This window comes from Macaca thibetana, chromosome 8 (assembly GCF_024542745.1).
Source record: "Macaca thibetana thibetana isolate TM-01 chromosome 8, ASM2454274v1, whole genome shotgun sequence".
In the NCBI taxonomy this organism is placed as follows: Eukaryota; Metazoa; Chordata; class Mammalia; order Primates; family Cercopithecidae; genus Macaca; species Macaca thibetana.
Genome location: NC_065585.1, coordinates 63214215 through 63358393, shown reverse-complemented (window position 1 = coordinate 63358393; position 144179 = coordinate 63214215). Strand labels below are relative to the sequence as shown.

The following is a 144179-nucleotide window of genomic DNA, read 5'->3' as shown; positions in this document are numbered from 1 at the left end:
TCTGAAGGGAGCCGGTGACTTAGCAGTTCTGTCTTCAGTTTCTCTGTGGTGAGCTGAGCACAAAAAGAGAGCAAAGCCTAAGGTTAAGTTTCCTTTAATCTGTATCTCTCATCAAAACAAAAAGAACGAACTGAAGAGACTGCAAACATAGTACATGCTCACTCCAAGATTAAGTAAGCAGTTTTAAACTATGAGCAGCCCACGGAGAGGGCCCAATTTATTCCAAAAAGTTTTGGGAATGAAATGCGTTCTTTACCCTTGTTTTTAAACAAACCAGCAGACTCTTAGTCATAAAAACATTCCCTCCAGGTAATAACTATCATTTTCTTTAATATTATTGTTACGGGATCTTTGGGGGGTTGCTTTTCTGGCCAGAAACCTGTGGCTGGTGGCACCTTTGCCCAAGTTTTGCTCAGGCCTGCTGGGCTCATTCTGCCTGCTCGGCCTGGCAGGCTGCACTCAATTCATGCTACTGGCCTGAATCCCAAGCCTCCAAGGTAGACTGGAGTCAGGCATGGAGCTGCAAGGAACATGGGGTCTGGCCACTGGGCACGCCAGCTGCTGCCACGTGGTGGGCAGCTCCCCGTGCCAGCATTGGTGCCAGCTTTCTGCAAGGCTGCAACTGGACCAGGTGCATTGCAAACAGCTTCCCCAGCTGGCACCAGGGAATGTGGTGGTGCCCGGAAGCTTGGAGATGCCAAGACCCACAGGGACCCAAAGAGGGAATCACAGCCCTGGCTGAGGGAGCTCCCAGGTCTGGGATTCCCAAAGGGCTGCAGCTCTTCTATCCTTCTCTTTGCTCAAAACATGGCAAGCGAGGGGCATGTTTCAGCCCCGTTTGTGTTATAGCAGCTCTTTTAGCCTCACCGTTCCACAGGTCCCAAGTTCTTGTTCTGCTACCAGGAAGAATGAGGCATGCAGACACTTGAAGGGTGAGCAAGACAAAGAGGAGTTTTATTGAGTAATAAAACAGTTTAGAGGAGACCTCAGTGGGCAGCTCCTCTTCGTAGCCAGGGTGCCCTGACTAGTGTTCAGCTCCTAGCAGAGAGGGCAGCTCCTCTCTGCAGGCAGGTCGTCCTGACAGGTTTTCAGTTCTCAGCAGAGAGGGAGCCTCCTCTCTGCAGCTGGCAGTCCCGTTGTCTCTAGCTCTCAGCAGAGAGGAGGCTCCAGAGTGGGCGGCTCCTTTCTGCAGGCAGCTTGTCCCATCGTCTGCAGCTCTCAGCAGAGAGGGTAGTTTCTCTCTGCAGCTAGTCGTCCCGTCATCTCTCGGTCCTCTGCTCTCCTCTGGCTAAACCCGGGGCTTTTATGGGCCTTAAAGGGGAGGAAGTGCACACCAATTGGTTTATGGGTGGCCATGAGTGGGCCTAGAAAAGGTACCACAGGTCCCCACTCTGGTCCGCAGGACTGAAAGCCCTGCCCCCAGCCTTCAGGTCCTCTCTGGCCCGAAGGTGGGACCTCATAGGGACCCACCCCCTTTTGCCCAGGAGCCCGTATGCCTCCTGCCACCGTCCATGGCGCCCAGACTGCTCCCTCCAAGGGGCAACTGCAGGCCAGCGCCGAGCCACCCTCAGGTCCCCACTCAGTCCCCCAACCCCACCCACTTGTGGGTGGTCAAGGTCTGGAGGAGGCCAAAGTGGCAGGATCCCAGCGTGAACACACTAGGCCACGCTGTGATAGTATTGGGCTCGGCCTCAACCCAGCTCTGAGATCAAAGCTGGTGCTGGGAGCCGGGGAGAGGCCAGGCAGCCAGAGCAGGCACCTTTGAGCCTGCAAGGTCAAGTGGGGGACCTTCTCAGGCCCCCAGGAGTGCAGAGAGGCCCAGGTCCATAGCCCCAACTTGGGCCTTGAGTAGCTGCAGCTGCACCTGGTCATCCCAATGTGGGGTGGACCCTGGGGATGCAGCCCAGGCAGCCCCAGACAGAGTCTCTTCCTGAGGCGCAGAAACCCGGAGCCTTCGGCGGGGTGGGCACGGCAACTGCACCGCTGGTCAGTCCCAAAGCGGGTACCGCTCCCACTTTCCACCCTAGGCCCTCGAAATGCGGCTCCAATTCCACCTTCTCCCCAAGCCCTCCCTGCAGCACCAGTGGGCGAGAGTGGGAATGCAGGGCCACGGTTGGGAGCCATGAAGGCTCTGGGCTTGGGACTGGGTTCGCCTGGCCATATGAGGATGGCGGCGGCGCAGTCGGCTGCCTTAAGGACTTAGGGCACAGGGGATGCACTGCTGCTACTGCTGCTCCCTCAGCCTCTCCTGCTGCCACCGCCCACACCTCCCCCACTGTGGATGGCCTGCTGCTGCTATTATTAGCAAGTACTTTCAAATGCCCTAACTTATTTTATGTGACGAAGGATTATTCCCTTTTTATAGATGAAGAAACTAAATTTCATGGAGACTAAGTCATATGGCCAGTAACTGACAGAGTTAAACCTGAACCCAAACCAACTTTTTCAAAACATCATCAATGTTTTCCTGTGCTCCAGTTTTCAAACTTCATCGGCGAAATGTTGGGGTCATTTAAACCTGCTGCTTTGCATTCAGGGAAACAACTAACAACCACAAGGAAACATGGTACATTTACAGAAATCATTTATTCTTGATTTTGTGAAATAACCCAAATTGAAACTTGACTTCCTCCAACTCTTGAACCTATTATAACATACTTCCAGAAATATGCTTACTATTATGATTTTTAAAATATTCGATATGATTATAACATGTTTTTCTTTTTATTATTTTTCCATAAGTTATTGAGGTACAAGTGGTATTTGGTTACATGAGTAAATTCCTTAGTGGTGATTTGTGAGATTTTGGCGCACCCATCACCCGAGCAGTATACACTGCACCATATTTGCAGTCTTTTATCCCTTGCTCCCTCCCACTCTTCCCCCCATGTCCCCAAAGTCCATTGTATCATTCTTATGCCTTTGCATCTACAGAGCTTAGCTCCCACGTATCAATGAGAATACACCATGTTTGTTTTTCCATTCCTGAGTTACTTCACTTAGAATAATAGTTTCCAGTCTCATCCAGCTCACTGCAAATGCTGTTAATTCATTCCTTTTTATGGCTGAGTAGTATTCCATCATATAAATATGCCATAGTTTCTTTATCCACTCGTTGATTGATGGGCATTTGGGTTTGTTCCACGATTTTGCAATTGTGAATTGTGCTGCTATAAATATGCATGTGCAAGTATCTTTTGCGAATAATGACTTTTTTCTCTATAGGTAGATATCCAGTAATAGGATTGCTGGATCAAATGGTAGTTTTACTTTTAGTTCTTTAAGAAATCTCCACACTGTTTTCCAGAGCGGCTGTACTAGTTTACATTCCCACCAGCAGTGTAGTAGTGTTCCCTGATCACTGCATCCACGCCAACATCTACTGTTTTTTGATTTTTTGATTATGGCCATTCTTGCAGGTTGAGGTGGTATTGTGTTATGATATTGATTTGCATTTCCCTTATCATTAGTGACGCTGAGCATTTTTTCATATGATTGTTGGCCATTTGTATATCTTCTTTTGAGGATTGTCTATTCATGTTCTTAGCCCACTTTTTGATGTGATTGTTTGTTTTTTTCTTACTGATTTTTTGAGTTCATTGTAGATTCTGCATATTAGTCCTTTGTCAGATGTATAGATTGTGAAGATTTTCTCCCACTCTGTGGGTTGTATGTTTACTGCTAACTGTTCCTTTTGCTCTGCAAAAGCTCCTTAGTTTAATTAGGTCTCAACTATTTATGTTTTTTATTTATTGCATTTGTTTTTGGGTTCTTGGTCATGAAATCATTGCCTAAGCCAATGTCTAGAGGGTTTCTCCCAATGTTATCTCCTAGAATTTTTGTAGTTTCAGGTCCTTAATCCATCTTGAATTTGTTTTTGTATAAGGTGAGAGATGAGGATCCAGTTTCATTCTTGTACATGTGGCTAGCCAATTATCCCAGCACCATTTGTTGAATAGGGTGTCCTTTCCCCACTTTACGCTTTTATTTGCTTTGTTGAAGATCAGTTGGCTGTAAGTAGTTGGGTTTCTGGGCTCTCTATTCTGTTCTATTGGTCTTTGTGCCTATTTTTATACTAGTACCATGCCATTTTGGTGACTATGGCCTTATAGTATAGTTTGAAATCAGGCAGCGTGATGCCTCCAGATTTGTTATTTTTGCTTAGTCTTGCTTTTGGCTATGCAGGCTCTTTTTTGATTCCATATGAAGTTTAGAATTGTTTCTTCTAATTCTGTGAAGAATGATGGTGGTACTTTGATGGGGATTGCATTGAATTTGTAGATTGCTTTTGGCAGTATGGTCATTTTCACAATATTGATTCTACCCATCCATGAGCATAGGATGTGTTTCCATTTGTTTGTGTCAGCTATGAATTCTTTCAGTAGTGTTTTGTAGTTTCCCTTGTAGAGGCGTTTTGATTCCTTGGGTATATTCCTAAGTTTTTTCTTTTTTTTTTTTTTGCAGCTATTGTAAAAAGGGTCAACTTCTTGATTTGATTCTCTGCTTGGTTGCTGTTGGTATAATAGAACAGCTACTGACTTGTGTACATTAATCTTGTATCCGGAAACTTTGCTGAATTCTTTTATATTGGTTTATAGTACTAAAATCATAATTCAGCAAGTAGCAATTGAGCATGAACTATATTTTAGTCCTACGTAATCATTCTGCGATTACATAAAAGTAGGCCAAAGTCCTTGTTTCAAGTAGTCTGCAGGCTTGTGGGAAATAATAACACAAAAAATACAAGTCACTGCTATGCATACATAATATAAATGAGAATTTACCTGAGGCAAAAGAATTATTTAACTTTCTTTTCTTTTCTTTTCTTTTTTTTTTTTGAGACGTAGTCTTGCTCTGTCACACAGGCTGGAAGGCTGGAAAGAAATGGCACAATCTCAGCTCACCGCAACCTCCACCTCCCAGGTTCAAGTAATTTTCCTGCCTCAGTCTCTAGAGTAGCTGGGACTATAGGCACATGCCACCACACCCAGCTAATTTTTGTAGTTTTAGTAGACATGGGGTTTCACCATGTTGGCCAGGATAGTCTTGATCTCTTGACCTTGTGATCCGCCTACCTCTAAGCCATAACATCCTTGCTTTGAATATTTTGTCAACAAAATGAGTTCATTAAATAAAACTCTTCTATTAATTAAAAAGGCCAGTGGTCTGCTCAAGTAACTGCTTTATCATTCTCTACACAGGATAAACAGACATTCAATATGTTGGTTAAAATATAGACTTATCACCAAAAAAATAAATAAAAGAAGAACTAGCATCTAGTCTTCTTTAGTTGTTTAAAGACACATTCTATGGACAAAGCATGTACTTTCTGCATGAGAATCCAGATGTTGACGACAATCTAGTCCCTTGGAGTTTTCCATTGTCCCCCCAAAGGCAAAGTTCTGTCAACGCCTCTCAACTGCACCCTAGGCACAAGTCAAGCTTATGCCCACCCACCCTGCCCAACTGTCTCCTTAAAACAGGCCTTTCTGCCCATTTTTTTGTTCATCCAGAAAGGGAAGCTATGGTGAAGTAAGAGTCTTGAGTAAAATATACAACAGAATACTTTATAAATATAGTAAATTCAATTTTATTCTTCCTATTGTTTAAGATTCGGGATAGTCTGAGAACTTTTCCTGCTTGTCTAATATTTTTGATCCAAGCTGTTTTATCCTGGAGGTTTCTCTTACTCTCAGGGGAGAAACAGTAGGACTTTGCTTTTGACTGCATAGCCTAAAAGCATGGCCTGGAGCAAGTCTCTAAGACGGGGCAAGAGAAAATCAACAGGATGGGGAAAGGATTGAGAAGAGTCTGTTGCTGGGTGGAAATGCTGAACTCTAATCAGAGTGCCAACAAAGATACAATGAAAGCTGGAATGAAGGCAGAGCCCACTCTTAAAGGCTCTTATGCCTTTGCTCAACCCATAGGGGTCAATGCTACCTGATCACAAGGCTTGAAAAGGGAGGACTTTGTGATAACAAATGTCTCTTCCCTAATATTTTTACCTGTGGAAACACTCTCCTGCTCCAAAAGTCTGGTTTGACCCTGAGGAAGGGGAAGGAGTTCCCTATCACATGGCTAAGATTGAATTTCTTAGCATCCTTGGGGGATAAATCTCAGAACCAGATTTAACTTCATTTTGAACAAATAAGGAATGTAACATTTCTACATCCCTAAACAGATACAGTGCCAAAAAGGTCTTCTCCATATAACATTATAGTCAAATTTTTGAACGTCAAAGACAGAGAGAATTCTAAAAACAGCAAGAGAAGAGCATCTAGTCACTTATAAAAGAACCCCCATCAGATTAGCAGTGGGTTTCTGAGCAGAAACTTTACAAGATTGGAGAGAATGAGATAATATATTCAAAGTTCTGAAAGAAAAAGAACCACAGATTCCATACCCAGCAAAGTTATTTTTCATAAATAAAGGAGAAATAAAGTCTTTCCTAAGCAAGCAAAAACTGAGAGAATTCATCACAATTAGACTGACTCTATAAGAAATGCTCATGGGGTCCTACACTTAGAAGTGAAAGAACAATATCTACCATCATGAAAATTCACAAAAACATAAAAACAACTGGTAGAGCAAACACACAAACAAGGAAGAGGAAAAGCTCAAATGTTACCAATACAGAAAACCACAAAACAACACTGATAAACAAGAAGAGAGAGAGAGAAAAAAAAATCCCATAAATCAATTAATAGAATGAAATAGCACTAATATGTCAATAATAACCTTGAATGTTAACAGATTAAATTTCCACTTAAAAGAAATACATTGGCTAACTGGATTTTTTTTTTTTTTTTTTTTTTTTTTTTTTTTTTTTTTTTTTTCAGATGGAGTCTCGCTCTGTGGCCCAGGATGGAGTGCAGTGGCATAATCTTGGCTCACTTCAACCTCCACCTCCCAGGTTCAAGTGATTATCTTGCCTCAGCCTCCTGAGTAGCTGGGACTACAGGTATGCACCACCACACCTGCCTAATTTTTGTATTTTTAGTAGAGACAAGGTTTCACTATGTTGGCCAGGCTGGTCTCGAATTCCTGACCTTGTGATCCACCCACCTTGGCCTTCCAAAGTGCTGTGATTATAGGCGTAAACCACTGTGCCCAGCCCTGAATTTTTTTAATGATCCAACTATAAGCTACCTACAAGAAACTCATCTCACATGTAAAGACACATGTAGACTAAAAGTAAACAACTGAAAAAGATATTCTATTGAAACAAACCACAAGCAAGCAGAAATAGCTATAATTATATCAAATAAAATAGACTTTAAGTCAAAAATAGTAAAAAGAGACAAAGAAGGTCATGATGTAATAATAAAGATATCAATTCAGCAAGAGATTATGACAATTCTAAACATAAATGCACCATGCACTGAGGATCCAGATATATATAGCAAATATTACTAGATTTAAAGGGAAAGGGAGACTGTAATACAATAATAGTTGGGGACTTTGATACTCCATTCTCAGCATTAAACAGATTATCTAGAAAGAAACTTAACAAAGAAATATTGGATTTAAACTGAATATTAGATCAAATTAACCTAACAGACATTGACAGAACATTTCATTTAGCAATTACAGAATACATATTCTTCTCAGTACATGAAAGATTCTCCAAGATAGACCACATGTTAGGACACAAAATAAGTCTCAGCAAATTTTTAAAAATCAAAATTATATCAAGTATCTTCTCAGACCACAATGGAATAAAACTAGAAATCCATAAAAAGAGAAACATTGAAACTATACAAATATATGAAAATTAAACAGCAGACTCCTGAAAGACCACTGGGTCAAGGAAGAAGTTAATGAAGAAATCAAAAGTCTCGTGAATCAAATGACAATCAGAACACAACACGTCAGAACCTATGAGATACAACAAAAGCAGGGAAGAGGGAAGTTTATAATAGCGATAAGCACCTACATAAAAAAAGTAGAAATATTTTAAATAAACAATCTAACAATGCACCTCAAGGAACTAGAAAAGCAAGAAGAAACCAAACTCAAAATTCATAGAAGGAAAGAAAAACAAAGATCAGAGCAGAACTGAACAAAGTAGAGACAAAGAATCAACAAAACAAAAGTTTGTTTATTTAAAAAGATAAACAAAATTGATAAAACATTTGTTAGACCAATCAAGAATAAAAGAAAGAATGCCCAAATAAACATAATCAAAAATGAAAAAGGAGACATTACAACCGATATCACAGAAATACAAAAGAGCATCAGAGATTATTATGAATGACTACACACTAAAAAACTGGAAAACCTGGGGGAAATGAATAAATTCCTGGACACATACAACCTACCATGATTGAGTCAGGAATAAATAGAAAACTTGAACAGACCAACAAGTAATAATATCAAGGTAATAATAAAAAGTCTCTCAAAAACAAAACAGCCAGGAATTGATAGCTTCACAGCTGAATTCTACCAAATATTTAAAGAAAAACTAACACCAATTTTCTTCAAACTCTTCCAAAATTGAAGAGGAGGAAATTCTCCCTGATTCATTATATAAGGCCAGCATTACCCTGACACCATAAGCAGACAAGGACACAACAAAAACAAAAAACCTACAGGCCAATATCACTGATGAATGTACTTGCAAAAATCCTCCACGAAATATTATCAAACTGTGTGCAAAACCCCATCAAAAAATAATACACCATAATCAAGCGGACTTATTCCAGGGATGCAAAGATGGTTCAGCTACACAAATCAGTCAGTGTGATACATCATATCAATAGGCTGAAGGACAAAAACCATATGATCATCTCAATGGACAAAGAAAAAGCATTTGATAAAATTCAACATCCTGGAAAGTGACATCAGCAAGTTGGCTCACTAAAGAAGCCTAGAATTCTTCCCCCAACAAGAAAGGAACAAGTCAAGGAATAAACAGCTAAGTTTTGACTAGAGTGTCAAAGACATGGTGTTAAAGTGTTAGAGTGCAGGAGGTGAGTGGAGATGTACCTGTGGTGATTGGAAGTCCAGGAGAGAAGCATGGAGGCACCGGCCTCTGCAGCTCCATCTTCCCCACCCAGATCAGATTGGCCTGGACTCAGAAGGGACTTCCCATTGTAGGTAAAAGGCAAGTAAGCAAAAGATTCTTACCAGCCCCCATTGCCACTGAAGATACCTACAGTTTTTCCAACAGGCAAATCCCACAGTCCTCACAATTTCTGAGCCCAATTTGAAGAGCTACTAGGAATTCATACAGCTGCATTGCCCTAGATTAGGAACACAAGGTGTGACTTCCCACCCTGATTAATCCGCTGTGAGCCAAGATGCTGCAGATATCTCTTTGATATATTGATTTCCTTTCTTTTTTTTTCTTTTTTTTTTTTTTACAAGTAGGAAAAATTTTATTTTTTGGTAAAAATTACAGTGTGAAAAACCAGTAGAATAGGAAAAATGCACTTGAAGGTAAAACACTAATAATACATATTTATGAACTAGTAGTTTTATGTATTTTCTACAAATATACACAATGCATTTACATTGAAAAGCAATCCAAAGAGGAAGACACTATGCAAAGATCCATTTACATGGATGCAACTGTTTTTTCAGTCATTAGGTACAGCTGCCAGATATATTTAATATAATATATTGATTTCCTTTCTTTTGGATATGTACTCAGAAGTGGAATTGCTGGATCATGTGGTGATTTTATTTTTAGTGTTTCTGAGGAACCTCCGTACTGTTCTTCATAGTGGATATTCTAATTTACATTCCCACCCACAGTGTACAAGGGCTCCTCTTTATCCATTTCCTCACCAGCATTTATTAGATAATAATCTTTTTGATGAAGGTCATTTTAACTCATGTGAGATGATATCTATTATGGTTTTGATTTGCATTTCTCTGATGGTTAGTGGTGTTGAGCACCTTTTCATATACCTGTTGGCCATTTGTTTGTCTTCTTTTGAGAAGTATCTAGTCAGATCTTTTGGTTATAAGTCCCTCGTCAGAAGGATAGTTAGCAAATATTTTCTTCCATTCCGTGGATTGTCTCTTCACGTTGTTGATTGTTTCTTTTGTTGTGCGGAAGCTTTTCAGTTTGATGTTACACATTTGTCAGTTTCAGGTTTTGTTTCCTGTGTTTTTAAGGTAATACCCCAAAAATCTGCCAAGACCAATGTCTTGGATCATACCTTCAATGTTTTCTTCTAGTCGTTTCATAGATTCAGGTCTTAGACACAAGTCTTTAATTCACTGTGATTTGTCTTTTTTTGTGTATAGTGAGAGATAGGGTTCTATTTTTGTTCTTCTGCATATAGTTACCCAGTTTTACCAGCATCATTTATTAAAAATACTGTCCTTTCCCTATTATATGTTTTTAGCATCTTCTTTGAAAATGAGTTGGCTGTAAATATCTGAATTTATATCTGAATTCTCTATTCTGTTCTATTGGTATGTATCTGTTTTTATGCCAGTCTCATGCATTTGGCTACTATAGAGTTATGTTACAATTTGAAGTCAGGTAGTGTGATGCTTCCAGCTTTGTTCTTTTGGCTCCAAATTGCTTTACCTATGAAGGGTCTTTTGTGGTTCCATATAAATTTTAGGATTTTTTATCTATTTCTGTGAAAAATATCATTGGCATTTTGGTACGAATTTCAATGAATCTGTAAATTGCTTTGGGTATTATCATTTTCACAATATTAAGTCTTCTAATCCATGAGTATGGAATAACTTCCCATTTTTTGTGTGTGCTCTTCAATTTCTTTCATCACTGTTTTATTGTTTTTTTAATAGATCATTAACTTCATTGATTAAATTGATTCCTACATACTTTATGTTCTTTCTTTTTCTTCTTTCCAACTTTTATTTTAGGGTCAAAGGGTACATGTGCAGATTTGTTACATGGGTAAATTACATGTTGTGGGTGTTTGATGTACAAATAATTTTGTCACCCAGATAATCAGCATAATATTCAATAGGTAGTTTTTCATTTCTCACCCTCCTCCCACCCTCCACCCTCAAGTAGGCCCCGGTGTCTATTGTTCCCTTCTTTGTGTCTATGTGTACTCAATGTTTAGCTCACATTTGTAAGTGAGAACCTGCAGTATTTGGTTTTCTATTCCTGTGTTAATTTGCTTAGGATAATGGCCTCCAGTTCTATCCATTTGGCTGCAAAGGACATGATCCCATTATTTTTATAGCTGTGTAGTACTCCATAATATATATGTACCACATTTTCTTTATTCATCCCACTGTTGATGGGCATCTAGGTTAATTCCAGGTCTTTGTTATTAGGAATAGTGCTGTGATGAACATATGCATGCATGTGTCTTTATGATAGAACAATTTATATTCCTTTAGGTGTATACCCAGTTATGGGATTGCTGAGTCAAATGGTAGTTCTATTTTAAGTTCTTTGAGAAATCTTCAGACTGCTTTCCACAATGGCTGAACGAATTTATGTTCCAACCAGCAGTTTATACATGTTCCCTTTCCTCCACAACCTCACAAGAATCTACTATTTTCCACTTTTTAATAATAGCCATTCTGACTGGTGTGAGATAGTATCTCACTGTGGTTGTGATTTGCATTTCCCTAATGATTAGTGATATTGAGCATTTATTCCTGTCCTTGTTGCCCACTTGTATGTTTTCTTTTGAGAAGTGTCTGTTCATGTCTTTTGCCCACTTTTTTAATGGGGCTGTTCGGTTTTTGGTTATTGATTTGTTTGCAAACATTTTCCCCATTGTGTAGGTTGTGTGTTTACTCTGTTGATAGTTTCTTTTGATGTACAGATGCTTTTTAGTTTAATTAAGTCCCACTTATCAATTTTTGTTTTTGTTGTAATTGCTTTTGGAGTCCTTGTCATGAAGTCTTTGGCAGGGCTGATGTTCAGAATAGTATTTCCTAGGTTTCCTTCTTGGATTTTTATCATTTTGGGTTTGACATTTAAGTCTTTAATCTCTCTTGAGTTAATTTTTGTATATGGTGAAAAGTTGGGGTCCAGTTTCAATCCTCTGCATATGGCTAGCCAGTTATAACAGCACCATTTATTGAACAGGGAGTCCTTTCCCCACTGCTTGTTATTGTTGGCTTTATTGAAGATCAGATGGTTGTAGGTGTGCAGCTTTATTTCCTGGTTCTCTGACCTGTCTCATTGGTCTATGTGTCTGTTTTTGGACCAGTACCATGCTGTTTTAGTAACTGTAACCTTATAGTATAGTTTGAAATTGGGTAATGTGATGCTCCCAGCTTCTTTCTTTTTCTTTAAGATTGCTTTGGCTATTCAGATTCTTTTTTAGTTCCAAACGGATTTAAGAATATTTTTTCAATTTTGTGAAAAATCTCATTGATAGTTTGATAGAAATAGCATTGAATCTGTAAATGTCTTTGGGCAGTATGGCCATTTTAACCATATTGATTCTTCCTATCCATGAGCATGGAATGTTTTTCCATTTGTTTGTGTCATCTCTGATTTCTCTGAACAGCGTTTTGTAATTCTCATTGTACAGATATTTCACCTCCCTGGTTAGCTGTATTTGTAGGTATTTTATTCTTTTGGCTATTTTGAAGCCAAAAAACATTAGTAGCATTTCTGTACACCAATAATGTCCAAACTGAGAGCCAATAACTTGATTTGGCTTTATCAGATCTAGGAACCTGTATTAGTCAGGGTTCTCTAGAGGGACAGAACTAATAGGATAGATGCATATATAAATAAAGGGGAGTTTATTAAAGTGTGTTGACTCACGCAATCACAAGGTGAAGTCCCACAATAGGCCATCTCTTAGCTGAGGAGCAAGGAAGCCAGTCCAAGTCCCAAAACTTCAAAAGTAGGGAAGCTGACAGTGCAACCTTCAGTCAGTGGTCAAAGGTCCAAGAGTCCAAGAGCTGAAGAACTTGGAGTGTGATGTTCGAGGTCAGGAAGCATCCAACATGAGAGAAAGATGTAGACTGGAAGACTAAGCCAGTCTAGTTTTTCCACGTTCCTCTGCCTGCTTTTATCGTAGCCACACTGGCAGCTAATTAGATGATCCCCACCCAGTTTGAGAGTGTGTCTGCCTCTCCCAGTCCACTGACTCAAATGTTAATCTCTTTTGGTAACACTCTCACAGACACACCCAGGAACAATACTTTGCATCCTTCAATCCAATCAAATTGACATTTAATATTAACCATCACAGAGCCTTTGGGCAGAGACTGTGGGGTTTTCTAGATATAGAATCATATTGTCTATGAAAAGAAAGTTTGACTTCCTCCCTTCCTATTTGGATGTCTGTTATTTCTTTCTCTTGACTGATTGCTCTGGTTAGGACTTCTAGTATTTTATATTCTTTGTAAATTGTAGCTATTACAAGTGGGATTGCTTACTTGATTTCTTTTTCATATTGTTCACTGTTGGTACATATAAATGCTACTGATTTTTGTGTGTTAATTTTGTATACTGCAACTTTACCGAATTTATTAGTTATAACCGTTTTTTGCGAAGTCTTTATGTCTTTCTAAGTATAAGATCATGCTGTCTGTGAATAAGGCTAATTTGACTTTTTCCTTTATAGTTTGGATGCCCCTTTATTACTTTCTCTTGCCTAATTTGTCTGGCCAGGACTTCCAGTATTATGTTGAATAAAACTGGCAAAAGTAGGCATTCTAGTATTATTTTAAATCTTATAAGAAAGGCCTTAAATGTTTCCCCACTCAGTACAACAACAGACTCTTTAAGGAGAAAGGATTAGGAGATACAGGTTTGCTGGGAACACAACGGGAAGAGAAGCAAAGAGGTGCAGACATTAGAGGAAAGTCATATGAATATCCCAACTGGGGGCTGGCAGTGGATATGTCCAAACTTAGAAGTGAATCAGGGGAGCTTTAAAGGCTTGAACCCACTTCAACAGGGCATGTTGGAGCCACAGCCCATCCCTAAGCACAGCACTCCAGATCAGCAACTACAGACGAGGTGACTGCGACCTCACTAGGTTGCATAAGTGGGATATATTTATGCCTTTCAAGATGCTGAAGGAACCAGCAACTAGAAGAGGGAAAAAGGAAAGCTCTGTAAAGAGCAAATCCTACCCCTTTCCTGAAGGAAAAAGACTGGGACTGGATAGTTGGATCTTGCCAATGCTGGAGTGATGGGGGAAATCTTCAAATTAAATTTTTGAGTTAATTTTAAAAAATGAACAGAAATGAATCCTTTAAAACAAAACAAGCCTTGGCAGAGTCATTCATGCCTACAATCCCAGCACTTTGGGAGGCCAAGGATTCAGGATTGCTTGAGCCTAGGAGTTTGAGACCAACCTGGGCAACATAGTGAGACCTAGTCTCTACAAAAAATAAAACAAATTACCCTTCTCCTGTCTGCAACAATCTCTCTAGCTGGCAAAAACACAGGAAATCCATCACCTTCACCCCCAGAAACCACAAAGAGCCCTGACCTTCCTCTGACCCCACTCCTAACCTGGCAGTGTCTGAGATAGCAGGTCACCCAATTCACTTTCCCCCTGTTTAAGGAGAGTAAGAAAGGTTGACAAGCCCCTGCTTAAGCAGACATTTAAAAAAGAAGTATCTATTTTCCTGTTTTTTAGACAGCACCACGCCTTATGAAGATTGTTTTGGCACCTCCACTTCTTTGGGTTTCTGGGAGCAAAGCATCTCTCTCTCCCTGCAAACTGCACCTTCTAAAACAGGCTGCTTTTCCCCTCTCTGCAGGCAGACATCAAGCAGCCACAGAAGACAGCTGGCTCTGAGTGGTCTCTTTCTAGTTAGCCTTTCGGGAAATAGTTGGTCTTAAACATAGATGCTTTCTTGAATTTAAAATTTGAACTGTATAATGACTTTTGTTCATAGCTTTGAGACACTGAAATTCCAACACGAAAAATTCCAGACAACGTTCTATTATTTACACATACATAATAAGTTCGAAAGACATTTCTAAAACTGTTCTAATTGTGATAACATAATCTCCATTTAAGCAACAGAGTGTCCTACCTGAGAATTCCAAGAAGAGAATTCAGGTGAACCTGAGGAAGGACCATGGGACTTCCACCTGCCCGTTATGCAGAGGCAGCACTTACCAATGGGTCCCCTGAGGTTAGAGGATTTCCAGGCTGTGTTAGAGGATTACTGTTCTATTTATGCTTCCTGTCTCACCATTTCAACATATGGTCAGCATTGGTCTTCCAGGGACCATTTATACTTTACAAACTACATCCAAGAATAAGAGACAGAAAGGAGTTGTAATGAAATGCAAAATACTATGATTCTCAAATTGTTTGAATTGAACCTTCAAGAAAACATGCAAAAAAGGAATATTGGCTAACTTTCATTCCTAAAGCAATCAAGTGATAACATTTTTAAAGCATCATAATTTGAATACCCAAAGATTTTTTTAAAAAAATATTCAGCTTTACCTATTTTACTTCTGCTAATAAAATGCAAATGATTTATTTAATGTTTATTCTTCTTTTACAAAGTTTGAATAACTGTAGGAATTACATTTTGATAATTTCTTTTGATTACTACTTTATTTGTCCTGAGATTATTTATTTATTTATTTTATTTTGAGATGAAGTCTTGTTCTGTTGCCCAGGCTGGAGTGCAGTGGTACGATCTCATCCCACTGCAATCTCAGCCTCCTGGGTTCAAACGATTCTCCTGCCTCAGCCTCCCAAGTAGCTGGGACTATAGGCGCCCGCCACCATAACCGGCTAATTTTTGTATTTTTAGTAGAGAGGAGGTTTCACCTTATTTGCCAGACTGAGCTCGAACGCCTGACCTCAGGTGATCCGCCCACCTCGGCCTCCCAAAGTGCTGGGATTATGAACGTGAGCCAACACACCCAGCCTGAGACTATTTGTTTTAACCATCTACTTAAATTAAAATAGGCAGGACAGGTCACTAGATCTAATCATTGTTCCATTAACTCATTTTAAAGCAGCTTCATCTGCGCTTGGAGAAAACTGACTTATGTTAAGTAATAGACTCCCTCTAGTGGATAAAGATGGGAGGAGCAGACTGAGTTTTTTTTTGGTTTTTGTTTTGGATTCCCCAAAAGCTAGACTTTGTTAAGTTCAATTTATCAAGTCTCCAGCAAGCAGTGTATGAACGTCTTTGTAGTTTAATTTCATCTGCATTGTTGTATTTTATTTCCATCATGGTTCTCTTCATCCTTGAAGTCATTCAGCCAATAAATGTTGGATGCCTGCGATGTGTCAGGCCCGGCTCTGTGCACTGGAGATACAGCAGTGAGTGAACAAAACAATTTGAAATCCTGTCTTCGGGAAACTTAAAACAATATCAGATTATTATCATCATGTGCTTTCTACATGCCAGACCACGTACTTAGTGGTTTGCAATTATTATTAAATTGAGTCTTCCCAACAACCATGTTTGAAGACTGAGAAGCTAAGAAACTTGCCCGAGATCACACAGAAACTGACGGACCAGAACACCTCAGGAACGTCTCTGACCATCTGGTCAGTTACAGACAACCCAGTAATTCTGAGTGGCCCTGTCTTGATTTTAATTGTGTTTTACTTTTTTTTAATTGTCTGTCTTCTCCAACTAACATCATTATAACCCTAGCGCCTGACACCTGCCACTGGGTTCTCCAGAAACACCTGGTTAAATGACTTAAGGATAATGAAATAAATAGGCAGAGAGTCAAACTCTGGACTATTTGACAGCAAAGCCCTTCTCACCGATGTCTCTACTGCCTGCATGAGTGTCCAGAAAATAGAAAGCAACCCCTTCCTGGACGGCTCAGCTGAATTATTTCAGAGCTGTATGTCGGCTCCATTCTCTTAAAGAGTAGTTGAGTAAAATGAGTCTAATGTGAATGAGATTTGATTCCGTGGAAGATTTTTAAATCTTTAGCCCTTTTCCTCTTTAGAAAAAAAATAAGTGCAGCTCGCTGCCAGTGCTCATTTAATTTTACATAAACTTGCTCTTTGAGGCTGAAGAAAATCTCACTGACTTTCAACATGAAAATAAAATGTAAAAATTGTTCTTCGAATTCTTTCTAAACAGAACTAACATGAGAACTGTCTGAATCATTGGAATTGTCTATTTTGGAAAAATCATATTCATCAAATGAATCTTTGGCCAACAACTGTTCGAGAACAATGGTAGGAATACCACGTTTTTTAGGTTGACATTCTCAGTGAATGAGAATTGCTGTATTTTGTAAATGGAAATACCACCTCTAAAAACAGAATGCTATGAAGAGAATGATGGATTTTGTTTCCAAAGTCGCTATACTAGAGAGATGTAAAAATAATAATAAACGTGAGATACTTGGTGGAAGTTATCTCGGAGTAAACGCTGCAGCTGCCAGCGCCACTGGCAAGTACTAGGGGGGAGAATGGGAAAGGGTTAAACAGGTTCTCATTTGCCAGCTCTCCTGGTGTGATACCACTAGAAGAATAAGAGAGAAGTCAAAGGTGCCTTCAACTTTTGGAGGAACGTATTCCCCTAAAAGGGCCTATTCTGCTGTGGGCAGCAGGAACTTACCAGAGAGGAACAGATTCAAAACCCGCTAGAGATATCATCCATAGGAATTTGGCAATGATTAAAGAGATGGTGATGCAGAAGATGTGGGAATGAGTTCTTTTGGGGACATGATGAACTTTAAGCAAGTGTAGGAAGTCCAGGTAGAGACGCCCAGAGGGCAGCTGGAAGAGCCACCTGAGTTTGGGAAGGAAGAATTAGGAAGATTGAGAGTAGTCTGCTGAGAGGTGATAGTTGACATTGTAGAAGAGGTGACTGCAGAAAGGCAGGAGGATACGATGATTTAGAAACAGTTCTCCTTAGAGGATCTTCTTAGTGTGGATCCATCCTGTTGGAGAGAGATTTATCAAGGAAGTTGCTATGTGAGCTGGACAGAAGTGAGCTGCCCTTGCATGTGCAGAAAAACCTGCTGTGAGTAGAATCTAATGCCAGTATAAAGGAGCTCATTTGCATGGAACTATTTTGTTATTTTATAGTAGTTATTTCATCAATCATTATATACTCTATACCATTACTTGCCACTAGCCAAGTAACTTAAGAGTGTGATAGCTATCATTCAAATCTGTTAACCTTTCTTTGTGTGTTTAAAAGTCATTAGCGTTCTGGCCAATTGCAGAATAGTAAATATTGAAAGAGTTATCTTACCATTTGAAGTGTTTTCTGGCTACAATAAATATTTGTTCAGGTTGTAACACTGCCTGGGCAATCACTAGGTAAAAAGGGAGGATCAACTTCCAGTGCTAGAACAAGCAGGAAAAATTACTAGGTGCAGGAAAAGTTGTATGGTGGATGTCTCTTAACCTACTCTTTAAGTTTGAATTTTAAAGGGGAATTATCATTGTGTGCTCACATTACACAAGGCATAGTAAAACAAACCAAAAAGAGTAAATGAAAAAGGGGTTATTTTAGAACAACAGTTTTAAAAAACAAAACAAAACAAAACAAAAACAGAAACAGGGTGATCCTGAATATTGCAAATCAAGAGGCCCAGCCTGTCATCCAAACCTCATGAAATTCACAGAAGTGGTTCCTTCCTCCTTGTTAAGCTTTTTCTGTACACGGAGTTTTGAAAGATAAGCTTGCCAGTTGATGCTCTGCAGTTCTTTCTTCATTTCACCCTGATTGTTTTCTCCACAGTCAAATTATGGTGATAACTGACAACCGACATCTTAATTAGAGAGGTCAAGATATCAGTTTCTGGTGGGTTAAAATGCTCTTAGAGTCACTATTTTTATTTTATATGTAACAACTTCCTTGATAAACCTTTCTTCAAGAGGCTAGATCCACACTAAGTAGATTCTCTGAGGATCTTTTGTCTCTGATTTCATCTTTCTGCTTTAGTGCAAACACCTCTTGTCCTACAGTGTTAGCTATCACCTCTCAGCAGACAACTCTCAGTCTTCCTAATTCTCCTTCCCACACTCAGTTGGTGATTCCAGCTGCCCTCTGGATATCTCTACCTTAATTTCCTACTTTACTTGAAGCTCAACATGTGCCAAAAAGAACTCACCCCAAATCTGCTCCTGCATCACCATCTCCCTAATAATTGCCAAAATCGCATAGATGATATCTTTACCAAGGATTTTGGATCGGTCCCCTTCCTGTGAGTTCCTGCTGCCCACAGTCAAACTGCCTTCATTCATTATTTCTTGGACTATAATAAAAGCCTTTTAACTGGCTTCTATTATTTCCAAATACACTTCTGTCTGCATGCTGCCATTCATCAATCTCTGAATCCTGTGTGCAAGTTGCCATTAATCTCTCTGCTGTTCAACAGCCTTGAGCAGCCCAGCCTGGCATCTAGGACCCTGCACAACAGGGTGTCTCCCGATATATTCTTAAACCTAAGTGCGTGCTTCCTAAACCGGAGTTCTCGCCCTTCCCTAAACTAACCAGTCCTTCTCTGACTCCCAGGGTTTTCTTACACTATTTCTTCTTCATGATATGCCAGTCACATCTCTGTCTGTCTGGATTTCATCCGTTCTTTAAGGCCTTCCAGTTCAAAAGCCAGCGTTCCCACAAAGTATCTCCAATTCCTCCTGGGAGTTTTCCCTCCAAATCTTTATCACACCTTGTGGTCTCATTTCATCAAACTTTCCTTATTTTTGTTCTTGGTATTAGAGTTATTAGTATAGTTTCTATTAATTTAAAATGTGTCCTATTTGTTAATAAGACACATTAATTTATGTGTCTTATTCCCCCTATACCCCCCACACCCCCATGCTGGATGTGGTACAGCAATCAGGTGTGAAAACAAAATAAGTCTGAGGACCACCAAATCGCTAAGCCAAAGGGAAAAGTCAAGCTGGGAACTGCATAAGAGGTAAAGCTGCCTCCCATTTAATTCCTAAATAAGATAGCTACAAGGATTTTTAAAAGCTACATACCTCTCACAATTTTCTCACTAGGAGATTCCTTGTGGTCCCCAAGATCTTTACCCTAAAACAGTTCTGTTGAATTTCACACTCATAATGTAAATTGATAGGTACTGGAGAAAGGATAGAACTCAAAGTCATCCCTCAGCTCACCTGAGACAAATGCATATCTGATTGCTTCCTTTGCCCTATGTTTATTTTATCTTATGTAAAAATGCAGATTCACCGAGCCAGATGAATGCAAAAGTAACTATTCTGGCGCGGCGCAGTGGCTCACGCCTGTAATCCCAGCACTTTGGGAGGCCAAGGGGGCGCAGATCACGAGGTCAGGAGATCGAGACCATCCTGGCTAACATGGTAAATCCCCATCTCTGCTAAAAATACAAAACAAAATTAGCCAATGGTGGTGGCATGTCCCTGTAATCCTAGCTACTCAGGAGCCTGAGTCAGGAGAATGTTGTGAACCCGGGAGGCGGAGCTTGCAGGGAGCCAAAATTGCGCCACTGCACTCCAGCCTGGATGGCAGAGCGAGACTCCGTCTCAAAAAAAAAAAAAAAAAAAAAGTGACTATTCTGCCCACCTCTCACATGTGAATGGCTGATCAAAGATTCAAAAGAATGCAACCATTTGCCTCTTATCTACTCACACCTTTAAATTTTTTTTCCCTATTCCCCACTATCTACCCTTCCCCCTTTAAATATTGAAGCTCTGAAAATCATCTTTGGAGAAAGTCACAGACCTGTCACCCAGGTGCCTGTCCCTAACCTTGGCAAAATAAACTTCTAAATTGATTGGGACATATCTCAGATACCTTTTGGTTTACACAAGAAAAAGCAGGTGCTTTGAATCCTAATTCTAACACCCATCTGCATAGTCAGGGGCAGTTTCCTTATCCATTCTAGACTTATTTTTTTCTCATTTGTGAGAAGGGAGTAACGCTCAACTTTTTCAAATTAAATTAAATCATGTATATTAACTACCAGCTACTCGCTAAATGCTCCTCTTACTAACTATAATTATCCAAAGGGGGAGCACTCAGCCTTCCCATCTCCAGACCCCTGCAGTGCCCTTGCCCACACCTTCAGAAAACAGGTGCTCCGAAGCTTGGTTGAACTGAAGGACCTTGTCTTTAGGTGGGTCCCTTTGCTTAATACTTATCTCAGAATTTAGAAGCCGTTTGACAGACACTTTGCTGACTGATGGAGCACTAAAGGATATTTCCCCATTAAATTAGTCAGTCTCCCTTGCCTTCCGCCATGATTATCAGTTTCCTGAGGCCTCCCCAGCAATGCAGAGCTGTGAGTCAATTAAACCTCTTTCCTTTATAAATTACCCAGTCTTGGGTATTTCTTCATAGCAGTGTGAGAACGGACTAATACAGGTATTATAAATAATCTAGAGATGATTTAAACTATAAAGGAGGATACCTATGGACTATATGCAAATACTACACCATTTTATATTGGTCATTTGAGCATCTGCGAATTTAGATATCCGCCAGAGGTCCTGGAACTAACCCTCAAAGACACCAAGGGAGGATTGTGTTAACTCTTACCCCTCAAAAACGAAAAAAAAAAAAAAAATTCTCAGCTTGTTGTGAAGGTTCACAACAGAAGAACGAATGCTGCTGCAGCTGAAAGAAATCCAGTCTGAACTTTATGTCAGTGCATGAAGCTGGAGGTGAAAACCCTGAGATGAGGAGAGGGGGATCAAGCCTAATGACCTTGTAATCCTTATTAAGGAATTTAGACTTCATCCCAAAACGGAGGAGCCATTAAGCTGGTGATCACTGATTTGCATTTACAAAGACTTTTCGAATATCTACAGCCCTCACACCTCACATTCCATCATGTGTAAAGTCAGATGAATGATGTTAAGGGGTTAACACTTGAAACTCTAAAGTAGTAAAAGAAATTCAGAATGGAGAACACTGTGTTGGGAAAACCCAAGCACCGTGCACACAGTCCTCACTGCCCTGAGTCTGCCAACTCTGAAGGGGCCAGACAAGCTGCTATCACTTTGACGTCAGGGATATGAAGGTATGTTGCCAGTTACGAGACTAAATCAATGATAATGTTATTACATTGTTCCTCAACATAACATAAATAGTAACCTTATACTTCTCTTATATTGTTCCTCACAAACCCCACCTCCATTACTCCGTCATGCAAGCAAACACAATCTCTAAGAAAAAAGAAAAGGAAAGTGGACATATAGTACTGTCTAAGCACCCCCTGCCTTGTACCCCTGGAGATACAAGCTCCCAAATGTTTTTATTAGTGAGTCAATTATTTAACAGGGATATTGAAATATATTGGTGGGAAAGTATTCTCAGATGTGATAACAAAAGACAAGTATTTTATTTTCTATATGTTTGTGATTAATGAACATCTTTTTTTTTTTTTTTTTGAGACGGAGTCTCGCTCTGCCGCCCAGGCTGGAGTGCAGTGGCCGGATCTCAGCTCACTGCAAGCTCCGCCTCCCGGGTTCACGCCATTCTCCTGCCTCAGCCTCCTGAGTAGCTGGGACTACAGGCGCCCGCCACCTCGCCCGGCTAGTTTTTTGTATTTTTTAGTAGAGACGGGGTTTCACCGTGTCAGCCAGGATGGTCTCGATCTCCTGACCTCGTGATCCGCCCGTCTCGGCCTCCCAAAGTGCTGGGATTACAGGCTTGAGCCACCGCGCCTGGCCAATGAACATGTTTTAAGAGCTGAACCGGGAAGGCAACTGAAATCCAGGCCATAGTGAGTACAGGCCACCTATGGCTCTGCTGAAGGGAATGTGAGTAAGCCCATGACCCAGAGTCATTCAATTTACAAAGGATTCGCTTGGTTTTAATACTATTTTACTAAACTCAAATATTGGCTAAAGAGGTTATTTGAAGAAAAAATAATGTTTCAGAAATGGAAATACCTAATATAAGATGATTCCTTACGTGTAGTTTGTCATCTAGTGTTAATTTGTGGGAATTAAAAAAGGCAGGTACAATAGTATCCAAGGAGGCTTATCAGGTGGCAAAGCAACATTTTCATTTTAAGGTATCAAGTTGTGTCCTAAGACCCTCTAAGGTTCCTGGAGGTGGATGAGTAGGCGGGCATGTGAATTGGCTACTTTTAAGAAATCAAGCCAAACACGGTGGTCCTTGCCTGTAATCCCAGCACTTTGGGAGGCTAAGGCAGGAGGATTGCTTGGGCTCAGGAGTTTGAGACCAGCCTGGGCAACACAGAGACTACATCTCTATAAAAAGTAAACAAAAACAAAAAACCCAGTTGTGGTGGCTCACACCTGTAGTCCCAGCTCGGCAGGAAGCTGAAGTGGGAGGATTGCTTGAGCCTGGGAGGTCAAGGCTGCAGTGAGCCATGCTTGGGTTGCTGCATTCCAGCCTGGAAGACAGGACAAGACCCTGTCTGAAAGACAAAAAAGAGTTACATCTAGGAAACAAAATGGTTCTCAATTCTGGCTGCTTGGTATCACCTGGGAAACTTAAAAAATACAGATGGCCAGGTGACCCTCCAGACCTGGTTAGACACTCAGGTGGGACGCCAGCAACGGCTTATCTATAAGCTCCCCAGGTGGTTCTAACGTACAGCCAGCAGAGGGACCACCAGGCAGGGGGTTAAGACTGCGCCCCCGCCGTGTCTCTGTGGAAGTGTCATTGCTTAGCTATGTCACCCTGAGCAGGGAAATTGGGCTAATTAACATCTATGTGCCTCAGTACAAGGAGGATAATAATGTTTGCTGGGGTTATTATGAGGTTTAAGTATGATCATGAGTATCAAGTGTTTAGCATAATGCCTGGTACATTGTGCTCAGCAAATGCTAATATTATTAATAACATTTTATCAAGGAAAATATTTCATGAATTACTTAAAGAAACTACCTAAGGGATATGAAGGTATTATATAGGACATACTGGAAATAAGAACATATTACCTATGGCCTATTTCCATTCCTCTTAAACAGGTAGCCTGGTGAGATTGAATACTGATACCCAGCTCCATCTGGGAAGCTTGCTACTTCTTTTCCAGTGCTTACCTAAAGTGCTTTATAACACATTGAATTATTCCCAATTTTTCCTCATCTCTGTCTTTGGGGTCAAAATATCAAATGCCCTAGCAAATTTAAAGTCCTTTTGGGTCAGATATCCTTTCCTGGATTAAACAGGGAATGGAGCCACACCATCTACAGATGTGGTGACAGTGGGCACAGTCCTGTTTGTTGGGGACAACTCCCAGAGAAAAGAAAATCACTGTAATTTATAGTTAACTTCACAATCATAAAAAAGTAATCTATTATTAGCATAGACTGTTCTGGGCAGAATGACTGTCGTCTGAAAAGGCTCAGAGGAGGCCAGTGAAGAGTTAGTGTTCCAGTTTGGTTGGAGAATTCAAACATGACTTATGACAAATTGGATATGAAGACTAGGGAAAGAGAAAACTCAAATATATTAGGTGCTAATTTGAAAGCACAGAGGAGAATGCTGCAGTAGAGTAGCAGAAAAGCGTGAGCCAAAAATAGTTAGAAATATATTGAGCAGATCAAGTATGGGCAGGAGATGCAGGGGGAGAATTCAGATGAGAAATATGGGCTGTAGGTCAAGACTGGGGAGTCAGTAGAAAGGAAGTGATGGTTGAAATCATGGGGCATGCATGGGTTTCCTCAGAGTGACTTGACAGTCAGAAGGTAGACCACCAAGGAGAGCAGTCTACAGAGCTGTGTTATCACCAGAGAAGAAAAGTCAGCAAGGGAAACAAGAAAGGAACAAAGAACATTTCAAAATGGGATTTTTAAAAAAACAGAACAAGCAAGGGGGAAGAACTGAAGAGAGGTTAAGTTCAAAGCAGAAACAATTTGGCTTCTGTAAATTATTAGGATATCATTGGTGATATCAAAATGTGCAGAACCATTGGAAGTCAGAGCTTCAGCCAGGTGCAATTATCCACATTATTGTGTGTAACTGGAGTCTGTTCTTTTCATTGCTATAGAACATTCTTCATGTGATTAGACCACACTTTTTTTAAAAAAATCCATTCTGTTGGTAGAGTTTTGCATTGTTTACTGTCCAGGGCTATTATAACAGGATGCTGCTATGAACATACTTGTCCAAGCCTTTTTTTGTGCATTTATTGTGGATAGGTGCAGAGGAATGGAGTTGCTGTGTCCTAGGGCAAGCTGAAAATTGGCTTTAGTAGACACCACCAGAATTTCCCAAAGTAGTTACACCAATGTACACCCCTGACAATAGCATATGAGAAGGCAAGGTGTTTCACATGCTTACCAATCCTTGGTATTGTTGGGTGTTGATCTGGCTTTTATCGTTGTTAGATTCATGGTTTACTTTAATGATTCTGGTATACGTAGTGGAGTAAAATTATTGATTTAATTTGCATTTCTTTGATGACTAACAATACTGAGCACTTTTACATTCACTTAGTGTTTGAATATATTATTTTGTGGAATATGTATTTAAATTTTTTGCTTATTTTATTGTTACATAGGAGTTATTTATATCCTCAGTATAATTTGTCAGATAGATGTATTGCAGACTCTATGGGCTGCCCTGCTGACTCTCTTAATCGTGTATTTTGATGATAGACATAATAATGTAGCCCAATTTATCAACCTGCCTTTAGAGTTAGTGCGTTTTTGTGTGTCCTGTTCATTAAGTCTTTGCCTACCAAGGTCAGGAAGATATGCTATCTTTTCTCTTAGCTTTCATTTTTAGGATTAGGATCTATCTGGAATTGATTTTTGCATATGGTATGAGGGGATAAATATTCTTTTTTTCCTCTTCATTACTGATATCCAAATGATTCCACACTCTTAATTGAAAACACCCCTTTCCTTACTGCATTGCAATGACATCATTATCATAAACTAGGTGGTTCTATAAGTTTGGGTTTATTTCTGGACATTCTGTTCCATTGGTTTATTTGTCTAGTCTTGTGCTAATATCACTGTTTTAATCATAGTGCTCTTTTAAAAGTCTTGATATTCCCAAACATTATTGGGATTTGGATTGCGATTCTTTTAAATCTATAGATAATTTGGCAAGGATTGCCATCTGAGCAATACTGAGTGTTCCAAACCATAAGCATGTATATTACTCCATTTATTATGATATTTTCAAATTTTTCTCAGTAATGTTTTGTAATTTTTCCTCATGGAGTTGTTTTTTATTTGTTTTGTTTTGTTTTGTTTGAGATGGAGTCTCACTCTGTCACCCAGGCTGGAGTGCAGTGGCGTGACCTCAGCTCACTGCAACCACTGCCTCCCGGGTTCAAGTGATTCTCCTGCCTCAGCCTCCTGAGCAGCCAGGACTACAGGTGTGCAACACCGTGCTTGGCTAATTTTTGTGTTTTTAGTAGAGACGGGGTTTCATCATGTTTCCCAGGCTGGCCTTGAACTCCTGACCTCTGGTAATCCACCTGCCTCAGCCTCCCAAAGTGCTGGGATTACAGGCGTGAGCCACCGCGCCTGGCCACTCATGGAGTTTTTGCACATCTGTCCTTAGAATAATTTTTAGTTATCTGATGGCTTCTTAAAAATACCAGCGTAAATAGTATCTTCATTAAATGCTATCTTATGGGTTGCTAGCTTAAACAAATGAGGTTGATTTCCATACACTGAGTGTCTCCCCGGTGACATCACCAAAGACACGAATACTAATGATTTGTTTGTAGATTCTTTTGGATTTTCTAAGTGGACAATCCCATAGACTATCGATCACTTTTATTTCAAGCAATACACCCTTCTACTTTGTTTCCTTGCCTTGCATTAAAGCTCCAGATTTCCCTAGGCAAAATGCTTTCCCTGCATCCCCCAAAATTTTTTGTTTAAAAAGCAGAGGAAGGGCATTCAACTACAAATATTTTTGCATGTATCTCTGTGTGTATACACATACAAAAAGATAATATATCTGACTATAGCATATACATGTTAAGTCAAAGAAGTCTTGTTACTCAAATAATTTCAAATAATATTTGATAATTCATTTCTCAATCATCCTTTTTCATTATCTAAAGAAACTTTAGCTACAGAATATCCAATTGCATTTAGAATAAAAATATGTAAAAGTGACCTATTTTAAAACATTTTTAGCTTTTTTAAAATTCAAAAAACTGTAGGCAAAAAAATAAGAATCTATATTCAATTATAATGGCAAAGTTTGTGTTGTAACTTAACATAAAACCCTTAAAAGTAGATTAAACTGTAAACATTAATAATGTAAATATCAATTATATTTTCATTACAATTTTATTGAAATATTTAAAATGTTATTTATAATACTCTTCTTATATTAAAATAAATTGCAAAAACAACCCTAGAATAATAAAATATCAGATGTTTTAACTGCATGTGATCAATAGTATTAATAAATTAATTACAGTACTCAAATCCTAGTATCATATATATTTAGATGTACACATAATAAAGTAACGCCTACTTTGAACACTTTATAGCAGCACTTTTCACTGTATCAAATACAAGGCATTTAGAAATCTACAATAAAACTTAGTAGCCTTTTCACGTGCCAAGGGCTAAACAATAAATTAATCTTTTAAAAATATCTATGAACCGGTACAATTTTCTTTTTTTGTTTGTTCGGCCAAGGATGAATAAGATATTTATTGGTGCCTGGGTGTGGTGGCTCACACATGTAATCCCAGCACTTTGGGAGACCAAGGCAGGTGGATCACGAGGTCAGGAGTTTGAGACCAACCTGGCCAACATAGTAAAACCTCACCTCTACTAAAACTACAACAATTAGCTGGGGAGGCTGAGGCAGGAGAATCACTTGAACCCAGGAGGCGGAGGTTGTGGTGAGCTGTGGTGAGCTGAGATCGTGCCATCACACTCCAGCCTGGGCAACAGAGTGAGACTGTCTCAAAAAAAAAAAAAAAAAAAAAAGAAAAGAAAAGAAAAAAAGAAAAAAGATATTTATTGGTATTTACTGGCCAGGTTGGTGTGAGAGAGGGAATTGCAAGTCATACTGGTCTGAAAAATGTCATCTATTCTCTTACTTAAAGGCTGAATGGAATCCAGTAATGATGAAATTATATAAGGATTTGGGAGGAAACCAAATAGTTGAATATTAACAATAACACATAATTTGCCAACACAACCAAATCAGCACCAACATCTTTGAAATGTGACTATTGAAATTAGTAAAATGTTACACTGCATCAAAATATATTAGATATCTGATGAGAGTGCTTTTTAGGAACAGTTTCTTCTCTCTTATTCAGGGACTTTAAAGAAATTAAAATACATACCTTAACTAAGTGCTTTGGAAAATATATTTATTGCAGAAATGCCCACAACAATCAACTGTATCTGGCAGTATGGTAATGTGAAATATACAAAAGATAACTACCGTTTTTACTTCAAAATTCACATCATGAAAAAATACAGCAAAAGTACAGAATGGTGAGCTCATTATGTATCCACTCTGTATAATAACTAGGAATCGATGACTTCAAAATATTAATTCTTACAATGTTTAATTTTGGTTGCCAACTGACAGGCATAGTGCTAGGTGTTATATGAACACTGAATGAAACAAAAAAAGTTCTCTTTAAAGAAAAAAACCTTGGTCTAGGAAGTACTCAATATATCCTTACAAATTTAAATATGGCTTTTGAAACCAAACAATTTTTTTTCCAAATAGGTAACTTTCTAAGCAAGTGTCTAGGCATACATGTATATAGCAAGACAAAATTTCAGACCATTGATACTCAGAAATGCAAAATTGCTAACTATTTCAGTTGATGTTATACTTATTTCATCAATTGTACTTTTTGTGTATTTTTCCTAAAGCTCTCACATGCCATTTTTTAAACAATGAAGTAAACATTATGTCTATTCTTGCAAACCTAGCCATAGTAAAATATGAAACAAGTTCAAAATTTTTCATCTGGACAAAGACAATTGAAACCAAGCATATCATACATCTGAAACCCATATCCATCAGTGAGTCAGCAAATCTGGGGAAAAGCAACTGTGATTGACTATGAGGCTGCTGTAATTAATCTTCATCATCTCGTTGAAAAGGTACTACCTGAATTTCTTTGGCTTTCCTTTCTGATAATGGCTGTACGTTTTGCAGCAATTATTCTTCATGACATTAAATTGAACGGTCCACCTAAAACAAATCAAGTATGGTAAATAGTTATATCTGTTACAAAAATAATTTACATCAAACAAGTACAGCAATGTGCACTATGGTCAATCATGACATTTCAATACTTTCAGTTTTCTTTTAAAAATCTACTATACTGTCACATAACTACAATGTTTAAGCTTTGGCAATGCATAGCTGAGTTTCTAAGTATATGTTTTTTAAAATACCACTTGTTTGGTATTTACTGGCAAAGTTGACGGGGGAGAGAGGGAGTCTCAAGTCATGATAGTCTGAAAAAATATCATCTATTCTCTGTTTCTTTGTGTGTGTGCGTGTGTGTATGCACTCTTATTACCTCTTTACTGTTTAAGAATCTATGGACAGAAAATGTGACTCCAATTAATTTTCATACCACTGTCCTTCCCATTTCCTTATTTCTTTGTTGCCCTTCTCTCAGATCACTGGTGAATTCTTTGAACCCAGGTTCACTCTTCACTTCAAAAATTTCACCATCAGCTCAAAGCAAATATTTAACTTCTCTAGTCCCAACAAAGAAGGTGATGGTGGAGGACTGAAGTCCACCATCAACTATCACAGTGGTCAGCATTCAAAGAACTCTGAACACAAGCCTCAGACTCAGTGACTGTCTAGGCTTTCTCTACAGCCTTTCAGGAGTTCCTATTACTCACATTTGAAAAGACTTAGCCATTCATCACTATCAGTCCCACATTGCCATTAGTTCTCATCCTTGCCTCTATCTCCTAATGTTTATTTTGATTTTGCACAAAATTATATAGCCTGTTTGTCTTAAAAGCCAAGTTATCATATGTATCAAACTGTTTTTTAACCCCACATACAGAGGAAAGTCCAAGAGATGTAAAGAGAAAAATGATCCATTATCTCATAATTTTACCAGTAACATCCATTAGCACACCACCAACTTCAGTAACAATAATGGCAGCTCCTGCAATATCCCAGCAGTGAATTCCCATTTCATAAAATGCTTCTGCTCCTCCACTTGCCACAATGCACATTAGTAGCTGCTGTTCCAACACTCCGGATCCTAAAAAATAGTATTCAAAAATGGTAGATTGAAAATATAACCTTTCAAATAAGGTATTCCTCCTAACTTCAGTTTGAATGTTGATTGAGATAAGTTGAACCAATCTAGAGAATACATGTAAAAAAAGATGGTATTTAATTTTAAAATAAAAATACATAAAATCCAGTTATCGTGATGTACTATATAAATCCCAAAATGAATACTCACAAAGCAATAACTTAATAAGATAAACATGAAAACAATACTTTTGCAGAAAAAAGCCCTAAAAATAATGCTATAATTCTACTATAACAGCATGCAAATATATTCATATTCATATTTTTCTAAACCCAAGGTAACTACAGCTTATTTTACACAGATACACACACACACACACACACACACACACTGCACAATAATCTCTAGGGAGCATAAAGTATCATGATATTGATCATTCCCTACTGGATGTGCATCATATCTAGACCTACAGGGATTGCAACCCACCTGGGTTCTGCATAAACCTAGGCCTCTTTTGAACGATTACTACAGGTGTTTCCTCTCACAGCACCTCTTCCTTGAAAATACAGCAAGATAAGATGAATATGTAAGATATAAGTAAGAATAAGTAAGATACTACTTGATAGCAATTATAGTAATAACTTATTCAGTAAAGAATCATCAATAAATTTTAAAATTAATGGGTAAAATTTTGATATTTTCAGTATCAAAGTATCTCTCCACAAGATATATAATGAGTACAGTGAGAAAAAAATAGCATTTTTACAATGGTCTACCATTACCAAGTAATCAAAGTTAATATCACCCATAATAGGACAGAAAGATACCATGTACCTCCTGAGATGATGCACTCACTGAGAAGGACAATACATTACTGCTGTAACATTCCTGCCAGAAAAGCATAATCCAAATACAATCATAAAGAAACTAGACAAATTCAAATCAGGAGCTAGACTACAAAATAATTGGCCTATACTTTTGAAAAATGTCAAGGTCATAAAAAATAAGGACCAAGCAAGTTCTAAATTAAAGGAAACTGATGCGAAATGAGAACTAAATGCAATGTATGAGTCTGGATTGGACCTTGGGTTAAAATTTTTTTCAAAATTTGAATGAAGTCTTTATATTAGTTTATGTATCAATGTTAATTTCCTGACTTTTATAATTGTACTGTGGCTGTATGAGACAATGTTCCTTTTTATTAAAGAAATACACACTGAAATGTGTTTTTAGAAGAAAAAGTTCATTATGTCTGCAAGTTAATTGCAAATGGTTTTTAGTCAAACTCCTTTTGTGACTGTTTAAAGCTCTGGAAATAAAGCAGTGGGTTCTATTTACCAAGATCTTTCCAAGTTTATTTTTTTTTAAAAGTAATGATAAATTGATTACAAATGTGGTATTTATTTTGTATCTATAAAAAATATTGCACCTAAGTACATCCTTCATCTCAAAGTGATTTTTTTAAAAAAGGATTAGAATGACATAAAGTCTTTGATTTGGAATGTTTTTCTGCCTATGTTTTTGCTGCACATCAAATTGAAGAAAGAACTAGTGGGTACAATAAATTTCCAAGATGTTTGTTTCCCAAATGAATGAAATCAAATTAGCTTTCATGGCATTATTTCAGTTATAAAGAAAGATGTGTTTCTCCCCTTTTCATATGAGATATGTGATAGTTGATATCTCATATTATAGAAAGCAAAGACCAAGATCTTTTATAAGTAATCCCTTAGTATTCTATTCAGAGAGAATCCTAGGTTAGCAGAACAACAGTGATAGCATCTAGTGGTGCTTCCATCGCTTCTAATGAACACCATGGGATCTCAAGCAAGGAGTCTTGTAGTAAGCTAGAGTATACTTTTTGTGAGCAAATATTACCAAAGAGATTACTTATACTACCAGGTAATTAAGGCTATGGTATAGATTCTACACTGTGCCTTCTGAATCCTATCTTAGTCTGATCCTCCTATACAACTAACGGGGTATATCATAAAAAACACTGTTTGGGGTCACAAAGAGTTGAGTTTGTTCCATGCTCAGCTGCCTAAAAACCATGCCCTAATCTGGGCCAGGCATAGTGGCTTATATCTGCAATCCCAGCACTTTGGGAGGCCAAGGAGGGTTGATCACCTGAGGTCAGGAGTTTGAGACCAGCCTGGCCAACATGGTGAAACCTTGTCTCTACTAAAAATACAAAATTAGCCCAGTGTGGTGGCACATGCCTGTAATCCCAGCTACTTGGGAGGCTGAGGCCAGAGAATTGCTTGAACCCAGGAGGTGGAGGTTGCAGTGAGCCGAGATCAAGCCACTGCACTTCAGCCTGAGCAACAAGAGTGAAACTCCATCACAAAAACCAAAAAACTAATTTGGACCAAGTTTCTTCTTTGAGTTTTAGCTTTCTTGTCATCAAATAGGGATACCAATTTACCTTAGATCACTGTTACAATAACTACAAACAATATTTGTAAAGCACCAAAAGAGTGACTGGCATATAAAAGATCCATAATAAAAGTAGCTATGTTTATGATAAAATTATTCTCAAACGATGATGCCAGAAAATATATACCAGGTACATTTCATCTAATTAAATTTTGAAAAATTAAAGGAAATTGAGCCACAGTAATTGTTGTCTCAAAAATATTTGTCCCTAGTTAGGAACCTATTAGACTGTTTCTGCTTGTTTAAAGCATTCATTCAGATTATGACTCCCTTTAGTTTCATTGTTTTGTGTAAGTAACTCTGAAGTCATGTTGCTAAACTAAAGAAGCAGCTGAATGCAAAAAATCTTAAATCAATATCAGAACTTCTCCTTGGTAATATTTCCCTGGTTATACTTCTGAAAAAATCCTGAAGTAAAAATTAGTTTTTACTTTATCCAACAGCAAAATTAAAGGTTAAAGTTGTAAACCTCTTGCAGCTCTTTTATGACTAACATAACCATTTTATAGCCCGTGGTTACAGTCCTTGCTTCAGGACAGCACAGTGTAGCAGCAAGTTTATTGCCCTTCCCTCAAGGGCATCATTCTGTGTGGTTCTGTAGCTACTTGACAGAAGATCTCTCTCTTTTACTTTACTCATTACTGTGTAGAACAAAAATGTATAGTAACAAATTAGTTTGTACATGGCCAAACTATATTTTTAAGGTCCCGACTCCTAAGAGAAGTACAATATTGGAGAAAGAGAAATGATCTGGGAGCCAGGATTCTAGTCATATTTCCACTCAGCTCTTTGATCTAAGGCAACCACATCACCTCTCTGAACCTCAGTTGACTCACCTATAAAATAAGGCTGGATTATTAGATGATCTTTGATCAGGTCTAAGACTCTTATAACTCAGTGATGATATTTTCAAAAGGAAAAAAGGTAGAAACAGTAGGCAGTAAAATATGTTATTCAAAACTTACAGATTTTGTTGAATAACAGCAAAATTTATTATTTTTAATGCAAACAACTATAATAAAGGGCAGCAATTATATTTAATATAGCATAACTATATTAAAGTTAAAGACCTCAAAACTTTAGCTTTTCTTGAAAATGTAAACAGACGGATAGATGTTTGCTTTTAATTTCTTCATTTATGAAAATGATTACAGAAGGACTCTGAGGTTTAGAGAGGAATAGTGGCCTGCTAATTTTGAAACTCCCCATTACCCATCTGAAAAATAAAATGAAATAAAATCAACAAGGAGGGCAAATAAAACCCATAAGACCTATTCCTTCAGCATTTCTAGGAATCGGAAAATACAAATCTCAAACTACCTGTAAGCAGAAGAAAGAGCAAACAAACAAATTAATTCTAATGGAGCATTCCTAGCCTGTGGACACACAGAGTGGAGGAGAAGAGGCAGAAAAGACTTCGTAAGGGAGAGCAGGGAGGAGCCAAGGACCCACAGGGAACACAGAAAAAACCACCCTCAGAAAAGAGTATAAGTGAGACAATAAATACAAAAACACTGAGCACAGATCAGCACTTGGTAATTCACAGTCCAGCTACCGCGGGGAAACTGTGATTCTAGAGGAGAATCAGATAAGACAGAAGAGGTAGTACCTCTTGGAGACCAAGAAGTCAAGGAAAAGTTGGAACTAAGAGTGAAAAATTAAGGATCCTGCAGAAATCAATGATAAGCAAGACAAGCCAACCCTGCCTACCACAACCACTCAACAGATATTATAAAGGAAACTGCACAGAAGGGCAGAACTGACAAAATACAGAGCTCTGAACCAAGGAGCCCCAATAACAAAATGAATCAAAATAGAAAAAAGTAGAACACATCCACACAAACCTACTGCAGAACATCAGACACTGCTAATAAAAATGGGTGTCTTTTTGTTCTGAAGTCTCTCCAAAAAACCAACATTGTGAACAGTGAGAACACATGGACACAGGGAGGGGAATATCACACACTGGGGCCTGTCGGAGACTGGGGGGTAAGGGGAGGGAGAGCATTAGAATTATGGTACCAATCCCATTTCTATAAACAAATGCTTAATTTCTAAAGGAAAATATATTATTTTAAGATGTTAAATGATCTAGAACTTTAGGTGGAAAATGAAAAGAGCTTACCCATGGATAGGAATGCAAAAAAGCTTTTCCATATTGGAAATAATAGTTCTTACAATTTCTGATGTTCTGCAATAGCCCAGCTCGGTCACCAAGAGTGATTTGGTAATATCGAAAAAGGAAATGTTTTAAATAATCACTAGATTTTAATAATTGGAATTCTTAAAAAATGACACTTTTATTCAGAAGAAAATATAACATTTTTATCTCTCTTCCTAGTTTTATCAAGTTAATTCTAAGCTTTTACATATTAAAACTGATAAAGTTATTATTTCCAAGTCAGCTTTTTATAAGCATCAAAAAGAATCCAGCTCCTTAGACCATTCCCCAAAAGGTACAGAATATAACCAATTTGCCTGCAGGCATGATATGTGTAGTGAGAAATGAGCAAATATCTTAAGCACAAAAAAGTAGAAGTTAAAAACTAAATTCAATAGGGAATTTATATACAGATTTGAAAGAAAACAGAAATTGAAATTACATGGTAGCTCTTCGACTTCCATTTACAAAGCTGGCAAATTATCCAAGGCTTTACATTTTCCTCTGAAACATCCTGACTGAAACTCAGGACACACTTGACATCCCACACTTCACCACCTCCCATCCAACAAGATGTATGTTCACTAGGTGTGTTTGTCCTGAGCATTTTTGTAATTGTTGTACTACTTTTTAAAATTAAGTTCCAGAGTACATGTGCAGGATGTGAAGGTTTTTTACATAGGTAAACGTGTGCCATGGTAGTTTGCTGCACCTATCAACCCATCACCTAGATATTAAGCCCAGCATGCATTAGCTACTTTTCTTGGTGCTCTCCCACCCCCAACTCAGCCCCCATCCCTGGACAGGCCCCAGTGTGTATCTCCCTCCCTGTGTCCATGCATTCTCATTGTTCAGCTCCCACGTGTAAGTGAAAACATGAAATGTTTGGTTTTCTGTTCCTGCGTTAGTTTGCTGAGGATAATGGCTTCCAACTCCAACCATGTCCCTGCAAAGGGCATGATCTTATTCCTTTTTATTGTTGCATAGTATTCCATAGTGTATATGTACCACATTTTCTTTATCCAGTCTATCACTGATGGCCATTTGGGTTGATTCCATGTCTTTGCTATTGTGAATAGTGTTGCAGTGAACATACGTGTGCATGTATCTTTGTAACGGAATAATTTATATTCCTTTGTGTCTATATCCAGCAATGGGATTGCTGGGTCAAATGGTATTTCTGGTTCTAGATCTTTGAGGAATCGCCACACTGTCTTCCACAATGGTTGAACTAATTTACATTCCCACAAACAATGTAAAAGTGTTCCTATTTCTCCACAACCTTGCCAGCATCTGTTAATTTGACTTTTTAATAATTGCCATTCTGACTGGTGTAAGATGGTATCTCGTTGTGGTTTTGATTTGCATTCTTTAATGATTAGTGATGTTGAGATTGCTTTCACATGTTTTTTGGCGTCATGAATGTCTTCTTTTGAGAAGTGTCTATTCATGTCCTTTGCCCACTTTTTCACGGGGTTGTGTTTTTTCTTGTAAATTTAAGTTCCTTGTAGATGCTGAATATTAGACCTTTGTCAATGGATAGATTGCAAAATGTTTCTCCCACTCTGTAGGTCGCCTGTTCTCTCTGATGATAGTTTCTTTTGCTGTGCAGCAGCTCTTTAGTTTAATTAGATTCCATTTGTCAATTTTTGCTTTTGTTGCAATTGCTTTTGGTGATTTTGTCATGCCCGTGCCTATGTCCTGAGTAGTATTGCCTAGATTTTCTTCTAGGTTTTTTATAGTTTTGGGTTCAACCCGTCTGGAGTTAATTTTTGTATCAGGTGTAAGGGGTCCAGTTTCAATTTTCTGCATATGGCTAGCCAGTTCTCCCAGCACCTTTTATTAAATAGGGAATTCTTTCCCCATTGCTTGTTTTTGACAGATTTGTTGAAGATCAATGGTTGTAGATGTGCAGTCTTATTTATGAGTTCTCTATTCTGTTCTATTGGTCTATGTGTCTGTTTTTGTACCAGTACCATACTGTTTCAGTTACTGTAGCGTTGTAGTATAGTTTGAAGTCTGGTAGCATGATGCCTCTAGCTTTGTTCTTTTTGCTTAGGATTTTCTTGGCTATATGAGTTCTTTTTTTATTTCATGTGAATTTTAAAATACTTTCTTCTAAATATGTGAAGAATGTTACTGGTAGTTTAATGGGAATAGCACTGAATCTATAAATTACTTTGGGCAGAATGGCCATTTTAATGATATTGATTCTTCCTCTCCATGAGCATGGGATGTTTTTCCATTTGTTTGCATCCTCTCTGATTTCCTTAAGCAGTGGTTTGTAGTTCTCCTTGCTTCACTTCCCTTGACAGCTATATTCCTAGGCATTTTATTCTTTTTGTTGTACTACTTTTAATAGTTAAATAATTTAATACTTTGTAAAGTGAAGAATAATTATGAAAAGGAAAAGAGTTGTTTCTGTGAAAGCTACCACATTTCTTTGGTTCATATATATTTCTATTATCCTATGATTTACCTTACCTATTTTATATAGATTAATTATCCTCTGATTTACTTTACCTATTTTATATATTTATATAATTATAATTTTATATAAAATATATGTATTACATTTTATTACAATTTTTATATAAAATATATGTATTTTGTTATAATAGATAAGGTAAATCACAGGATAATTTTGGGATAATTTTGTTCTTTATTAAAATAAAAAAGCCTATATGGTTAGGAATTAGTGAAGTGAGGATGACAAATAAATGTACATTTCAGACTTTCATCACCAATGAAAAAAATAAAACTTTTTATAGACTTAAAACTGTCATTTTAAGGAGTTTTAGATTTTGGAGAAGGATTCAAAATGTAAAATATATCTACAATAATACAATGTGAATAGAAATTAGTCATGCACTGAGTTCATTTTAGTGAGCTACCATCATTTAAATATCAGAGAAGTAGGTCCGGGAGTGGTGGCTTATGCCTGTGAACCCAACACTTTGGGAGGTCAGGGTGGGCAGATCACAAGGTCAGGAGATCGAGACCATCCTGGCTGACATAGTGAAACCCCATCTCTACTAAATATACAAAAAATTAGCCGGGCATGGTGGCATGAGCCTGTAGTCCCAGCTACTCAGGCGGCTGAGCAGGAGAATCGCTTGAACTCTGGAGGTGGAGATTGCAGTGAGCCCAGATCATTCCACTGCACTCCAGCCTGGGCTTCAGAGCAAGACTCTGTCTCCAAAATAAATAAATAAATAATAAATCAGAAAAATAATTTCTTACTTCAAATTAGTGAAACCTTTAAGAAGATGTCTTTAAAGATCATTATTTGAGAACAGTGCTTTTTCAGACATATTCTGATATTCAAATTCACTTTATAACAGAATTATAGATTAACTTTTTAATTACATCTTTGTTAAAAAGCCATCAGAATTCCATTTCTTCAGGAGATATTATCACTGGTGTGTTGTTTGATTCCACAGGTTAAACTTTTGCTTTCTTCATTATTATTAAGAACTTCTTACATATTAGAGAGATTGCCATTCATTGCTTTTTTTTTTTGTCTTTTTGAAGAGACACAGGCAGACTTGCTAGACTAAAACTGACACCTTTAAAAGCATGCAACAAGAATATCTCCACGATTATTGTAAAGTCACTCAAAAGTACCAATGACATCATCAATGGGCATATCTTGCCACTCCTTAAAAACAACAGCTGAACAAGTTTAAAAACTGATGTTGTAAAGAATATGTAATATATTGGAGTCATGATGGAAGTGTTAAACATATCCAGGGCCCAATTTAGGTAATTAATCTATGTGTTCACACAGACAATGAGGCTTAGCAGCAGAATACAGGCCAGGGGATGTGGCAGTGCAGGCTTTCCAGCAAACAGCTCTCTGATAGCACTGCCTAGGCTCTTAACCCAGGAGACTGAAAATGTGCCAATTACAGAGCAGATTGTTACATACACAAGATCGTTGTCCATGGTAGGGACCCACCAGGAAGATTCTTATCATGGCCATAATGACCACAAGAGTTGCAAAGACCACAAAACCTGGATCACCTACCTTGTGAGGTATTTTATTTAGTTTCAATATCCTCTTCTTTTGGAGGATGAGTGATCGTAACTGTAGATCCTCAAACACTTAGCAAACATCCAAATTTCCCATAAGGATTAAATCTTTCATTTAGAAAGAATGAAGAAAGAATGGCACTTACTAGGACGCTGAGAGCTCCTAGTGGAGTCACCAGCGTGGCCAGTGCAAACCCATATGCCGCTAAGTCGGCCACCTCGCCAGCTTCCGTTGACAGCAGTCTGGCCTACCACAACCATTCTTTAGGATATGCGTGGCCACCTTGACCTGCTCTCATAGAACCTTTTCTGGCAAGTCGTAGAAAGCCTTTTTTTCCCACCCCAAATGAAACTTCCTCCAGTGAAAATGCTGGAGCTCATAGCTAATCCCAGACCAATACAAAAGTCATATTTTCCACACCCTTGGCTCATTTAACAAAATGTTCCTGTGAATCAGATTGATCACAGAACAGAGAAACTGCCAGTACTGGAGGCAGAACGATGCAATTTTCAAATAGTTTGAAAATAGGACATCAGTGTGAATGTCATTAAAGGAATGGGTTGCTTCGCCATCTCCGACCTGGTCTCGCTCTGCTCTCACTCTGCCTAACTGAAGGTCAATAACAGCGAGGAGAGTGCATAAGTTTAATTTGGTCTCTTATGAAAAAAAAAAAAATGCTGGAGGAGGTGAGATATGATTTACTCTCTTTTTCTCATAAATACTACCCTTTAGTCCCATTTCAAGTTTTAAACCCTAGCAGAGTAGCTCCAGCCTGAAAGGAAGGAGTGGCGACCTCACCCCAGTCTTCAGGCCAGCCTCCCAGCTTCCCTTCTGATCTGGCCCTGGGTACCATGGCTCACACCCGCACACCCGCACAGAGACCGCCCCGTCCTGCGCAGGCCATCCCAGTAGGAGATGCGAGCATTCCTGGTGGCATCCTTGTGCAGCTTCCTCCATGCAGGAGTGCCAAGGAGAATCTGCCCCAGGACCTCCGGCCCCACCTCCTTCAGTTCTAAGATGCATATTTTTTCACGTTAACATCTCAAAAACTAGGTTGCCTCATCCAATCTTTGGGGCCTTAGAATTCAATAAAAAGAAAATGACCTAAAAATCTGCTCTCAAATTAAGTGATTGAGGAGAAAAATTAAAGTCTAGGAAGATTCTGAACTCAAATTCCTTTGCAAGTATCTTTAAGTTCTTGCTGCACTTAAAAGAATCTCAAAGTGCAATCTGTGAAAAATGTTGGATGGAGTTTACGGAAGAAAGGTAACTCAAAACTTCAATCGGTTGTCAGAAAGAAGAAAAAAAACCACTTTTTATCTGTGGAATGTCAGCCCCTTTAAATTATCAGGCCCAGAGAGGCATTTAAAGTACACCAGCAGTCAGTCTCACTCCCCATTGAGCTAAATAATTGCCTTTTGAAGCCACTTGCTATGCAGGCTGTAGACTAACTGATGCCAAGTAACCATAAAATGCCATATGTGCTATAGTGCAACAATGTATAGTCAATCAGTAATTAATGTGATACTGGTAAACCAAAGAGAATTCCTGAAAAACATTAGAAATTACCTCTTCTTCTGATTCATCCTTTTTTCTTTAAAAACTTGAGCCTCTCTTTAGTTCTCCAGAGCACTCTCCAAGACAATCTGGAAGTGCGTCCTGGGCTGCAGACCTCAACTTTGGCCTGAATAAACTCTCTATATTAATTTTGCCTGAGCTTTCTCCTTTTAGGTCGACAGCTGTCACAGAGGAAGAAGACTTCAAATGCCAATCATCCAGTTCATATAAAATGTATGTGTATCATTTTAAGTGATTCCAGCTTTAATTGACTTTTTTTCCCCCAAATTACTTTCTAGTAATCTGTCACATTTGCATCAGATCAGAGGAATTCCATAAGGAATTTTAGTTACAATGGCTAACACATAAACCATGAACTCAAACGAGGGTAGGAAGCCAGTCTTAATCATCTTCCTAGCTCCATCACCAAATCTAGTGCTGAGCCTGAAGTGTTTGCTCAATTACATTTGCTTTCCCTATTTCCACTCCACATTCAAAACTGAAGTTGAAATCACAAAACAAAGAGAAAATAAACACAGTTTATGAAACACTTAACAACTGGGGAATTCCATAGATAAACATTAAAAGAATAAAATATGAGTACACAGTATCAATTGCACTAAAACTTGGAGAATAAACCCACCTTCTTGTTGTAAAACCTGTAGTTTTTGACCATTACAAAACATACCTTTTCCTTTCCTGGTAGTGTACATCTTATCTTCCACACAACTGTACACAACTCCAAATTCTATCTGCAGAAGAAAAACAAGTTTCCTTTACCAAACCTGAGTATTTTTCACCATTAAATCAATTAATTGTTCTAAGACACTAATAAGAAAATATCACATATTACTAATAACAGATTGAAATGGCTATACTGTAGGATGCTTTCCAGCCTAATCAGAGAAAAAGGTAATAAGATCTGGAATCCTTCTTATTCTCATCTTATCTATGTGCAGACTTAATAGCACTCACCTTACCTTTCTCCCTCCTGCTCCAGAAGACAGAGCTTTTCTATTTTCTACCCTCTCCTATATTCTCTGAAAAACTGCTCCATCAACTGATACCTCTTCTCTTGGATTTTTCTTTTCATACCTTCTCACCAAGTTTCTCCCTCCCTTACAAAAGCTTCAAAATGTTATTCCCTCCTTTTCCGTTTACTGCCAATGAGTAGTCTACACTTTGCATCTCCTGTGCTCCTCTTAATACATTACAATTTGGCTTCTGCCCTGATCACTTATTCTTCTGAAAGTCCCGCAGAGAATATCAATGAACTTTCCTGGCCAAATGTATTGTCTGAAGAATTGGAGACTGCTGGCCACCATCAACCCTTATTTAATACTTAATTCAGTACCTCCATGTTTCCAGAATTACTCTTTCAGTTCTACCTTACTCACCAATCCATCTCAGAGTCACTATCTTAGAACCTCCTTCTCTGCCTCAGCCTTAAAAGTTAGGTACCTCAGGCTTTTCTTCCTTCTTCTATTGCTTCCATTTCCCTTGTAGCTCTCCATATTCATACAGATTGGCCTTTCCAGTCCACAAATTCAACTTCTTAATAATTTTGCTCCCGTCAACCCCATAATCATAGATAAAAACATATACAGCCGGGCACAGTGGCTCACATCTGTAATCCCAGCACTTTGGGAGGCCGAGGCGGGTGGATCACGAGGTCAGGAGATCGAGACCATCCTGGCTAACATGGTGAAACCCCGTCTCTACTAAAAATACAAAAAATTAGCCAGGTGTGGTGGCAGCACCTGTAGTCCCAGCTACTCGGGAGGCTGAGGCAGGAGAATGGCATGAACCCAGGAGGCGGAGCTTGCAGTGAGCCAAGACCGTGCCACTGCACTCCAGCCTGGGTGACAGCGAGACTCCGTCTCAAAATAATAATAATAATAATAATAATAATAATAATAAAATATACACTTTGGAACCTAGTCTTACAGAATCTCTATCAAAGAGGTCAAAATCATTCATTACCTGGTCACCTCCCATTGCTTCCCCATAAATCTCCTCCTTCAAATTGAATCTTAAAAACACTTCCCAATTTTGGCATTTCCTTGGCTATTCTCACTGCCTCTACTTAGTTCAGAGTCACCCAAACCCCAGTATAATCTCTACATTGCTAGAATTATTTGTCACTTTCCACTCCAAAACCTCTTCTGTTTCCCAACTACCTAGAAACAAAAAACTAAATTTTGTCGCATAGACTGGCCACTGTGCCTTACAGTAAGGCCAAACTAACCTCTGCCTGGCCACTTCCAGCACTTCCCTCTCCATGAACATCTCACCGTTCCCCACACACATCATGGTCTTCGACTTCTCCAAGCTGTTTTTTGTATTAAAATGCTTTCCTTTTTTCTTTTCTTTTTTTCCCCCCATCTGGCAAAGCCCTAATTTTCTAAGGATCAACTCACATGACCAACTTCTAAGACCTCTTCTGTTATAAAGATTTTCCCAACCCACTTTTGGCAGAATCAGTGACATCCTGTGTTCCCACAGTATTTTTTTTCACAGTTCCACCACATATCATCTTTACCTGTTCACACATCCAGCTTTGTGCTGGGCTGTGAGTTCAGTGGCAGGGCCAGCGCACAGCCCGGGGCTGATTATAAACTGAATGCTCACTTATCTCCTTTTGGACGTTCTCAGGATTAATACAACCCTAGGGCTAAGCTTCCATTTGTACTAATTTGTGTTTTATTTTCAGAAATTTCTTTAAAGTTTTTGTGTACAGGTTGATCAAACATATCAAAAATTCCCTAACAACAGGGATGTAAGATAGTAGCAAACATATTCACTACTTAACCAAACAGCCAAACAGCAAGAAAATGCAATAGCTATGGATTTTTCCCTACTGGACTTTTGACACAAGTATTCAATAATGTGTCGATCCCACAATACACTTGCTATTTTCACACCATGCATTGGCCCTTGCTAATTCTCGGTCTTTAAAGGGCTCTTTTCACTGATACCTATTAAAGCATCCCAAGCTTAAATCCCAATTTTTCCATGTAGCATTTTAGATCACACACAAACTCCTATCCCATTTCACTCTCTCACACATATAATGGTGGCTAAATACTGAACTTTCGTTTACTTGTGTGTATTTTCTGCTTACAACCCCTGATTCTCAGAAAACATTACATTTTCTTCAATGGAAATGTATCATGAACATTTTAACAGTCCTGTAGCTTATATTCAAAATAATGCAGTTATATGACTTGAAAAAGAGACATCTGAATTTATTATGAAGATACATTTACTCTTTCCCAGAAAATGAAAGCAAGGCATTTAATCAACTATACATTTAAAACAACATACCTTCTTATTTACAACAAAGCCAATTGAAACAGCTACAAAAGGAAATCTTAAAAAAAGACAAAACACAAATTTACCAAGATAAAACTTATTGTTAATATAGTTACTAAAATTAATCTTTTCATAATATAAGTACTCACAATTTTTTTTCTATAAACAGTCTTATCCCTCCTCCCCACAATATCTAAGATGCAGAACAGTGTGTATTGTGTACAGCTCGTTGAGTAAATAGGAGGGAAGGGGACATATATAAATACATGTATTCACACAAGATGCTCCTACAGGCATGAAACATCTCTGAAAGGATTCATAAGAAATGGATAGCAATGGTCACCTGAGAGATGGGTCCTGAGAAACTGGGGAGAGAAGTGGCAAGGGTACCTTCTACTGTATGCCATTTCCTGTCTTTTGAATATCAAATGCCATAATCTAATGACTATGTGAAAATACCTTTTCAAAAAATAAAAGTAAATTTTAAGAAAATTAAAGGGAATTTTTAAAAAGAAAATAGTCTATTTTCATCATTTTTCCTGCAGCCTGGTAGACACAGGTACTGCCCTGTATAGAACTGCTGTTACTTGTCTCTATACCAACACCAAACCTGTAACTTCACATGTGAAAAGTAGACTATTCACCATTATTTTTATGGTTGCATGACAGTTTAAACAAATACTTTGAAATTTCTGACCCACAAGAGAGTCAAGATCAAGGCAAAATAGGGTCAACATAACTACTACAAATAAAAACCTCTAAATATATGAGTTTTTATTTTAACAAAAATAGGATCAAACTATACACACTGTATCATACAATCTTCTACTCTTACATTACACCATAAGCATCTTTCCACATTTAAAAGATACAACACCATCATGTATATAAAGTCTATAAAACTTTATAGATTTTAACAATTCTGTACATAGTACAGACATGTACAACTACATGGCAACTTCAGAAGTAACACTGATGGGCCAGGGGTGGTGGCCCAAGCCTATAATCCCAGCACTTTGGGAGGCCAAGGTGGGAGGATTGCTTTTGAGGCCAGGAGTTTGAGACCAGCCTGGGCAACATAGTGAGACCGCATCTCTACAAAAATAAATAAATAAATAAATAAACTAACTTGGTGTGGTGGCTTGCACCCGTAGTCCCAGCTGCTTAGGAGGCTGAGATGGGAGCATAATTTGAGTCCAGGAATTCGAGGCTGCAGTGAGCCATGATCTTGCCACTGCACTCCAGCCTGGGTGACAGAGTGTGACCCTGTCTTAAAAAAATAAAAAGGAAAGAAAAGAGTAACATCTATGTGGAATCCCACCATAGTTGGCTACTCATTTTAACTCACATGCGCAATTCCATCGGGCTTTCTTCTGGTGATATAATATACTTAAATTCTGTGCCAGGCATTATACTAAGTTCTAAGATAAATGTACCACTCATACAGTCCCATCATTAAACAATTCTATTAAGTGACATTAATATGGTCTTTTTAAAAACTGAGGCTCAAAAAGATTAACTTGCCCAAAGTCACAAAGTCAATTAAAAAACACCAGAATTCAAGCCTAAGCCTGTTGAACATAACACCCCTCCAATTTTTAACCCTGTTTTCTCTTCTGGACTGAACTCATTCTATATTGACAGCACTCCAAAAGTGATCTCATTAGTTTCTTTGTCGATCTCAAAAAGCAAGGTTGTTTGCTTCAATTTTTATATGGCTCCAAGAGTGAGAAAAGAATGGTGACCAGGGCATGCTACTCCACATAAAAAGATCACACCATTAATATTTCTTCACCTCCATATCCAATGAGAAGTCTGCATAATACAATTTGCTCTATTCACTTTAGGTACCCTTTCTTAGAATAAAGATGCATAAACAAAGTATGCGATTCTCTAAAATGTATATGTTCCTGCACAGAGTACTCTAAAGGGCTATCCAGGTAATATACAAAGAGCAATTATATTAAACTTTTTTAAACATATCTGTGTACAAAGTTAGTCGTTCCATCAATAGGGTCAATGTGGCGTTGTCAGTTAAGACACTTTTTCCCCGGCTGCCACAGATTCCTCACCAATGAAACTAAAAGCAAGAAGGATACACTCCTATTAACAATGTCCAAACCATGATATTTCCTTAGCTGCACAGTCTTGTATAAAATATAAAAGTCTGCACCCTACTTTTCTATTGTTGCTTCTTTGTCCCTATAAAGACTGATAACAGTGGGGGGGAAGCTTTATTTTATTTTACTGAGAGCAAAGTCATGAGAAAAATTACAGAATTCAAAATTTTTAAATGTGGCTGGGCATGGTGGCTCACGCCTGTAATCCCAGCACTTTAGAAGGCGAAGGCAGGTGGATCGCCTGAGGTCAGGAGTTCAAGACCAGCCTGACCAATATGGTAAAACCCCTCTCTACTGAAAATACAAAAATTAGCTGGGCGTGGTAGCATGCACCTGTAGTCCCAGCTACTCAGGAGGCTGAGTCAGGAAAATTGGTTGAATCCGTGAGGTGGAGGTTGCAGTGAACCGAGATTGCACCATTACACTCCAGCTTGGGTGACAGAGCAAGACTCTGTCTCAAAAAAAAAAAAAAAAAAAAAAAAAAAATTATAAAATGTAATACCAGAATAAGTAATGGCACATGCATGTTCCTGCGCGCGCACACACACACCAGACGAGCATATTTTGGAGATGAGAAATCATTAAGGAAATGCCATGATTTAAAAAATGGGTCCAGACACTCTCTAATACTCCCATCAAGAGGCAGAGCCTACACTTGGTAACTTGTTTCTAACTAAATCTTATGGAAATCCCATAAATGATACTAGAGTTCACTGGTTTTCTTCTTTCCTATTTTCTTTTCTAGTTATTTTCTTTCATTTAAAACTGAACTGTCTTAATAACTACTATCATCATCTCCATTTATCTCTTTTTCTCTTAGCTATAAATCTTTTTATTCAGAAGAAATGTACTTAGCCACGGCTTAAAACATTTTTTCTTCTCAATGGCTAAAAACACCAGGAATGGCCGATGACATGACTAGGAAGAAGTCCAGAATCACAGTGCTAACAGTTTAGCATGATAATGTTTCTGTTAAATTTCTGTGCCTGTAAAAGAGCCCAAATTTCAGGATTTTCTCTCAGACTCTCTAGAGCTACTGCCACTTTACCATATAAAGAAGTTTACGATACAGAGAATGAAATTGAACTTTTAAATCATGCCAACAGCAGACGTTTGTCATGTTAGCTTCCCAGCACCCAACCATTCATTCCTTTTACTATGAAGGAATCCAAATATTCCTCTTTCCTACTCCCTGTCAGCTTGAGCATATGCAAAGCACCTAAGCTCAGAAACCGCATATCCCTGCCCAGAATTTGTAATCTTAAACTAATGAGGTAAAGATAAAAGGTTAGTTAGAAAGTATTCAAACCATCAGAGTCAGGAGTGAGGGTACCAGTGGCTGCCTCAGCCATAGCTCCTGTGTCCCCTCAGATACTCCTCCTCCCTCCCATGGTTCTGGCCCAAGGAGCCCACACCCACAACATAAATCCCTTTTCAGCTTAAGCTAACTGAAGTCAATTTCTGTGTCTAAAATCAAAATGCTTGCCTAGTATAAGTGACTCCATCTTAGATTTCATTTTGTCATTTGAAATGGAAATAAGAAATACCTGTGAGATGGATACTTTTCCTTTATGGAAGAGATAAGCATTTTTTCAACTTTTTGGTCAGTAGCAGTTACCAAATCAACTGGAGAACTTTTCAGGATAATATTCACTTCATTTTTAAGAGTATCACGAACCACCTAAAAAGGGTTTTTGGCAGGCAAATAAAAAAGCATAAGTAATTTTAAATCAAACAAAAAGATAAAACACAAAAATGATTTAAAACATTCAATCTGACTTTAAATAACATTCCTTAAAGATATTCTTGGCTGGGCGCGGTGGCTCACGCCTGTAATCCCAGCACTTTGGGAGGCCAAGGCAGGCAGATCACCTGAGGTCCGGAGTTTAAGGCCAGCCTGACCAGCATGGAGAAACCCCATCTCTACTAAAAATACAAAATTAGCCAGGTGTTGTGGCATGTGCCTGTAATCCCAGCTACTCGGGAGGCTGAGGCAGGAGAATCGCTTGAACCTGGGAGACGGAGGTTGCAGTGAGCCGAGGTCATGCCACTGCACTCCAGCCTAGGCAACAAGAGTGAAACTCCATCTCAAAAAAAAAAAAAAAAAAAAGATATTCTTAAGAATTTCTCATAAAAATGTTTATAACATAAGGCTTCAATAATTATGACCTTTTAGGTATGGAATTATATAATCTAACATACTATTTTAGCTGCACAACTGTCATCACAAGACGTTTAATGATATAAAATTGAAGTACGCCGGGCGCGGTGGCTCAAGCCTGTAATCCCAGCACTTTGGGAGGCCGAGACGGGTGGATCACGAGGTCAGGAGATCGAGACCATCCTGGTTAATACGGTGAAACCCCGTCTCTACTAAAAATACAAAAAACTAGCCGGGTGAGTTGGCGGGCGCCTGTAATCCCAGCTACTCGGGAGGCTGAGGCAGGAGAATGGCGTGAACCCGGGAGGCGGAGCTTGCAGTGAGCTGAGATCCGGCCACTGCACTCCAGCCTGGGCGACAGAGCGAGACTCCGTCTCAAAAAAAAAAAAAATAAATAAAATAAAATAAAATAAAATTGAAGTACTCACTGTAAAGTGTTTAGTAAAAGGAAAACAAATGCAGACTGAACAAAATACATGTTTTATTTAATAAGGCAACCACACGCTTCACACCCGTCACATTATGGCTGACAAAGTTTTAATTCATACCTCTTCAGCTTGTCTTGCTGGGGTTACTGCCTAATCTATGCCTTCCTGCCAAGGATCAGCCATCTTCCGAAAATATTTAACACATGTCAGCACAAAGTAGTTAGAATTCTCTAAAAGTCTTAATTATAGAATAGTTTTCTTCACACAAAAAAAATCTTAATTAGCAACAGACTTTCATTTCGTATTTACCCCCTGCCCTATTCCAGAGTTCAATTTTTTTTCCAAGATTTACTCCTAGACCAATTAAAGAACACTTTCTACCTGGATTACTTCACTACTAATGCAGAAATGTTTTTAAAAATTTCTATTAAATTGTCTCCAAATGTGTTCATATCATAACACGTTAAAAAACAAAACACAATCTCCGGTGCGTTCCTCCAAGATGACAAAGAAAAGAGGGAACAACGGTTGTACCAAAAAAGGGCTGCAGCCACGTGCGGCCTATTCCCGGCACAAACTGTGCCCGATGCATGCCCAAGGACAAGGCCATTAAGAAATTTATCATTCAGGACATAGTGGAGGCCGCAGCAGTCAGAGACATTTCTGAAGTGAGCGTCTTCAAAGCCTATGTGCTTCCCGAACCATATGTGAAGCTACGTTACTGTGTGAGTTGTGCAATTCACAGCAAAGTAGTCAGGAATTGATCTCGTGAAGCCATCAAGGATCGAACACCCCCACCCCGATTTAGACCTGCGGGTGCTGCCCCACGGCCCCCACCAAAGCCCATGTAAGGAGCTGAGTCCTTAAAGACTGAAGACGGACTATTCTCTGGAGAAAAATCAAATAAAAATTGTACTTAATATTGCATGTTGAGTGTATCTGTGCTAGATAGGGTGGGTGTTAGACCAAGTGAGAAGTGACACACAGTATTTTCATGAGAGAGAAAGCTTATTCATGTGAATTAAACCTTAACTGTTTGTGGTCATGTCCCTGGCCTCGCAATTTGCATAACTGGGTGAAATAAAGGGAGTTTAGGCAAAAAAAAAAAAAAAAAAAAAAAATCAACAAAACACTAGTTTAGGAAATAGAGAAAAAGGACACAAGAAACATTTTAATAGATAAGTAAATGTCTGAGTGAAGGATAAAGTGAAGATAAAAGAAAGAACACTAGGAATAATGAAATAAAAGAAGCTTTGAAAGGAAGGAGCAAAAGGCACAGGTACTAACTAAATGCCAGGCAGGCAGGTGCTCTACATAGGAGACGTATTTTTTAATAAGGTTATAAAGATCAAGAATTTAAGGGTTAGAGATGAGAACTTCTGTACTCAAGATAATAGAGAGAAATAACACAGTAAGAATTTGAACTGATTTTAAATTCCATTGTTCTTTCTATTATGACATTCTGAGGAAAGAAAATTCCGGGACCAAAAGAATAATAAAAAAGAAAAAAATGAAATGTATTTCTCTGAGATTAGAGAGGAGAAAAAACAACAACACATATTTGTGTTCTGAAGTGTCCAACTCTCCACTGACTTCCGAAGACTAGAATAACTTGTCGATGGCTTGACCATACTCTGAAGACTGTATCTAGCACAGTGAAGCTTTTTAAGCTGTCAGATTCCAAAAATGTGGCCTCAATATAAAGCAACCCTAGTTTTGTCTCCTTTGCAATTGAGAATAGCTAACACAGAGCTGCATCTTGAAGATACTCAGAAATCCCTATCTTGGGACTCACATTATTTATAGGAAAAGAGACAGGAGAGGAAAGGAGGGGAAAGGACCGATACAGTGAGTTTCTGCCTGTTGCTTTTTCTTCCTGATAAAGGAATTAAAAAAAAAATTAAAAAGGAGGCCACTCTCTGAGTTATATGAGTAACTCCTTAGAGATCTTCAAGAATTGTTGGTGACAGATCGAGAATCCATCTCAAAAAAAAAAAAAAATTGTTACCAAACTTTTTTTTCATTCTGACACCCATTCTGCTCCACTAGTCTTGACAGAACTAGACGTTTTCAAGCTGCACCCACTTTCCTGCCAGAAATGACTCAAGCCACTCACACCTCCACTTTCTAACAGCACTAATGTCACTCCGACCAATCCTTCAGGGCCCATTTCAAAAGCTACCCGCTCTTCTAGGGATTCTCCACCCAGAAGTCACTATGTCCTTCACCCTTCAATAGATGTTTGCTGAATACCTATTATATGCTGTACACTGCACCATGGGGAGGAAAACCAGGTCCCATTCACACTTACTCTCTAGGAGGGGACTCAGATACTAATCAAAAATGCACAGACCACATGCAAAATCACAACGGTAATAATAAAGGCTAAGGAGGACAAGTGCAATGAGAAGCATCTAACGGGAGCTTTCACCTGGACTTAGGCATCAGATCAGGTTTCCCTGAAGACAAGATTAAACTAAGGTGAGAAGAACAAGTGAACACGCATGAACTCACTCAACTGCAGGATGCCTAGTACATGAAGACTAACTGAAGGACCTAAGTGTGACAGCTCAGAGGTCAAGAGAATCAGGAGGGATAAAGCTGGGGAGGTAGTAGGGTTCATCCCTTATAGGACCTCAGGGATAAGAATTTGATGGGAGACACTTGAGGAATCACTTCACTGTGGCTATTGAACAGACAGGCAGAAAGTGGGTATGGGTAGACAGTTAAACTATTTACATTCAGCATGCAGTAGTGTGGAGGATAATTGGCTGGTAATTGGCTGAAACCTCAGGAGGGAAGTTTTGTTGGTGGAGAAGCTAAGGGAGTCAAGAGATATCTGTTTGGGAACATAAAACTGGGGAGACTCAGTAACAGACTGGTTATGGAGTATGAGGGTGAGGCAGAGTTCAAGGATGCCCAAATTTTCCAGTCTGGCAAGTGAACGCATCACAGTCACATCTACTGAACAGGGAGTAACAAAAAAAGAGTCAAGTTTGGGATGTGGGAAAGAGGTTGGAAAATTAAGAGTTCAAGTAGCAGAGATATGAGGCCTTCGTGAAATCAAAAGATGTCAATTATGCAGCTGAATAGACGGATCCTGAGCTCAGAAGAGAGGTTTGACCTACAGATATAAACATGTAAGTTACTTGAGTAGACAGCAACTGAGGGCCTGAGTCTGGATTTCATTGGATAAGCATGATTGATAGATAATTGTGTAGGAATATCATCCCACAAAATCAGCATGATCTAACAGTAATAGACTGGAGAAACCCACTGAGACCTGTCTGTTCAGATTCTTCTCGGTTCCCCTTTGCAGCATTCCTTCCTCCTGGGTATGGAGCAGGGCCCTGTCCGAAATGGGAGTCTTATGACTTACAATCAGACAAGATAGGCCAGAGAATTTATTTATAGCCAGCTACAAGACAGAAAGGTAGGGGAAGATCCCTACCTTGGGGAGAAAAAGCAGCAGATGAAAGGAGGGCAGAAGAAGGTCAAAGAAAGAAATTCATTTTTCTGGGGGCTGCAGTGCCCCACATTATAACAAAAGACTGTAACAAGGGCTTATGGGAGTTATGAGCCAGTAATGGTTGGTGAAAACATATATGTATATGTGTATACATATATGTAATACATTTATTCTGATATACACATATATATCATATCACAAGTACATTTCTTGATGTAAAGGGGCCGTATTTACTCACTTTCATTTTCCCAAATTCATAGACACCTGAACTGTTTCTTGCTGTTTCTGTCCTGGTCACACCCTTCCCAGCATGGGAGCCAGGACATCTTCCTCTCGCCACCTGTCCCCAGCAGTGCGACTGGCGCTGCCCCATCTCTGACGGTGACTACCTGTAAGTGATCTCTCTGCCATCTGTGGGCCACCTGTCCTTAGCAGCGCGACTGGCGCTGCCAGTCATCCGGGCGCTGCCCCACCACTTACGGTGACTACCTGAGCCTGGGATGCACCAAGTTTCTCTCAACTTTTCAGAGTAGGGAAAATGAAAACAGGCAATGATTCCACAGAAGCTGCCATACGGGTTAAGTGCGGTGTCTGCGAACCGCTACCCCAACGTCAGGACTGTTTCTGGTCACCCCAGGGCAGTTCCAGATAACGTGGCAGGCAGGGGTCACCCAAATGCAGCCTCCGCCCCAGGGGCTGACTGCGCACCGCAGACCGCGCTCGTCCCGGGCCCTGCAGGGGGAAGCACCAGCCGAACCCGGAGAGGGTGGCGAGTGGGGCGAGGAAAACAGGGGTCTCACTTCGAGTCGAAGGGCGTCCTGCTAGCTGGGTGCCTCAGTGCTTTGGGAGGCAGAGGGGCTGCCCGGGACCAAAAGGTCCCCGCTTCGTAAGCCCATCAATGAGGGGGCATGGTTGCTTTGCTGGGCCCCGCCCCGAGCTGCGCCCTGCGAGGCTCTGCCAGGCCTGGCCCAGGTCTTCACCAGCTCAGGAGACTCAGATCCGGCCTTTTCTTTCTCAGTTCTGGTTCTTCTAACTTCTTTTCTTCTGCTTGTCCTTTCTTCTCTAAATCTTTTTAAAATTCAATTCCTCTTTCTTTTTCTCTTTTCTTCTTTACTCTTCCATTCACACACCTTTTCCCATTTCTCTTTCTTTACCCTTTCTCTCATTTTTCCATAATAACATTTTGACAAAACACAAATTGGAGATATAACTTCGGTTGAGCAGCTTTTATTTGCCAAAGCAATACGTGGTAAACTTATAGTACTTAAAAAAAAAAAAAAAATCAGTTGCCAGAACTAACTGCCCTCTTCCTCAATGATGTATTTAGATACCACCTATCGAGGACTTACTATGCTTTCAGCAATTGTGTTTTTATATGCATTATTTTTGTTAAATATTGCCTGAGGTATGTATAATTACCTTCATCACACAGATGAAGAAACTGAGGCTCAGAGAAGGTAAATGATTTTTCCTCCACAGGTCACCGGTCACACAGCAAAAGCAGAGCAGTGAAACACACTGACTCCAAAGTGTTGGGGCTCAGAAAACGACACCCCAAAATGAAGGCCTCAGAAGCAGCCTCACAGAAAAAAAGTGATTTGACCACTCTTGCTTTCCTGTCTCTGGCCCCACATTCTCCCTCAAGGCTTGCCTTAGAAACTGGAATTCTTCTTCCCCAAGGCAGGTCCTAGAAACTCAAAAATATTATTCTAATCCCCACAACTTTTTGTGTAAAAACAGACCATAAAGAAATTATCCAACCCACTTCTTCTGATTGTAGGTCTCAAGACCCTCATTCCAGAGAGGGTCTTGCCCAATGCACAGAAGGAAGGAATGCACCAGGGAGAGGCCAAACAAAATCTGGACAGACAGGCTTTGCTGGGTTTCCCCACTCAGTCTATTAGCATTACATTATATAGTTTTGGTCCAATCCTGTTTCTGCGCAGCTGGGTATATTTTGCTTGAACCTAAACATAAAAATGGACTGTTCCCCTGTATCTTGGGTCTTCATTCTGAAGGCTCCCATGTCACTTAAAACTATGATCAAATAAATTTGTATCCTTCTCTCCAATTAATCTTTCTTTTGTCAGTTGATTTTCAGCAAACATTCAGAGAACAAAGGGGAAATTTTCCCTTTGGTCCTACAAAAGTCTGCATGCAGCAAATGTACGGCACAAGGAGGTAGCATTATATGAGGTACAAGGACTAGTTTATGGTCCTTAAAATGTTTCCTCTTCTTGAAGGGGCAGCATCATGGTACATACATCATCATCACGCAAAAACTGTTGTACAGATATAATATGTCCCAGCCACAGCAGGACCAGAAAAGTGAGCTATTTGGCTCCTTACTTAGGAAGTGATTGTTTTTCTGCATTTAATCAAAGAACAAGATGTTGTCACAATCATGTTGCCAATGAAACACTTCTCAGAGATGAATGATGTGAACTGTGGACCCAATTCCCACACCCCACAAAGAGCAAGAAACTTGTCTTAATTGTCTAAAGAATGATGCCTTAGGTATCTGGTTTGGATATCTCTATTTGCCTATTAAATGATTTTTTTATTTTTTAAAGACAAGCCTTCAGAAACTAGCTATTTTGTTCTTCATTGTCAATCATCTTAAAAATCTTGCCAACTGCATGATGACAAGTGTTAATTCATAACTAAATAAAATTTTCCAGGCTTTTGCAGAAATGTCATCCATCATCTTTTAACCTTTTTAAATGAATGTGGTCCCACTGATTTGGCAAAGCTGCTATAATCAGTATAACCAATTTGAAGCAAGAGAGATTAAATATTACCTATCTTATTCCTTCGAATGATAACATCTCAAGCTACCTGTGTCAGGTGAGCAAGAAGCCTAGTTTTTTTTCTAGAGACCTTAGCATCTGCCTCACAATTGTTCTAAAGTAACCTAGATTTTTTTCAGTCCAAAGAGGCCATTCTGCTTCCAAATGCCTGCTGAAAGTGAAATGAGGCCGGGCGCGGTGGCTCAAGCCTGCAATCCTAGCATTTTGGGAGGCCGAGACCGGCGGATCACGAGGTCAGGAGATCGAGACCATCCTGGCTAACATGGTGAAACCCCGTCTCTACTAAAAAATACAAAAAACTAGCCGGGCAAGGTGGGTGGGCGCCTGTAGTCCCAGCTACTCGGGAGGCTGAGGCAGGAGAATGGCGTGAACCCGGGAGGCGGAGCTTCCAGTGAGTTGAGATCCAGCCACTGCACTCCAGCCTGGGCGACAGAGCGAGACTCCGTCTCAAAAACAAAAACAAAAAAAAAGAAAGAAAGTGAAATGCAAAATCTGCCGGTACACAGGGAAGTCTCAGTGTTCAGATTCGATTGTGGCAAAGCTGCAAACTGGTCTCACAAATCCAAGGGATCTTTGGTCCAATGTTGTGAAAGTAGTTCAGAAAGCTGCAGAGACCTCAGTACAGGATGCGTTACACCTGAGTTCCCAAAGGGGCAATGTTTAAAACTCTGGTCCAATCTGCAGCCACTGTTCCTAACCCTAAGAACATCTGCTATGCCCAGGTGTCATCGGGGGCAGGGACCAGCAGCACAAACTCTGCTTCCTGGCATGGTGTCCAGCTCCTCACTCTTCCGACCTTCCCTAAGGGAAGTTCCCTCTTGGAGGCCTTTGGTATCCTTTCTTGTCAGCTGACTCCCATCTATGAGAGAGGTTGTAATTACGCTGAACCTCAGAATGAAAGGCAGGTGAGATCCAATGCCCCTGACACCTCCCCAGACAGCTGAGTGTACACAAGAGAGTTCTAGGGAAGGGTGGCCTTTGTGAAGCCACAAGAAGGTCTGTTATCCTTTCCCAAAGGCAAGGATGACAGTGCTTACTTGCCCTGTATTTGCATAATAAAGAGAGTCCACCACAGAAATGAGTGGGCAATTTCCCTCCCCGGAAATCACGGGCATCTTGCCAACTGCGCTTAGTCTTTGGAGTTGACTTCTTTTAAATGACCTCTCTCTTCATTAAAACAAGTTTTAGTTTCTACATGCCAAGATATTCTCAGTTAATAGTTAATGATTTAAGTGGACTCTCACCTAATATAATTATATATACACCATGGCAGCTGGTCAGGGGTGGAGTGTCCAGGATAGCTAATAAGATCTTACATTTTGCTACCAAAATAATATCATATTCACATTGTACTCCATAAAACATTCTCAAACCAACAGAACTGAAAAGTTACCTCCTTCCTCTGATCCCCTGTGTAGCATTCTACTGTTGGAAGCACTCATTGGATGCTTAACATTTATGGTGTTGAGTATATACACACATGTATTCTTCCTCACCCCATGTCAACGTTTTTATTAGATCATAAGTGGATTATGAATGGACATCATTTTAGTTATTCTTTGACTCTCCCACAGTGCATGAGTAGGAATTCAGCAATGCTTTAATTGTTAGGCTTGGCAATTTCTTTTTCTCTTATCTTCTAAGATAAGGGTACAGCTTCTCTTAGCCTTGTAAGACCAAAAGGAACAGTAACATTTCACATCCAGAACACATGGCTCCTGTAAAAGAAGCCACAGAGGCTAAGTTTGCCTTGGACTTGGAAAAGACAGCTGAATAATGGCAAGGGCTAAGAAACTATTTAACAACCAACTGTCAATAGCAACAGTCAAGAAGACACAGCATACAAACTTTAGCAAAAATGTGCCCAAATGAGAAATGTGAAGCAGGAACTAAGAGACTCAACAAAAGCACCTCTAGGTTATCTGTTTTTAGAAACATTAATCGAACTCTGAAAGTCAAATAAATCCCTATGAACATTAAAAGAAAACTCAGAGGTCTAATTATTCTAAGAAGTTTGCTCTTTCAGGTATTCTACGCTTGATGACTATTTCAACTGATACTGATAAAGTATGAAAAGGAGTGTTGACACAATTTTAGAAACAGGGATATGAAATGTACCTGACAACCCTAATATATTACTGTATATATAAAATTGACAGGCATCGTGATCAGGGGCAATAATGTTAGTGTGTAAGTCATCAAAATGGCCAGCATGAAAGTTCCATGTAGAAGCAGAGCAAAGAGATAGCCCCCACACCTCCTGGGCACGTGCAGTTCATTACAAATCCAAAAGCTTGTGCCTCAGGCAATGCCACAATCTGAGACAAAAGAAATCCACAAAATGGCATTAAACAAACAAACAAACAACAACAAAAAAAACTGTGTTAACTTTCCCAAGAATTACTGGCAAAGCTCTCTTCCATGCTGTTTGAAACACCTGTAATTCAATCTTACAACTAAATATAGATTTGTTCAATAGTATTAGTGGTAATATAAGCATTAGGATATTCCTATCAATAGGCATTGATGCCTGGAGAAGACTGTCCTTTTGTTTGAGCACTTTGACTTTCCCATTCTTGATTTCTTCAATGAGTCTTTCTTGCCTACCTTCAGAATCCCAGAGTTGAATAGTCACATTTGTTTCTCCTTCTTCATCTGTCACCAGATTTATGGTAAAGTTTATAACATATGATATTTTCTTGGTCAAATAAAGGGTTTAGCACATCTATAAAAGAGAGTACAAAACTGGATTTAAAAAACAAAGTCTAGCTGTATGCTGCTTATAAGTGACATCCTAAAACAAAACAACATAGAAAAGTTGAATATAAAGGGATAAAAACAAGACATAATAGTGAAATAGTCACCAAAAAACCTAGTGAAATGATATTATTATAATTCAAAATAGGATTTAAGGCAACATTCATAAAAAGCATGTAACAATACAGAAAATCTATGCACCTGATAATATACTACTCTGCAAAACCATTAGAATTATAAGAAAAAAATGAATAAAACCACACAATAGTGTGAGATTTTAACACATCTGTCTCAAAAACTGATAGATGAAGCTGACCAAAAATTAGTTAAGTACACACACACACAAGCAAGCACACACACATAAATATGTGCATATATGTGGACAGAGGGGGACTGCAAATGATAAAGCAAACAGGGCAAAAGTAAATAATTGGTGCATTTGGGTAAAGTCTATGGAAAAGTTATATATACTATGTTTGGAACTTGCCTGTGTTTTAAATTGTGTCAAAATAAAGATCATAAAAAATCACATCCAAATAAGTAAATTAAAAACAGTAAGTTCCCATCCTTTGTGAGGAATTGGAAAAAGAACATCAGAGAAAATCTTTTTTAAAAGCAGAGAGAAGGAGATAATACAAGGGCAGAAATTGACCAGGCACAGTAGTTCATGCCTGTAATCCCAACACTTCGGGAGGCCAAGGCGGGTGGATCACCTGAGGTCAGGAGTTCAAGACCAGCCCGGCCCACACGGTGAAACCCTGTCTCTACAAAAAATACAAAAATTAGCTGATCATGATAGCAAGTGCGTGTAATCCCAGCTGCTCAGGAGACCGAGGTGGGAGAATCACTTGAACTCGGGAGGTAGAGGTTGCAGTGAGCCGAGATTGCGCCACTGTAGTCCAGCCTGGATGACAGAGTAAGACTCCATCTCAAAAAAAAAAAAAAAAGAAAAGAAAAAAAAGGTAGAAATTAATGAAACAGAAACAATGAAACAATAGGCGAATAAAAGTGATATATGTTTCTTTGAAAAGACAAACAAAAAATAAAGATAAACCTCTAACTATACTGTTTAAAGGGAAATAAAGAAAAGTACAAATGAAAATTGTTAAAAATGAAATGGAATGGCTAAAGATACAATAGAGATTTGGGAATATAAGAGAATAACTTGAACAACTTTATAACATCTTTATAATGGACAGAGAACACATGTATTTACATTTAAATAGCAATTTTGAATCAATTAGTACTTGCAGACTTTCTTTCCAAAAAGATAGCTAATGCCTTTCTTTCCTTTTAATTCCTAGTCTTTACTTATGATTTGACCTGAGTAATATAACAATAGTGAAAAAATTTCAAATCAGAGGCACAAAAAAATCCCACTTCAATGTCACCTTTGCCAAACTGGCATTTAGAGGGGGCCGTAAAACTTGGTTTTTCTAATGAAGGATTCATATAAAATCTTTACATATATTTCCCTAAATATAATTTTTAATACATATTTTCGCACAATTAAAAATGCAGGTAAGTATACAATAAAAGGCCTTCTCCAATGTTTGTTTTCCATCAAGTACTTTTCCTTACAGACAAAATTTCCAGGGTCTTGGGTATATTTCCAGAGATGTTCTATGTTATATATAACAGACACAGCACACACACACACCCCCACACACAAATATTTTATACTATATATACTGTTCTGGACCTTTACTTTTCCACTTAAAAATAGGTATTTGACAATATATATTGGACATCCCTCCATAATAAACAGTTTACTTTTTTTTAAAAACTTGCTTCATATTCAACTAAATGTTAGCATAGCCTAGGATATGTTCTAGTCACAAACAATCCTCAAATCTCAGTGGCTTAAAACCACAAAGTTGTTTTTTTGTTTTGTTTTTTTTGAGACGGAGTCTCGCTCTGTCGCCCAGGCTGGAGAGAAGTGGCACCATCTCAGCTCACTGCAAGCTCCGCCTCCCGGGTTCACGCCATTCTCCTGCCTCAGCCTCCCGAGTAGCTGGGACTACAGGCGCCCACCACCACGCCCCACTAATTTTTTATATTTTAGTAGAGACGGGGTTTCACTGTGTTAGCCAGGATGGTCTCTATCTCCTGACCTCATGATCCGCCCACCTCGGCCTCCCAAAGTGTGGGGATTACAGACGTGAGCCACTGTGCCCAACCCACAAAGTTTTATTTCTAGCTCCTGCTACATGTTTATCATGAGTTGACCAGAAGTTCTATTTCATGTCTACACTACTAGGGAACCCAGACAAATGTATCTGGCTCTATCTGGTCACTTTGGCAGTAGGAAAGAGAACTGTAGAAAGAATCACTGAAATGAAATAATTTAGTCTAAAAGTGGCAGATGTCATTTTTGTTTACAACATTGGACAAAGAGGTCACATGGCCACCTATAACCAAAATGGAACCAGGAAATGCTGAAAATATTTGAACATCTCTAATAACAACCAGAGGATATATCATACTTTAAAAATTGGTTTTCTACTGATGATCCTTTGTTTTCATTCTTTACTACAAATAAGCACTATAATAAAAGTGCACATATCATTTTTTACATGTGAATATATCTATAGGATATATTCCTAGAAGTAGAGTTTTGCATGTATGTTTAGAAGTCCACCTGTGGAGAATTAGTCCCAGTGGAATGAGCGAGCCGAGTGTCCGTGTGGTTGAGTCTCCGAAACCGGTAGCACTTGTAGCATGGCTGACCAACTGACTGAAGAGCAGACTGCAGAATTCAAAGAAGCTTTTTCACTACTTGACAAAGACAGTGATGGAACTATAACAACAAAGGAATTGGGAGCTGTAGTGAGGTCCCTTGTACAGAATCCCACAGAAGCAGAGTTACAGGACGTGATTAATGAAGTAGATGCTGATGGTAATGGCACAATTGACTTCCCTGAATTTCTGACAAAGATGGCAAGAAAAATGAAAGACACAGACAGTGAAGAAGAAATCAGAGAAGCATTCCATGTGTTTGATAAGGTTGGCAATGGCTATATTAGTGCTGCAGAACTTTCTCATGTGATGACAAACCTTGGAGAGAAGTTAACAGATGAAGAAGTTGATGAAATGATCAGGGAAGCAGATATTGATGGCAATGGTCAAGTAAACTATAAAGAGTTTGTACAAATGATGAAAGCAAAGTGAAGACCTTGTACAAATGTGTTAAATTTCTTGTACAGAATTGTTTATTTGCCTTTTCTTTGATTGTAACTTATCTGTAAAAGGTTTCTCCCTACTGTAAAAAAAAAAAAATGCATGTATAGTAATTAGGACTTCATTCCTCCATGTTTTCTTCCCTTATCTTACTGTCATTGTCCTGAAACCTTCTTTTAGAAAATTGATCAAGTAACACGTTACATGTGGCTTACTCTGGATATATCTAAACCCTTCTGCACATCTAAACTTACATGGAGTTGGTCAAATGAGGGAACATCTGAGTTATGCCTTTTTTTAAAGTAGTCTTCTTTAGGAACTGTCAGCAAGTTGTTGTTGAAGTGTGGAGTTGTAACGCTGTGTGAACTATGGGTAGTCAACAATATGTACTTAAAAGCTGCACTATTGCAAAGTGGGTGTATTATCCAGGTACTTGTACACCCTTTTTTTGTACTGCTGGTACTGTACCAGAACCATTTCTTTACTTGCTTTTAAAACTTTGTTTAGCCACTTAAAGACAATCTGCTTATGGCACAATTTGCCTCAAATCCTTTCCAAGTTGTATATTTGGGAGGCTGAGGCGGGCAGATCACAAGGTCAGGCGTTCAAGACCAGCCTGACCAACATGGTGAAATCCCATCTCTACTAAAAATACAAAAAAACTTAGGTGGGCATGGTGGTGCATGCCTGTAATCCCAGCTACTCAGGAGGCTAAGGCAGGAGAATCGCTTGAACCTGGGAGGTGGAGGTTGCAGTGAGCCGAGATTGCACCACTGCACTCCAGTCTAGGCAACAGAGCAAGACTCTGTCTCAAAAAACAAAAAATTACAATTTATACCACCCTGCCCCCCTAAAAAATAAAAGAAGTCCACCTGTGGCATGGAGCACCCCAGGGATTCAGTTTATCCACACTTGACATACAATGAACATAGATTATTACAATGTTTCCATTTTGGGGGTGGCAGGTGATATTTTTTAGAAATCTTTCAGAGATACAATTGACTACAGCTACATTCTCTGAGCTAGAATAGGAAACAGGTATGGCTACAATATTTTATGTTTTAATTCTTAGTCCAAGTATTCTCATCAATTATTTAATTTCAGTCAAGTCAGAATTATAGTTCTGGATGTTGCACCAAATGCCAGGATTAGAAGATGGAATCCTCTAATTATTTATTTTTACTAGATTTCCCAGTAGGCCCACGGGAAGTTGTGTCATATTAAAATATGATTCTATGATCACATTAATTTGAAAATATCAGGTTAATCAAAGTGGATTTTTAACCACAGAACTTTTCACAGCCTCATAATATGAGTGCCAAAACTGGAAATTTGTAACGGGGGAGGAGGATGGAGCAAGATGGCCAAAGAGAAGCCTCCAAATTGTCCCCCCAACAGGAACATAAAATTGAGCAAATATCCACACTAGTAAGTACCTTCAAAAGAAGCAAAAATCAGGTGAGCAATCCCAGTACCTGATTTTAACATCATATCAAAGAAAAAGGCACTGAGGAGGATAAGAAAGGCAGTCTTGAATTGCCAATGTCACCCCTCTCCCTTCCCCGGTAGCCCTGCGTGGCATGGAGAGAAAATCTGTGTGCTTGGGGAAGGGAGAGTGAAATGACCGTGGGGTTTTGCATTTCAAGTCAATGCTGCACATAGTGAAAAGCAACATGGGGAAGAATTCAACCAGCATCCAAACAGGGAGGATTTAGACCAGCCCCAGCCAGCGGGGAATAGTTCACCCCAAATGGTCAGAACCTGAGTTCCAACAAGTCCCATCACTGCAGGCTAAAGTGCTCCAGGTCCTAAATAAACCTGAAAGGCAGTCTAGGCCACAAGGACTGCAATTCCTGGGAGGTCTTGGTGCTGTGTTGGGCTTGGAGCCAGTAGACTTGGGGTGCAGGTGACCCAGTGAGATACCAGCTAGGGTGTCTAAAGGAGTGCTTGTGCCACCTATCCCCCAACCTCAGGCAGCACAGCTCACAGAGCGAGGAGAGACTCTTTCTGCTTGAGGAGAAGAGATGGGAAAGTAAAGAGAACTTTGGCAACTTGGATACCAGCTCAGCCACAGTAAAATTAAGCACCAATCAGAATCTTGAATCCCCTCTTTCAGGCCCTGGCTCTCAGATGACATTTCTAGAGCCATCCTGGGTCAGAAGGGAACCTGTTGCCCATACGAGGAAGACACAGGACTGGCAGGATTCACCATCTGCTGACTAAAAAGCCCTTCTTGGGCCTTGAATAAACATCAGCCATAGCTGGGCAGTAGTCACCATGGGCTTCTGGCAAGACCCAGTACTGTGCTAGCTTCAGTTGTGACCCAGCACAGTCCCAGTGGTGCTGGCCAATGGGAGTGCATGAATCACCACTCTCCAAATTTTAGAGCATAGAAAGAGAGACTCCATTTGTTTGGAGGAAATCAAGGGAAGAGAACAAGAGACTCTGCCTGGTATAATCCAGGAAATTCTACCTGATCTTACTGAAGGCCACTAAGGTGGTACTTTGATGAGTCTACAAGAGTCACAGTATTACGGGATTTGGGGTGACCCCTCATGCAGATTGGTGACAGTGACGAAAGACTTAAATCAAAGCACAATTCTCTTTGAATACTTGGAAAACTTTCTTGAGAAGGATGAGTATAAACAAACTCAGACTCTGAAGATACGAATAAATACCTAACTCTCCAATGCTCAGACATTGACAAACATCCACAAGCATCAAGACCATCCAGGAAAGCATGACTTTACCAAATGAAACAAAAAAGTCACCATGACCAATCCCAGAGTGACACAAATATGTCCTCTGACCTTTCAGACAAAGAATTCAAAATAGCTGTTTTGAGGAAGCTCAGTGAAATTCAAGATAACACAGAGAAGGAATTCAAAATCCTATCAGATAAATTTAACAGAGATTCAAATAATTTTTTAAAAATCAAGTAGAAATTCTGGAGCTGAAAAATCAAATGACAAATTGAAGAATGCATTATAGTCTCTCAACAGCAAAATGGATCAAGCAGAAGGAAGAATTAGTGAGCTTGAAGACTGGCTATTTGAAAATATGCAGGCAGAAGAGACAGAAAAAAGAATAAAAAAGAAAGAAGCATACCTGCAAGATCTAGAAAATGCCCTCAAAAGTGCAAAACTAAGAGTTATTAGGCTTAAAGAGGAGGTAGAGAGATCAGGGTAGAAAGTTTACTCAAAGAGATAATAACAGAGAACTTTTTAAACCTAGAGAGCAGTATCAATATTCAAGTACAATAAAGTTTTAGAACACCAAGCAGATTTAACCTAAGTAAGACTACCTGAAGGCATTTAATAATCAGATTCCCAATGGTGAACGATAACAAAAGGATCCAAAAAGTGGTAAGAGGAAAGAGACAAATAACATACAATGCAGCTCCAATACATCTGGTAATAGACTTCTCAGTGAAAACCTTACAGTCCAGGAGAGAGAACCATGACATGTGTAAAGTGCTGAAGGAAAAAAACTTTTGTCCTAGAAAATTATATCCAACAAAAGTATCATTCAAACATAAAAAAGAAATAAAGACTTTATCAGACAAGAGAAGGCTAGGGATTTCACCAATACCAGACCTGTCCTACAAGAAATGCTAAAGAGAGCTCTTCAATATGAAAGAGAAGGATATTAACGAGAAATAAATCATTGAAGGTACCTAACTCAATGGTAATAGTAAATACACAGACAACTACAGGATATCATAACACTAATTATTGTGTACAAACTACTCATATGATGAGCAGGAAGACTAAGACATGAACCTATCAAAAATAGTAAGTACAGAAACTTCTCAAGACATATACAGTATAATAGAAATGGAAAATTAAAAAAAAGTGGGGAGATAAAGTATAGAGTTTTTATTAGTTTTCTCTTTGCTTGTTAGTTTGATTGTTTTTGCAATTGGAGTTATGTTGTCATCAGCTTAAGATAATGGGTTATAAGATGTCATTTGAGGCCAGGTGCAGTGGCTCACGTCTGTAATCCCGGTTGGGAGGGCGAGGGGGGTGGATCACCTGAGGTCAGGAGTTCAAGACCAGCCTGGCCAACATAGTGAAACCCTGTCTCTACTAAAAATACAAAAAATTAGCCAGGTCTGATGCTGGGTGCCTGTAATCCCAGCTACTCTGGAGGCTGAGGCAGGAGAATTGCTTGAACCTGGGAGACAGAGGTTGCAGTTATCTGAGATCGCACCACTGCACTCCAACTAGGGCAACAAGAGAGAAACTCCATCTCAAAAAAAAAAAAGATGTTATTTGCAAGTCTCATGGTATTTAAATTAAAACAAAAAACTACAACAGTTACACGAAAAATAAAAAGCAACAAATTAAAATATCCACCAAAGAAAATCACTTTCATAAAAAGGAAGACAGAAAAGAAGGAAGTAATCAAGAGAAGACCACAAAACAACCAGAAAATAAATAAGAAACTGACAGTATTAAATCCTTACCTATCAATAATAACATGGAATATAAATGGACTAAATTCTCCAACCAAAACACAGAGACTGGCTAAATGGATTTAAAAAACAGGCCTTGACCAGGTGCGGTGGCTCATGCCTATAATCCCAGCACTTTGGGAGGCCAAGTCAGGCAGATCAGCTGAGGTCGGGAGTTTGAGACCAGCCTAACCAACATGGAGAAATCCTGTCTCTACTAAAAATACAAAATTTGCCAGGCATGGTGGCATATGCCTATAATCCCAGCTACTCGGGAGGCTGAGGCAGGAGAATAGCTTGAACACGGGAGGCAGAGGTTGCAGTGAGCTGAGAGCACACCATTGCACTCCAGTCTAGGCAACAAGAGCAAAATTCCATCTCAAAAAAAAAAAAAAAAAAAAAAAAAAAAGCCTCAGTAGTCTATTGCACATAAGAAGCACACTTCACCTATAAAGACATAAATACACTGAAAATGAAAAGATGGAAAAAAATATTCCATCCAAATGGAAACCAAAAAAGGAACGGGAGTACCCATACTTATATCAGAAAAAATAGATTTCTAAAAAAAAAAAAAAAACAGAGAGATAAGGAAGGTCATTATATAATGATAAAGGGATCAGTTTAGCAAGAGGATATAACAATTCTAAACATATATGCACCACACACCGAGGGTATATATTTTTATATATATATAACTAGATTTATAGGGATAGACTCCAACAATAATAGCTGGAGATTTCAACACCCCACTAGCAGCACTGGACATATCTTCCTGAGAGAAAATCAGCAAAGAAACATTGGACTTAATCTGTACTATAGAACCAATAGAACTAATAGATATTTACAGGACGTTTCATTAAACAGCTGCAGAATACACATTCTTCCCCTCAGCACATGGATCATTCTCAAGGTTAGATCATATGTTAGCTAACAAAAGAAGCTTAAAATTTTTTTTAATTGAAATTATGTCAAGTATCTGCTCTGACCACAATGGAATAAAACTAGAAATCAATAACAAGAAGAATTTTGGAAACTATAGAAACACACAGAAATGAAACAATATGCTCCCGGATGACCAGTGGGTCAACAAAGAGATTAAGAAGGAAATTTAAAAATTTCCTGACACAAATGTTAATGGAAGCACAACATACCAAACCTTGTGGGATACAGTAAAAGCACTAAAAGAGGAAAGTTTAGAACTATAAGTGCCTACATCAGAAAGTAGAAGAACTTAAAAAAAAAAAAAAAAAAAAAACAACCTAACCCATCTTAAAAACTAGAAAAGCAAGTGTAAACCAAACCCAAAATTAGTAGAAGAAAAGAAATAATAAAGATCAGAGCAGAAATAAATGAAATTAAAATGAAGAAAGCAATACAAAAGATTAATTAATCTAAAAGTTGCTTTTTGGCAACAAAATCAACAAATCTTCAGCCACACTAAGAATAAAAAGAGAGAAAACCCAAATAAATAAAATCCCAGATGTAAAAGGGGACATTACAACAGATACTGCAGAAATTCAAAGGATTGTTAGAGACTACTACAAGCAAATATATGCCAATAAATTGGAAAACCTGGAGGAAATTGGTAAATTCCTAGATGCATATAACCTACCAAGATTAAACCATGAAGAAATCCAAAACCTGAATAAGACCTATGACAAGTAATGAGATTGAAGTCATAATAAAAAGTCTCCCATCAAAGAAAAGCCCCAGGACCTGATGGCTTCACTGCTGAATGTTACCAAACCTTTAAAGAAGAACTAATACCAATCCTACTCAAACTACTCCAAAAATGGCCAATATTAACCATTATATCAAAACCAGACAAAGACACATCAGAAAAAGAAAACAATAGGTCAATATCTCTGATTAATATTGATGCAAAAATCCTCAACAAAATACTAGCAAACTGAATTCAACAACACATTAAAAGGATTATTCATCACGACCAAGTAGGATTTATCATAAGGATGCAAGGATGGTTCAGTATACACACATCATTCAATGTGATAAATCGTATCAACACAATGAAGGACAAAAATCATATGATCATTTTAATTGATGCTGAAAGGCATTTGATAAAACTCAACAATAGGCACCTACATCAAAAAAGTGAAAAAACTTCCAATAAACAACCTAACAATGTATCCTAAAGTAGAATAGCTAGTTCATGATAAAAACCCTCAAAAACTGGGTACACAAGGAACATACCTCAACACAAGAAAAGTCATATACAACAGACCCACAGCTAGTATCAGTCTGAATGAGGAGATCTGAAACAAGGATGCCCACTTTCACCACTATTATTCAATATAGCACTGGAAGTCCTAGCTAGACCAATCAGATAAGAGAAATAAATAAAGGGTATCCAAATTGGAAAGAAAGATGTGAAATTATCTTTATTTGCAGATGATATGAACTTATATTTGGAAAAACCTAAAGACTCCACCAAAAAACTACTCGAACTGATAGGCAAATTCAGTAAAGTTTGAGGATACAAAATCAATATACAATAATCAGTAGCATTCCTATATGACAATAGCAAACAATCTGAAAAAGAAATCAAGAAAGTGATTCCATGTATAATAGCTACAAATAAAATAAAATACCTAGGAATAAATATTATCAAAGATGAGGACAAATATAATCAAAGATGAGGACAATCTCTCCATGAAAACTATCAATGAAAGAAATTGAAGAGGATACAAAAAATGGAAAAATATTCCATGTTCATGAATTGGAAGAAACGATATTATTAAAACGTCCAGGCTACCCAGAACAATCTACAAATTCAGTGCAATCCCTATCAAAATATCAAAAACATTCTTCACAGAAATAGGAAAAAATCCTCTAAAATTAGTACGGAACCACAAAAGACCCAGAATAGCCAAAGCAATCCTTTGCAAAAATAACAAAACTAGGGAATCACTTTACCTGCAAATTACTTACAGAGCTATAGTAACCAAAACAGCATGGTACTGGCATAAAAACACACACATAGAGCAATGGAACACAAAGGAGCCAAGAAATAAATCCATATATCTACATAGAACTCATTTTCGAGAAAGGTGCCAAAAATATATATTAGGGAAAGAACAGTCTCGTCAATAAACGGTGCCTAGAAAACTATATCCATATTCAGAAGAATGAAACTAGATCCCTATCTCTTTCCACACACAAAAATCAAATCAGGCCAGGCACGGTGGCTTATGCCTGTAATTCCGACACTTCAGGATGCTGAAGTGGACGGATCACATGAGGCCAGGAGTTTGAAACTAGCCTGGCCAACATGGTGAAACCCCATCTCAACTAAAAATACAAAAAATTAACCAGGTGTGTTTGTGTGCCACTGTAATCCCAGTGATGGGGTGGCTTAGGCAGGAGAATCACTTGAACCCAGGAAGCACAGGCTGCAGTGAGTCCAGATCACACCAATGCCCTCCAGCCTGGGCAACAGAACAAGACTCTGCCTAAAAAAAGAAAAACAAAATCAAATCAAAGTGGATTAAAGATGTAAATCTGAGACCTCAAGCTATGAAACTGATAACAGAAAACACTGGAAGGACTCTCTAGGAAATTGGTTTGGGCAATGATTTCTTGAGTAATACCCTATAAGCACAGGCAACTAAAGCAAAAATTGACAAATGGGATCACATCAAGTTAGAAAGCTTCTGCCCAGCAAAGGAAGCAATCAACAAAGTGAAGAGACAGCACACAGAATGGGCGAAAATATTTGCAAACTATTCACCTGACAAGGGATTAATAACCTGAATATATAAGAAGTTCAAACAACTCAAGAGGAAAAAAAAATCTAATAATCCTATTTTTTAAATGGCCAAAAGATCTGAAAAGACATTTTTCAAAAGAAGATATACAAATGGCAACCGGGTATATAAAAGGTGCTCAATATCATTGATTATCAAACAAATGCAAATCAAAACTACAATAGGATACCGTCTTAACCCAGTTGTATACTTTTATCCAAAAGACAGCCAATAACAAATGCTGGCAAGGATGTGGAGAGAAGGCAACCCTGTACAGTGTTGGTGGGAATGTAAATTATTAATACAGCCACTATGGCGAATGGTATGGAGCTTCCCCAAAACACTAAAATAGAGCTACCAAATGATCCAGCAATCTGACTGCTAGGCATATACCCAAAAGAAAGGAAATCAGCATATTGAAGCAATATCTTCTCTCTTAGATTTATTGAAGTTTGGAAGCAAATTATGTGTACATCAACAGACAAATGGATAAAGAAAATGCAGTACAAATACACAATGGAGTATGATTCAGCCATACAAAAGAATAAGATCCTGTCATTTGTAAGAACTAGAGGACATGGATGGAACTAGAGGACATTATGTTAAGTGAAATAAGCCAGTCACAGAAAGACAAATTTCACATATTCTTACTCATTTGCGGTCACTAATAATTAAAATAATTGAACTCATGGAGATAGAGAGCAGAATGATGGCTGGGAAGGGTAGAGGGGAGGCAGGGGGAGTGGGGATGGTACAAAAATATAGTTTGATAGAGTAAATAAGATCTAATATTTGATATCACAATAGGGTTACTTCAGTCAACAATAATTTATAGTACATTTTCAAATAACTAAAAGTGTATCACTGGAATGTTCTTAACACAAAGAAATGATAAGTGAGGTAATAAATGTCCCACTTACCCTGATGTGATTATTATGCATTGTATGCCTGCATCAAAATATTTCCTGTACCCTGTACATGTATATATGAACTATATACCCATAAAAATTAAAAATTTAAAAATTTAAACATTTCAAAATGAGAAATATAAATCCAGAAAAAATTTATTATAATAATATATGAGTTATTTTCACAATATTACACTAGCAGCAGATGTCACTTTTCCAGATGGCCTTTCTTTGTTTCTCTGCCATACTCTCTTGTTTGTGCAAAGACCAATCTAGCACCCAACACTGTCAAAGCTAAATAAATGTTTGTTGAATGAAAAAAAAAAAAAAAAAAGAATACACCAGGTAGTTCCTCAAATTTATTTGACCATGGAGGTAATGTTTTACGAGCTTCTGTCTAGAGAGCCTAATTCTCAACAGAACATATTTAGGGAAATATTGGCTTACAGTATTAAAAACATAATTCAACAAGTAATTATTGAGCATGAATTATATTCTAGCCCTATGGTAATCATTCCATGCTTATAGAAAAGTAGGCTAAAGTCCTCATTTCAAGTAGTTTGCAGGTTCTTGGGAAATAACAGGAAATATATAGCAAGTCACAGCGGTTTACACAGAATATAAATGAGCATTTGCCTGAGACAAAATTATTATTTAATATTCAATATAGATTCTGACACACTTACTCAATTCAAGTGTCTGTTTTGGTGACCAGTCACAATTTCAGTTTTAAGGATGTAAAATATTTAGTAGAGGAGAAGAATCCTTTCAGTCTAAAGTGTTCCCCAAAGAAATTTGAAAGAAACAAATGTTATCTCAGTCGATTCACACCTTTAATTTTACTGTTTTCTCCTCCCACAGAAGTGAATAAAACAACTGCCTGACTAAAGAGTAGGTATCTTGGCCGGGCGCCGTGGCTCAAGCCTGTAATCCCAGCACTTTGGGAGGCCGAGACGGGCGGATCACGAGGTCAGGAGATCGAGACCATCCTGGCTAACACAGTGAAACCCCGTCTCTACCAAAAAATACAAAAAAACTAGCTGGGCGAGGTGGTGGGCGCCTGTAGTCCCAGCTACTCGGGAGGCTGAGGCAGGAGAATCACTTGAACGCAGGAGGCAGAGGTTGCAGTGAGCTGAGATCCGGCCACTGCGCTCCAGCCTGGGCGACAAAGCGAGACTCCGTCTAAAAAAAAAAAAAAAAAAGAGGAGGTATCTTATGGTTTAAATGATTAAAGATCCACTACCAAAATAGGGGAAAAAAATAATCTCTGGAAACAAGTTTCAAACTAAAAATAGGTATTTTGGACTTTTTATTTCTGAGTTTTTTATTCAGCCACATCACAAATGTTTAGATTGACAAATATGATCCAAGTAAAATCATCACATAACGATCCCCTTAAAACAAATGTCATTTTGATGCAATTAATTTTTGATTATTCTTTGGCACCTGCTAAGCTTCTTTCAAATGAAAAACTACTCTTGCTGGCACGTTACTGGTGTAATGTCCTCAAATATGTTAATATTATTCATGATTTTGTTCTTAAGTACATTTTAACTGAATTATCTTGAGTTAGGATATAAACAAAATGACTTTGACAAATGTTGGAAAAAGAAATTGATGTAATTTCTTTAATGCTTATTCTTCTATTACAAAGTTTGAGGAACTATAAGAATCACATTTTGATCATTTCTTTTCGATACTATTTCCTTTTTATCTGAGACCATTTAATCATCTGCCTAAATCAAAATGTACAGGATAGGTCATTAGGTCTGCATGTTGTTTCATTAATCATCATTTTAAAGCAGCTTCAGCCGTGCTTGGGAAAGGCTGACTTGTTAAGTAATATACGCCCTCTAGTGGATGAAGATGGAGAAGAAAGTATTTGCGTCTTAGGGCTAGTGAAATTTCTGAACACTAATTCTGTTTTCTAGCTTGGTTTCCCAAAAAATGTAACACTTTGAGGCAAGGCATGGTGGCTGATGCCTGTAATCTCAGTACTTTGAAAGTCTGAGGCAGGAGAATCGCTTGAGGTTAGGAGTTCCAGATCAGCCTGCGCAACATAGCAAGACCCCACCTATATCAAAAATTAAAAAATTAGCCAGGTGTAGTGGCACATGCCAGTAGTCCCAGCTACTTGGGAGGCTGAGACAAGAGGATTGCTTGAGCCCAGAAGGTTGAGGCTGCAGTGAGCCATGATCCTATCACTCACTACACTCCAGCCTGGGCTACAGAGTGAGACCACAATCTCAAAGAAGAAGAAGGAGAAGGAGAGGAAGAGGAAGAGGAAGAGGAAGAAGGAGAAGGAGAAAGAGGAGGAGGAGGAGGAGGAGGAGGAAGAGAAGAAGAAGAAGAAGAAGAAGAAGAAGAAGAAGAAGAAGAAGAAGAAGAAGAAGAAGAAGAAGAAGAAGAAGAAGAAACACTTTGTTATGTTAAATTTACAAAGGCTCCATCAAGGAGTGTATGGATTTTCCTTGTGGTTTAATTTCATCTCCATTGTTGTCTTTTTGTGCCATCATGGTTCTCTTCATCTTTAAAGTCAGTCAGCCAACACATATTTATTGGATGCCTGCCATGTGTCAGGCATAGCTCTACGCACTTGGGATGTAGCAGTGAGTGAACAAAACAATTCAAAATCCTGTAACCGTAAAATTTAAAACAATATCAGATAATGATCATTGTGTGGTTCCTACATACCAGACCACATACTTAGTTATTTACAATTATTATTGAACTGAATGCCCAAGAACCCTGTTTGAAAACTGAGGAGCTTAGGCTGGACACCGCGGCTCACGCCTGTAATCCCTGCATTTGGGGAGGCTGAGATAGGTGGATCATCTGAGGTCAGGAGTTCGAGACCAGCCTGGCTAACATGGTGAAACCCTGTCTCTACTAAAAATACAAAAATTTGCTGGGCATGGTGGTGGGTGCCTGTAATCCTGGCTACTAGGGAGGCTGAGGTGGGAGAATCACTTGAACTCAGGAGGCAGAGGTTGCAGTGAGCTGAGATTGTGTCATTGCACTCCAGCCTGGGCCACAGGAGCAAAACTCTGTCTCAGAAAATAAAAAAAGAAGAGGAGGAGGAGGAGAAGGAGGAGGAGGAAGAGGAGGAGGAGGAAGAGGAAGAAAACTGAGGGGCTAAGACACTTGCCAAAGATCACACAGAAAATCTGAGCCTTGTGGCCTTGTTTTGATTTTTATTATAGTATTTTTAAAATTTTCCCCTGCAGCTAAAATGTATGCTCTATGAGGGCAGGGACGGTGTCTACTTGTTCATCACGATAACACTGGGACCTGAAGCCTGCCACTGGGTTCTCCAGAAATACCTGGTTAAATGACTTAAGGATAATGAAATAAATGAGCAGAGAGTTGAACTCTGGATTAACTGACACCAAAACCCTTCTCACCAATGTCTCTACTGCCTGCATTAGTGTCCAGAAAACAGGAAGCAACCCCTTACTGGATGGCTCAATTGAATTATTTCAGAGCTGTATGTCGGTAGGCAAAGAAAATGAGTCTAAAATGAGCAAAATCTGGTTCTTTAGAAGATTTAAAAATCTTTGGCCAGGCCCAGTGTCTCATGCCTATAATCCCAGCACTTCGTGGGCGGATCACCTGAGGTCAGGAGTTGGAGACCAGCCTGACCAACATGGAGAAACTCCTTCTCTACTAAAAATAACAAAATTAGCTGGGCGTAGGGGTGCATGCCTGTAATCCCAGCTACTCGGGAAGATGAGGGAGGAGAATCGTTTGAACCCGGGAGGCAGAGGTTGCAGTGAGCCAAGATCGTGCCATTGCACTCCAGCCTGGGCAACAAGAGTGAAACTCCGTCTCAAAAAAAAAAAAAAAAAAAAAAGAAAAAGAAAAAGAGAAAAATCTTTAAGCATAATCTCCTTTGCCAATTCTCCAGAGTTTTACCACTAGAGAAAACAGGAAGAAGCCAAAGAGCCTTCACCCATGAAGGAACGTATTCCCCTTAAAGGCCGTTCATGCTCTCAGGCTGGAGAGTGGAGCGGGACAGAATTGAGCTTCCCTTTCACTTGCTGAGAAGCTGGCTGTGAGTAGACTCTCAGGCCAGTATAAATGGGTTCATTTCCATGGTAATGTTTTGTTATGTATTTTATAGTAGTTATTTCCTCAATCATTATATGCTCTATACCATTATTTGCCAGTAACCTAGTGACTTAAGAGTATGATAGCTATCATTCAGATTTATTAACTTTTCTTTGTATGTTTGAAAGTCATTAGGGGTGTACTGGCTTAAGCTAATAGCAGATTAGTAAATATTGAAAGAGTCATCTTGCCATTTGAAGTGTTTTCTGGCTAGAATAAATGTTTGTTCAGGTTGTAGCTCTACCCAGGAAATCACCAGGTAAAAATACAGGATCAACTTCCAGTGCTGGAACAAGCAGGAAAAATTACTCGGTGCAGGAATGGGTTTTATGGTGGATCTCTCTTAACCTATTATTTAGGTTTATATTTTAAAGGGGAATTATCTATGCCTACTCCTACTACACTGGACAGAGTAAAACAAACCAAAAGGAGGAAACAGAACAGAGGTTATTTCAGGACAACAGTTATAAAAATAAAACCAAACCGGGTGATCCCAAATATCACAAATCGGGAGGCCTAGCCTGTCATCCAAACTTTATTAAAATCACAGGGGTGGTTCTCCTCTCCTTGTTAAGTCTTTTCTGTATGAGGAGTTTTGAAAGATAAATTTGCCAATTCATTCCTTGCAGTTCTTCCTTCATGTCACCTGATTGTTTTCTCCATAGTCCAATTGTGCTCTTAACTGATAACCAGCATCTTAGGTCAAGATATCGGGTCCTGGTAGGTTTAAATGCTTTCATTCACTTTGTGTGTGTGTGTGTGTGTGTGTGTGTGTGTGTGTGTGTGATGGAGTCTCTGTTGCTCAGGCGAGAGTGCAGAGGTGGGATCTTGGCTCACTGCAAGGTCCACCTCCCAGTTCAAGCAATTTTCCTGCCTCAGCCTCCTGAGTAGCTGGGATTATAAGTACCTGCCACCATGGTCAGCTAATTTTTTGTATTTTTAGTAGAGATGGGGTTTCACCATGTAGGCCAGGTCTGCAACTCCTGACCTCAGGTGATCTGTCCACCTCGGCCTCCCAAAGTGCTGGGATTATAGGAATGAGCCACCGTGCCCAGCCTCAGTCACTATTTTTATTTTATACATAACAACTTCCTTGACAAGCCTTTCTTCAAGCAGATGGATCCACACTAAGATCCTCTAAGGAGGATTTTTTACCTCTGATCTCATCCTTTTGCATTTCTGCAATCACCTCTTTTCCCATAGTGTCAACTATCACCTCAGCAGAAAATCTCATTCTTCCTAATTCTCCCTTCGCAAACTCAGGTGGCAATTCCAGCTGCCCTCTGGGCATCTCTAATTGGACTTCCTACTGTTGCTTGAAGCTCAACATGCCCCCAAAAGAACTCATCCCCAAATCTGCTTCTGTGTCACTGTCTCCCTAATATTTGCCAAAATCCCATGGATGATATCTCCACCAAGAGTTTTGGATCTTTCCCCATCCTGTGAGTTTCTGCTGCCTACAGTCAGGTTTCCGTCACTCATTCTTTCTTGGACTATCCTAAGTCTTTTAACTGGCTTCAGTCATTTCCAAATATACTCCTGTCTGCATGCTGCTATTCAACAATCTCTAAATCCTGTGTGCCAGCTGCCATCAATCTTTCCACTGCTCCACAGCCTTGAACAGTCCCTTGGCAAATTAGAAACTCCTCAGCCCAGCTTAGCATCCAAGACCCTGCAAAACAGTTCCCTCCCGAGAGTTGCTTAGATTTACCGTGCATGTCCCTTAAATCGGAGTTCTCACCCTTCCCTAAACTAACCAGTCCTTCTCTGTCTCCCAGGGTTTTCTCCTGATGTTTCCCCTTCATGGTATGCCAATCCCCCTCCAGCTTTCCAGATTTCATCCATTCTTTATGGCCTTAAATTCAAAAACCAACTTTTCCATGAAGTATTTCCAATTCCTCCTGAAAGTTTTCCTTACAAATCTTTTTGGTTTTGTCTTGTTTTGAGACAGGGTCTCACTCTGTTGCCCAGGCTGGACTACAGTGGTGAGATCACAGCTCACTGCAGCCTCCACTTCGCAGTCTCAGGCAATTCTCCTGCTTAGCATCCTGAGTAGCTGGGACCACAGGCACGTACCACCACACCTGGTTAATTTTTAAAACTATTTGTAGAAACAGGTGTCTCCCTGTGTTGCCCAGGCTAGTCTCAAACTCCTGGGCTCAATCAATCCTCCTACCTCTGCCTCTCAAAGTGCTGGGATTACAGGTATGAACCACCACACTGGCACCTCCAAATGTTTATAGCACATAATTGGTCTTATTCCATCAAACTTTCCTTATATTCTTCTTCTTAGTATTGTAGCTAATTATATTAAATCACATATATTAACTGCCAGGTGCTCACTAAATGCTGCTCTTATTAACTATCATTATCCAAAAAGAGAGCACTCAGCCTTCCCATCTCCAGACCCCTTCAGTGCCCTTGCCCATACCTCCAGAAAACAGGTGCTCCGAAGTTTGGTTGAACTGAAGGACCTCGTCTTTAGGTGAGTCCCTTTGCTTAATACTTATCTCAGAATTTAGAAGCCGTTTGACAAGCACCGTGCTGACTGACGGAGCACTAAAAGATATCCCCCATTAGATTAATCAGGCTCTAGGCTTTCAGCTGGACCAAAATAGCCCAATTCTTACCCAATTATTATAAAGCTGTTCTTGGTATGGTGAAGCCCAGCCAACAGTGTTTCAGAACGCATGGAACCATGTTACAAGCAAGTATCCAAAAAAGTGAAAACGCAGCAAATGCAGTGACACCCAACCTTTTCAATCCTAAATTCCTAAGGCAGAAAGTGGCATCGGGCTACATCCCCTAAGGTCTCCCTGAGGTCAGCTAAGAGGTCTCATATTTTGATCTCACTGGAGCTTCTTCGTGGTAATGACTAGGGAGAGTAATACAAGATAAGATCTGGTTTACCTGGCCTGGCCGTAACACATGACCACTTGTCAGATAGATATATCAAATAGTCTTTCTATGTGGTATTGAGGCAGGAAAATAGGGGCTGGAGGGAGGGAATGTAAGGCCAGTTCACACTTCAGCTATAACAGGAAATATCCTCTCCATAGGGCATATGACTAAATGACTTTGTAAGTTTACTTTATCCTCTCCATTTACATAGGGCTTATGACAAGTAACAAAGGGAATTATCTCGGCGGTATTTAAACTCCCAAAAATTCTGTAACAGGGCCTTTGAGCCCCTGTGCTCAGGCCCGCTTCCACACTGTGGAGTATACTTTCATTTTTAACTAAGACCCTCCATTCTTTCCTTGCTTTGTGCATTTTGTCCAATTCTTTGTTCAAGATGCCAAGAACCTGGACACCCTCTACCGTTAACAGTGTAATTCTCCGGTTCAACCCCATTATGGTGATTCTCACAGGCAGGGTGGTTGTAGTACAGATAGAAAAATGGAAAGTGAATTTCCTTTTATGGAAATATTTCAAAACAATCTAGGGGAGGCCTTCACTCCCAGGAATTCTCAGAATTACTCTCTAAAGCTGTTGTAAATTAATGCCTTCGTAGGGATTAGCTAGTAGGTAACAAAGACAACTAAGGTGGAAAGGTTTGTGGCCAAGCAAGAAAGGGCACAAAAGAAGGTAAGGATTTGTTTTATCATCCACATTACCGTTTCACATGAGCTTTCTAGCAAGTACATGTACCATGAATTGAATGAAGAGCAACAAGGAAATACAGTTGTTTCTTTTATTTATATTATATTTTATTTTATTTGAAATGGAGTCTTGCTTTGTTGCCCAGGCTGGAGTGCAGTGGCACAATCTCGGCTCACTGCAAGCTCTGCCTCCCTGGTTCATGCCATTCTTCTGCCTCAGCCACCAAGTAGCTGGCACTATAGGAGCCCGCCACCATGCCTGGCTAATTTTTTTTTTTTGTCTTTTTAGTAGAAACAAGGTTTTTGGGACAGCGTCTCACTCTGTCACTCAGGCTTGAGTGCAGTGGTGCCATATGTCACTGTAACCTCCAGCTCCTGGGCTCAAGCATGTTCTTTCCTCAGACTCCTTAGCTAGGACTACAGGTGCATGCTACCATACTCATCTAATTTTTAAAATTTCATATAGATGGGGTCTTGCTATGTTGCCCAGGCTGGTCTCAAAATCCTGGCCTCAAGTGACCTTTCTGCCTCAGCCTCCTAAAGTGTTGGCATTACAGGCAGGAGCCACTGAACCCAACCAACAGTTGCCTTTTGATGGAAAAGTAAAAAGTCATTCACTAGTCAACAAACACAGTAGTTTTCTAATTCACATGTATGACTTCCTCTCACCTGCTTCCTCAAACAACACATACATACACACAATACATGCACACACACACACACATATGCACACACACACACACACACACATGACCTTCTCCAGGTTTGCCAAGGGTGCTTACTCTGCACCAGTTGCCAAGAATACCTTGTTCTCTACAGAAGCTGAGTATAATAACTATTTTTCTATTTGGCTATCTACCTGCGTGTTTCTGGCCATGTCTCAAAAAAGACTTAAGATGGCTTATGTGGATATGTCATATGACAAGAACTTAAATTAGAAGTGAAATGAAAATAGGAATAAAAATAAACCAAAGATAAACCCACAGTAGACAGAGAAACAACTAAAAATCATAATGTTCCACACATCTGCTACCAGTGGACCACAAATTTGCCTCTAAGCTTTCCAGTGGCCAAGTTTGAAGAGAAGCCTAGTCAATTATATAATTCCTCTCTATAAGAGGGATTCCCAAATTTTGTATGCATCGGAATCACCTGAAGAGTTTATAAAACTAGAATCACTAGGCCCCACTTACAGAATTTCAAATTCTGTAGATCTAGGATGCGATGCTGGAACTTATAATTTCCTCAAGTTCCCACTGATCTTTCAGGTAATAACAAATGAATCACTCAAGACAACAATAGTTATTTTTGATATTAAAATCATATAGGATTTTCTTCTAGGAAGTGACAAAGAGAACCTTGTAAGACACAATGAACAAACATAGAGATGATTTCAGAGGTCATGGGCTGTTGCTTACAATAAACAATAACTTTCAAGAGAGACTTTTACAGAGCTGTTTAAAAGTGATTGTGTTGAGATTTGGTGAAAGTGGGGCCAAGACAAAAGGTATGTTTTACATGAAGTTTTTTATTTTATTTTATTTTATTTTTTTACCAGTTTGTCTTGACCCAAGGTAGGAACTAAAAAGGACTTTAATTAATCTCATTATCTTTCTAGCAAGCATAAACTTAAGAACCCCTTAGTAAATATGATAGCAAGGTATACAAGCTGCAGGGCCTTGGCAGCACTGTTTATCTACAAACTATAATGTGGTGTTGGAAGAATGTAATCTAGTTAATCATATCTTTAAAGTTTATTCTCCCTCAGGGTTTGCATCGTGATGGAGGGAGGAGGCAGAGAGAGCGGGAATGGAAGGAACTGAGTTCATCACCACTATGGCAATTGCTCTTTGTGAAGACCTAAGTCTGTTTTTAGTGGGCCCAACTCACCTAAAGCAAGTTTGCCTATCCTGCTGCCCATAGGCTGCATGTGGCCCAAGATAGCTTTGAATGTGGACCAACACAAATTTGTAAACTTTCTTAAAACATTAAGACTTTTTTGCTTTTTTTAAGTTCATCAGCTATCATTTGTGTTAGTGTTAGTGTATGTTATGTGTGGCCCAAGACAATTCTTCTTCCAATGTGGCCCAGGGAGGCCAAAAGATTGGACACCCCGATACGTTCTCAATATGGTGAAGTTCTCAGTATACCTGAATTTTGCATGGTCACATAAAGTTACATTCACTTTGATTTTAGAGCTGAAAGGACAGAAATTTTATTATATTTTTCATATCTCATATCTGTCCCTTTGAATCTGAAGTGAATCTGCAAGACTTTGGGGTTATTCATAGTTTGGCTTAAAAAAAAAAACAAATCAAGTACTAGATGGGCTGGTCTTTAGCTTTTCTGGGAAAGGGAAAAATTGGGGTGGTTCTAGGCAATCTATTATTTGCAGGCATGCATAAATTATGGTTGTCAAACCTGGGTACAAGATGGCATAAGAGGTGTCGTTAGGTATTGACCCCTCAAATATTCCACAAATATTTATAGAGGGTTTGTTATTAACCAAGCACTGCACCGGATGTTGAGAATATAAGAATGAGCAAAGGAACGCCTCCATCCTCCATGGTGTTCACAGGACCATCTTTACCTACAAGAGGCAGTTATAACAAAGCAGGTTAGCTGTCTGAATGAAGAAATGCAGAACACTCAGGAGAGGAAATACATCCACACTTCAGTGGTCAAAGGATTCTTGCAGGAAACTAAAAGAAAGCCAAAACCAAATATGTGGGTAATATGTAAATAGATATTAAACATGTAAAGGTAGGTTAAGCCTGAGTTAAGATGAGGTTCGAGGGGAAAGGTAAGAGAGAGTATTACGATAAACAAAATAAAGCAAAATGAGCCAGCTTGTTGTGAAGGTTCATAAGCTAGAAGGCGTGCTGTGGAAGCTGAAAAAAATCCAATCTGACCTCTATGTATGTGAGGTTGGAGGTGAAAAGGATCAGAGACAAGGAGCGGGGACCAGATCGTGAATGGCCTTCTAATCCAAATTAAGGAATTTAGACTTTATCCAAAGAAAACTGAGAAACCATTAGGCTGGTGATCATGTATTTGCATTTAAAAAGATTACTTTTCTCTACATCCCTCAAACCTGGCCAGGCCCGGTGGCTCATGCCTATAACCCCAGGACTTTTCAGGCTGAGGCAGGAGGATTGTTTGAGACTAGGAGTTTGAGATCATCCTGGGGAACAACGCAAGACCCAGTCTCTACAAAAAATTTAAAAATTAGCCAGATGTTGTGGCACATGCCTATAGTCCCAGCTATTTGGGAGACTGAGCGGGGAAGGTCAATAGGTCAACTGAGTCTATCAGTTAGAGGTTACAGTGAGCTATGATGGCACCACTGCACTCTAGCCTGAGCAACAGAGCAAGACAGTCATTCATCCACTCATTCATACACACATACATAAAGTACTTAAAAAAAAAAAAAATCCCCCACACCTCACCTTTATGTGTAAGCTTAGATGAGTGATGTTGCCAACTCTGAGGTAGCTGGATGAGTACTGCCACTTTGAGGTCAGGGATATGAAGGTATTTTACCAGTTATGAGAGACTAAATCAATGACAATGTTATTACACTGTTCCTCAATGTAAGTAATGCATACTTCTCTCATACTGTTTCTCACATACCCCACCTCCACTACTTCATCATCCAAGCAGTTTCTGAGGAAAAAGAACAGGAAAGTGGGCATACAGTAGCATCGAAGCACCCCCTGCCTTGTATCCCTAGAGATATGACAACCTCCCTGAAAGGTCAGCAGGTATTTGTAAAAGTTTTTATTAGTGAGTCAATTATTTAATAGGGATATTGACATATATTGGCAGAAAAGTGTTCTCAGGTGTGATAAGAATTTTGTTTTCTGTATGTTTATGATTAATAAACATCTTTTAACAGCTGAACCTTTAAGACAACTGAAATCCAGGCCATAGTGTATCCAGGGCGCCTATGGCTCTGCTGAAGGGAATGCTAGTTAACCCATGACCTGGAGTAATTAAATTTATGAAGAATTCTCTTGGTTTTAATACTATATTACTAAACTCAAATATTGGCTAATGAGGTTATTTGAAGAAAAAATAAAGTGTTTCAGAAATGGAAATGCTTCATATAATTCCCTGTGTGTAGTTTGCCATCTAGTGTTAATTTGTGGAAATAAAAAAGGCAGGTACAATAATTTCCAAGCAGGCTCATCAGGTGGCAAAGGCATGGCTTACAGCAACATTTCCATGTAAAGGTATCAAGTCATACTCTAAGACCCTCTGAGGTTTGTTGAGGTGGGTGAGTGGGTGAGTTGGCTACTTCTAAGAAATCAGTTACTCTTGGAAAACAAAATAATTATCAATCCTGGCTACCTGATATTGTTACCCGAAAACTTGAAAAAAATACACAGATGGCCAGGCGACCCTCCAAACCTGGTCAGTCAGATCCACTCAGGAGGGACCCCAGCAGTGGACGGTCTGTGCGCTCCCCAGGTGGTTCCCATGTGCAGCTGGAGGGGGAGGATCCCTGGGCAGGGGGGTTAAGATTGCAGACCCTAGCTGTGTCACTGCAGGAGTGTCACCACTTACCTGTGTCACCTTAGCATGGAAATTGGGCTAATTAAACATGTGCTTCAGTACAATGAAGATAACATCTCCTGGTGTTATTGTGAAGTTTAATTATCATCATGAATATTTAGTGCTTAACACAATGCAAGGTACAGTGCACTCAACAAATGCTAAATATCATAAATGACATTTACTATCAACGAAAATATTTTAAGAGCTATTTGGAGGAAGAAACTAAGGGATATGAACATATTACATATGACATATTAGAATTTAGAACATATTACCTATGAAATATTCCCATTCTTCTTAAACAGGTAGCCTTGTGGGATTGAATGCTGATACCCAGCTCAATCTGAAGGGTGCCTCCTGAGATGCATGTTACTTCTTATCCAGTGCTGACCTAAAGTGATTCCCAATTATTTCCAATCTCTGTCTTTGGGTTCAAAATCTCCAATACCCTAGCAAATTTCATGTGTCTTCTTGAGTCAGATATCCTCTTTTGAAGTAAACAGAGAAGAGAGTCACACCAACTACAGACATGGTAACAGTAAGCACAGCCTTTTGTTGGGAGCAATTCCCAGAGAAAGGAGAATCACTGTGACTTTATCTTCACAATTATAAAAAAAATTAACCTACTATTACCATAAGCTGTTCTGGGGAGAAGGAATATCACCTGAAAAGGTTCAGAGGAGGCCAGTGAAGAGCTAGTGGTCCAGTCTGGCAGGAGTATTCAGTGGGAATGTTAGGTGGGGCCAAATGATAAAAAAAACTTGGCTATGAAAAATTGGATGTGAGGACTAGGGAAGGAGAAACATCAAATATATCAAATGCTAACTTGAAAGGGCAGAGAAAAATGAAAACAGTTGAGTAGCAGAAAATTCTGAGCAAAAATTCATTTGTTTTATTTGAGACATATTGAAATCAAGAAGAGGGCGGTCAGAAGGGAGCATCTAGGAAGGAGCTGGAGAGGCGGTGGCAGGGAAGGGGTGAAATTCAGAAAGAAATTATGGGCTGTAGGTCAATATTTGGGAGTCAGTAGAATGGATGCGATGATAGAAGTCATGGGGCATGCATGAGTTTCCCTAGAGTGACCTGATAGAAGAGAAACCACCAGCCCAGCCCGGTAGTGCAGGCTTTGTAATCCAGAACTTGGGAGGCCAAGTGGGGAGGATCCTTGAGCCCAGGAATTTGAGACCAGCCTCGGCAACACTCCATCTCTACAAAAAAAGATTTTGTTTAAATTAGCTGAGTATGGTGGCACCTGCCTGGAGGTCCAGCTACTCAGGAGGCTGAGGTGAGAGGAATGCTGGAACCCAGGAATTCAAGGTTGCAGTGAGCCATGATCAAGCCACTGTGCCCGTCTGGGCAACAGAGTGAGATTCCATGTCAAAAAAAAAAAAAAAGAAAATCCATCTGTTACTGGTAGACTTTTGCATTGTTTACCGTTTAGGGCTAATAGAATGCTACTATGAAAATAGTTGTATGTGCCTTTTGGTGATATATGTGTGCATGTATGCTGAATAGGTGCAGAGGAATGAAGCTGCTGGATCCTATGACAAACAGATGATTAGCTTTAGTAGCTATCACCAGAGTTTCCTAAAGTAGTTATACCAATGAACATCCCTGGCAATAGCATATGATGTTGGGGGTTTATTTAGTTTACGTGTTCACTGGATTTATTATTTGCTCTAGCCATTCTGATGTATGTAGTGGTATAAGATTGTTTTAATTTACATTTTTTTGATGACTATTAACATTGAACATTTTTACATTTGTTTATTGTTTGAATATATCATTTTGTGGAGTATGTAGTAAAATTATTTGCCTATTTTGTAATTGGATTTTTTTTTTTTACTACACAGGAGTTATTTATAGCCTCAATATAATTTCTCAGATAAGATGTATTGCAAACTCTGTGGGTTGCCCTTCTGACTCTCTTAATGGTGTATTTTAATGATAAACCTATTAATGCAGCTCAATTTATCAGTCTTTCTTTAGGGTTAGGGCTTTTTGTATCCTGTTTTTTGTACCTTGTCTTTGCCTACCAAGGTATCTTCTAGAAGCTTTCTTTCACCTTTTATTTTTTAGGTCTAGGATCATCTGGAATTGATTTGTGTGCATGGCATGATGGGACCAATATTTTATGTTCTCCTTTAATATGGATATCCAACTGCTTCCATACCACTTATTGAAAAGACGATCATTTCCTTACTACATTGCAATGACATCATTTTTATTAACTACATAGTTCTATACGTTTGGGTTCATTTCTGGACACTGTGTACCACTGGTCCATTTGTCTAGCCTTGTGCTAATATCACTGTCGTAATTACAGATCTTTACAAGTCTTGGTATCTAGTGGTCTAGTCTTCTAACATAGCTCTTCAGCTTTAAAATGGTTTTAGCTATTTTGGGCTCTCTATGTTTCATATGCATTTCAGTCCTCCCTCTTTACTCCCTCCCCCAAGCATTATTGGGATTTTCTGGAATCTGCAGATAAATTTGGGAAGGACTGCCATCTGAGCAATATTGAGTGTTCCAAACCATAAACATAGTATATTATGCCATTTACTATGATCTTTTACATTTTTCACAGCAATATTTTCGTTTTGTAGTTTTTCCTGTGTGGAGCTTTTGCATGTCTGTCAGAACAATATCTAGGTATATGATGGCTTTAAAAAACATTACTGTAAATACAATCTTCACCAAATTCTATCTTAAGTATTGCTAGCTTATACAAATGCAGTTGATTTTTGTACACTGACCTTATCTCTAGTGATATCACTAAAGACACTAATTCTAACGGTTTATCTGCAGATTTTTTTGGATGTTCTAAGTGGACAATCACATAGACTATGAAATATTTTTATTTCTAACAATCAATCCCTCTATTTCTCTAATTTCCAGCTAAGGTTATAGATCTGCCTATGAGCAGTACTTTTACCAGTATCTTATACATTTTAGTACATTTATAAAACAAAGGACCATTAGATAGTTGAAGATGCTAAAAAATGAAAGAGAACAAATAAAAAAGACAACCAAAGAACAAAAAGCAACTAAAAACCGAGGAACTTGACAGGGACAATGCAGGACCTAGAATATGTTTTAAAATATATAAAAGAATATCATGAGAAATATAACATATTTAGTCAATGAAATAAGAACACAGTGATTTTTTAGAAGTTAATAGGTTGGAAGATAAAGTTATGGAAATCTCCTAGAAGCTAAAGTAAAGAGATGCTTTTTGTTTGTTTTGAGATGGAGTTTCACTCTTATTGCCCAGGCTGGAGTGCAGTGGCTTGATCTCGGCTTAGTGCAACCTCCACCTCCCGAGTTCAAGTGATTCTCCTGCCTCAGCCTCCCGAGTAGCTGGGATTACAGGCACCCGCCACCACGCCCAGCTAATTTTTGTATTTTTAATAGAGATGACGTTTTGCCATGTTAGCCAGGCTGGTCTCAAACTCCTGACCTCAGGTAATCCACCCGCCTCAGCCTCCCAAAGTACTGGGATTACAGGCGCAAGCCACTGCGCCCAGCCACAAAAAGATGTTAAACAGAGGAAATAAGTTGATAAATGTAGAGGGTTCAACAACTGAAAAACAGAAATTCTAGAAAGAGAAGAGACTAAGGAAGGGGGGAAGTTACCACAGAAACAAAACACTAAAGACTGGATGAATTTCCAGCATAAAAAGACATGAATAATTAACACAAGGAATGAAAAAGATGTAAGTCAGTGATCATCACAGGGAAATCAGAAAAATCCAGATAAGAGAAAATCCTAAGATCTTCAACAGAAAAGAGTACACACCGATGGAGTGACGTCAGAACAGTGTCTCATCAGCAATGCTGAAAGCTCTGAGAGTGAAGCAATGCTTTCAAAATTCTGAGGGAAACATTGCTGCAACCTAGAATTCTAGACCTAGGCAAACTATGAATGCAGCAAGCAGGAACAGACATCTGCTGATACCAGAGATCACAAGATTTTACCTCCCAAGTACTTTCACAGGAAGCACTTGGAAGATGGGCTCATCAAAATGAGTTAAGAAAGACCCAGGGTATGAAAATTCAGCATAGAAGCAGAGGCAAGCCCTGAAGGACAGTGCAGCACACCTGGCCAGCAACCAGTTGAAACAGAAGAAAAGGAAAAGGGCCCCAAAAGGGTTATCTCCAGAGAGAGAAAAAAAATAGTTCTCACAGAACAGAATACTTGAGTATGGTGAACAAATAGAAAATAAAGTAGTTTTACAATCCTGGGAGAAATTTGTTAATTTCAGAAAGTATAAAAAGTTGCAGAGGAAAGAAACTATAGTCATAATACACTACTTGTTAGCTAACCAATTAATAAAAGTCGTAAGTTAAACAATGGACATAATTTTAACAAAAAAATGTATATATCACTATTGTAGAAGGGTGGAAAGGACAGAAAAGTAACTCATGGGGTCTGCTTCCATAATACAAAGTTAACTGAGATGAAGTGAAGCCAATATATAATGATTTAGCAGAACATAGCTATCCTTTTCAAAGATGGAGGTAAATACCAGCAACAACTGCTAAAAGAGTTTGAGCAGATGAACTCGGGAGGGATAGAATGGAACAGGAAAATGCTGGTTTTCATTCTGAACTGTGTAGCAGTATTTGAAATTTTAAACTATGTGTGTGACTAAATAGTAATAAAAAGTACATTTTTTTTTTTTCTAAATGAGGCAGGGTAAACATAAGGAACTGAGGTAAAAGGAAAGTTTAAAATAATTATTTTTGTTTTCTTGAAACATGGTATTTTAGGCTCTAGACTAGATCTTAAAATTAAGGACAAATGAGTGGAAATAATACATATCCCAGGAAAACTTCTGATTGAGCATCGTAAACCAATTCTAAGAAAGGCTGGTAATTCATAATAAAGCCAAATAATGCTTCACAAGTATAGGATAGAATGAACACAATTAAGTTAAAAGGCAAGTACATATATTTTATGTGTTCAAGTACATATATTTTATGTATCTGTGTATGTATACACATGCAGAAAGATACCCTGACTACAACATATACATGTGAAGTCTAAGAAGTCCTGTTACTCAAAAAAGTATTTTCAAATATTGTTAGATAATTCACTTGTCATTCATCCTTTTTCAGCATCTAAAGAAATTTCAGACACAAAATATTCAATTGCATTTAGAATAAATAGATGTAAAAGCTATTATAAAAAAAATGTAGGTTTTTAGAAAAGTTGGAAAGATTACAGGCAAAAAATAAGAACGTATATTAAATAATATTTGCAAGTTTCAAATATTTGTAACTCAACACAAAAACCTCTAAAAGTATGTTGGGCACAATAGCTTACATCTGTAATTCCAGCACTTTGGAAGGCTGAGGCAGGAGGATCACTTGAGCCCAATGAGACCAGCCTAAGCAACATAGGAAGATTCTGTCTCTACAAAAAATAAAAAATTAGCCAGGCATGGTGGCATGTGCCTCTGGTTCCAGTTACTAGGGAGGCTGAGGTGGGAGGACTGCTTGAGCACAGATGGTTGAGACTGCAATGAGTGGTGATCATGCCACTGCATTCCTGTTTGAGCAGAAGAGCAAGACACTGTCTTCAAAAAACAAAAACAAAACAAAGCCTCTAAAAGTAGTTTGAACTATTAACTTTAATAATGTAAATATCATGGCCTGGCTCGGTGGCTCACATCTGTAATCCCAGCACTATGGGAGGCCAAGGAGCCTGGAAAACATAGGAAGACTCCATCTTTACAAAAATAAAAGTAAAACATTAGCAGGGCATGGTGGCATGAACTTATAGTCCCATAAGAGACTCAGGAGACTGAAAGAGGAGGATCATTTTAGCCCAGGAATTTGAGGATACAGTGAGCTATGACTGCACCACAGCACAGTCAGAGTGAGATCCTAAATCTAAAAATAATAACGATAATGGGAACAATAATACAAACACCAATTAATTTAAAGTTTTATTCATGATCATCTTAATTAAAATAAATTTAATTGCAAAAACAACGTGCAACCTTAGAACACAGCATCAGATTTTTTTTTTTTTTTTTAGACGGAGTCTCACTCTGTTGCTGAGGCTGGAGTGCAGTGGCACGATCTCAGCTCACTGCAAGCTCTACCTCCTGGGTTTATGCCATTCTCCTGCCTCAGCTTCCCAAGTAGCTGGGACTACAAGCACCCGCCTCCATGCCCAGCTAATTTTTTGTATTTTTAGTAGAGACAGGGTTTCATCGTGTTAGCCAGGATGGTCTCGATCTCCTGACCTTGTGATCCACCTGCATCGGCCTCCCAAAGTGCTGGGATTACAGGCTTGGGCCACCACGTCCAGCCAAGAATACAGTATCAGATGTTTTAAGTACATGTGATCAACAGTACAAACATAGTAATTATAGCACTTAAACCTTAGTATCACACATCTTTAATATATTAGATATAAACAACAATAAAATCACTCCCTACCTTGAAAACTTTATAGAAGCACTTTTCATTTTACAACACAAAGCTCATGTGAACCTACAATAAGTCTAGTAGTCTGTTCACATGCCAAGGGATAAGGCTGAACAATAAATTAACCCTTTAAAAATATCTATGAACCAGTACAATTTTCTATTTGAGTTCTGCAGGGCAATGACCACTAAGAAATATTTTTAAAGGCTGAAGAGAATCCAGCGGCAATGAAGTTAATTAACAAGACTAAGAGAAAAATAAATAGTTCAATATTAACAATACAGTATATTTGCCAGCACAATCAAATCAGTATAAACACCTACTGAACTTAGTAAAATGTTATATTATATCTAATTATGTCAGATATCTGATGAGAGTGCTTTGTATTATAGAAATAGTTTCTTCTCTCTTATACAGGACTTTAAAGCAAATCCAAACTGACAATTTAACTGTTTTGGAAAATGTATTCACTGCAGAAATGCCCACAATAAGCAATGCTATCTGATGGCATGGTAATGTGAAACATAAAAAATTTAACTAGATAATTTTTATTTCAAACCTGAAGCAAAAATACAGAATGCTGAGTTCATTACTTTATGTATCTATTATAACTAGGAATTACTACCTTAAAAATATTCATTCTCACAATGTTTGTTTTTAGTTGCCCAGACATATAATGGGCCAGGTGCTATATGAACACTGAAGAATAAAACACAAAAGGTTCTCTGCAAAGAAAAAAATGTTGGCCTAGGGTACTCAGTATGTCCTTACAAATTTAATTATATATGGTTTTTGAAACTAAAGAGAAATGTTTTTCCGAACAGTTAACTTTCTAAGTGGGTGTCTTTGCACCTATATAGTAAGTCAAAATTTCAGGGGACCATAGATATTTAGAAACACAAAATTGCTAATTGACTATTTCAGTTGATATTATATTTATCAACTGTACTTCCTGGGTATGTTTTCTAAAGTACATCCTTACGTGCAAAATGTTTTAAATCAGTGAAACAAACATTATGTCAATTCTTGCAAACCTAGTCATAGTAAAATAAGGAACAAGTTCCAAATTTTTAACCTGGTCAAAGAGAATCTAAACCAAGCATATCATACATCCAAAACACATATCCATCGATGAGTCACCAAGTCTGGGGAAAAGCAACTGGGATTGACTATGAGGCTGCCGTAATTAATCTTCATCGTCTCGTTGCAAAGGTATAACCTGAATTTCTTTGGCTATCCTTTCTGCTAATATTCTATTATTTGCAGCAATTACTCTTCGTGACATCAAATCAAATGGTCCACCTAAGAGCAAACAAGTATGAAAAATAGTTTTATCTGGTACAAAAATAATTCATTTAAAAAAAGTATAGCAATATGTACTATGGTCACATAACATTTTAATACTTTCAGTTTTCTTAAAAATCTACTCTGTTACATTTCTACAACGTATAAGCTTAGACAATATATAACTAAGTTTCTAAGCATAATTTTTGAGCAAATAATGAAGTCATACCAGTTAGAAAATGTCATATTTTCTCTATTTCTATTTTTGTGCATTCTTATTACCTCTTTATTGTTTAAGAATCTATGGACAGGGCCGGGAGCAGTGGCTCATGCCTGTAATCCCAGTACTTTGGGAGGCCAAGGTGGGTGGATCACGACGTCAGGAGATCAAGACCATCCTGGCTAACATGGTGAAACCCCGTCTCCACTAAAAATACAAAAAAAAAAATTAGCTGGGTGTGGTGGCGGGCACCTGTAGTCCCAGCTACCTGGGAGGCTGAGGCAGGAGAATGGCGTGAACTTGGGAGGTGGAGCTTGCAGTGAGCCGAGATTGCACCACTGCACTCCAGCCTGCATGACAGAGCGAGACTCCATCTCAAAAAAAAAAAAAAAAAAAAAAAATCTATGGACGACAGAAAATGTGAATCCAATGGATTTTCATACCACTGTCCTTCCCAATTCCTTATTTCTTTGTTGCCTTTCTCCCAGATCACTGGTCAATTCTTTCAACCCAGATTCACCCTTCAGTTTAAAATTTTCACAATCAGTTGAAAGCAATTATTTAATTTCTCTAGTCTCAACACAGAAAGTGATGGTGGAGGAAGTCCATCATCAACTATCACCATTGTCACCTTCAAAGAGCTCTGGGTATAAGCCTCAGACTCAGTGACTGTCTGGGCCAAGGGTGTCCAATATTTTGGTTTCCCTGGGCCACACTGGAAGAATAAGAATTGTCTTGAGTCACACATAACATACACTAGCACTAATGACGGCTGATGAGCTAAAAATAAATTTTAAATCGCAAGAAAACTCATTATGTTTTAAGAAAGTTTACAAAGTTGTGTTGGGCAGCATTCAAAGCCATCCTGAACCACATGTGGCCCATGGGCTGCAGGTTGGACAAACTTGGTCTAGGCTTTTTCTACAGCCTTTCAGGAGTACCTGAAACTCACATTAGAAAAGGATTAGCCATTTATCATTGTAAGTCTCACATTACCATTACCTCTTATCTTTACCTCTATCTCCTAAAGTTTATTTTGATTTTGCACACAATTACATAGCTTGTTTCTGCTTCAAAAGCTGCAGTATAACATATATCAAAAAGTTTTTTAAATTTTACATATGGAGAAAAGTATAACAGATGTGTGGAGATCTGCTTCACTCTCCATAATTCTACCTGTAACATCCATTAGTACGCCACCAGCTTCAGTAACAATAATGCCAGCTCCTGCAACATCCCAACAGTGAATTCCCATTTCATAATATGCATCTGCTCCACCAGTTGCCACAAGGCACATATTAACAGCTGCTGTTCCAACACTCCGGATCCTAACAAATAGAATTTAGAAATAAAATTGGAAAAAATAATCCATGCAAGTAAGATATTCCTCCTTAACTTCACTTTAAGTGTCAACTGAAGAAACTTGGAACAGTCTAGAGGATAAAGATTTTAAGAGGTGATATCTAATTGTAAAATAAAAATATGTATAAATCTAATTATCATGGTATATTATATAAATCACAAAACCCTCACAAAGCAATACTTTAATAAGATAAACATTAAAACAATAATTTTTCATAAAAAATAAAGATAATGGTTAATTCTACAATAATGAAATGCAAGTATATTAATATTTGTCTAAATCCAGCTACTAACGCTTATATTATTTTACACACATATACACATACCCACAATGCAAATAGTCTCTAGGAGGTGTAAAATATCATGGTACGGGTCATTCTCAACTGGGTGTGCGTCATACATGTGCCTAAAGCAACAACAGCATGCCAGGCTCTGCACAGACCTAACCCTGCCGTGGAAAATTACTGTAGGTTTGCCCTCTCATAGCACCTCTTCCTTGAATTCAAGTTAAGTTGAATATGACTACACTTGATAGCAATTGTAGCAATAATTTATTCAGTAAAGAATCATCAATGTTAAAATTAATGGGTGAAAGTCTGATATTTACAGAGTGTCAAAGTGTCTCTCCACAAGATACATAATAAGTACAATATAAAAATAGCATCTTTACAATGGTCTACCATTACCAAGTGATCCAAGTTATTATCGCTCAAAATGGGACAAAAAGAAATGTGCCTGATAAAATGCACTGAGAAGGACAGAACATTACTTTTGTGGCATTCCTGCCAAAAATCCGTGATCCAAACATAATCATTAGGAAACTAGACAAATTCAAATTCAAGAGACAGACTGCAAAATAACTGGCCTATACCTCTGAAAAACGTCAAGGTCATAAAAGACAAAGACTAAGCAAGTTCTAAATTAAAGGAAATTGATGAGAAATGACAACTAAATGCAATCCATGACTCTAGACTGGACGTTGGATTAAAATGTTCAAAATTTGAATAAAGTCTTTATATTAGATTATGTATCCATGTTAATTCCCTTTTATCATTGTACTGTGGCTATGTTACACAATGTCCCTTTTATTAAAGACATACACACTGAAATGTGTATTTAGAAGACAAACGTTATCATGTCTGCTAGTTACTTTCAAGCGGTTTTTACACAAATTCTTTCTGCAACTGTTTAAAGCAATGGTAATAAGGGAGTGAGTTCTGTTCAATGAGATCTTTCACAGTTTATTTAAAAACATGGGAAACTGATGACTAATGTGGCATTTGTTTTATATCTCAAAAATAAAAGCCAAAAAATTGCACCTAAGTACATCCTTTATGCCAAAGAAATTTTAAAAAGGATTAGAATAACATAATGTCATTGATTTGGCATGTTTTCCGTCATATGTTTTTGAAGCACATCAAATCTGAGAAAGTACTAGTAAGTGCACCAAATTGCCACAGATGTTTGTTTCCCAGATAAATAAAATCAAATTAACTTTAGTGGCAGTTTTTTAGTTATAAAGAAAAGTGCATTTCCCCACTTCTCACATGAGATATGTGATATTTGATATCTCATATCATAGAATGCAAATACCAAGGTCTTTCATAATTAATTCCCTGGTATTCTATTCAGATACAGAATCCTAGGCTAGCCAAACAACAGTGATACCTACTAGTGGTGCTTCCGTCACTTCTAATGAGCATCATGGGATCTCAAGCAAGCGGTCTTGCAATCAACAAGAGAATATTCTTTTATGGAAAATATTATGAAAGGATTACCAAACAGATTACTTAACTACCAGGTAATTAAGACTACGGTGTAGATTCTGCACTATGTGTTCTGAATCTTATCTTATGTGGTCCTCCTATACAGCTGTGGTCCACCTATATAGCTAACATGGTATATTGTAAAAAGGATTACGTTTGATGTCACAAAGATTTGAGTTTGCTCCCATGTCATGTCATCAAATAAAGATTCCAATTTATTTTAGACAAATGTAGTAATGACTACAGCTAATATTTGTAATGACTACAGCTAATATAAGATAGCACCTAGCAGAGTGCCTAGCATATAAAATGTCCATAATAAAAATAGCTAATTTTATGATAAAATTATTCTCTAAACCATAATGTCAGAAAATATCATATACCATACATAGTGGATTTCATCTGCATGAATTCCTGAAAATTAAACAAAGGAAGTGGATTCAGAATAATGTACTTTGCCTCATAAATGTTGGTTCTTAGGAACTTATTAGACTGTTTCTGCTTGTTTAAAGCATTCATTCAGATTATAACTCTCTTTAGTTTAATTGTTTTGTATAAGTAATTCTGAAATCCCATTGCAAAACTGAAGAATCAGCTGAATGCAAAAGATTATAAAAGCAATCAGTAAGTTAGTACTTCTTAGTAATATTTTCCTGGTTATACTTTTGAAAAAAATCTGAAGTAAAAATTAGTTTTTATTTCAGCCAACAGCAAAATTAAAGGTTAAAGTTGTAAACCTCTTGCAGTTTTTTTATGAGTAACATAACCTTTTTATAGCCTGTGGTTACAGTCCTTGCTTCAAGACAGCAGAGTGTAGCAGCAAGTTTATTGCCTTTCCCTCAAGGGCATCATTCTGGGAGGTTCTGTAGCTATTTGACAGAGACTCTCTTTTACTTGACTCATTACTATATAGACCACATATGCATAGTACATAATTAGTTTGTACATAGTCCACTATATTTTGAAGGGTCTGAGTCCTAAGAGAAGTGCAATATTGAAGAAAGAGAAATGATCTGGGAGCCAGGATTCTAGTCATACTTCCATCCAGCTGTGCCATCTCAAGCAGCCACATCACCTACTTGAACCTCAGTCAACTCATCTACAAAATAAGGCTGGATTATTAGATATCTTTGATCAGTTCTAAGACTCTTGTAACTCAGTGATATTTTCACAAAGAAAAAGATAGAAATATTAGGTGGTGAAAATATTACCTGCTGTTATTCACAATCACCATATTTTGTTCAATAAAGGATTTTTATGATTTTTCATATAAACAACTATGGTCAAAGAAATAATATTTAATGGCCGGGTGCGGTGGCTCACGCCTGTAATCCCAGCACTCTGGGAGGCCGAGGCAAGTGAATTACAAGGTCAAGAGATCGAGACCATCCTGACTAACATGATGAAACCCCGTCTCTACTAAAAATACAAAAAATTAGCTGGGCGTGGTGGTGGGCACCTGTAGTCCCAGCTACTCTGGAGACTGAAGCAGAAGAATCACTTGAACCCCCGAGGCAGAGGTTGCAGTGAGCCGAGCTTGCGCCACTGCACTCCAGCCTGGTGACAGAGCGAGACTCCGTCTCAGAAAAAAAATAAAAATAAAAAATAAGATAGTGTTAACTGTACTAAAGTGACAGACCTCAAACCTTTAGCTTTTCTTGAAGATTTAAGGATAAAAGTAAGGATAAATATTTCCTTTTAATTTCTTCATTTATTAAACTGTCATTATAGAGGGACTCTGAGGTTTGGAGAATAATAATGGCATGCCAATTTGGAACTCCCTATACATCTCCTGGAAAATAATAAAATGAAATCAACCAGGAGGAAAAATAAAACCCGTAGGACCCATTCCATCAGTTAGAAATCAGGAAACACAAACTCTCAAACTACATCTAAGTAGAAGAAAAACAAACATATACATTCTAACAGAGCACCGGAGGCCCAAAGATACACAGAGTAGAGGAGAGAAGGCAGAAAAGACTTTGTGAGGAAGAACAGGGAGGAGCAGAGGACCCACAGGGAACAAAGACAAAACCACCCTCAGAAAAGGGTCAGTGAGACAATAAACACAAAAACAGAAACACTGAGCACAGATCAGCACTTGGTAATTCATAGTCCTGGCTACAGGTAAGGGGCTAGAAAACATGCAGAACCTGACCAGGCAGCCTCAGAGAAGCTGTGATTCTGAAGGAGAATCAGGTAAGATAGCAGAGATGGTACTCCTTGGAAACAAGTGAAGGAAAAGTAGGAACTAAGAGTGAAAACTTAAGGATCCTGCAGAAATGAATGATAAACAAAAGACAAGCCAACTCTATCTACAACCAGTAGATATTCATAAAAGAAAACGCACAGGAGGGCACAACTGGCAAAATAAGATATTCGGAAAGCAGGAACCCTAATCACAAAATGAAGTGAAAGTAGAAAAAATTAGACCACATTCACACAAAACTACTGCAAAACATCAGATGCTGTTAATAAAATGATTTTGTTTTTTCTTTTTGTTGTAAAGTCTCTCCCCCAAAACCAACAATGAAGGGGAATAAAATGAATATCAATCCAATCCGAATTAAATACTTTCAAACAAAAACTTGTGAATACTGAAAAAAAAGTTACATCAGCGATACAGAAACTAAGAGCAGAAATGGACCAAAATACATACATAAAACAAGATGGCTGAACTCAGGAAAGAAATGGGGGGGTGGAAATAAAAGACAAAACTATGTCAGGAATGAAGAATAAATTACAAGGTGCCAATAAAAGAATAGATGAAAAGAAAACTTAATAAACAGAAATTAGGAAAAGCAATAAAAGAAAGAAGTAAAAAGAAACAGAGAAAATGGCTGAAATGAAGACACAAAGGAGATGGAGCATTCCTACTGGTGTCTTTAAAGAAAAAAATAACAGAAGTGCACGAGTACTTAAACTATATCTTAAGGAAACTTCCTAGAAATTAAAAAGACATGAGCCTATATACTGAAACAGATAACTGACCCAGAATGAGCAATTCTAAGATACATCCTTTAAAAACTGTTAGCCAACAATTAAGGGGGGGAAAAAAACAGCCTCCAGTTAAAAGATAAAAGCCAAGAAAAATTAGATTTGCATCAGATTTCTCAAAAACAATATAGAAAGCAAGGCAACAGTGAAAGAACATTTTCAAGAAATTTATACTTTCATTAAGGATACTATACCCAGCCAAGCTGTCCTTCAAGTCTCAAGGCCACAGAAAAGCATTTTGGAAAATACCCAAACTCAGGGAAAACTGTGCACATATCCCCCAAGGAATCTACTAAAGGATGAACTTCTACTAAGAGGGCTATGCCCTCATGAATGGATTAATCCACTCATGGGTTAATAGATTAATGAGTTATCATAGGACTAGGACTGGTGGCTTCATAAGAAGAACAAAAACCTGAGCTAGTATGCTTAGCCCCACCATGTCACATTGTGTGCTGCCTCAGGACTCTACAAAGAATCCCCACCAGCAAGAAGGCCCTCATCAGATGCAGCCCCTTGACCTCGGACTTCTGAGCCTCTATAACTGTAAGAAATAAATTCCTTTTCATTATACATATACATTACCCAGTTTCAGGTATTGTGAGCAACAGAAAATGGACTAAGACAGACTCGTGTTGTGAAAATTTAATATAACTCTTCAGTAAAAGAGGAAATACAAGCAAATTACAGAATTCATGAAAAATAATTATAATGAAAATAAGTATCAGTATTTATGGGATATAATGAAAACAGTGATCAGATGAAAATTCATAGCCTAAATACCTACATCAATAAACATAAAGGAATTAAAATAAATTTTCTAATCAAAAAGGAAAAAAAAGGAAACAAAGTAAACCAAAAGAAAGCACGAGGATGAAAATAATTGCACAGAAAAGAAAAAACCATCTAAAGTTAAAATCCTGATTCTTTGAGAACAAACAAGGAAAAAAGCACAAATAGACAAAATAGGTGACAAAGGGGAAATAACCACTGATATAGAGAAGCCAGAAATTAATTACAAGAGTCTATCTTACAGACTTCTATGCAAATAATTTGAAAACTTAAAGGAAGTAATTTCATAGGCTGTGGAAATGTTCCAGATCAAATAAGGCTAAGGAGACACGACAACTAAAAGTAATAATGCTGACTCTAGACTGAATCCTACTCTGTTGGAAGGCAAATCTATAGAAAACATTAGCAGATTAACTGACAAAACTGAATATGGATGACAAATTAGATAAAAAGTATATTTATGAAATCAATGTTTTCATGGTTATGGAACAGAATCTCCCTATTCTTCAGAAACCATGATGTATATAATTCATTCTAAAATGGTACAGGAAAAAAAAAGGTGTGTGTATGCACGTACACATGTATACAGAGAGAGAAAGAGAGAATAATGGTAAAGAGCTTACCCATGAACAGGAATGCAAAAAAGTTTTTCCATATTAGAAAGAACAATTCTTACAGTCTCTGGTGTTCTGGAAGAGCCCAACTCAGTCACCAAGAGTGATTTGGTAATATCTAAAAAGAAAGAGTTAGGTTTCAATATTTAGAATTCGGGAAAGTATCTGACACTTGTAATTCAGAAGAAGGCATTTGTATCCCTCTTCCTTGTTTTATCGTGTTTCTTTATAAGCGTTTAAATAATAAAATACTGATTAATTAATTATCCCCAAGTGATCCTTTTTACAAGCATCAGAGTCCAGCTGCTTAGGCCCTTCCTGAAAAAGTATATAATGTAACCAATTTGCCTACATACACAATACCTTTAGTGGGAAACAGCAAATGCCTTAAATATTTAAAAAGGAAAAAGGAGAGATTAAATTCAATAAGGGATTTATGTATAGATTTGAAAGAAAACAAATTACAGTAAAATTACAGTAAAAGTAAAAATTTTACTTTACAACAAAAGTAAAATTCTCTGACATCCATTTACAAGACTGACAGGTTATCCAAGGTTTTCCATTTGAAGCTCAGGACACACCAAACACCCCACATCTCACCTCCTCTCACCAGTTGAGATGTATGTTCACCAGCTGTGGCTGTGTTTGAGCATTTCTGTAACTGTTGTACTACTTCTAATAGTTACATAATTTAGGGCTGGGTACAGTGGTTCACACCTGTAATCCCAGCACTTTGGGAGGCGGAGGTGGGCAGATCACGAGGTCAGGAGTTCGAGACCAGCCTGTCCAACATAGTGAAACCCCGTCTCTACTAAAAATACAAAAAATTAGTTGGGCATAGTGGCGCGCACCTGTAATTCCAGCTACTCCAGCGGCTGAGACAGGAGAATAGCTTAAACCCAAGAGCGGAGGTTGCAGTGATCCGAGATCACTCTACTGCACTCCAGCCTGGGTGACAGAGCAAGACTCTGTCTCAGAGGAAAAAAAAAAAAAAAAAAAAGGGTTACATAATTTAGTACTTTGTAAAGTGAAGAACGACTATGCAAAGGAAAAGAGTTGTTTCTATGAAAGCTACCATATTTCTTCAGGTCTAAGATTTGTATTTTCTCACATGTTGACATCTAGAAAAATAAGAATGCATCCTCCATTTCATGGGGTCTTAGATTTTAATAAAAAGGAAACAGCCTAAAAATCTGGTCTTAAATTAAGTGTTTGATTGAGGGGAAAAAGTATAAAAGCCTAAAAAGATTCTAAACTCAAATTGTTTTGCAAGTACTTTTAAGTTCTTGCTGCACTGAAAAGAATCTCAAAGTGCAAACTGTGGAAAATGTTTGATGTGGTTTATGGAAGAACAGTAAGTCAAAACTTCAATAAGCTGTGATAAAGAAAAAGAAAAGTTTTAATCTGCAGAATGCCAGTACCTTTAAATTATCAAGCTCAAAGAGGCATTTAAAATATACCAGCACACAGTCTCACTCCCCTGGAGTTAAATAATTACCACTTGAAGCCGCTTGCTATGGGGGCTCTAGACTCATTGATGCCAAGCAGCCATAAAATGCCATACACCCTATAATTCAACAGTGTATAGCCAATCACTAAGCAATGTTATTTCTGTAAACAAATGAGAATTCCTGAAGTATAACTTTTCTAATCATCCCCTCTCCCAGTGTGTCCCTTTTTCTTTAAAAACCTGAGCCTCTGCTAAGTTCTCTGGAGCACACTCCAGGGTAATCTAGAAGTGTGTCCTGGGCTGCAGTCCTCAACTTGGGCCCAAATAAACTCTCTACATTAATTTTGCCTGCGCTTCCTTTTTTGAGGCCGACAGATGTAATAGAGAAGGAAGAACTTAAATTGCCATTTGGCTCATATAAAATATGTCTCATTTTCAGTGATTCCCAGCTTTAATGGGCTTTCCCCCCCCCATTTACTTCGTAGTAATTGGTCCTAGAGGCATCAGATCAGAAGAATTCTATAAAGAATTTTAGATGCAGTAGATAAAACATAAACCATGAACTCCACAAGGACAGTGTGAAAGGAAAATAAATCTGAGGACCCAAAAATCACTAAGCCAAGGGAAAAGTCAAGCTGGGAACTGTGTCAGGCAATCCTGCCTCCCATTTAATTCCTAAATAAGACACCTACAAAGGCAAAAGAGCTACATACCTCCCTTACAATTTCCCCACAAGGAAATTCCTTGTGGACCTCAAGATCTTTACCCTTAAACAGTTCTGGCTGAATTTTGCCCTGGCAATGTAGACTGATAGCTTATCTTCACAGGTGTGGGACAGAAAGTCATCCCTCTGCTCACCTGAGACAAACTCATATCTGATCGCTTCCTCTGCCCTATTGTTTATGTAAAAATGCAGATTCACTGAGCCAGACTCAACTGTGTATTTAAAGGCTGATTACAGAGTTAAAAGAATGTAATCATTTGTCATTTATCTACCTATAACCTGAACACCGCCCCCTTCCCCACTTCTAGTTGTCCTGCCTTTATGTACATCTTACACATATTGATGTTTCATGACTCCCTAAAATGTATAAAAGCAAACTGTATCCCAATCACCTTGGGCACATGTCGTAAGGACCTCCTGAGGCTGTGTCATGAGTGCATCCTTAACCTTGGCAAAATAAACTTCTAAACCAATTGAGACCTGTCTCAGATATTTAGGGTTCACAATCGGAAGCCAGTCTTAATCATCTTCCTATCTCTATCACAAAATATAATGTTGAGCCTGAAGTGTTTGCTCAATTACATTTCTTTCCCTACTTCCACTCCACATTCAAAACTGAAGTAAAAAAGTATAAAGAGATAATAAACACAATTTATGAATCAGTTAACACTTGGAGAATTCCACAGGTGAACATTAAAAAACAATAAAATATTGAGTACACAATATGAATAGCACCAAAAATTGGAATTAACCCTACCTTCTTGTTGTGAAACTTGTAGTTTTTGACCATTACAAAAGGCACCTTTTCCTTTTCTGGCAGTGTACATCTTGTCTTCCACACAGCTGTACACAACTCCAAATTCTATCTGCAGAGGAAATCAAGTTTCCTTTACCAAACCTAAGTATTTTTCATATACTTTTTTCTAAGAAAATAACAAGGCAAGCTGGTATACCGACTAATAACAATGGACTGAAATGGCTAAACTGTGGGACACTTAAAATGTTAATTTCCAGACTAATTAAGAGAAAGAGGTCACCAGAACTGATATTCTTGACTCTCCTCCCATCCAAGTCCAGATCTAAGAACACCCACCTCACCTCTCTTCCTCCTGCCTCAGAAGACAGGGCTTTCCTCGTTTCCAAGTGAACACTTCTCCGGTGTTAGGACTCCTACCCTCACAGACATTCTCTCAAAAACTGCTCCATCAGCTGATTCCCTCGTCTCTTGGATTTTTCTTCTTACACCTTCTCATTAAATTTCTCTCCTCCTTACAAAACTTTTGAAATGTTATTCTACCCTTTTCCCTTCCCTGCCAATGAGTAACTTTGCATCTCTTATTCTCCTCTTAATATATTACAATGTGGCTTCTGCCTAAATCACTCATTCTTCTGAAAGTCCCACAGAGAATATAAACAAACTTTGTTTATTGCCTCAAATGCCTTGTCTGACGAATTGGAGCCTGCTGGCTCAACACTTACTCAATACTTAATTTACTACCTTCATGTTCCCAGCATTATTCTCTTAGTTCTACCTCACCTACTAATTCGTCTCAGAGTTATGACTTTAGAACATTCTTTTCTGCCTCACCCTGAAAAGTTAGGCACCTCAGGCTTTTTTCTTCCTTCTCCCATTGCTTCAATTTCCCTTTTAGCTCTCCATATTCACACAGGTTGGTTCTTTCCAGTCCACAAATTCATTTTGGCTCCCATCAACCTCATAATCGGGGGAAGAACCTATGGTTCCAAACTTAGTCTTGCAGAATTTCAAAGACAAAATCACTCATTGCCTGATCACCTCCCATTCCTTCCCCATAAATCTCTTTCATATTTAATCTTAAAAATACTTCCCAATTTTGCATTTCCTTGGCTATTCTCACTGCCTATACTTAGTTCAGAATCACCCACACCCCAGTATAATCTCTACATTGCTAGAATTATCTGTCACTTTCCACTTCAAAACCTCTACTGGTTCCCAACTACCTAGAAACAAAAACAATTTTCTTGCATGGACTGGCCACAGTGCCTCACAGTAAGGCCAAACTAACCTCTGTCCTGGCCACTTGGAGCACTTCCCTCTCCATGAACATCTCACCGTTCCCCACACATATCATGGTCTTCAATTTCTCCAAGCTGTTCTTTCTGATTAAAACGCTTTTCTCTTCCCACCCACTCCCACCCCCCTGCCGCCAATCTGGAAAACCCCTAGTTTTCTAAGGGCCGACTCACATGACCAACTTCTAAGACCCCTGCTGTTATGAAGATTTTACCAACCCACTCTCAGAAGAACTGGTGACATCATGTGTTCCCACAGTATTTTTTTTCACGGTTCCACCACATATCATCTCACCTGTTCACACATCTAACTTTGTGCTGAGCTGTGAGTTCAATGGCAGGGCCAGCACATAGCCCAGAGCTGATTATATACTGAATGCTCACTTAGCTTCTTCTGGACATTCTCACTAATTAATACAACCCTGGGGCTAAGCTGTCATTTGTCTAATTTGTGTTTTACGTTCAGAAATATTATAACTGCTTTTATACATGTTGATTTTACATTATGAAAAGTTCCTTGAAGATAGGTAGGTAAAATGTTAGTAACCACTCTTCAGTGTTTGACCAACTAAGTAGCCAAATGCAAGGAAATGCTATAGCTATGTGTTTTATGCTGCCAGACTTTAGACATAAGTATTTGGACATAAGACATAACCTGAACTATGTGTAGGTTCCTAAGGAGAGTCTGTATTTTCCAGCTATGCTTTGGCCCCTGCTACTTGCTGGTTTCTAAATGTATTTCTTCACTAACACCTACTAAAGCATTCCCAGCTCAAATCTCACCTCTTCCACGAAGCATTTTGGATCACGTATCAACTGCTATCCCATCTGACTCTATCACATATATAATGGTTACTAAATACTGAGTTGTATTTCAGTTACTTGTGTATATTTTCTCCTTACAACTCCTGCTTCTTAGAATACATTAAATTTTATTCAATGGAAATGTACCATGAAAATTTTAACAGTCCTGTAGCTTATATTCAAAATAATGCAGTTATATAAATCAAATATATAGACAAACCTGAATTTATTATGAAAACACATTTACTTTTTCTCAGAAAATGAGAGCAAGGCATATAATCAAATATACGTTTAAAAAAACATACCTTTTTATTTACAGCAAAGCCAATTGAAACAGCTACAAAAGGAAATCTTTTTTTAAAAAAAAGGACAAAACACAAATTAACCAACATAGAACTTTTGCTAATAAAATTAATCTTTTCATAATATAAGTGTTCTTAAAATTTTTCCTATAAGAAGTCTCATCTCCACTCCCCACAAAATCTAAGATGCAGAACAGTTTGTACAGTATACAACCCTTTGTAAACAGGACAAAGTGGAGGTATTATACACACATACCCACACACACACACACGTTCACACAGGACGCTTCTACAGGCATGAAACATCTCTGAAAGGATTCACAAGAAACTCCTAACAGTGGTCATCTCCAGAGATGGATCCTGGGAAACCCGAAATAGAAGTGCGAAGGGCATTTTGCACCGCGTTTTCTATCTTTTGAAGGTCAAATTCTATGAATATAGTAGCTATGTAAAAATATTTTTTCATGGCCGCACACAGTGGCTCACTTCTCCCAGCACTAATTTAGGAGGCCAAGGCAGGAGGATCACTTGAGCCCAGGAGTTTGAGACCAGCCTGGCTGGTCAACATGGCAAGATCCTGTCTCTACAAAAAAAAATTACAAAATTATCTGAGTGTGGTGGTGCATGCCTATAGTCCAAGCTTCCCCAGTAGGCTGAGGCAGAGGATCCCTTGAGCCGAGAAGGTGAAGGCTGCAGTGAGCCGTAATCATGCCATTGCACGCCAGCCTGGGTGACAGAGACGCTGTCCCCCTTAAAAAAAAAAAAGCCAAAATTGTAAAAACTTTTAAATCAATTTGGTTAAAAAAGAAAACCATAAAAACTTTTAAATCGATTTGGTTAAAAAGCATATATTTTAGTGATTTTTTCTTTTTCTTTCTTTATCTTTTTTTTTTTTTTTTTTTTCTGGAGACGAAGTTTAGCTCTTGTTGCCCAGGCTGGAGTGCAAAGGCATGATCTCAGCTCACTGCAACCTCCACCTCCCAGGTTCAAGTGATTCTCCTGCCTCACCCTCCCAAGTAGCTGGGATTACAAGCACGTGCCACCACACTCAGCTAATTTTGTATTTTTAGTAGAGACAGGGTTTCTCCATATTGGTCAGGCTGGTCTCGAACTCCCGACCTCAGGTGATCCACCGGCCTCAGCTTCCCAAAGTGCTGGGATTACAGGCATGAGCCACTGCGCCTGGCCTGTGATTTTTTTTCCCCTATGTCCTAGATCATGATAAACACAAATACTACAGTGGACAAAATAAATGACTGTCACTTGTCTCTACTCCAACAGCAAACTTTAGGCTTGGCCTCTGAAAAGTAGACTTTGAGCCAAAATTTTTCCATAGCTGCATGATAGTCTGAACACAGGTTGTAACTGCTGACTCACAAGACAATTAAGATCAAGGAAATAGACAAGATCAAGGTTCAACTATTGAAACTAAAGCTATTGAAAATAAAAACTTTTAAATATGTAATAAAGTTTCTAACAAAAATAAGATATGATACACAGTGTATTGTACAGTCTTCTCTTCTGTGAAAATATATTAGCATCTTTCCACATTTAAAAGATACAACATTCTATCACATATAGATTCTAAACCTTAGCTTTGTAGACTTCAAGGATTGTATATATAGTACGGATGTGTATGACTACATGGGAACTTCAAATATGACATCTATATGTAATCCCACCAGAAGCAGCTACTAATTTTAACTCTCACGGGCAATTCCATCAGGCTTTCTTCTAGTAATATCATATACTTACTCTGTGCCAGGCACTATACTAAGTTCTTATATGAATGTACTATTCGTAGAGTTGAGTTGCAATTCTACGAGGCAAGTACTATTAATATGGCCTTTTTATAAATGTTTTTTAATACTGTGGCCTAGAAAGGTTAACTAACTTGCCTAAGGTGAAAAAGCCAGCAAAAAAGCACCAGAATGCAAGTCTATTGATCCTAACATCCAAGCAATTTTTTTTTTTTTTTTTTTTTGCTGGTCCCGGCCCCAACCCCATCCCCCTAAGGGCTAAGGGGAGGGGCCTCCCCTGCACTTTTTAACACTGCTTTTCACTCCTGGACTGAACTCATTCTATGTCGACAACACTCTCCAAGAGTGACTGCATTAGTTTTACTAAAATACATTTTTTTTAACATAGTTTAAATTTTTAAAATTTATTTTTATTTTTTGAAAACATATTTTTGGCCAGGTGCAGTGGCTCACGCTTGTAATCCCAGCACTTTGGGAGGCTGAGGCAGGTGATCACCTGAGGTCAGGAGTTCAAGACCAGCCTGGGCAACCTGGTGAAACCCTGCCTCTATTAAAAATAGAAAAATCAGTCGGGCGTGGTGGCAGGTGCCTGTAATCCCACCTACTTAGGAGGCTGAGGCAGGAGAACCGCTTGAACCTGGGAGGTGGAGGTTGCAGTGAGCCGAGACCGTGCCATTGCATCCCAGCCTGGCCAACAAGAGCGAAACTCCATCTCAAAAAACAAAACAGAAACAAACAAAACATATTTTTACATAGTTACTACTAATAGATCCATATTAGTAGATCCATATAAATCTATGGTATGTGCCACTCAAAGAACAGAAAATGGCATTCAGGGCAAAGTGCCCTTCCCACTCTCAAAGCAGCAATGTTGTTTGCTTCCCTTTTTAGATAGCGCCAACAGCGGGAAAAAGAATGGTGAACAGGGCACTTGGCACCACAGGACAAGATCACATTAATATTTCTTTACCTCCTCCATATCTGATAAGTCTGCATAATACATTTTGCTCCACTATTACATTTTATATACACTTTATTAGAATAAAGAAGCATAAACAAAGTATACAATTTTCTAAAGTGTACATGTTCCTAAACAGAGTATCTACAGGTCAATCCAGTTAATATGCAAAGAGTAATTATATTAGAAATTTAAAAACATACCTATGTACAAAGTTAGTTGTTCCATCAATAGGGTCAATGATCCATGTGGGGTTGTTGGTTAAGATACTTTTTTCTCCAGCTGCCACAGATTCCTCACCAATGAAACTAAAAGCAAGCAGGACAAACTTTTAATCTTTACATTGATTTCAACAATTTCCAAATCATAACATTTCCTTAGCTACACAGAGTACTATAAAACATAGCAGGCCAGGCGTGGGGGTTCACGCCTGTAATCTCAGCACTTTGGGAGGCTGGGGCGGGCAGATCACCTGAGGCAGAAGTTCAAGACCAGCCTGGCCAACGTGGTGAAACCCTGTCTCTACTAAAAATACAAAAATTAGCCAGGCATGGTGGCAGGCACCTGTAATCCCAGCAACTTGGAAGGCTGAGGCAGGAGAATGGCTTTAGCCTGGCAGGTGGAGGTTGTAGGGAGCTGAGATTGTGCCACTGCACTCCAGCCTGGGTAACTGAGCGAGACTCTGTCTCAGGAAAACAAACAAAAACAAACAAACAAACAAACAAAAAAACATAGCAAAAGTCTGTACCCTACACTTTTCTATTGTTGCTTCTTCTTCTTTCAGGTAAAGACTGATAAATGTAAGGAAGTTTTAATTTCTTTCCCGCAGAAAAATTTCAAAATTCAAATTCTAAGATGTTATACCAGGGTAAGGTGTGTCCACACACACATTTGCAGCAGACGAGAAATCATTAAGAAAATGTAATGATGTTTAAAATAGGGGCCAGGTGTGGTGGCTCATGTCTGTAATCCTAACACTTTGGGAGGCTGAGGCGGGCAGATCATGAGGTCAGGAGTTCGAGACCAGCCTGACCAACACGGTGAAACCCTGTCTCTATTAAAAATACAAACATAAGCCAGGCATGGTGGTGCGTGCCTGTAATCCCAGCTACTCAGGAGGTTGAGGAAGGAGAATCACTTGAACCTGGGAGGCGGAGGTTGCAGTGAGGCGAGATCGCGCCACTGCACTCCAGCCTGCGTGACAGAGCGAGACTCTGACTAAAAAAAGGTCCAGACACTCTCTAATATTCTCCTCCCTTCAAGAGGCAGAGCCTAATATCCCTTCCTTGAGTGTGAGCTATGCACAGATACTTGTTTCTAACCAATAAAGTGTAAGTGACAGTATATAAAACTTTGGAGACTTGTTCACAAAATGCCCCTCTAATTTGCATCTGGTTCAGACTGTTTCTCCCTCCCTGTGCCACCTGCACCGGACCAGATGTTAGCTTCCACGTTGTGAGTTACTCTGTAAAGAGGCTACATGGTAAGGAACTGAGAGAAGCTACCAGCAGACAACTCCCCCAGGAACTGACATCTGCCAACAATCACATGACTGAATGGATCCTTGAGTTCCAGTCCAACCTTCAGTTGACTGCAGCTCTGACCAACACTTTGACTGTAACTTCATGGAAGACCTTAGCAAGACCCATGTAGTCAAGCTACTCTCATATGCAGAACCCCAAAGGTGAGATAATAAACATTTCCTGTACAGAATAAATCAAAATACCTGTGAGATGGATACTTTTCCTTTATGGAAGAGATAAGCATTTTTTCAACTTTTTGGTCTGTAGCAGTTACCAAATCAACCGGAGAACTTTTCAGCATAACATTCATTTCATTTTTTAGAGCTTCACAAACTACCTAAAAAGAGGTTTTGGTAAGCAAATAGAAAAGGCATAATTTTAAACAAACAGATAAAAATACATAAATGGTTTAAGACATTCAATCTGTCTTAAATAATATTCTTTAAAGACATTCTTAAAAATGTCTTACATCTATAAAATAAGCCTTTAATAGTTACGTCTTTCTAAAAACAAAAATTATATAATCTTACATCTTATTTTAGATTCACAACTGTCATCACAGAAAATTTGATCATATAAAATCAGGGTATATGCTCTATTTCAAGTATTTAGTAAAATGAAAATAAATGTAGATTGATCAAACTATGTATTTTATTTAACAAGGCAGGCTGGGTGTGGTGGTTCACACATGTAATCCCAGCACTTTGGGAGACCAAGGTGGTCCAGGAATTCAAGACCAGCCTGGACCCTCATCTCCAAACAAAAATTTAAAAAATGAAAAGTAGCTGGACATGGTGGCTCATGCCTGCTGCAGTCCCAGCTACTCAGGAGGCTGAAGTGGGAGGACTGCTTGAGCCCAAGCCTGGGAAGTTGAGACTGGAGTGAGCCATGATCCCGCCACTACATTCCAGCTTGGGTGACAAGCAAGACCGTTTCAAAAAAAGAAACCAAACCAAAACAAACAAAACAAGGCAACAACACAGTGTCCCCACCAATCACATTATAACTGACAAAATCTTAGCTCATACCTCTCCAGCTCGTCTTGCTAGAGTTACTGCATAATCCATGCATTCCTGCCAAGGATCAGCCATCTTCTGAAAATATTTGACAAATATCTGTACAAAGTAGTTACAACTGTCTTAGTACTCTTAATTATAGAATAGTTAGTTCACAAAAGCATCTTAATTAGAAACAGACTGTCATTTCAGGATTCACCCCCTGCCCTAGAGTTTTTCCCAAGATTTATGCCTATACCCAGTAAAAAACATTTCTCACCTAAATTACCTCATTTCTATATTAAAATATTTTCATAATAAAGACTATTCTATGAAATTGTTTCCCAGTGTGTCCATACCATATTACACTTTTTAAAAAAAACAAACAAAACATTCGTTTGGAGAATAGATAAGAAACAACGCAAGAAATACTTTAAAAGTTAGCATAATATTTGGGAGGAGAATAAAGTGAAAACAAGAGAAAGAACACTGGGAATACTAAAAAAGAACCTTGAAGGGAAACAGCAAAAGGTACTCAAAAAATTACGTGTAAAGATGAAGAACTTAAGGCTCAGAGATGAGAAATAATTTTCCCAAAATTACAGACAACTGACACAGAACTTGGACTCAATTCTGATTTTAAAGTCCATTGCTCTTTGTATTATAACATTCTGAGAAAGGAAAATTCCAGGACCAAAAAAATAATAAAAAAGCAAATTTGTTTCCCTGAGTTTCAGAGAGGGGGGGAAAAAAAACGAACATGTATTTGTGTTCCAAACTGTCCAGCTTTCCACTGACTTCTGAAGACTAAAATAACTCACCACTGGCTTGATCACACTCTGAAGTCTGCATCTAGCACAGTAAAGCTTTTTAAGCTGTCAGACTAAAAACTGTGGCACCATTTAAAAAGCAACCCTAATTTTGTCTCCTTTCCAATAGAAAATAATAGACACAGAGTCACATCTTGAAGACTATTCATCTTGGGGCCCACATTATAGGAAAGAGGACAGGAGTGGAAAGGAAGGGCAAAAGACCCACACGCCAAATTTCTACCTGATAAAACATTTTTTAAAATTTTGTTTTAAAGGAAGCCACTCTGTGAGTCATATAAGCAACTCCTTCAAGCTCTTCACGAATTGTTTCCAAACTTTTTTTTTCCACTCTTACTCCCATTCTGCTCCACTAGTCTTAACAGAACTAGATGTTCTCAAGCTGTACCTGCTTTCCTGCCAGAAACAGCTCAAGCCACTCACACTCCTGCCTTCTAACAGCACTAATGTAACTCTACAAATTCTTCAGGACCCATTTCAAAAGCTACTGTCTCTTCTAGGGATTCTCCACCCAGAAGTCACTATGTCCTTCACCCTTCAATAGATGTTTACTGAATACCTATAATATGCTATACACTGCACCATGGGGAGGAAAATCAGGTCCTGTTCACACTTTCCAGGAGGGACTCAATATTAATAAAAAACTAAAGACTACATGCAAAATAACAACTGGAATAATAAAAGTTAAGGAGGAGAAGTGCAATCAGAAGCGTCTAAAAGGGAGGTTTCACCTGGACTTAGGCATCAGATCAGGTTTCCCTGAAGACAAGATTAAACCAAGAGGAGAAGAACAAGTGAACACGCATGAACTCACTCAACTGCAGGATGCCTGGTGCATGAAGACTAACTGAAGGGCCTAAGTGTGACAGCTCAGACTAAGGGAAACAGGAGGAATAAAGCTGGGGAGGTAGTGGGGATCATCCCCTACAGGGGGGCCTTACGGATAAGACACTGATTGAAGAGGCTTCAGGAATCACTTCATTGTGGCTACTGAATAGAAGGGTAGAAAATGGGTGTGGATACAGGGTTAGCAGATTTACATTCAGGATGCAGTGGTGGGAGGATACCTGATGATTGGCTGAAACTTGGGAGGGAAGCTTTGCTGTTAGAGAAGTTAAGAGAGTCAAGAGATACCTGTTTTGAGGAAATCAGTAACAGATTGGCTACAGAGTACCAGGGACAGGAAGAGTCCAGATTTCCCACTCTGGCAACTGTATGGATAATGGTCACAGTCTACTGAAACAGGGAGCAAGAAAAAAAGAGTCAAGTTTGGGATATAGGTAGGAGTTTGAGAGATCAGGAGTTTAATTAGCAGAAGATGAGAGGCCTCTGTAAAATCAAAAGATGTCAGTTATGCAGCTAAATCATGGATCCGTAAAATCAAAAGATGTCAGTTATGCAGCTAAATCATGGATCCTGAGCGCACAGGTATGGCCTGCAGATAGAAACATGTAAGTTACTTGAGCAGACAGCAACTGAGGTCCTGAGTCTGGACATCGTTGGATAGGCATGATTGACAACTGCATAGAAATGTGATCCCACAAAATCAGTATGATCCAAATGGAGCAGACTGACTGTGGAAACCCAGCAAGGACTGTCTTCAGATTCGTCTTGGCCTCTGTCCAGCATTCCTTTCTCCTGTATATGGGGCAAGACCCCTACTGAAATGGGGGTCTTAAGATCTACAACCAGACAAGGTAGGTCAGAGAATTTCTTCATGGTCAGTTCTAAGACAGAAAGGCGGGCCAAGATTCCTGTCAAGGGCTATGGGAGTTATGAGCCAGGAATGGTGGATGAAAACCATATATATACACACACACACACACACACACACTTAAGATATATACACACTATATATATACTATATATAAGTAAATATACTATACATAAGAATATTTATATACTATGTATAAAGTATATAAGTACATTTTATATATATTTTTTATATAGTTATATATAACATATAGTTATATCTCTATAAATCACAGTATATTTATTGATGGGCAGGGTCCGTAGTTTACTCACTTTCATTTTCCCAAAGCCATAAACACCTGAACTGTTTCTGCTGTTTCAGTCCTGGTCACAGCCTTCCAGTGTGGGAGCCAGGCCACCTGTCCCAGCAGCGCGACTGCGGCAGCACAGGACCTGGGCGCTGCCCCATCACTTAAGAGTGACTACCTCGGCCTGGGGATGCACCAAGTTTCTCGGAGCTTTTCGGAGTTGGGGACATGAAAAGGGGCAATTATTCTATAGAAGCCGACACAAAGGTTAAGTGAGGTCGCGTAAGCGAACCGCTACTCCAATGTCGGAACTGTTCCTGGTCGCCCAGGGTAGCTCCGGATAACGCGGCAGGCAGGGGTCACCCAAAGGCGGCCTCCGCCCTAGGCGCCTACCGCGCACAGCGCTCGCCTCCGCCCCTGCGGAGGGAAGGGACCGCTCGGGAAACACACAGCGCCCGCTGAACCCGGAGGGTGTGGCGAGGGGAGCGTGAGGAAAATAACGGTCTCACCTTGGGTTGGAGGACGTCCGGCTAGCTCTGTGCCTGGTGTTATCACGCTCGGCTCTTCCGGAGGTAGAGGAGCTACTCGCAACAGGAAGTTCCGCCTTTAAAAACTCGGTTCCTGAGGGGGCGTGGTTGCTTTGCTGGGCCCCGCCCCGAGCTGCGCCCTGCGAGCCTCTGCCAGGCCCGGCCGGGTTCTGATCCGCGCTGGAGCATCAGACACTGCCTCTTCTTTATCGCTTCCGGTTCTTTTCTCCTGCTTGCCTTTTCATCTCTCAAGTTTTAAAAATTACTTCTCTATTTTGCCGTTTTCTTCTTTCATCCTCCATTCATTCACAGTTTCCCATTTAGCTTGCTTTCTTCTTTCTCCCATTTACTCTATAGTACTATTTTGACAAAACCCAGATTGCAGATATGATTCTGATTGTGCAGTTTTTAGGTGCTAACCTAAAGCTGGTAAACCTATACTAGATTAAAAAATAATAATAATAATAACTGATCACCAGGACCATCTGCCCAATTATTGATAATTTTCTTACATACTATTTATTGAGGACTTACTATGCTTCAATCAATTGTGTGGTGTTTTTTTGTTTTTTTGAGACGGAATTTCACTTTTGTCGCCCTGGTTGGAGTGCAATGGTGCGATCTCGGCTCACTCCAACGTCCGCCTCGCGGTTTCAAGCGATTCTCATGCCTCAGCCTCCTGAATAGCTGGGATTACAGACGCCTGCCACAACGCCCGCCTGATTTTTGTTTCTTTTGTAGAGACAGGGTTTCACCATGTTGCTCAAGCTGGTCTCAAACTCCTGGACTCAAGTGATCCGCCTCCCTCGGCCTCCCAAAGATTATAGGCGTGAGCAACTACGCCTGGCCGAATTGTGTTTTTATATGCATTATTTTCCTTAAAGTTTTAACAGTTTCTTGAAAAAGGTATGATTAGCTTTGTCAGACAGATGAGGAAACTGAGGCTCAGGGTAGTTAGTGATTCGTCCTCAGGTCACACAGCAAGAGCAGAGAGTGAAACACACTGAGTTCAAAGTTTTGGGGTTCAGAAAATGATACCCCACAATAAAGGCATCAGAAGCAGCCTTAGAAGCAAAAATTTTTCTGACTCCTTTTGCTCTCCTATCTCTGGTCCCACATTCTTCCCTAGACTAGTCACAGAAACTAGAATTCCTCTTTCTCACATCAGGTCCCAGAAATCAAGATCCCTTTTTTATAAAGCCAGCCATAAAACGTTAAAATACTACTCTAGGCCGGGCAAGGTGGCTCACGCCTGTAATCCCAGCACTTTAGGAGGCCGAGGTGGGTGGACCACGAAGTCAGGAGATGGAGACCATCCTGGCTAATATGGTGGAACACCATCTCTACTAAAAATACAAAAAAATTAGCCAGGCGTGGTGGCGGGCGCCTGTAGTCCCAGCTACTCGGGAGGCTGAGGCAGGAGAATGGCATGAACCCGGTAGGTGGAGCTTGCAGTGAGCCGAGATCACACCACTGCACTCCAGCCTGGGTGACAGAGCGAGACTCCATCTAAAAAAAAAAATAAATAAAAAATAAATTATATATATATATATATATATATATAAAACTGTAGCATTCTCCCTGTTTCTATGTAAAATCTGACCACAAAGAAATTATATGACTCACCCTGTCTGAGTTTAGGTCATAAGACCCCCATTCCAAAGAGGGTCCTATGGAGAGAGGCCAAGAAGAATCTAAGCAGACAGGTCTTACTGGATTTCCCCGTCTAATAGCATTAGATTATACCTCTTTGTCCAACCATATTCTACACAGCTGTCCATACATTGTTGAAATTAAGCATAAAATGGACTGCCCCCTTATACCTTTGGGTCTTCATTCTGAAGGCTCCCAAGTCACATAAAACTATGATGAAATAAAATCCTTTTCTTCTATTTATCTGCCTTTGTTGGTTGATGTTCAGCAAACCTTCAGAGGACAAAAGGGAAGTTTTTTCTTTGGCCCTACAAAAGTTTACACACTGGGAATATATGGCACAATCAGATCACATTATATGAGGTACAAGGACTAGTTATGGTCTTAAAATGTTTTTTCTTCTTGAAAGAGTTGGCCAGGTGCAGTGGCTCACGCCTGTAATTCCATTAACTTTGGGAGGCCGAGGCAGGTGGATCACCTGAGGTCAGAAGTTCAAGACCAGCCTGGTCAACATGGTGAAACTCTGTCTGTACTAGAAATAAAAAAATTAGCCCGGCATGGTGGTGGGTGCCTATAATCCCAGCTACGCAGGAGGCTGAGGCAGAAGAATCGCTTGAACCTGGGAGGTGGAGGTTGAAGTAGCTGAGATAGCACCATTGCACTACAGCCTGGGTAACAAAAGTGAAAACTCCATCTCAAAAAAGAAAGAAAGAAAGAGTGACATCGTGGTACATACATCATCATAGTGCAAAAAGCATCGCACAGATATAAGATGTCCTAGCTACAACTGGACCAGGAAAGTAAGTTAGTTATTTGGCTTTTCGCTTTAGTGTTTCTCTTTATTTAATCAAAAGACAAAATGTCACCAATATGTTTCAAATGAAATGTCATAGAGACGAGTGATTTGGACTGGACTCAATTCTCACACCTCACAAGGACCAACACACGTCTTTAATCAAAAAAGAGTGATGCTTTAGGTATCTGGCTTGGATGCCTATCAAATGATACTTTAATTTTCTTAAATTAAAAAAAAAAAAACAAAAGGCTTCCAAGGCTAGTTTTTCGGTTCTTCATTGCCAATCTTCTTAAAATAAAAATATTGCCAACTGCATGCTGACAAGTGTTCATTCGTAACCAACTAATATTTCCCAAGTTTTGGCAGAAAAGTCATCAGTCATCTAAGTTCATGTAAATGAATACGGTTTCAGTGACTTGAAAAAACTGCTAAAATCAGCATAAACAGTTTGAAGTAAAATAAACTAAATATCAAATAGCTTATCCCTTCAAATTAAAACTTTTCAAGCTTCCTATGTCAGGTGAGCAGGAAGTCCAGTTTTTCCAAGAGGCCTCACCTCAACGTCTACTTCACATTTGTTCTCAGGTAACTCAGTATTTTTCAGTCTGAAGAGGCTGTTCTGCTTCCAAATGCCTTACTGAAAGTGAAGGAAGTAAAAATCTGCTGACGCACAGGGAAGTCTTAGTGTTCAGGCTCGAATATAGCAGGGCTGGAAACTGGTCTCACAAATCTAAAGGATCTTTTCTCTGATGCTCTGAAGGTAGTTCACATGGCTGCAGAGACCTCAGTACAGGATGCATGGCCCTTGAGTTCCCAAAGGGGCAGTTTTTAAAACTACAGTCCCATCTGCAGCCATTGTTCCTAAACCTAAGAATATCTGCTGTGCCCAGGTGGTTGTGGGCGGGAGGGGACAGCAACACAAACTCTGCTTCTTGGCATGATGTCCAGCTCCTCACTCTTCCAACCTTCCCTAAGGAGACTTCCCTCTTGGAGGGAGCAATAGAAAACTTCTTTAGTGATTATGATATATCCTAGGTATTTAAAGAAGGAACACCTATATAGCAGACATTTGGTAAATTCTCACTCAGTGAATGAATTTGTAAATTTCTATTTGGAGCTCTCATTAGCACATCAAAATGAGTATGTTTTAAAGTAAATGTGGCATCTCTGCCCTCAGAGCTGAGCTTTCTCCTGTCTTCCATCTTAACCTACCAAAGGCATTACTGTTTACCCTGCAACACAGGGTCAGCTCTTCGACCTCGTTTCTCTTCTGTCTTCTTTCTTTCTTTATAGTGAATGCATTTCCTACAGAAACAGCCTATAATTCAATTGCCAGTGCTCTTCTCAATTCTCAGTGCTATCACTTTTTTTTTTTTTGCACTATATTGCTTCTTCCCTAAACCTTTCTAAATTGGCTTGTGGCCTCTCTCTCCACCCTCTACTCACTGTCAGATTAATTTTCCTAAAATCTAACGTTGATCATATAGGAGACCACTGAAAGTATCATATTCACATCACAGCCTACAAAACATTCTCAAACCAACACAGTTGCAAAGTTGTCTCCTTCCGGCCGGGTGCAGTGGCTCATGCCTGTAATCCCAGCACTTTGAGAGGCCAAGGTGGGCGGATCACGAGGTCAGGAGATCGAGATCATCCTGGCTAAGACAGTGAAACCCCGTCTCTACAAAAAAAAAAAAAAAAAATTTGCTGGGCGTGGTGGCGGGCGCCTGTAGTCCCAGCTTCATGGGAGGCTGAGGCAGGAGAATGGTGTGAACCTGGGGGGCGGAGCTTGCAGTGAGCCGAGATCGTGCCACTGCACCCCAGCCTGGGCGACAGAGCGAGACTCTGTCTCAAAAAAAAAAAAAAGTTGTCTCCTTCCTCTGAACTTTTGTGTTATAATTTCCACCACTCATTGAGTACTTAGCATGTACGGATATGTGTGTGTGTGTGTGTGTGTATGTGTGTGTATATATATATAGATACACCCACATATACATATATGTGTGTGTGTGTGTGTGTGTATTCTCTACCCCTAATGTCAGATTTTTAATTAGATTATAAGTGGCTTAAGAGCAGGTATCATTGTAGTTATTCTTTTACTCTCCCACAGTGCCCTACCCAGAGTAGGAATTCAGTAATGCTTTAATTGTTAGATTAGGGAATTTCTTTTCCTTTTATCTTGTAAGAAAAAGATACATCTTTTCTTAGCCTTGTAAACTAGAATGATCAGTAACATTTCACATCCAGAACACATGGCTACTGTAAAAGGAGCCACAGAAGCTAAATTGGCCTTGGACTGTGGAAAAGACAGCTGAATAATGGCAAGGGCTAAGAAACTATTTAACATCCCACTTTCGATAGCAACAGTTTTACAAACAGGAAGAGGCAGCATACAAACTTTAGCAAAGGAGTACCCAAACAGCAAACCCAAAGCAGGAACTAAGAGACCCAATAGAATCACCTCTAGGTTATCTGTTTTTAAGAACATTAATCCCACTGCGAAAGTTAAATAAATTCCTACAAACATTAAAATAAAACTCAGAGGTCTAATTATTCTCTCTAAGAAGCTTGCTTTTTCAGGTATTCTATGCTTGATGACGATTCCAATTGATACCGGTACAAGTATGAAAAGGAGTGTTGACACAATTTTAGAAACAGGAATATGGAATGTACCTGACAACCCTAATATCTTACTGTATATATAAGAATTGACAGGCATCATGATCAAAGCCAAAAATGTTGATGTGCAAGTCATCAAAATGGCCAATGTGAAATCTCCATCTAGAAGCAGAGCAAAGAGAAAGCCCCCACCCCCTCCTGGACACGTGCAGGTCATTACAACTCCAAAAGCTTGCGCCTCACGCAATGCCACAATCTGAGACAAAAGAAATCCACAAAATGGCATCAGAAAAAACTGTGTAACTGCCCCAAGAATTACTGGCAAAGGTCTCTTCCATACTGTTTGAAACACCTGTAATTCAATCTTGCAACCAAATGCACACTTATTCAATAGTATTAGTGGTAATATAAGCATTAGGATATTTCTATCAATAGGCATTGATGCCTGGAGAAGACTGTCCTTTTGTTTGAGCACTTTGACTTTCACATTCTTGATTTCTTCAATGAGTCTTTCTTGCCTACCTTCAGAATCCCAGAGTTGAATAGTCACATTTGTTTCTCCTTCTTCATCTGTCACCAGATTTATGGTAAAGTCTGTAGCATCTGATGAGATCTTCTTGGTCACATTCACCATTTGTAGTATTTTAGGATCTTCTATTTTCACAAAGAGGTGGCTGGAATTAGGCTGTTTATCTTCGTATCTTGAACTTACAATGATGGTTTCTTCAGTCTTTGTGAAAAATAGTATTTCCGTCTTCTCTATATTCAGAAAACTGAGAGATGACATCCTTGCTTCTTCTATAGTCACAAGCAGCAAAAGTAGAACAATAAAAAGTTTTCTAATCATTTTGAAAGCTGACATAAATCATATATGCAAAATCTTTTTTAAAAAATGAAAGAACATTCTTCATGCAGGTGTTCCAGTGACAGACTGAGGGTAAGTTAGATAACAGTTGTTTTTGCAGGATCAAAGTCCAGTAGGAGGGACTGTTGTACTTTTAAACAAATATATAGCCATCTAGGCAGCAACACAACTGGTTTAACTTGTGATTAAGACAATTAAAAAGCCCTGGCATTTAGCAGATTCGATTTATCACAACAGAAATCTAATCTCTTCCTCTTGACTTCCTCATTTCTGCTTATGCAACAAAACAAAACAAAACAAACAAACAAAAAAACAAACAACAACAAAAAAACCAGCCCTCTATTTACTTGAATTTAAAGCTTAGGGTCATCATTCGTTAGTTTTCTTGTTTAAAAAAAAAAAAAAAATTTTAAAGCAGTCAGGATCAAGAAATCTGTAATAGATACTGAGGACACCTAGAGTTCAAGTGTTACTATTTTCTTCAATCAAGTCAAAGTCAAATAAATACTCACTGAATGTCTGTTTGCCTAGGGCATGGAGTTGGGAGCTGGCCACCCCATAATGATTAAGCCAGATGCAGTTGCTGCTCTCCTGGAACTTAGTGGGGTGACCCAATATCACAAGTTAGAAAACTGCAGAGTCCAGACACTGGCCTTGGCAGCATCCCTTGGCTGCTAATGGTTTTCCTACATCTCTGAAGGATGATTGAATCTGTCAAGCAAAAGCTGACACTGATTTTTGTATACTTAAGTAGGAAAATAATTTCCTGAATGGTTACCAGATCACTTGGGAACATAGGGAAAGTAGGTAGCTGGTGCCATGGCCAAAGGTACAGGCTGGTTAAGGGACCACAGCTCCTGGATACTTGGACCCTGACGCAATGGGGCAATGGAAAGACACTGGCATTGATTCCAATCTCTTATTCCTTCTTTGTAACACTAGTCTCTGTTCAGTTAGGGGCAAGGGCATTCAATTGACCCAATTTGGTCATATCCCTCGGTTGCCAGGAATGAGAAAAAGCATCAGGCTTTTTGGGTTTCAACCCATAGACTCACACAATTGTACATTTCCCACACAAGGAGTGGGTGTCCTGATGCTAAGCAGCAAACCAACCAACCAACCAAACAACTGTTTACTATTAAGCTTACAGATGTAGTAGTCTCCAAACACATGACCGTTTCAGCAGCTCTTTCATGTAATCATGATGCAATGTGTTCAAGGTAATGCCAGTTCATATTAAGTATTTTAGATCATTTTGTTTTTCAAAAATGTGAAACTGTTTTTGTCATTTTAACGAGTTTTATAAAAGTATACCGTTTATGTTGGTTAATCTTTCAAATGCAATAGACCTTAGATCTCATAAATTTTATTAATATGTACCACATTAAGAAAAACAAGATCCACTGTACCAATGGTGAGAATAGGGAATGGGACTGTTCATTGATATTTCAGTTAAAACGTCCCTATTTTAAAATGACAAAAACAAAACAAAAAACAAAAATGTCATAAAACCTAATTTATCTTTACGGTTATGTGACCAAATATCTTGACTCATAACTTTTGTTGCCCAGGTCGAAGATGTGAGTATATCAATTTTTCTTTCCCTTCAGGACTCTATCTGCAACCCTTTTAGTTCTTTGGTTTCTCCAAGCCCTTTCATTTGAAAACTGTGAAGAATAAAGCCTGACAAATTTAGGAAAACTTTGATAATCTATCATTCATCTATATAAGGGTTCTTCAAAATTTTCAAGGAAAATATGTGTTATAAAAAAGTGTGAATTTCAAATTTTTTTTGCACCAGAATAAACTGACTTTTTATAACATGTCTCAACAGGATCTAGTGAGGGACACTAACAAAGATAAGACATTTAGAAAAGAGCTCTTTTATCAGAGGAACATGAATTCTGATAAAATTGAAACAAGAACACACATCGAATTTATGGTGAGGTTTGGGTGGAAGAATGGTGAAATCACTGATGCTTCACGTAAAGGTTATGAGGACAATATCCCAAGGAGATCTGCAGTTTACAAATGGATAACTCATTTTAAGAGACGAGACAATGTTGAAGATGAAGCCAACAGCAGCAGACCATTCACAGCAATTTGTGAAGAAAAAATTAATCTTGTTTGTGCCCTCATTGAAGAGAACCAGCGATTATAGCACAGACAATATCTAATATGGTTTGTCTCTGTGTCCCCACCCAAATCTCGTGTAGAAGTGTAATGAGAGGAAGTGTTGGAGGAGGGACATCTAGGGAGGAGACTGGATCATGTGCATGGTTTCTGATGGTTTAGCACCATCACCCTAGTGCTGTCCCATGATAGCGTTCTCATGAGATCTGGTTGTTTGAAAGTGTGTAGCACCTCCCTTTTCACATGCTGTCTCCTGCTGGCCATGTGAAGATGTGCTTTCTTCCCCTTCTGCCATGATTTTAAGTTTCCTGAGGCTCACAGACATGCTTCCTGTACAGCTTGTGGAACTGTGAATCAAGCTTCTTTTCTTTATACAATACCCACTCTCAGGTAATTCTTTTTTTTTTCTGACCGAGTTTTGCTCTTGTCGCCCAGACTGGAGTGCAGTGGCGCTGTCGCGGTTCACTGCACCCTCTGCCTCCCAGGTTCAAGTGATTCTCCTGCCTAAGCCTCGTGAGTACCTGGGATTACAGGCGTTTGCCACCACGCCCAGGAAGGTTTTGTATTTTTAGCAGATACGGGGTGTCACCATGTTGGCTAGGTTTGTCTCGAACTCCTGACCTCAGGTGATCCACCCGCCTTGGCCTCCCAAAGTGCTGGGATTACAGGTATGAGCCACTGTGCCCGACCTCAGGTAGTTCTTTATAGCAGTGCGAGAATGGACTAATACAATATCCAACACCATAGATGTCTCAGTTGGTTCAGCTTACACAATGTTGACAGAAAAATTAAACTTGAGCAAACTTTCCACTTGATGAGTACTGAAACTATTGCACCCAGATCAGCTACAGACAAGAGTATTTTTGTTCTCTCTGTGGGTTTTCTACTTAAAATTTCAGTTGCCTTTCAATAAAAATTTTAAACAAGTGGGATCAAGATCCTGAAGGATTTCTTCCAAGAACTGTAACAGCAGATGAAACATGGCTTTACCAAAATAATCCTGAAGATAAAGCACAAACAGAGCAATAGCTACCAAGAAGTGGAAGCAGTCCAGTCAAAATAAAAGTGGACTGGACAGTCAAAAGCAAAGGTCATAGCAACTGTTTTTTGGGATGCTCAAAGCATTTTTCTTGTTGACTTTCTGGAGAGCCAAATAACAATAACCTGCTTATTATAATGGTGTTTTGAGGCTGGGTACAGTAGCTTATGCCTGTAGTCTCAGCATTTTTGGAGCCCAAGGCAGGAGGATCCACTGAGGCCAGGAGTTCAAGACCAGTCTGGGCAACATAGCAAAACCTACCTCTACAAAAAGAAAAAAAAAATTATGAGAGTGTTTAGAAACAGGCAAAGTTTTAGCAGAAAAATGCCCAGGTAAGCTTCACCAGAGATTGCTTCTCCACTAGGACAATGCTCCTGCTTATTCCTCTCATCAAACAAGGGCAATTTTGAATTTTGACGGTAAATCATTAGACATCCACTTTAGAGTTCTAATTTGGCTTCTTCTGACTTCTTGTTTCCTAATCTTTAAAAAAAATAACTTCAAAGGGGCACCCATTTTTCTTTAGTTAATAAAAAGACTGCAATAACATGATTAAATATCCAGGACCATCATTTATTGTGGAATGGACTAACTGGATGGTATCATTGCTTACAAAAGTGTCTTAAACTCGATGGAGCTTATGCTGAAAAATAAAGTTTATGTTTTGTATTTTTATCTGTTTTCTTTTTTGAGAAAGGGTCTCACTTTGTTGCCCAGGTTGGAGTACAGTGGCAAGATCATGGCTCATTGTAGCCTCGACCTCCTGGACTCCAGTGATCCTGTTGCCTTGGCCTCCCAAAGTTTCAGGATTACAGGTGTGAGCCACCACACTTGGCTTTTTTTTTTTTTTTTTCGAGACGAAGTCTTGCTCTGTCACCCAGGCTGGGGTGCAATGGTATGATCTCAGCTCACTGCAACCTCCACTTCCCGGGTTCATGTGATTCTCTTGTCTCAGCCTCCCAGGTAGCTGGGATTACAGGCGTGCACCACCATACCTGGCTAGTTTTTTGTCTTTTTAGTAGAGATGGGGTTTCACCACATTGGCCAGGCTGGTCTTCAACTCCTGACCTCAAGTGATTCACCTTAGCCTCCCAAAGTGCTGGGATTACAGGCTTGAGCCACTGTGCCCAGCCCTGGCCTATTTTTATCTTTCAGTTTTTCCATGAACTCTTTGAAGTTCCCTAGCATTTGCTGCCTGATTTTTTAAACTAGAACCCATTTGTATTATATTGTTATTTCCACTACTTACGTAAATTTAAAACACTTTTACTCTCTTTGTGGATTTCCTACTTAAAATTTTGTCTGCAAGCAGGTGGAAAGATGCTAGAGGGGAGTGGGGAGAGTGAATCTTTAAAATTTTTGTAAGCATCCTCAACTGAAAACCCTAATAGAAAGCCTGAGAAAGTTGTCTGCTGAGTAATTTAGAAATAGAGCACTAGAAACTGAGTCTTTTCTTTCTCCCACACCTTGTTCTCTTTAGGAGATGGCTCCTGCTGCAGGCACCAGTCCCAGTACTAAGGATGCTAGCTCCTGTCTCCACCAGACAAGTTTGCTCCACTATCTGGGACCACACCTAACTTACCACCAGTAAGCCTGCTAATATTAATGAGTCCTTCCATCCAGACTGCCTTGCCTTTTTACTATCTAATCATTGATAGGACTTCTTCATTCTCCTTAGGTTTAACTCAAGTCCTGTCAGCCTTACTTCCCCACTTCTCAACCTTGTTATTATTTTTCTGGCATAGTTTTAGTCAACTGCATGACCATGTGTTGATCTTCTTGTATGTGCAAGCAATTGTGATAAACATTACGGTATTAGTTGTCATTAAAACTTATTGGTATCTAGGGATATATTTAAGTGTTATACTTTCTGATAAAAGGGTTATTGGAACATAAGCACACTTATTATCTACTAAATTAGCATCTGCTACACTACTTTGCATATAAGTGCAAGCATAGCACATTTTATGGCGCTCCATTTTATGTTGCATCAGATTAAATCAAATGCAGTCTTTTTTGCTTTGTCACCCCGGCTGGAGTGCAGTGGCAGTCTCGGCTCACTGAAACCTCCGCCTCCCAGGTTCAAGTGATTCTCCTGCCTCAGCCTCCCCAATATCTGGGATTACAGGTGCCCATCACCACGCCCAGCTAATTTTTGTATTTTTAGTAGTGACGGGGTTTCACCACGTTGGCCAGGTTGGTCTTGAACTCCTGACCTCAAGCGATCCACCCACCTCGGCCTCCCAAGGTGCTGGGATTACAGGTGTGAGCCACCATGCCGGGCCTACCAGAGCCATTTTTCTAATAGCATGCATTTACTTTGTGTATCTGTGTCACAGTCTGGTGATCCTCTCAATATTTCAAACTTTTTCATTATGATTACGTCTGTTATTGTGATCTGCAATTCATGATCTTATACTTGTAGATGTGGTGGAAATGGCAAGAAAACAAGAAGTAGAAGTAGAGTTTGACAATGTGATTGAATTGCTGCAATCTCTTAACAAAAGCTGAATGGATGAGGTGTTGCTTCTTATGGATGAGCAAAGAGTGGTTTCTTAAGAGGGAATCTCGGACAGACATTGTGGCTCATGCCTGTAATCCCAGCACTTTTGGGGGCTGAGGCGGGTGGATCACCTGAGGTGGCGAGTTTGAGACCAGCCTGACCAACATGGAGAAACCCTATGTCTACTACAAATACAAAATTAGCCAGGCGTGGTGGCGCATGCCTGTAATCCCAGCTACTCAGGAGGCTGAGGCAGGAGAATTGCTTGAACCTGGGAGGCGGAGGTTGCAGTGAGCCGAGATCACGCCATTGCACTCCAACCTGCGCAACAAGAGCAAAACTCCATCTCAGAAAAAATAAATAAATAAATAAACAAACAAACAAATAAATAAAATATGAGGGAATCTCCTCCTAGTGAAGATGCTATGAACATTGTTGAAATGATAACAAAAGATTTAGATATTCCATAACCTCAGTTGATAAAGCTGTGGTAGGGTTTAAGAGGATTAACTTCAATTTTGAAAGAAGTTCTACTCAGGAAAAAAATGTTATCAAAAGCATTGCATGCTACACAGAAATTTTCCTGAAAGGAAGAGTCAATCGATGTGGCAAACTTCACTGTGGTCTTGTTTTAAGAAGTTGTCACAGCCACCCCCTTCTTCTGTAATTACCGCCCCAGTCAGTAGCTATTGAAATTAGGCAAGACCCTGCATCAGCAAAAACACTACAAATGGTTGAAGGCTCAGATTATTAGCATTTTTTGTCAATAAAGCATTTTTTATTTAAGGTATATACTTTTTTTTAGACATAATGCTATTGCACATTAAACAGACTATAGTATAGTGTAAACATAATTTAATTTTTATATGCCTTGGGAAACAAAAAAAATTTGTCTGGCTCAATATACTGCAATATTTGCTTTGTGTGGTACTCTGAAACTGAACCCACAATATTTCCAAGGTATACCTGTATGTATACACATCTTCATTGTATTAATCATGGCAATTAGAGACAAATCTCTACATTTCATGGGAACTCAAATAACTATGCTAATGAATGAAAGTATAAGACCATAATAAAAGTTGGAAATTATCTCCATTCCTCACATAAAAATATGAAGAATTAGAAAGGAAATAAACCAAATGAGCAATCCAAGTTTATTCCTTTTAAGTAAACCTATAGCCACTACATATGTCCATGACAATTAGAATAGAAAAAAACAAAAGGACAACTAGAAATAATTTCTATTCTGTCTATATAGTAGTAGTTTTGGGGGTATAGATAGTAAACACTAGTCAAGAATACTCGTCTAAATTTGTTGGTAAAATGTAGTCACCATTTGGCATGTGTTTTGCTTTGGTATATAATGAAGTTGAGCTATCCCATCTTTCTTCTCATATGTAATATAGTCACACAAACAAAAAAGATGAATCTCACTAGAGGTGAGTCTTTATCAGAAATATGCCCCAATCTAGTTAGGTAATAGAAAGAAAATTCTTTTCTTCTCCTAGGTCTAAGATTCTTCATGTAAAAATTATAAGACTGAATAAAGATGACCTCTAAGTTTCTATAATTCATGTACATATATCAATTTATACATCATGACGTACATAGACAGCAAGGCTATACTTCCTGGCTCCATGATGCTAGGCTTGGCCACATGACTTGCTTAAAGCAAGTATGATACATGCATCTTTTAAGAGAAAACTGAAGTGTATTTCAATCTCTTTCTCTCTCTGCTAAAACAATGACAGTGTCCCAAAAGAGAGTCCTTCCTTCACCTTTGATCATGGTGAGAAGATGACACAGAGCAGTGCCACAGCCAATCAACAGCTGACATCACCCACCAGGAAATACACCTTTGTTGTTGTCACTACAGCATAACCTAATGAAAACTAATATAAGAATTTGCTAATAACTGAGGATCAGTACACAGTTAAACTTAAAACAAAAAAATTCTAATAGAAAACTCATAATTTAAAATGTGACATAAGGGGAAATAAGTTAAAAAGCAACTTTAAAAAATTACAAAAACAGTATCTGTAGTAAAAGAAATGGACTTAACCATGTAATAGAATTTTCCTTGTGATTTCTGACTTGAATTGCTGAATGACTATTCCAAGTAAGATTCAACATTTTTACAGAATTGTTCTTCATCATTAAGATATTCCAAGATTATATTTCCACCATTATATAAAGGACAATCCTCCTTAGCAATCCAGGTTTCCAAAGTATGATCCAAGGGTAAGGCTTCTCCTGAAGCAATGTGACACAGCCTTAATTTCTGTGAAGGGAGAAGTAAGTCATACTGTAGTAAATGAACACGCTTGAATGGAACATCATAAAACCTTTACGGAAATAATACTATAACGAGATGTTACCTTAGCTGTTAATTTGTTATTGTCATTTTTAAGACTGGCTAGAGAAGCGGCAAAGTCTATGGCCTTTCCAATGCTCCATCGGTGGCAAAAGAACATTGGTTTGCTCTTCTCTTTGCTCCCTTTAGGTAAGAAAACCTGAAAGTAAATTCTTTCTGTCTGTAAAAAGAAAAAGTTAAAACAACCATTACACAGACAAAATAGACATCAGTTTTTGTCTGGTACCAACCCTTCCTCTCCTCTTCTGGTCAGAGCAGAATTACCCTCTAACAAGGTATCTGCTATTTGGAATACTAATCACAGTAGCCAAAAAGACACATAAATGCATGGGCATAGGACCAAGACCCTGGCCAGGGTGATCTGTGCAAAGACTGGCACGTGGCCTAAGTTAGGCCAATCAGGGTCTGTTCCCGGGATTTTATGTTCAATAGCTTAGGAGACAAAGAGCAGTCTCCTTATTTATTTATTTATTTATTTATTTATTTATTTATTTATTTATTTGATGGAGTTTCCTCTGTTGCCAAGGCTAGAGTGCAATGGCACAATCTCAGCTCACTGCAACCTCTGCCTCCAGGGTTCGAGTGATTCTCAAGCCTCAGCCTCTGAGTAGCTGGGATTACAGGCACGCACCACCGCACCTGGCTAATTTTTGTACTTTTACTAGAGACGGGGTTTCACCATGTCGGTCAGGCTGGTCTTGAACTCCTGACCTCAGGTGATCCATCTGCCTCGGCCTCTCAGAGTGCTGGGATTACAGGCATGAGCCACCACACCCGGCCACTCCTTAATTTTTTTAAGTTTTATCAAATTAAACCTGGAGCTGCCTGCAGTGAACCCTGTCACCTCACAGTCATTCCTGAACCAATATGGAAAAAGTTTCCTCAAATGGGAAAAAATGAGGTCAATGGAGAAAGAGAAATAACAAGAAAACAGATGAACTCTTTCAACAGAATCTGAGTTCCTGAATTTATTCATCCCCTAAGACCAGATCAATTCATTATTCCCCATTATATGAGGGAAAAAGTTTGTTTTGATTTTCCTAGTTGGAATCAAGTTTCTGTCACTTGCAATTCAAAGATTTCTAACACATATAACATTTCTTTTTGTGTGAAAGACCTCACTATGTATTTAGACAGAAGGACTTTTTGGAACAAGGAAACATTAAAAAAAAAAAAAAAGAAAAGAAAAAGAAAAAAAGATAGAAAAAGACCTCCAAACTCCAAGTACCTTATCAATGAAAGAAAGGACTTGGAAAGGATTTCTCTAGTATCCTATATCCTATCCGCCCTCTCCTTATATTGTATTTTCCTGCCTAATTAAAAAATGGATGGCTGAGCATGATGGCTCATGCCAATAATCCCAGCACTTTGGGAGGTCAAGGAAGGCAAACTGCTTGAGTCCAGGAGTTCAAGACCAGCCTAGGCAACACGGTAAAACTCCATCTCTACAAAAAGCACAAAAAATTAGCTGGGTATAGTGGTGTGTGCCGGTAGTCCCAGCTACTTTGGAGGCTGAGGTGGGAGGATCACTTGAGCCCAAGAAGGTTGAGGCCACAATGAGTGGTGAACGTGCCACTGTTCTCCAGCCAGGGCAACAGAGTAAGACCCTATTTCAAAAACAAAAACAAAAACAAAAAGCAGGAAAGAATGAGTAGGAGCAAAAGTCTTGGCCTTTTATTCTTCACTGATTCCTAAAAACTGCTTTTTAAAAGTGCTGGCTTTACAGGTCAATTCTTGCTAAAACAAAAATTTTGGCATAACTGGAGCATCTCTAAGTTGTGGGGGAAAGATCACAATTATTCTGAGAAATAATAAACTCAACACAATTCCCATCTCAGCACTAAGGGATTTGGATTTGTTGAAGACAAATCCAACAGTAGGGTGTGTTATTACAGGTAACAAGTATTAAAAGAAAAAACAAGAATCACTGGAAATTCAAACTGTGAGCCACCTCTATAATCAAATATTACTTGCTCTAGAAACAAAGTAGCAAGAAGATAAATACAGAAAGAGAAAATAAGATATAGCCTTATCTTTTTTTTTTTAAAAAAAGATAAATATGTATGAGGATCAAAAATGAAATGGAAATGCAAGGTGATAGGCTGGCTGAGTCACAGACTCTCAGGGCTCCAGAAGAAGAGGAGGTCAGCTTATAGGTAAGGAGGAAGTAACAGCACCAGAGGGAGATATGTATAAAGCTCCTGGGTCAGGCTCCCTGCTCGGAAGCAGAGGAGTGTGTGGGACCTCTGCTCCAGGAGGGGCAGCTAAAGTTACTGCTGAATGCTGACTTAAGTATAAAATTGCTAGACAGGGATCTGTGAGTGAGAGGAAGGAGAGATATAGGAAGAACCTCCTATTCAAGATGAACATGTTAAATTTAGTAACTGAAATTTCAAAACAAACTGAAGATTAACTCATTATGGGCAAATGAAGACAGCTGAACTTTAAAAAGACATTAAAAAAAGGTATTTAGGATGCACAATTAGATAAAAAAGGAAACAAGAAGTTATAAAACCAAAATAGGCACAAATAAAACATAAAAGACATGAAGATCCAAGTCAAAAAATGAAAATTAAAAAATAGTTTCTGGAGTAAAACACTCAAAATTTATTATAGATAAGCTTCTATAATCCTCAATAGAAAGGCCTAATGTATTATAAGATGGATACGAGGAAGTCATCCAGAATACCGCATAAAGAGATACAAGATAGAAACAATTATAGGCTGGGTGCAGTGGCTCACAATTGTAATCCCAGCACTTTGGGAGGCTGAGGTGGGCAGATCACTTGAGGTCAGGAGTTTGAGGCCAGCCTCGCCAACATGGCAAAACCCTGTCTCTTAAAAATACACAAATTAGCCAGGTGTGGTGGCACACGCCTGTAGTCCCAGCTACTCAGGAGGCTGAGGTGCGAGAATTGCTTGAACCCAGGAAGTGGAGGCTGCAGTGAGCTGAGACTGTGCCACTGCACTCCAGCCTGGGTGACAGAGTGAGACTCCGTCTCAAAAAAAAAAAACAAAAACAACTATAGATCCCCAATGTATGTCGACGAGAGATTCAGAAAAGAATAAATGAAGTAGCACTATTTAGAGAGAAAATGAGTACAATTTTCCAAAAAGTCAAAATTTACAATGTGGCAAACCGAATAATTAAAATAAATCCACACGTAGAAACATTCCACAGAAATTGGAAAATATCACAAGAAATCTTAAAAGCTACCAAAAAAGACAGACTACTCATAGAGTAAGACTGACACAGATGTTCCTCCAATAATAGATGACAAAGTATATTTAAAGTGATGAGAAAGTTTAATAGACAATCTAGCTAAAAGTAAGGGCAAAATAAGGGCATGTGCAAACAAACAAAAAAAAGACAGATAGAGTTTATTACCAGAGACCTTTACTGAATGAACTGCTAAAGAATGTAATTTAGCAAAAATAAAAGTGAGCCCTAAGGAAGGAGAAACGGAAAAAAAAAAAAAAGTGTTGGTAAATTTTAATAGCTATTAATTTTTATGTTAAAAAAAGATGATGGGATAGGAGAGGGTCAACTGGATAAAGCATTTCAAACTCGTATTCAGGAGGATATACTACCAACTAACTTTAGGCTTTGAGAAAAACACTGATATTTAATTATATACGTTAAGAATGTAAGCACATAGCTGTTACCACCATTATCATTTTAGGATATTATATTGGAGATTATAGACAATGTAGTATGAAAAAGGATATAATGAGTATAATTACTGAAAAAAATTAAAGCTATTCTTATTTGTTAATGAGGTATAATTTTTAACTAGAAAATTGAAAAACACTAGTAGAAAAAAACTTCTAAAATTAATAATATTTTGATGATGTAGCTGAATAATATGAGTATACAGAACTCAAGATTTTTTTTTCTCTTTATTAGTAACAAGTACTTGGCAATAGAAGTAGGGAAAATATTCTGTTCCCAACCTAAACAAAAACCATAAAATATGTAGCAATGAAAATAAGGAATACAACATAAAAGAAGAAAAATATAAAATATTACAGAAGGGAATAAAACATCTGAATAAATAAAGACATATAAGGTCCTTGAAGAAAGACAATGTCATAAAAATGTCATTTCTTCCAAAACTAATGTATAGCATATAAAGCAAATCCAATGTGAATCCTTCAGGAACGGTTCTGAGTCAGGCCAAAAGCCTAGAATTGCTAGTAGATACTGCTGGGAATTCGAACTGTACTTCACCTAACTTCATAGAAGTAAGACTATGCTGTGTTATCTGTTGCTTTTTATAATCATACTCTCAGTTTCCACATTTTGCTTTTAAAGAGTCTAACTTCTTTAACAGGCTATGTTGAAGTCTGTTACTCACAACCTTGCCCCATTATGGTAACCTAGAAATCCTAAGAGTGGTATTTTTCAAAATCTGGATATAATAATCATAACATTCAGAAGGATAAATAAATGCTAATAAAAATACTAAGAAAAAATGGAAAAATACGGATGGGACTTGCATGATCTGATATAGAACATTCTATAAAGCTATTGCACCAAATCAATTTGGTATTAACTTATGAGTAAAAAATGAGTAGACTGTAATAGAAAATTAAGAAATAAATCCATATACAGAAAATAAAATGTTCAACTTTTCATGAAGGTGATATTTTGGTATTTCAATCCAATAAAACATAGATAACTTATTAAATAATCAGTGATGCAAAACTACCTAAACAACTGGAAGAAAATAAAATTAAGCCCTTAGCTCACATCATATGCTAACCAAAAAAACAGGTGGATTAAAGATTAATCCAAAACAAGCCAGGCTCAGTGGCTCACGCCTATAATCCCAGCATTTTGGGAGGCTGAGGCAGGTGGATCACCTGAGGTCAGGAGTTCGAGACCAGCCTGACCAACACGGTGAAACCCTGTCTCTACTAAAAATACAAAAATTACCCGGGCATGGTGGCACATGCCTGTAATCCCGGCTACTCAGGAGGCTGAGGCAGGAGAATTGCTTGAACTCAGGAGGCAGAGGGTGCAGTGAGCTGAGATCGCACTATTGTGCTCCAGACTGGGCAATAAGAGCAAAACTCCGTCACAAAAAAAAAAAAAAGGCTAATGCAAAACAAAACCAACATACAAAACTCAAAGGAAAACCACAACAGGAATGAAAGAAAAGACAGAACTTGGAAAATTTAAATGTAAAATATTGCTATGTCAATTAGAAATGTAAATAATATCAATATACTGATAGCTTTGAAAAACAATTTACAAATAATGATTATAGATAAAGGATTAACATCTTTTATAGTCTGAGAGCTCCTATAAGTTGACCAAACAAAACAAATAGAAAAATATGCCAAAAGAAAAATGACCAAAGGATACTATTCAATAACAATTCAGAGAAGGGCAATTCCAAATGCCTAAAAAACATATTAAAAGTTGTCCAAACTGAATAATAGTCACAAAAATACAAATTAAAGCAATTATGAAATATCTTTGTATAGCCACCAGACTGTAAAATATTAAAAAGAATGCTAACAGTTACTGGAACCCATGGAGAAAAAGGGTACTCTCATGTTTGGCCACAAGAGGCAGTATACGGAACTGGTTAGAATGGCAGGCTCTTACCAAGTTAGTGCTCTTAAAAATACTTAACTCCAGATTACTCATCTGTGAAATTCGGACAAAAATATATCTCAGAAGAGTTGTAAGTACTAAAGGTGATTAAAAAACTAGAGCCACAAAACCATGCTTAGTATAGGCAATCCGTCAATGAAGTTTGATTTGAAATGTGAATTGTAATTTCTTTGTAAAGTTGTTTGACAATTTTTATTAAAATTTAAAATATGCATACCATTTGACACAGCAAACACACTCTTGGGAATTTATCTCACAGAAAGAAAAGTACCACACAGGCTACTTAGCACAGTAGCCAAAACTGGAAACAAAGTGAATGCTCATTAACAGAAAAATGACAAAATAAGCCACAGTACACCCACACCACTGAAGAGGACGCAGTTGGAAAGAAAATGATTTAGGGCCACACCAACTCACTTGAGGGAATTTCTACTAGGCATTAAGGAGAGAAGGATATATAATCTACCCCAAACCTGCTTTAGTTTTATTTATAGCCCTAATGACTACACAAACTATTATATATTTAATATCTGTCTCAGCCCAGTGGCATATAAATTCCAGGAACTCTGGATTCATAAGGGCAGGAGGGATTCTGTTTTATTCACTACTGTATTATCAGGTCTTGGTATATAGAAAGCATTTTTTTTTTTAAGTGTGTTGACTAAATGAATGATACCATTTTTATAAAATAATGACAGAAAAATATTCTTTATGCCTTTGCATACATATACAAGTAGAATACATTTTCATTTATGTAAAATGATATACACACATATATATACACACACATAATACATACTTACACATATATGTATATACATGGATACAATACACAGGTATATATTATACATTTATGTATAAACACATAGACACCCACATATATCTCTAGTATGTCTATATTTATACACACACAAACATTAATAATAAAGGGAAAAACTTTTATCTACAAACTTATAGAATGCTTTATGATATATTGTTAAGTGTGTGAAAAAGGTGATTTGTGAAACCAGACTGCCTAGTTTCAATTCGTAGTTCTCCACTTACTAGCTATGTTAATAGAATGTTACTCTTTTTGGGTAAGAGTTAATAGTGCATACCTTATAAACTTGTTGCAAGGATGAAATGTTTTAGAAGACTGTCTCAAAGTAAGTCTTGTAGAAGTTTTCACTGTTATCTTTCAAGTAATAGAAGAATTGCAAAGTAATGTAAGTATTACTGAATACCTAAGACCAGGTCTTCTCAACTTTGCCACTATTTACATTTTAGGCCAAGAAAAAATTCTCTGTTGTCGGCCTTGTCCACTACAATGTATGAATTTAACAGTATCTCTGGCCTCTACCAACTAAATACCAGGAGCACCCCATTCCCAACTGTGATAACTAAAAATGTCTCCAGACATTGCTGAATGTCCCCTTAAGGAGCAAAACTGCTCTCAGTTAAGAACTGCTGCTTTGTGGGATGGAAATGGATGAGAGACACAGGAGTATGTATGCTTTTTCTCCATATGCATCTTTCGATAGTTACACTTGTTAAAAGCTTGTACTACCTTTGCAATTTAAAAAAATCAAATAAAATTTCAAAAAAGGAAAATATCAGGGGTAGTCAATAAAATAAGAAAACTGTAATCAATCGTCTCTAAGCCATCAGAACAAATTCAATACAAAAGGAAAGAGAAAGAGTCAAAGAAAAAGGGGGATGAGAAGAAAATATATGATGGAAGAAATATGTTCAAATACACCAATGACCATCATAAACAAGAAAGGATTCAACTCACCTACAAAAGAGAGATACTATCAAACTGGTTTTAAAAAAACAAAGTCCAGCTATATGCTGCTTACAAGAGACACCCTAAAATGAAACAACAACAAAAGTTGAAATATAAAGGGATGAAAAAATTACGTACTTGTTAAATATTCACCAAAAGAAAGCTAAACAATATTATAATTCAAAATAGGATTAAAGGCAAAATTCATAAAGAACATATAACAATGAAGAAATTCTATGCACTTGATAATACATAACCCTACAAACCATTAGAGTTATATAAAAAAATTAGCAAAACCACATCCATAGTAGAAGATTTTAACCTGAGAAAGTGATAAATCAAGAGGATCAAAAATTAAGTACACACATACACATATGGTACATATAGACAGAGAGAGACAGCAGATGATAAAGCAAACAGGGCAAAATATAAATAATTGGTACATCTGGGTAAAGAATATGGAAAAGTTATTTGTACTATGTTTGTAACTTGCACGTGTTTGAAATGGTATCAAAATAAAGATACTAAAAAAGTATATTGTTACACCTAAACAAGTATATTAAAAATACTCAAGCCTGTAATCCCAGCACTTTGGGAGGCCGAGACGGGCGGATTACGAGGTCAGGAAATCCAGACCATCCTGGCTAACACGGTGAAACCCGTCTGTACTACAAAATACAAAAAAAAAAACTAGCCGGGTGAGGTGGCGGGCGCCTGTAGTCCCAGCTACTCTGGAGGCTGAGGCAGGAGAAGGGCGTAAACCCGGGAGGCGGAGCTTGCAGTGAGCTGAGATCTGGCCACTGCACTCCAGCCTGGGAGACAGAGTGAGACTCCGTCTCAAAAAAAAAAAAAAATAAATAAACAAACTTGCCGGGCGCAGTGGCTCACGCCTGTAATCCCACCATTTTGGGAGGCCAAGGAGGGCGGATCACGAGGTCAGGAGTTCAAGACCAGCATGACCAACGTGGTGAACTCTTGTCTCTACTAAAAATACAAAAATTAGCCGGGTGTGGTGGTGCACACCTGTAATCCCAGCTACTCATGAGCCTGAGGCAAGAGAATCACTTGAACCCAAGAGGCGGAGGTTGCAGTGAGCTGAGATTGCCCCACTGCACTCCAGCCTGGGCGACAGAATGAGATTCTGTCTCAAAACAAAACAAAACAAAACAAAAATAAAATAAATAAATTACCATTCTATGTGAAAGGCTGGAAAAAGGACATTAGGGAAAAATCTAAACAAAGCAGAAGGAAATAATGAAAAAGCAACAATTAGTGAAACAGAAAACAAATGCAGAGGTCTTTAAATCCGAATCACGGTTGTTTGAAAACACTAAGGAAAAATAAGGATAAACTTGTAGCTATTCTGTCTAAAGGGGAAAGAAGGAAAAGTACAAATGAAAAATATTAAGAAAGAAGTAGAATGACTAAAGACACACAGAGACTCTGAAGTATAACAGAATAACTTGAACAACTTGATAACAATAAACTGAAAAATCTACATCAAACAATTTTTTGGAAAAATATTTACCAAAATTGACTTCAGAAGAAATAGATTATCCAGATAAAGAAAGGTGTAACACATTGGCATAGTATTCGAAATTCTCCAAGAGTTACTACAACTGAGTGTTACGAAACCTTCGAGAACAAATGATTCCCACCCTCTACAACTACCTCAAAGAATAGAAGACAGAAAGCTGCTCAACTAATTTTTGAGCATAATCTTGCTATTAATGTCACGAATACACACTAAATAATATGTTAGCAAATCAATTTATCAGTGTATTTTAAAAGAATTATATACCAGAGTCAAGTGATTTATCCTGGAATATTTGATGATCTAATGACAGAAACCTGATTGATAAAATTTATTACATTGATGAGGAAACAATGATCTTACTAGATGTAAGAAAAAAATTTACAGTAAAGTTTAATATCCATTCATAATGTAAATTCCTAGCAAACTAGGAATAGAAAGAAATAATAATATCAAGAAAAAGGCTACTAACACTAACTTACAGTATATCTAATACTTGAGGAAACTTTAGATACATTTGCATTAAAGTCAGAAACATGATGATTCCTTCTATTGCCCATATTATTCAACATTGTTCTGAAGATCTCAACATTAAGACAAACAATGATAATGAGCAAAAGAGAAGAGAAAATCTGCAGAAAAAATCTACAAAAATTGGTATTTGGAGAAGATATAACACCAAAGAAAATAGCCCAGAAAAATCTACAAAATATGGGAACTATTAGGAATTTATTTGCCAGATAGAAGGTCAACATAACATTAACCAACAATAGTTAGGAAAATGTAATTTTTTAAAAAAGGTATTATTTATAATGACAGCAAAAATTATAAAGAGCCTAGGAATAAAACTAAGAAAAGGTATATAAATATTTATGGTAGGCATTATAGAATGTTACTTCTATAATTACACATAAAAGAAAACCTAAAGAAAAGTTGGAAAGATATACCACAGACATAGATAGAGGAGTCAAAATTCTAAAGATGTCAACTGTCTCTAATCTAAAATTCAGCATAATTCCTATCAAAATCATAAATTCACAGAACAGGGCAAAGTGATCCTCAAATTTTTATGAAGGAATAAATGGCCAAAAATAGACATGGTTGAAAGCACTAATAGAAAGAGTCAAATGAGTACAACCACTGACAACAGGAAGTTGACCTTATCTAGTAAAGCTGAAGATCAGCAAAGCATATAATCCAGGTTTTCTATTTCCAGGTATATTCCCTAAAGTAGCATTTTTTAAACTGGGAGTCTCAATCCATCAGAGGTTGGAAAATCAACCTAATAGGTTCTGACTAACAATCTTTAAAATAGAATAACAAATATCATAATATAACACATATTAAGGGTAAGTACCACTCAACTAAATTGTGTTAGGTATTGGGTTGTTATATAAAATAACTGATATTGTGAAGTTTTAAAAGAACAGTCCTAGAGAAACTCTTCTACATATACACAAGGATGGTCACCACAGACAGTTTATAATAGCGAAAAATTGAAAAAAATCTGAATTTTGTTGACTATATGTCTCAGTATGGATAAACGTTAACAGCACATCCCAAGTGGGAAAAAGAAAACCAACACGAAGAAGGATACATATGGTTCACTGTCATGTCTATAAAGTGAAAAGACTCATAAAACTATGTATGATTTATGCTGACATATACCATGCAACATTAAGAATGATACATACTAGGTTTAGGTTAGTTGTTAATTGATGGGAAGGAGGAACACAAAGAGGACTTCAACTATATTTGAAATTTTTGTGTTTTAAAAAATCTCTAAGACCAACCTGTGGTAATGACTTATCACCATCAGCATGCATCTTTAATTTCATCAATGCAACCTTTGCAGCTGTTTCACTATTTTTGGCACCTTTCCGTCGTTTACTTGCTGTTTCTCCTGTCTTGGAATCTAAGAAGTGTAAGCATGTAATCACATAAAACTTTCACATTACAAATAGAGTTTCATTAAAAAACACTTATTAATTATGGCCCTGAAACATATATAAATTACACACAAGAGAGATATACAGAGACCACATTCATTGTATAGGTATTGTATTTACATGGTCAATGGAAAAATATCATTGAGATTGATCTAAGCAATCACCACATCAAAAAATTCACTATAATGTGCTTCTTTCCAACTTAAGCCTACTCAACCTAAAGCAGTCATTAATGCTTCTACAGACAACCTTAGATTTGCATATGCAAGATTTTAATAAAGGTACTATCCTTAATACGGAATAAAAATTCTGAGCTAACATACTGGCAGAAAGACTGATTTAAGTCACAGATACATTTGTTTCTGGTATCTCTTATTATCAGCAGTATTCACAGCACAGCTGACTAGGTTTAGAGTTTAGTCTGTAGAGAAAGCAGCTGACTACTTTAATCTCATGAATACAATTTCTAGCCCGATGGTTAACTAGCTAATCTAAGTGGCTCAGCAAAAGAGATAAGTACTTACGGTGGAGTACTTCCAAATAATTTCCAAATTTTCATTGTTCAGGTAGACCTCATAAGATATACTGTCACAAGAATATCATCAAAATGCAAGTTAATACAAATACCACTAGGGCTATTAATGATGCCTCCCATAACTGGAAAGTAGACATAAGAAGCAGGAACTCTGGAACTAGGAAAGCAACAAAACACACTTTCTAGATACTTACCAATAATGTCTTTAACAAGCTTCTGAGTGGCAGCCATTCGAGGCTTTGGGATTTCCAGTTTTTCACACTCATGATCTGACTGATGACGGTGTCTATGAGCAACAGAAGAGTGACACTAGTTCATGTGTTTGTATAGGACTTAAACAGATATACAAAGTGTGAACAGCCTAAGTGATCAATCACCTCAGGCAAAAATTCTTCTCACAATGAGGACATATAACTGCCACAAGTTCTCTCTCAGCACAGTCTTTGAATGAGCATGGGTAAGATGTATGTTGATCTGTCTTCAGTCTCTCATTGATTACAGTCACCTGAAAATGCAAAAAGGACGAAATGTATTACATTTCAGACCTAAACCAAATCAATGTGTCTATTCTAGAAGGCGGCATTCATATTATTTTTGCTTAAACTTATTAGAGCAAGTTACTTACTCTCACATAAAGATTATAATGAATGTTTTGTGTGACAAATGATTACTATGCTGACTGTTCCACATTTTCATAATTTTCCTACTGTGTTATATTTGTCTTCTAAGTCAAGTTGAAATGACTATTTAATTACGCTGTATAATTTTAACTTGCTTTGTAACAGTATCATACAAAGATGCTCCCATGATGTGCTCAGGTAATTATCTCATCAACCCTCAAATGGCAAGTCAACCTAATTTCCACACTAATTTTAGGAGATGAAACAACTCAGAGAATAAAACACTTAAAAATATTTATTTATTCCTGAGATAAAAGGTTAAAGACAGTTTTCGTAATCATATATTATTCTTTATGTCCTATTTCATATTTTTATTACCAGCAAATACTTCACTACAGGAAGAAAAGATTTTATAAGACTAAAAAAAAAAAAAAAGTCTAGATCAGCCAGGCTATTCTGAGCATTAACAAACCAAGTTTCTAAAGATGAGTAAACTTAGGGAAATCATTGCTTGAAAACTACAACCAAAGGGAATTTCTTTTTATAAATAATAGTTACACCTTATTGAAATTAACTTAAGTATCTTTTTGAACTTGTTGCAATGGCCTAATGATGTTTCAGTATTTAATTAATAGAATCTAATTATCTGAGAGACAGTCAGAGAAATCAAATTATATCCTAAGAAAAAACAAAACACAGGATATATTTATAAACTGCAAGAAACATCAGTAAGTTTTATTGTATGACTGAATATTTCCTCCAATTAACGCTGCATAAAATCAACATGCTAGGTAATTTTAATTTTCCTCAAATAGATCAAGTAAACTTCAAAGAATCAAATTTTGACTGATCATTTAAACTTGAAAGAATCAGATTTCAACTGAATCTCATGTAACTTTAATAACTTTCTATAACTGAGAAAACGGATGTGAAAATATTTGGTAAAGCACTTGGTAAATGGTGGGCAGGAATAAATGTCCACTGAAAAGTGTTAGAACACATTGAACATGGTGGGTTTAGCTTTCTCTCTTCCTCTTGGAATTGAACTGCCTTCAGGAGAAAGCCTAACCTGGTCCAGTACTGCTGTGACTGCTGGGCAAGTCTCCCTAATTCTGGATTTTCTTTGCAAACCCATTTGGCTCTATGCTGAGCTTCATCATTCAACTTATCTTTACCAGTAATAAGGGTAATATTTTGACCTCTATATGCCAGACCTTTCTTAACTTACGATTTGTGCAAAATTAGGGTAGGAATTTTATGACTATAGGTTTCTTCCTGGTTGTCTTAGGCCGACTGAGCCAGAATGATTTACTACCACAGACCCTATCAGCGGGCATCAGTGAAAATGAACACAACAGTGAAGGACACAGTGAACTGGAGGGAATATACAAGGAGGACATTAACTTAAGTGTATATTTATAAATATATAGCCTTAGATAGGTGCGGTGGCTTAGATAGGTGCAGTGGCTAACGCCTGTAATCCCAACACTTTGGGAGGCCAAGGCGGGTAGATCACCTGAGGTCAGAGTTTCAGACCAGCCTGGCCAACATGGTGAAACCCCATCTCTACTAAAAATACAAAAGTCAGTCGGGCGTGGTGGTGCATGCATATAATCCCAGCTACTTGGAAGGCTAAGCCAGGAGAATCACTTGAACCCAGGAGGCAGAGGTTGCAGTGAGCCGAGATCGCGCCACTGCACTCCAGCCTGGGCAACAAGAGCAAAACTCCATCTCAAACAAAACAAAACAAAACAAAACAAACAAATAAATATATAGCCTTACGCTGTAAGTGGGCTACCTAAACAAATGTTAAGGAATAAGATTTATGAGGATAAAAATTTACAAATACCAAGTAAAACAATTTTTTTTTTCAAACAGAAAAATAATATAAATGAAGCAAAAGCCTGTTTACCTAATCAGTTTAGTGTGCCAAACTTTAATCTCTGTGACACTGACTGGCTTTAAATCTAATCAAATTCAGAATAAAAGTACATAAATACAAATACATTTTATCAGATCGGAAAAATATTAACATACCTCAGGACAACCATGAGACTCCCTGCTTCTGTGTTCAAGGCTTAAATAATAATGGTAAGTGTTTATTTAAATAACATGCTTAGAGATAACTGCAGTAATTTGTGATATTTTAATGTTCAGTATTCTTAAGATACATTATGCTCATACTACATCAATAACTTTGAATATGAGAAAAAACTGAAATGTCAGATAAATTAAAGATGGAGCATCTATAGTCTCAAAAGTTTTAAAACACAAATATTCAATTTCAATGAGTAAAAACAATTCACCACACTAAATTACGTTTACTTTGAATACTTTAGGGTACATGAAAATATAAACGTATCTTTCAGCTCTTTTTATTTCTAAAAGATCATCAGTAGTAAAATGTGAAGAGTGTTCTAATTCCAAATAATTTAAAAATATACATTACTTTTATTTACTTCCAACAAATCATTTTGAATTACATTCTGAAAAAAAATCATTCTTTCAGTGCCCTATTTTGTAAAACAAATGCTTGACATTTTAAAGTTTAACTGTAAGGAAAATCCATTTTCCAAAATTCTTGATTAATTCCCAGGTTTTACTTGGCATGTAATGTAGTCAAATGCTGTGATTCCTATTTTAAGGCATTTAGAGGTTGGGCTCTTTTCATTTTATTAATTAAAATAAAGAGTAATAATTATAACTAGATTTTTACCATATTCTTTATATTGTGAATATTATTTTCTCCTTGTAATTAAAAGACAAAAATATAACTTTTATATAAAATTCACATACATAACCCCACTTTTGGAAGTTTAAAAATTAGTCACATATATGAAGAAGTAATCAGAGCCTATAACTATACAGAATATCAATAATCAATGGCTAAAGTAACAATTACTTTAAATCATTCTACTTTTCAGAAATAATCTCATATTAATAAACATTAAAATTACTCCCAAATCCTACATGAAAACTTAACTTACCAAAATATTCCTGAACAATCATCACACACAAACGGAAGAAAATCTAAAATTGAGAGAAAATGTATATACTGGTTAGTATCTGATTTTGATTTAGTTTTCTTAAGCAAGAAAGCAACCTCTACGGAAAAATTTCCCATTTTGATTAATATCCTAGTGTAGCAAGCACTATGTAACCACTCTAAGAAAAGTAATCACAACTTCAATAACTGTGACAGAAAGCAATTGGATTAACAAAAGGTATTAACAGATGTTGCTTGTACCTTTACTAAGTCAGACAAAAATAAGTTCTAGTGGTTTTCTTTTTCTTTTTTGTTTTGTTTCCCAGATTTACTAGGTGTTGTTTTTGATGACTGTATACTGCAAAAATTCCGCATTTGGAGTTAAAAACCTGGGATTCAATTCTGATTCCACTGCTTACTAATCTAACAATGCTAGGCAAGTTACTTAACAATAAAGCTTTGGATATATATATATTTATATATATCCAATAAATATATATTTATATATATATATATATATCTGTGTACTAATATATATCTGCGTGTGAACAACATATATATATATTGCCAAAGCTTGACTATATTCAAATACATTTATATTTATATATACATCTATAAGATTTATGGTATTTCAAATATATATAATTTGATGTAATATATAGTAGTATAAAGTATATGTGTGTGTATTTCTATATATGTATGTAAATAAACATATACAAAACCAAAGCTCTATTATTGGGTAAGAAAAAATAGAAAGATATAGACAGGTAGATACAGAGACAGGTATAAAGAGATAAGCACATCCTTTCTGTGTATATATGTATGTGTGTGTATCATGTGTGAATATATCTATATCTGTATCTATGCTGTAAGCCACACAGACCTCATAGTGTACTTATAAAAACCAAATGAGATATATATAAAAGATCAGAATAGTAATACGGTAACTATAATTAATAAGAATAATACAACAATTAACTTCTTTTGAGTACACTCAACTCAGAACAATACTGCAAGGCGTCGTGCGCGGTGGCTCATGCCTGTAATCCCAGCACTTTGGGAGGCCGACGCGGGCGGATCACCTGAGGTTGAGAGTTTGAAAACAGCCTGGCCAACATGGCGAAACCCCATCTTTACTAAAAAATTTTAAAAAACACACAAAAAAATTAGCTGGGCATGGTGGTTCATGCCTGTAATCCCAGCTACTCAAGAGGCTGTGAGGCAGGAGAATTACTTGAACTCAGGAGGCGGAGGTTGCAGAGAGCCGAGATGGCGCCACTGCGCTCTATCCTGGGCCACAGAGCCAGACTCCATCTCAAAACAAAACAAACAAACAAACAAACAAAAAAGAACAATACCGCAGTGACTGGGTGGAGATGTTTAATATTTTGAGACTTTTAATAATGAAGTATTAGATGCAAACCAGAAGGACCCAGGGGAAAGAGTTAAGTCAAGACAATTTCCCAGCACCTGATACCATCCTTCAATCCCTCCAGAAGGGAGATAAAATTTAGGATATACACTTGATATAGTCTAAATCTTAACTGCTTTCCACTAGTCTCAAACAGATAGGCCTGGCCTCATCTCAGTTATTGACACTAAAGAGATAAATAGCTGGAAAGGAAAATGAACTATGTCATGAATGGCATATAATGTGTATTGGGACTCACTAGCGGGGGATCAGGCATAGACACACATAATTTACAGTCAAAACCCAAATGGGTGGGTGCAGCACAGCAACATGGCACAAGTATACATATGTAACAAACCTGCACATTATGCACATGTACCCTAGAACTTAAAGTATAATAAAAAAAAAACAAAAACAAAAAAAACCCCAAATGGCTAAGCTTCCACATGAAAAAAGTCACACTGTCTTGTTATTACAGCCAGTGGTGAAAGATACATAGATAGAGGGCTATAAGTAACAAGAACCTAGAAGGGATTGTCACCTGTGCTATCATGCATGCCCACAGTAGAAATCACCAATCAATTATGGAACTCCACTGAAACTGGGCTAAATCTCAGAGTCCCTGACACTGTATTCAGGCACTTGATACCAATGACTGAAGTGGCAAGGGGAGATTAAACCTGTTTGCTACCTTATGTAGTGTGTGAAACCTAGTAACAACGACTGAGCAGTCTGTGTGGTTCTAACGCTCCAAAAACTTGCCTTTTCCAGTTGTATAGCATCCTGAAGCCAGTGCCACATTACCTTGGAGTAGGTATATCCCAAGGTCTCTCAGTACAATGGGGAGAGCTCATCGCCATATTATTAATTCTCTCTAAAACGCAGCTTACTAGTTGGAAAGGTCTTCTGTGTAAATGACTGTAGTTTACACCCTCATGTGGTCCAAGCACCAAAATCAATAATCTGTAAATGTTTGTTCAAACAATAATAATGAGAATCAGGGAATGACAGAGCTAGGAGAGCATGATGACCATTTGGTGGAATAATCTGAGGATCAGGGTGCCTTTGAGAATTTGATAAAAGCTAAGGAAGTACCTTCTTCCGGACACAAATCCACGTGAATACCAGTTGGGCGAGCTGATCTCGCTCAACTCCTCCTGACAGCTAAGTAACAGATAAGTAAACAAAACGTTTGGGAAAGTGGCTGGCCGTAGGTCGCAGTGGCAAAGCCAAAAGACAACACTCTCAGACCAATCCTACGCGTCCCATCCCAGCGCTCAGCAGGGTAAGTGTGCGCCACGTGACCCAGCAGTGGGCTTCGTGCACTGCTCGGACACGGCACACTCGAAAACCAAAATGAACACTGCAAGGTACGTTTTCAGGAAAGGAATGGCTTCCTTCCAAGGATACCACAAGTCATTTCAAAGCCTCACGGCCAACAAAAACACGCACCAACCGATCTCACTGCAGCCCCAGAAGAAACGCTCCCACCCCGCTCCTCAGGCTCTGCCCAGCCTTGTGGCCTCCCCTCACCCGCCGCCACCATCCGCGGAGCCAAAGCGGAGCCCCGGTATCCCGTGGCCGGGGATGGGGGTTGGGGGCTCCCCGATCACCTCGCCGCCGGCAGTGCTCCACCTGGCAATGCTGCCCGATGTCCAACTCCGCCATCTCTCCTGGGCCGCAAGGGGCGGGACACAGCCTGACGGGCCGGGCAATGAGCGCGCGCGGCGCCTGACGGGAGAGTGGCGGACCCAGAGGCGAAGTCTACAGGTGGGGGCGGGGCCCGGAAGCCAGCTGTTCGCTGTGTTCTAGGTGCGTTCGCAGTGACCTGGAAAGGCCACTTTCTGTAAGTGTTCTCGGAGCGGAAGGCCTCTCGCCCAGTCCTTAAAGAAATACTCACCTGCAGCTGGGCGCGGTGGCTCACGCCTGTAATCCCAGCACTTTGTCAGGCCGCGGCGGGCGGATCACCTGAGGTCAGGAGTTCGAGACCAGCCTGACCAGTGTGCAGAAACCCCCGTCTCTACTAAACATACAAAATTAGCCGGGCGTGGTGGCGCATGCCTGTAATCCCAGCTACTCGGGAGGCTGAGGCAGGAGAATCGCTTGAACCTGGGAGGCGGAGGTTGCAGTGAGCCAAGATTGGACCATTGCACTCCAACCTGGGCAAGAAGAGCGAAATTCCGTCTCAAAAAAAAAAAAAAAAAAGAAATGCCCACTTGCCTTTCTGAACGATTGCGTACCGCGGTTCCCTGCTTACAACCACGAAAATCAGTAACGGCTTCACAGAAATTGTCTTTTATTTATTTTTTTAAAAGTTAATATAACTCCAGGAACCAGAACAGTGCCTGGCACACAGTGTTGCAATCATCAAGCAGAAGAGACAGACACTGGTTATTCAATTCCTGAGCCACCCCTCAACCAGTGTTACTTGATTATGTAGTGTAACATACATGCCCCTTGCAAAACAGTCATCAGGGGTTTTAAAAAG

The 144179-nt window shown here is 38.5% G+C and overlaps 4 protein-coding genes and 4 pseudogenes across 8 annotated transcripts; 2 read left to right on the top strand and 6 right to left on the bottom strand.

Annotated features, from left to right (window-relative positions):
* Nucleotides 1-28806: 28806 nt before the first annotated feature.
* Nucleotides 28807-52085, bottom strand: LOC126961598 (inositol monophosphatase 1-like; annotated as a pseudogene).
* On the bottom strand, nt 38023-39113 carry LOC126961585 (magnesium transporter NIPA2-like; annotated as a pseudogene).
* LOC126961597 (40S ribosomal protein S26-like) lies at nt 48766-49114 on the top strand (annotated as a pseudogene).
* Nucleotides 52086-56149: 4064 nt separating the features above from the next.
* Nucleotides 56150-58751, bottom strand: LOC126960669 (sodium/bile acid cotransporter 5-like; annotated as a pseudogene).
* Nucleotides 58752-59972: 1221 nt separating this feature from the next.
* On the top strand, nt 59973-60708 carry LOC126961592 (calmodulin-1-like). The gene has a single exon (XM_050802128.1). The coding sequence runs from the start codon at nt 60021-60023 to the stop codon at nt 60468-60470; it is 450 nt and encodes a 149-aa protein (XP_050658085.1). The 5' UTR covers nt 59973-60020; the 3' UTR covers nt 60471-60708.
* Nucleotides 60709-81958: 21250 nt separating this feature from the next.
* Nucleotides 81959-111183, bottom strand: LOC126961587 (inositol monophosphatase 1-like). Its single transcript, XM_050802121.1, is given in 11 exon segments — nt 81959-89622; nt 91001-91152; nt 97365-97473; nt 100287-100395; nt 102691-102736; nt 105609-105713; nt 107132-107265; nt 107957-108043; nt 110779-110816; nt 110819-110884; nt 110887-111183. Coding segments are annotated over 11 exon segments (990 nt in total). The 5' UTR covers nt 110915-111183; the 3' UTR covers nt 81959-89506.
* A 4237-nt stretch (nt 111184-115420) lies between these two features.
* Nucleotides 115421-123639, bottom strand: SLC10A5 (solute carrier family 10 member 5). Its single transcript, XM_050802118.1, has one exon. The coding sequence runs from the start codon at nt 117208-117210 to the stop codon at nt 115879-115881; it is 1332 nt and encodes a 443-aa protein (XP_050658075.1). The 5' UTR covers nt 117211-123639; the 3' UTR covers nt 115421-115878.
* Nucleotides 123640-124031: 392 nt separating this feature from the next.
* On the bottom strand, nt 124032-143417 carry ZFAND1 (zinc finger AN1-type containing 1). 5 transcript variants are annotated; one of them, XM_050802123.1, is made up of 8 exons: nt 143225-143417; nt 140282-140324; nt 139332-139371; nt 137052-137179; nt 136869-136960; nt 135984-136105; nt 125270-125425; nt 124032-125172 (listed from the first exon to the last, which is right to left on the bottom strand). In XM_050802123.1, the coding sequence occupies exons 1-8, from the start codon at nt 143235-143237 to the stop codon at nt 125002-125004; spliced, it is 765 nt and encodes a 254-aa protein (XP_050658080.1). In that variant the 5' UTR covers nt 143238-143417; the 3' UTR covers nt 124032-125001. The 5 variants fall into 5 exon arrangements, with proteins under 5 accessions (XP_050658080.1, XP_050658079.1, XP_050658082.1 ...); XM_050802122.1 differs by having other exon boundaries at nt 143305-143395; XM_050802125.1 differs by having other exon boundaries at nt 143327-143383.
* Nucleotides 143418-144179: the final 762 nt, after the last annotated feature.

Bases quoted from the DNA above. Each gene is read 5' to 3' on its own strand.
- ZFAND1 (XM_050802122.1), bottom strand. From the start codon at position 143,359: ATGGCGGAGTTGGACATCGGGCAGCATTGCCAGGTGGAGCACTGCCGG. The intron at 136,106-136,868 runs GTAAGTATCTAG...TACACTTCTTAG, and splicing joins GCTTGTTAAAGACATTATTG to ATTCCAAGACAGGAGAAACA. The intron at 125,173-125,269 runs GTAACATCTCGT...CTCCCTTCACAG, and splicing joins ATAACAAATTAACAGCTAAG to AAATTAAGGCTGTGTCACAT.
- SLC10A5 (XM_050802118.1), bottom strand. From the start codon at position 117,210: ATGTCAGCTTTCAAAATGATTAGAAAACTTTTTATTGTTCTACTTTTG.
- LOC126961592 (XM_050802128.1), top strand. From the start codon at position 60,021: ATGGCTGACCAACTGACTGAAGAGCAGACTGCAGAATTCAAAGAAGCT.